The sequence below is a fragment of the Vidua chalybeata genome, chromosome 16 (genome assembly GCF_026979565.1).
Source record: "Vidua chalybeata isolate OUT-0048 chromosome 16, bVidCha1 merged haplotype, whole genome shotgun sequence".
NCBI lineage: Eukaryota > Metazoa > Chordata > Aves > Passeriformes > Viduidae > Vidua > Vidua chalybeata.
Window position 1 is genome coordinate 7,702,456 of NC_071545.1, and position 141,288 is coordinate 7,843,743.

The window sequence follows — 141,288 nt, forward strand, 5'->3', positions numbered from 1 at the left end:
ACCATTTATCTAACAATAAAGATTTTTAAGTACCTGACTCTAGAGATTTATTTATACAAAACTCCTCTCAGTACCACTGGATATATTTAACATTCATGCATTTTGTTAAAATGAGAAGAGAAAAAATAGATGTTATTTTTTATGTACCCCTGCAAGTTTGGCTTTTAAAATTACATTTCAAAACATTTAAAATTACCATTTCAAAACATGTAAATACCTCAGCTAAAAAAGAGTTCTGGGAATCAGTAATCTACTATCAACTTTATTTTTAGCTTTGCCTGACTTAGAGTTTCATGCTGTTTGGGAAAAAAACCCAGAAGTTCCTTCACCTCCCATATACCCAGTGTTACACTGTACAATTTATAGCAACTCCAGATGGAAAAAACTTACTCTTGTTTGTTTGCTGGAATGAAGATAAATATAGTCCCCATTTCTGGAGAATTAAAAACAACTATCCTTCTAAATCACTTCAATTTTTCTATTAGAATTTCTTTTCCCTTACTTCTCTGAAAGTTGCAGCTTCTTTTTAAAAAGAATGATTAAAATGTTTAGTTTGAACACTCTGAAAATACCACACAGAATAAAATTGAAAAATTTTATTCAGAAACACAGGAAAACCACACAAATATATAAGTGTAAAAATTGTAAGTTATTATATAAAAATTTATTGGATAAACTCAGTATATTCAGGTACAATTCTCTACACAGGATGCACTAATTAATGAGTCCCTATACAGTTTTCCTTCTATCTAAGGAAAGAGAGCTTTGCTAACATTTTTAAAATTGACAGTAAGTATGACCTTGTCATCCTGTCTCATGAGTAGATGTTACCAGCTAAAATGGTCCCACTGGATTTACTGGAGAAATTTATGCAATGAAGAATGTCCTAAATGAAATCTGACAGACCTTGAAATGAGAAATTAGAAAATGAAAGATATCATCTCTTTATACTTTGTAAAATAAGAGGCTCTTTGATGCTCATGCCAGCCATCCTTCCTGGTTCTGGAATTCTGTCTGGAAAAGAAACACAGACAAAAATATTCTCATGCATCTGGAGGTCCAAGGTGTGTTATCTTCTACTATGATCAACTTTGATGCACAGTATCATCCTAGGGAATTTAGGAAATTTTACAGATAAATGTTTCCATGCAGCTGTAGGAGATAAAAGCTTTATATTCCTGAAATTAGATTTCAGACATCTTCCAACTCAGCTGTAGCGAATGAGGTAAAGAAACACCATATTTCACACCTCTTATCAGATCCCCAGTCTGCTGGGATGCTCATACATCTAAATAAACAAGACAGTTTCTAAAGTGAAAAGCAAGCTAGATGTTAAATAAGAGACTTGGCAGGTTGAGTTTATGAATGGACTTGATTACCTCAATATGCAGCCTAATGAAAAGAGTTGGATAATTAGTATTTTAAACCCACTGCCTTTAGGTCTCAACTAACATACTCCACGTGCAGAAAGTAATTTCAGCATATATTTACTTAAAGGTTCAAAGCCTTAAAACTTTTATGTTTTTGTTCAGTTCTAAGAACAGCAATGTGCTGTTGTGTCTTATGATTGATCCTGAGTTCTGTAACTAACTGTAATCAATTAAGTCTCCATGTGAAGTTACAGTGGAGTCAACAGGGCAGGGTGACCCTGCAGAGTCAGTAGAAACAGAAGTTACTTTAAAAACAATTCTCCTATATACTCAGTTTGTTTTAAAAATGGAGAAATTTCTGATAGGAATATTTGTTTTCTAACAAAGAGGTAATTTATAGCAGTTTTGGTATGGAAATTTTGTTTCTTCAGCCCCCTCTTCTGGCTGAAGAAAAACATAATTGTCTCAGTGAATTAACTGTTAAAAGACTGTTAGTACTTCTCACCCTTTTTAGATGTCAGTAAGATCTCAGGCTTCATACTTTTGAAATTTTTTGGATACAAACCAAACAGTTCATGGTATTAACAGGAGAGTAATAAATTTTCACGGTAAAAAATGAAGCAATATGCCAAGCAGACTCTTTGAAGGAAAAAGCTGGACCAATGAACCTTTCCACTCTCTAGTTTAGGTGGCATTAACTGTAACCAGTCCAAAAGCAGACCAGAAAAGGCAAGTAAGATTTAACAGTGTTTATTATAGAGCAATGAACTTTGGGCTTAAGCTTTTGTGGCAAATAGGATATGAATTATGTTCTCAGAAGAAGTTTATGCCCTCGTAAAGAACTGACAGCTAAAGCGTTAGGAACTTTCTATAGAAATTAGGTTAGACCAGATAAGAAACAGAGATATGCACACTATTTACTATATTTTATTGAGAATTTAGGTTAAAATCTTGTCTTGAATTCCCAATATAGCGAGACTGTCTCTAGCTGACCTTTTTCAGGTTTGTAATAACATAAGGGAGTACAGTTTGGCCAGTTGAACTTTTAGGGAAAAGGCAAAGCCATTTGGTGTCAGATGAAAGCACTCCTTGCACAGAGAAGGAGGTGCACAGTGTTCAGGTGCATGGTTATGCTATTATAAGCATATCCATGGTATAGGAAATCTGGTCACAGATAAAAGTTCTGCAAAAATAACATTGCACACACCTTTTTGATTTCTCTCTGCAGCTGGTTTGCCAAGGTTCTGCTTTGGATAATTCAGCAAAGACACTTTTGGATGGATGTTCTGGGTACTTTCTTCTTTACCACCATGTAAGAAATGAGAGAGAATTCCATACAGGAGAGGTCTGCTTAAGGAAGAAATTCACAAGTAGTCTGTAAAGTCTGTGAAATACTGAGCATTAAAAATACACTCTTCCCTCAGGACTTCTTAGATCTTAATGTTTACTTTTACAATATGTACATATGTCTTTAATGACTTAAAACACATCCAAGCACCATTACATAAATAAGCACAGACCTAAGCTCCCCCTGAACACCAACACTGCCCTAAAAAGCTCAGACTAAGAGACACTCTCCACTGAACTTCAGCTCCCCTGGCAAGTGAAGAACTGGGGTGTGTTTAGCACAGGAGCACAGATCCACATTCTCACCCATGGATCAGGAGGATCCACACACTCACAACACATCAGACTTTGGTGGGCTATAGGCCAGTCCACCAGGGCACATCTCAAACTTGCCTCTTCCTAAGCTCCTGACAGGTTCAGACAGCACAAGCTACAGAGAATGCTGAACGTGTCTGAACCTGCTGCAGCCTCAGGTCATTAATGCAGCTTTACTGGAGCACTCTGAATCTATGTCTAATCTCACAGTAATCTTTCTATTGCTCCACACAGCAACTCACAGATATGCACAGAGCAAATCTACTTTTTGTAGAAAGCAGACTGTACTGGTAGGAGAGCTGTGCTTTGGTGCACAAGGGCACTGTCTGGAGAATGCCACAGTGTTGGCAGAATGCAGTGTTAGTTTGGAGTATGTCTGAAAATGGCTCCATGTTTGGCATCCTGAAGCTGAATCCAGCATATCAGAAATACACGTGGCATCAGCCACGTTTTAGCTGGTGAGAACATCTATATGTGATTTATAATTACACTAAAGAGAAAAATATACGGGCATAAAGAATATAGAATATACAGAACATACTGTGCATTCCAAAATTTCTCCTTACACTGATTTTCCACTTGCATCTTCAACTATATTCAGCTCTTTGGCAAGAAACTCTCTATCCAAGGGCACTTCAGGCTGGCCGGATTCTGGAAAAGAAAAACCCTGAATCTTAACACCAGTAAGAAAAATGTCACCAATTAATGGAAGACTTCAAAAGATCATGAGAGCACACACCTCCCTTTTAGACTACTAATAACTAAAATTGTATTGTAATTCCAGGGAAGTCACTCAAGCATTAGTGATTCACACAGGTATGAATCACAGGTAATTTACACTATCACATTACAATTTTTATCTTGACTCTTAAAGAATCTAAGAAAAATATTAAAGAAGTTGAAAGTAAATATTAAAGAAGTATAAAGATAAATTCATCAGGCAAACAACTCTTTCTCTAAACTACTCTCAGGCATGTCAAGAAATTTGAGTCTGCAGGCTGTTATCAAGTTTTCTTGCCCTTGCATCAACTACCGTGTCAAAGAATTTACCTCAAGGGTAAAGGAGAAGAGAGTATGTTTTCTTGAAAACTAATGGAGTGATTTGGCTTAATGCTGCAAGTAGAGCTGTGGAGAGGTTGGTTGTACCTGTTAATTCCCAAGGGAAGATAAGATTATGCAGCTTGTCACACTTACTAATTCCATACTATCAGTGGAATTATTCAACCAAACAATCACTGATTGCTATTACAGCGATGACACAAATTCATGGCCAATACCTGCCGTCAGAACAGATGCTGTGTATTTGTACTTGTTGTACTCCAGGTATTCCCGAATGAGCTCATTGAGCAGGAGGTTCTCCCGGGACAGCGTCGGCCGCGGCTCGCTCTGGTCATCCAGGGCATTGAACACTTCAGCTCTGATCCTCGCTTTGATTTGGGCAAGAGCTCCTCTTTTTTCCAGTGTGTCCTTTAAAACTATCACCATAAAAAGGCGCGTTAATTTAAAGCCAAACGCATTCAAGCAGCAGCATTAATTAGCCCCGATACAAGCAGAGTTTTGGCGTACGGCAGTGCGACAGCGATAAGGTATCTGCACCTGTGCACGTGCCTGTACCCAGGCACGTCATAGATAAAATTAAGCCTTCAGAAAAGTCACAAACACATTTTTTTTTTTTTTTAGTCGCAAGCATACATTCTGGCAATTTAAGAAATAGGATGTTACTGCACCAAGATGCGTTTAATACTGAAGCATACTGAAATACAGCCCACAGTGCATGACGGGGGCAGCGTCAAGGGACGGGGGCAGCGTCAAGGGACGGGGGCCTCCATTAGCGCCCGCGGCACCTCTGAGACCTTCCGGGTGGCCGCGGAAGGCCGATCCGCGCTCCTGCCCTCCCGGCGGCCCGAGACATCCCCGAGCCCGGCCCCAGCCCCGGCCCCGACCTGCTTTGAGCTCCGCCACCGTCGCCATGGCCGCGTCGGGACCCGGATGGCGCCGCGCGCACTGCGCAGGCGCGAGGCCGGGCGGGAGCTCCGTGAGGGGACAGCGCGGGGCCCGGCGGGAGCTCCGTGAGGGGACAGCGCGGAGCTGGGAGCTCCGTGAGGGTACAGCGCGGGGCCCGGCGGGAGCTCCGTGAGGGGACAGCGCGGGGCCCGGCGGGAGCTCCGTGAGGGGACAGCGCGGGGCCGGGCGGGAGCTCCGTGAGGGGACAGCGCGGGGCCCGGCGGGAGCTCCGTGAGGGGACAGCGCGGGGCCGGGCGGGAGCTCCGTGAGGGGACAGCGCGGGGCCCGGCGGGAGCTCCGTGAGGGGACAGCGCGGAGCTGGGAGCTCCGTGAGGGGACAGCGCGGCTGCCGCCCGGCCCTTCAGGGAGCGGAGTCCCGGGGGACCCCTCTGCTGCCAGCGGCCCGCGGGCCAGGTCGTGCCGGGATAGAATAACCAGCATCAGCAGCGCCTCCGCGCTGCCCGTGGAGCTACCGCTCGGTGTCCTGCTGTCCAGCCCCGTCAGCTGGGCCGAGTGTCAGGGTTGCCATGCTTTCTCCTTCTGTAATTTCAGAGGTTGGCAAAAATCGGGGAAGGAAACATGGAAAATGAGCGAGAATTTCTTCCATGTGTGCAGCGGAGGAGTTTTGCTCCGAATCCCTGACAGATGTGCTGTTGATTAAAAGGACTCGCCAAAGCTGAGCTTCTAATGAAAATGACTTGCCAAAATGTAACTCTATACGGGGTGTTTTGCAAGCCTGAGGATCTCTGGCGTGTCTGAAGGCTTGTGTGTGTTCTCCCCGTTGCTGGGATGAGTCAAGAGTGTTTATTTTGTCAATGCATTAAGTATTTCCCAAAGGAAATGCAGCCGGTGTGGGTGAACAAACTGGATTTGCTATTGTCTGCTGGGGCTTGAAGGAAAATGTGAGTTATCTTAGGCAATAAAGCCTAAGACAAGAGTTAAGTGTGGGGGTTGGAGAGGTTGTTAGGTTATTTTGTTTTGTTTGCTTTTTACATTTCCTCTCAAAGCAAATATTTATATGACAGTCTTCCAAAGCATCTCTGGTGGAGGCCAATAAATAAAATTCAGGAAAATCAGAAGTGATGGTGAAGCCAGTGTGTTTCCTAAGCACAGCAGTCACTGTCAGTGAGTCAGAGCAGTGCTTGCCCCTGGCCACCCTGAGCCCGCTGCCCTGATCCCCAGCGTGACTCCGGGGACGAACAGCTGCTTATGTTTGATGTTGTGGCATTTTCACAGTCTAACATGTTTCTCTGCATCCTTCCAAACTTCTCCATGACCTTCTGAGTCACTCTTCCATCACACGTGATTTCCCATTGATAAGTTGTTGCAGTTTTCCACACTGCTTTAGTTTCCTGTCCTGCTTCAATCTGTATTCTGAAAAAAAAAAAATCGTAAAGAATTTTGTGTTGTTCTTTTTTTCTGCTTGCAAGGGAATAGCCTTTTTAGACAAGATTTCAGTTTCTATTTCTTGTATTAATCTGTGTTTTAAAAGATGCTGTTACAACAATGGTTTGTGAAATCCACATTCAGTAACTTTCTGGTACTCTGCGATCTTGGTTCTGTATCTCTGCAAGTTTGGCCTTGTGTCAGCTCTGGTTTTTCTCCTCCACAAAAAATATTTTGAATCTGTTACATTTTTCTTCTGAACTATTTTGCTTCTTCTCACATTAATTATTTACTCTGTATTTTGACTGTGTTTAATGGAATTAATTGGAAGAGAACTAGTTTGAGGTGGAAATCCAAGAATCATTATTTGAGGAGAAACATCATTGACATGGAGCATGATGACTGGTGACATTGGGACAGTCTGGGGCTGAAAGAAAAGTATTTGGAATGTGAAACTTAAATTTTGTCTTTTAGCTTACAGAAATATCTTGAGAAAAACATATGTGGGTAAAAAATGTATCTTTCTAGACACTCCTCACTTAATGCTTATTTAATGTCTTTTGCATGTAAAAATAAAGGGAGTCATACTTGAACATTTAGCTGTTCTGTTGCAATACTTTAAAGAATTTAACATTAATTGAATTAAGGTATGGGTTAAACTGACAAACTCGTAGGACTTCTGACACCCAACGTGTGTGGTTTGATCTTTCTGTGATGATTCTGCTCCATTCATCAATGCAGATGGGAGCTGGGTGGGCTGGCCTCAGCTGCTGCTGCTCTTCGACCTGACACCCTGAGAATGTGGGATCCAGGGGGACAGACCAGAAATATTGCAGTAGGATGGACAATCTGCCACCACTAGCACAGCCCTGAAACGGCAGCTCTGAAAGTGCAGGTGAATAAAGAAGCAGTCTGTGATATATTTTTTGTATGTGCAATGCCTGCTTTGAAGTTACACATTAAACAAACAAGATCTGTCTCTTTTTAACAACCTTGTCTGTTACCATGAATGCCCTGGATGGACAAGAAGATTTTAAATTGAGGTTTGTGTGATTAAAGATTTCAGATGTTACTGTAGAGTACTATGTAACCACCCTGCTATTTCCTGCAGCATGCAATGCCATTCCTACATATGTACCACCATACTCCAGCTGGTCTAGTCTGGTACAGTAGTCAGGCCAGCTGACTGGATTTAACTGGTGCATCTTAAATAGGATGTGAAGACACCATGAGACACAACCCAATGCAACCACAGGCCTGTGCCGGCAGCTCAACTACTGCATATTTTGATGCAAACCTGGTTGTGGATGAAGTTCTTTTGGTTCTGTTTGTGCTAGTCAACTTGAACTAGTTAAGGGCATCGAAACCAGTGCAACTGGTTCACGCTGAGAAGTGAGCTATTTGAAGGTGAGGTTAGGCTTTCCCTGGGGCCCTCCCCTAGGACCCCGCCTTGGCTCAGTCCTGCGGGGCCCGGGTGCCAGCGGGGCACTGCGGTACCTCTCCTCGGGGGACACGTGGGAACCCTGTCCCCAGGGGCCAGAGCAGTGCGACGGAGAGGGAGATACCGTCATGTCCACCGCTGGCTCCGGTCCAGCCCGGCGGGCAGGTGCGGTGCGGGTGCGAGGCGCAGGACCCTGGAGGCTGCTGGGCAGCTGACCCGGGCAGGGGGGCGCGCCTGCAGTGCTCCGGGGAAAGCGATTCCGCCCTGGGTACGCTGCCGGGGGCGCGGGGCATTTCTGCGGTGAACGAAGGCACGCGTCAGGCTCTGGCCGAAGCTCCTGGGCCCATCGTCCGCCCTGGTTGCGGAGGCGTTGGGGGCCCCGCGGGACGCGCCCACGCCGGCGTTGCGGGCGCGCCCGCGGTGCCCGCACGCGGCGCGGACCGGCCGCCCCCGCCCCGCCTCGGCGGGGCTGCGCAGCGCGGGCGGCGGCGGCCCCGGGCTCGGCATCCCCGTGACGCGGAGCCAATCAGGGCTCCGAGCTGGCGCTGCCAGCCCAGCCCGGCCCCGCCCGCCGCCGCTCGGGCCGGAGAGCTGTGGACGGGGAAGCGCTGCCGCGGGAGCCCGCGGTCGCCTCGCCGCGCTCCATGGGGATCGAGAGCCTCTGCAGCGCGGACGCTTCCGAGACCTTCTGGGTGAGCGGCGGCATGGGGCCACAGCGGCTCGGCTCGGTGGCGGCTGCCGGTGTCGGCACGGAGGGATGGTGGGGAGCCGGGTGGGGCTTGCGTGGTGACGGAGCCCGAGGGGGCTGCGCCCGGCAGCGGGGGAGCGGGAGCCTGCGGTGCAGGCGCTCCCCGGGCAGAGCGCGGGGGCTGCGGTGCGCCCCGGCCGTGCGGGCGTGCGCCGGCGTGGAGCGGCCGCGGGCCGGCGGCGCCGGGCCGTGCCGGCCGCTCGTGCTCTCCGCCTGGGCGCGATGTCCCCACGGCCGGGTCGCGGAGCGGGCGCCGGCTCGCCTCGCGTGCGGGATTTCCGGCAGGGAGATGCTCGCAGAGGGAACTGGCGAGGGGGTGCCTGCCCAGCGCTGGGAACGAGCTCCCGAGTGGCCGGAGCAGGTCTCTGCCCACGCGTTTGGCCGCTCGGCTGCGTTACTCGGGGCCGTGCGGGTAACAACAATAACGGTGTCCGACGGCTGCCGTCACACGAGAGCGGCTGAAGGAGGCCACGGACCAGCGCTTTCTGCAGCTTTATCGCACGTTTGTACAGCGGTATTTTCGCTCTTCCTTAACGAAGAGTGGTGGGCGCAGGTGCTGTGCGTGAGCTGGAAGGCAGCTGTGCACAGGTGAGCGATGTGGGGACGTTGCGGTGGGTCTTGCTCAGCTGAGACACGGCGTCCTGTGCGGGGACACGCGGGTCCTTGCAGCAGCGAGGGAGAGCAGGACCGGAGTGAAAATTCATCTCAGGAGCAAACTGGTTGTATGTAGGTTGCGTGGAGGAGGGGAAGAGCTGGAAGTTAGGAAATTAAATGTGGAGTGAGAGCTACTGAAGTCAACATAGGGAAGAGAACTACTTGTGTATTCATCAGATGTTTGCCAAATAGTTTTGAGCTAATGACTTGCCTTACTAGTGAAAAAATAAAATGGAATCAGATGTCGTAATAGATAAAATTGTACTATTTATCTCAAGAACTATTAGGATATAACTGAGTAGATATTTTTAAAATAATCAAGACCAAGACAATTAGTTTTTTCCAGCTGATCAAAAGTGACTCTGCTAACTTGCTTTTATATATATCTTTTCTGCTATTTCTCAGGTTTTTCAGAACTGTCTAAATTATGAGTTGTAATTATATATATTTTTTCCCTTGCCTTGAATGAGACTTTTCATTTGAAGGACTTAAAAGAATACATGTTTCAGAATGAGTTTTTGGAAAAACTGACTTGAGAGAGAAGTAGAATTATGAAAAAGAGCTGCCAGCTCATTCTTTGAGTAGTGGAATTGTAGCATGAGGTAGATACAAGAACTACACAGAGGAAGTTGGAAGCAACCAGTTTATATAGGATTTTTGGCAGCAGATTTTTTTATTAGGAAAACTGTTCTCATGTGTATTACAGCAATTTCTAGTATTTTTGTAAAAACAACTCCATAAATTTTTTCCATTAGTTGCATTGATTCCCGGTGTTTTGGGATTTGTCATCCTTCTCCAAATCACATGGAGCCCGCCTTTCATTTCTTCCAGCTTAAGATCCCACATCCTGTGGGTATGGTTGTTTGATTTCTGGGTTCTGATCCTGCAGAAGAATAATTGTGCATTTGAGTGAGGGCTAGATGTGCCTGGAAAAATCTTCCTTCATGCTGAACTTGTCTTCATAAGTAACAGTGGTTGCACTTTGTTGCATCATTCCCAGTAGGGGAGAGTAGAAATGCCAGTTTGGGTGCTTATGAGTACTCTGGCTGCTGCTTTTTCTGACATTTCCATTATTGCTGCTCTTTAAAGATGAAGTTCTAGTGGATTTTCAGAAATTGTCTATGTGTATGCAGTGTTTACTGGGGTTCTAGGTATGTCCTGTGGTTGGGCTGCTGTTCTTCCTGGCTTCTGGACTGCATTCTTGTGCTTCTCAGAGCTGGGTGATAGCTGGATACACAGTGGCACGTGTTGCTGCGTTCTTGTGGTGGCTGCATCCGCTGTTTTGGTCGGTCCTGAAGCCTCGCTAGTGGAGCAGAGGGGTTTCTGGCAAACTCAGCTTCAAGGAGATTGTGTGTTTTCTGTTAAAGGTGATCCTGAATTCTGGGCAACTCAGTTTTAAATTGTGGGGTAGACTGCGGCTGAAAGCACGTAATGGACCCTTAAAACTGTATGCTAATCTTCTTAGGCTTTACTGGCCAGGATTTTTCTTGTTTGCACACCCAAGGAATGTTATTGTTGAAAGTTCTTGTCTGAGAATTAAACAGATTGGTTTTATTTAGTACTTACTCTGAAAGGTCAGGAACCCAAGGAAGACTGCCATCTTCTTCACTCCATTATTTCTTTTTTCTTTCTCACTGTCTAACCTATCTCTGTGTCCCTACTTATTGCAACACAGCAACAAGTTGTCCTGGGAGTCCTGTTAGGAAGGGTGGGTACTAACAAATCCTGTAGCTACTGCTTCACTCTAATTTCAGTTCTGCTGTTTCTAAGACCTACCTTTTACAACTTTCCCAAAACCCTCTGAATTTAAGGATTCCCACACTACTCAGTGTGCTAACTGTGCAATCAGATTTTACTGCAGATAGTTATTTTATAGAACTTTACTGCATCTTGCTTCCTTTAGACTCCCTTTTTGGAAAAATACAGTTAATCCTTGCTTGCTCTACCATCACTGAGTATCTTGGAATGAATATTCCATCCATAATATAAAGAAAGGTACAGCTGTGCAAGATGAAGTTACTATTTACTGATAGTTGTTGACAACAATAAAAGCTTGAAAAACTGAAGTGCACTACTTGCATTCCAGTTCAGTGAATTTAAGGGCCTTTTCAAGCTGTAAAACTTTGTGACCTGACACACTGAGATAGCTTTGGCTAGAATATCACTGCTGTCTGTGCACAGCCTACCTTGTTTCAATAGCAGCACAAAAAGGCAGAGGTAAAGCAGGGTGAGGAGCAGTGTGGCTCCAGGTAAGCAGGATAAGTGTCACAGCAGATGTAGAACCCACTGTACACTTTGGCCTCCTGACCTGACTGTCTGGGGATATCCACACACGCACAGTTGGTGCATGGTCTCAGTGCATGTGCATTTTGAAATAATCTGCTGGTTTTTCTTTGAATAAAATCTTGGTTTCAGTGTTTTTCAGAGCTTGTAAACTCTCCAGTATCATGCTTAGAGAAGTCTTTTCATGTTTGAAATTGCTAAAGGAAGAGGTTAAAAGTTTTTGTGACACTTTGATATTTCAAAGCTTTCAATAGGGTTTTATGAAAAAGAAGTGGGAAATATGCATCTGAAACTTTTGAGTTTCTTGCCAATACTTAAGGGAATGCGACATAAATGGTTTATATAAATACAAGTTCCTATCGTGTTGTTCACAGGCAGACACTTTGTTTTTTAAAGTTAATTTTGATAGAAGTTCTTTATTTCAGTGGAAATTTAGCAGAATTTTTTCTCACAGTTTTCTAGTTGGGCTTTTCATTGTTGAGAAATGATTGAAAGTGAGTAATTGCATTCACTTCTAGGAGAAAAGCAAGTTTTCAGCTTCTCTGTTTTGGTTTGAAAACTACAGTCCTGCAATGATTCAAGCTGTAAACCCTGGCCTGTTTCTTCCCTGTTTGTTCAGAGAGCTTTTGTGAAGCCTCTTCACTGTTAGTAAAGAAGTGGTATCCACACACTGTGCCAGGTTTAGCTCTTTTTGTGTGAAAACAAACTACAGAAGAACAGACTGGGTTGAGTGAAGTTGAGGCAGAGCCTCATACACAAAATCTAGGGACCAACTTGGAGGGATTGGGCTTTACTTCCTTTGCCATTGTGTAGAGTTCTGTCTGAGGCTTTTGGGCACATTTGTCTGCCTAAATAAATGTATTTTCATAGTGTTTTTCAAAGATGTTATGTTTTGTATCTGGTTGACTTTGTTGTAGTGGGAGAGATCCATAATGTAACTCGATAGAATTTTATTAAGAAAAAAAAAAGTATTAATTTTCTTTAATGCATTGCAATTCTTAAATGACATTTGTGAAGTGATACTGTGTGACACAAACAGCTGCTGTGCTTATGTTATTTATGAAGACACTGGTAGTTTTACTGAAATAGACCTCTGAAGAAAAAACAGTCTTCTTATGTAAGGAGCAATTTCATGTTCTGAAGATCTGTGGCTTATGCCGTCACACATCAGATAGGCAGCAAATTGGCACGTCTCTTGGAACCCTGCAGCTCTTTGCACCAGAAGATATGTCCTCAGTGCTTTTTCAGTGTGTTTGTGGCAAAGCTAGGGAGGGACTTGGGTGCTGTGGGAGGGTACTGGGTGAGCTTGATAAAAGCCAGGAGTTTAGTCTCTGCTAAAGAGTGTGCAGATCACAAAACTGCTTATATTTGCTGACACAGGAAGGCCATATGTGCACAGAATTTGGAACAGAGGAGTAGCAGAGTGATAAACAACAAAACCTTTACGCAAAATGGTGCTTTATTGTGATTAACAGCAGATAGCACGATTCTCATGCCTTGGCTGTTGTGTTTTTTAGCAAAGAAAACCAGAGGGTTATTTGTCAGCTTTCTTCCATTTATGAAGAAGGGTGGTTTAAATGTGCATAGAAAAATTAAATGTAGATTAGAAATGAAACTGATATCCCTTGATCCAGAATAGATCAATTTAAGGGAAAAACAGGGAAATTAAGCCTGCTAATCTGTTGTTGATGGGGATTTTCTGCACAGGTCACCTGCCATTCTACAGCTGGCAATTCAGAATTGCTCAGAAAAGTTAAATGAGGGAAAAAACGTGGCAAAATGCCTGAGTAACTTGTGCCATTTCATGCAATTACAATGCAGTTTACATTGAAACACTGTGCTATACTGGGACCGAGTGAAGGTCAGCCAGGGTTGGCTGAAGTCACTCTGGGTCACATCTCTAAAAAGCCTACTGACCTTTAGCTTACTTTTAATAGAGTCAGAATTCCTTGCATTACTGTTTTCTCACTCTTTGCACCTGTGGTACCTTCAGATACAGTTTATCCTAACTTAAGCTGTTACCTTAGTCCTTTGGTAAGATTATTACCCAGGTGTGTTCAAACTTCTCAGTGATTTGAACTCAAGGTACAGGCTGTTGCCTTATTAAGCAGAAGCCCTGTGTTTGCTGCAAGAAGGAGATGAGAGCAGGAATCTTTTCCTTGTATCCTTTTAGGTAACAGTGATTTCAGTGAAAATTTTGCAGAAAGGTAAAAACCATTCTTAGCTTCTGAAACTAGACGTTGTAAATATTTTATTGTCAAGTGGCCAAATGTTTTGTCATGGTACTTGTAGATATGGCGGGGTATGGAAATGCAGTGTCTGTAGAGAGAGGCTAAATTTTAATTTTGCAAGTTCTAATATAATCTGTTATACGTTTCTCTGACACAAAAAAAATAGCCATAGTTTGGTGGCTTTCAGCTTCTTAGGTTACAAAGCTCAGCTCTTGTAAATTCCACAGCTGCAGGTGCTCCTTTCTCTGGCACCTGCTTCTTATTCTTATTCTTATAGGCTAAAGGGAATAAAAAAGCAAAATATGCATTTTTTTCTTGTAATTTAACACACAGTTCTGGCTGATGCAGTGCTTTCTATAATAAAGGATCTCAACTTTTTGTAAATGCTAGGAAATACTCATGTATATGTTTGGGACAAGGAGGTACAGACTCCTGTTTTAAGTTCAGGACCAGTTATTGGAAGGTAGAGGCTTTTCCTTGTCTGTGTTAACAAGTCAAATCTGCATTATGTAAGTAATTACTGTTGAGAACTTAAACCATTAAAACCATTTATAACTTGCTAAAACCATTTCTAATAGAAAACATTATGAGAAATTAAGGGCATTTTCTCATCACTAGAAACACTGGTGTTTCCCTCTCCTAAATATTCTTTACATACATGATAAAAAATTTAGGACCCTTGTTTATTATGTGATTATTATATTTTGTAACTTTTCCACCTCTTGCTCTAACAATCTTGTCTTTGACAACATTAAGATACTTCAAGAATAAAGCTTAGGTTTCAGAATTTGAAGTGAAGGAGAGGCATGGTGTCTTCCCTTTTCTGAGGTCTCAGTCTGCACAGGGTATTTTGGGAAGCTGGGCTAGAAAACTTTTGTAGGGATTCTGGAGTACTTTTCTTGTACAAATATCTGTTGCTTGTCTTACCAACTTGTCACTCCCTGTGATGAAGGCTGAGCAGTGAGCACAGCAGAGCAGATCTGATGCTGGTGAAGATGGTGCCATGATTGTGCTTGTTCAGGCTCCTTTCTAAACATGCTCTTAGATGAATGGTGAGCCTCAGCACAAGTTTCATGATCTGACTCCAAAACGTGAATGGCAGAACAAAGATGGCATATCAGGTATCAGGGACTTTTTTTAAAGCAGGGTCAGAGCTCCTTTAAAGCAGCCTTAAAGAGAGAGGTCCTGTTCTGCACTTCCCTTACCCCCTTCCTCTTGTGCACTGATGCAGCTCCTCTGAATATGTCGGCTCAGCCAGATCTGCCAAATCTCCTGTCTGGGGAGAGGCAGGAAATTTGTGTCCTAGATAGATGCCATGAGGCCATTGGCTTTTAGCCTACACTGAGAGAGAGAGAGTGGTTCAGTCAGCTCATGGTTTTATAGGTGCTACCCTGGGAAATTTTTCAGTCCTGTATCTAGAGCTAGCAGATTGTAAGACTTCCTATTTCAGTGAGAAAGTGATGATACTATTATAATGGAAGTTGTCAGCTGCAATTACAGTGTTAGTACCTGAGAGACCTAATTACTTTCACTCAACTAAATGTAAACATTGCATTAAACAGAAAGTCTTTTTTATTGTTGGGGAGATAAGATTGAGAAACTTTATCTTGGTATTAACAAGGGAAGTGGTTCTTCTGTGGGTGATATTGAAGTAGTGGGTACACAATGTCAGTGTCAAACTCCATTTGAAGGAGTAAGTGTTGACCATGATGTTAAGATTCCAGTGTGGTTTTGTAATTTCATTTTTTACATAGCTGTGTGGTAATGTTTTAAGTCACTTTTCAATCACAGTTTGGTTCATGCAGGTGGATTTAACAGTGTGGCTGGCAGCCTGCATCTCTAGCACACTTGCACACAGCAGGCATGAAACCAAGCAATTTGGGTCTCTCCATTTCCACCAGTGAGAATTCTAAAATGTGCTGTGGGTCAAGTGGGATTATTGATGTGAGAACAAGCAACCCCTGGCTGCTCACTTGACAGCCTTTCCTGACTGCCAAAAAAACCCCAAAACTGAATCTGGGTTTATATAAAGCATGCACTTTCCACTGGCACAACTAGTCTGGACTTGTGTAACTGAACCTGTCATTTAAATGTGAATGCATGCTGGTTTCATGGTGAGAGTGACACGTTTTCCTGCTGCAGCGGAATCTCCTAAAGCTGTGCTGCAGACTTAGGGCATGCCTGCCTTTTGTAATGGATTGAGTTCCTCTTGACTTTGTCCACTGGTGGTGATCCCAGCTCGGTTCAGCCTGGGAGCCTGCTGCTGGTGTGTCCCACACACATCCTGCCTGCTGGGAGTGCCACTGCAGTGGCCCCGCTGCCCTCTGGGCTGGTGTTAACTGGAACCTGCCCTGGCTGCTGCTCAGCGCAGGGGAGCTGTGACCCAGCTCGGCTGGCCCTGGCTGGAGGGCTCTGTGAGGACATGAGCAAGGATGGGCTCTGCAGCTCTGTTACTACCTTGTGTGGACACAGCCTGAGGGAATCAGCAGGAAAATAATCGGCTGTCTCTCCTCACGTGTTCCTTGCCTTTTGCCAGCTGAAATGAATGTAAAATGGAAGTGGCTTCTGCCACTGTGTGTTGCCATTTCTTTTGTACAGAGAAGTGTTTTTAAAGCTAAGCATGTTCCTACTTGATAGCAACAGCATCTGGAAACATATGAAAGAACTGATGTTGCTGTTAAATTCTAGCAGTAGTCTTGCCCAAAATTGCCCATTTGTCCTATCTTTCTGTTCTGTACCCTGAAGTATCATTACATTGTACACTCTTGCCTCTTATGCAGAAACAAACACCTCCAGATAACTTGTAAATATGAAAGTCAAATGGAAGGTTGCATGTTTTTAGAATATCCTCCAGCCAGTGTGCATAGCAGTCATGCATACAGCACTTCTTGCTTTTATTTTGCCACGTGGCAATGACATGTGGTACCTGCCCTGACCTTGCTGATGTTTGCCAGATTAATTTTATAGCAAGCATTTCCAAACAGGGAAAAAGAAGTTAACAACTTTCTAAACAGTGAGTAGATGTCCTAAAGTTTATTCAATAAAAAGATGTCAGTGCTTTTGTTTGTTTCTTGTAAAGCTGATTACATCCGGTTGATTTACTTGTATGATCTTATAACTATCTTAATTTGTGAACTGTAAACTGTTCTGCAGAGTCATGAGACTTTTTCTTGGCTCTTGTGCTGGAGTAGTGCAGCGGGGACTTAGAAAGCCAAAAACATTTGTGTGGTGGCTAAATGTAAGGATGACTCAGCTGAAATTTCTGATGAGTTATGCAGTCAGGAAACTCAGTGAGTGTGTGGCTTGCCCACAGCTTCTCACAGCCACTGCCTTGTCACCAACAACTTGTGACCCCTCTGCAGACACAGGCAAACATAACTGGGCAGTCTTATGTTCTACCAGTGTTAATGCCCTTGAACTGGCTCACAGATTTTCTAAAAATAAAAAGTTAAAAATGATACAAAGTGAGAAGAATTTTTAGAATGTTGTGGGAATTAGAGGGGCAAAATGATACTGTGTGTCATGTGTGTGCTGTCTGTTGTATCAAGTCCTAGATTCTCATAGAAATTGAGGAAAATTGGGAAGGAAAATGTATCTTCCATTCCTCTTTAGATCGATGTTCTCTTTGTAATTGTGTTTGAAACTGTTTATTCAGTGGAACATGGGGACCAACAAGGATCAAACAAGGATCAAAGTGTGGTGATTCTGGGCAGTGGGATCTGCTTTTGGCTTTGATGTTGGAATAGAGGGAACAGGCACTACAGCTCCCTTTGGTTCTGTTTCCTCATCTATCAAATGTGGATAATGGCCTCTGCTTCAGTGACCAGCTCAGGCTTTTATAAAGGAGTAGGATTACTGACATTATGTCCCAGTAGTGGTACTGGTGTTTTGTGTAGTGTAAGCTCTGCAACTGCCTGAAAAAATGCTTTGCCACTGAAAAGTTAACACTATAGTCAACAAGCCTTTGGGCATGGGACTGCTGCTCTGGGCTCAGTGACTTTTAAACAGAAGCCTGGGAGCAATGCTTTGGCTGTTGAATATTGCAGTCCATCTACAGCTGCAATATTATGCATTGCATTATTCTATTGGAGAGTCAAACATCTACAGCACTTGAGAGAAAGTCTTGCATGTGATAAGTTTTCAGCAAGATCAGTGACTTAAAGGTAAAATTTGCTGCAAGAGATTTTCCTAACTCAGAACAATCATAAATATGGTATGAAAGCTCATGTTACTACTAAATAGTCTGTCATTGTGAATAGTCCTTGTGCCAGAAATTAAAATGCTAATGTTTTTATTACTGTGAGCATCAGTTTTGGTTTGATTGTATGGTGATTTACTTTGGGCTTGAAAATCATGTTGAGATAAGTAAGAAAACATTGAATTATGTAAATTTACATCCTCTCTTGTTGAGTAGGAAACGAACTGCAGGGGTGACCCTTTTACTTTATTCTATGCCTTGTTATTGTGGATTTTTTTATTCTGAGTCCCTGTTTCTGATTGTCAAATACTGAAGTTCAGTGTTGGCTTTTTCTGTAACTTAGCCTGTTTTCTTGCCCCAGGATTGGAATCTGACATGGCACGCAGAAGTTCCAGACTTCACCCTGTGCTTTCAGAACACGATCCTGGTCTGGATTCCTTGCATTTACCTGTGGCTCTGCTTCCCAGTGTACTCCCTGTACCTTCGCCGTCACGACAGGGGGTACATCCAAGTGTCAAACCTTAACAAAGCCAAAACGGTACGTGCCTCTTTGAAATCACAACTTACCAGCCTTCTTGGAAAGTGGAATCTCTTTTAATTGTGTTTTAGCACAGTATTGAGCATCAGTCTTGACCTCTGTGCACACTTCAGGTATAACTTAATTGTTCTGCTTGTGTTTGATTTCCCAGCCTTTCCTGTTTCCTTTGCCCTTTTATCAGGCTTTCTGAAATTTACCCTGGCATGGCAACAAACATGCAAATCCTTTAAAGACAAGCTGGAGAAGACTTATTTTAAGGCAACTCAATCTCAAGGCCCTTATTTCTATCATAAAAAGAATTTATTATCCTGTCAGCTTCTTCAGTTACACAGCATACATTTCTAGAGCTGCTGCAGGTGTTCTAGTCCACTTCTATTGTGAAATAGGTACTTAATGTTTTTGGTTTTTTCCTTCCCTGTAAAAGAAGTGCAAAGTTTTAAGAAGGGCTGTAATAACGTGGTGTATTGGAGAGGTTTTTTTTCTCTGCAATCTGTTATTCAGGAGACCAGCTTTCTGCTTCATAATAGACTGAATTACATGGTATTAAAAATCAGTAAACTTTTTTCTTCTAGTAGGAATTCATTAATTAAAGCTAAATTGCTTTTCTTTTGTGCATGTGGCAGAATTGCCCAAATGGTATGATCTGATTATGACTTCTGCTAACACATAACATCTAGTGTTCATCTATATATTGTGCTGCATTATTTTTGTGAATTGATGTATTAAAGACACTTTTTTTATTGCAGGCTTTGGGCTTAATACTGTGGATAGTCTGCTGGGCAGACCTTTTCTACTCTTTCTGGGAAAGAAGTCAAAATACTTTTCAAGCTCCATTTTTTCTCATTAGCCCTACAGTATTGGGTATAACAATGGTAAGTTCTTCTGCACAGCCATTGTCCATGCAAAGCTGTAAGCAATAACACCATCTCTGTATTATTCACAGTGCTGTAATCCTTTACGCTGCAGCCTTTATATACTTTATATACAGACTTATTCTGTAGTTGAGCTGTGAAATATTGACTCTGAAATACTTGCTTTCTTGTAATAAAAAGAAAGAGAAAAATCAGACTCTTGCCTGTCTGTGTTCAGTATGTTGCACATCAGCACACAAGGCAGTTTCAGTTGTCTTATTTTGGTAGGCCTGAGCTAGCATCAATTTAATAACTTGGCTCAGGCATAGGGTAGAGGAATCAACTCAAGAGAGCCGATTCAACCCTAGATAATACAAACCTCTGAACTTGGGGGGACGTTGTTGAAATATCTCCTCACAAACTCTCATATAACATTCTTGAGTGTGTGTTCTCTTTGTGTATTATCTCTTGATGGCACAGTGGAAAGCCTTGAAAGCCACAAGTCACACAGGTGTTCCCAGCTACCTCCTTTGACCTAGATGTGCTGAGATTTTCTGCTTTCACACCAATATCCCTGCATTTCAAGGGAGATGCCTTGCTATTCATTTGCTGTCAGTTGCCTTAGGTTTATCACAGGGTTGGAAGCTCAAGGGGACACCACAACCCCAACAACAACCAAACAAAAACCCCAAACAGCCCTCAAACATAGTGACAAATGCAAGAGCTGTTAAATAGTTTGTGGTCATTTAATAATGCAACTGTCAAGCTTTTGTCAGGCTGATTGAAAATGCATGTTGCAGTAGATAAGTGAGATGCAGAGCTTCCTAAAGGACTCTGAAAACACACAAAATACAGAAATAGACTAATACTTGGTCAGTGTTGTTTGGTGTTATGGCTTGTATGGAAAAAATATTTTAAAAAGAGCTAGCCAGGAAATGCCTTAATTTGATGTTGATTTTTGATATAGAACCAGAAAAGTAAAGAAGTAAAGGTTGGCAGTACTTTTGTGTATGTGATTGTTTATTTCTATTTAATGCAGATTCCTTTTTCCTTTTTTGTCTACTCCTTATCTTTACTGATACAGAGAATTTCCTATTTAAATATATTTTTTAATTACACTTAAAATTTCAGGGGTTTAGAAGGTCTGGGAGATACTGGGTTAGAAATGTTAAACAAGCAGACTTTAGCACAGTACCTTGTACATGTGCATAACATATTGTAAAACTAAATTTGTGAATGTATTTTCATTTTATTTATCTACAGTTGCTGGCCACATTTTTAATACAATATGAAAGAATAAAAGGAGTCCAGTCTTCTGGTGTAATGACAATTTTCTGGTTAATCGCATTGTTATGTGCAACACTGATTTTTATATCCAAAATAAAACGTGCCTTAAATACGGTAAGTGACTTTTAGCCTCCTTCAGTTGAAAATGATCCCAAATGCTGCAGTGATAGAATAGTTGCTTGGCAGTTACACCAGTCAAATCAGTTAATGATTCATTTAGTGTACCTGCATTCCTTGGGTTGTAACAGCACAGGAAGCAAGAATTAATGTCTTCTGTTTTGAAATGCTCATGAAATTCGTAGTGATTTTAACTGTAGCAACAGTTGCCAAGAGAATTGGGTTGGCTGTTGGGGAAAGCGGATGTGTCTGCTCGAGTGCACTCAAATTTTGTGTAATCTTTGCTATCAAACTGCTCTGGCTGGGTGTTTTTGTCATCTTCCTGTTGACTGTGCAGTGGATTTCCTTAAACATTGTTCAGTGCTGGTGTGGTCTCTCCTGCTTGGACAAAATCAAAGTGAAATATTTTTGTGCCAATTTGCCCTGTAGTAAGACCACCTCAAATATCAGAATAATTGTGGAACTGCCTGAAAATGGCTCTTTTATTTCTTCAAAGTTTTAAGCTGCATTTGCAATTTTGAGAACTTTCACCCAGCTTTTGTCTTCAGCTGTTGGGGATGAGATTTTAATGGGGCTGTGCGTCCATCTATACCTGTGCTCTGATTTCTGTGGCTTATGTGTTATGCATCATTCCCAGTCTCAAAAACCGAAAGAACCTCTGAATTTTGCACACAATGGGACGAAGTGTAATGTCAATTCTGCTCTCTGTAATTTTTTAATTCTGGGAATTACAAAATTTGCTTTTATTACTCCTTGCTACCCAGTGCATAAATGTCTTGTCCCTGTAAGGAATACACTGACTTCAAATTGGGGCTGTGTTGGCACAAATCATGTGTTAAAGAGAACTTTTTATGTAAGAAATTCATGCTTGTATTTTAATGGTAATGACTGAATAAAAATAAATGTGTCTTTCACTTCCTCTCCCCTCTCATTACCTTCCCTTTACCAAAACAGACACTGACTTTAATTTGCATGGGGGTGAGTAGTGTAGCACTTAGTTTGCAGAATTTACAGTAAGAAGCTGTTTTCTGTTGAATCATACATGTTATTTAAAATAAATTCCTCAGGCCTTCTAATTGGACTATGACCTTCCTTTGCAGGGTGCTGAGGATTCATTTCATTATGCCACCTTCTGTATCTACTTTGTCCTGGTATTAGTAGAGCTCATCCTGTGTTGTTTTCCAGAGCAACCACCTTTGTTTTCTGAAACAGTAAATGATCCTGTGAGTAAGTCTGTACAAAGTGCCAAGTATTATATGTGCAATATTCTGTGTAATGAGCTACAGGGCCATAGTCTCCCAAATAATGAAAATTCTGCTTTTCATTTGGTGATGCAAAAGAAGCCCATAACATGCAAAACAAGGGGAAGGGAGGGGCTGTATGTAAGAAAAATCACAAAAATACAGTTGCCCTCGTTGCTGAATAGCATTCCTGAAGGGTAAGTTATATGTATTTATATTCAGTAGTGCTGCTGGCAGTCAGTGGGAAATAGTGATTTGAAATGCTGTGCTCCTGGTTATCTGATATGTTCAGTAGGCAGTAGCATGTGGATTCACTTTCATTTGAACATGGGGAAGAATTTAGACCTGGAAAGTTTTCCAACTTAGGCAGATATGTTTGATTTCTGTTTTTATCACTCTTGTGTCAAGTAAAGATTTAACCAGCTCAGATGCAAGAGCGGCTAATGCTCGAGGGTGGTTTGGATGTAGGTATTTAATTTTACCTAGACATGATCTTTTTTGCATGTGTTCTTAATTATATGTACCAGCTTTATGGCATGGATCTAAAGTGACCCAAGAGATGCTGGATCATCCTTGCACCCCCTCTGGGTTAGATGTTCTGGGTCACAGGGGTGACACTGGGCACTGCCTGGAGTTTGGATGAGCTGAGTTTAGGAATGTCAGTTTGATGCAAGGTCTGATTCTGGTTTGATAGCAATTCAGTGACACTGACTGATGAAGAAAGGTGTGAAATGTGTGAGGGGGGAAATAAATACTGCTTTTGTAACTGTGGAAAGGGCCCATGAGCAGTTGCACTTCCCGAATGCCACAGTTACCTTCTCCAGCAGTGTCCTGGTGCCAGAGGTGCCCTGCATGGCCATGGCAGTCTGTGTGTGTGTGTGCCTGGCAGGAGGAACAGATTGCTGAGGCTTTGGTTCTTTTCATCTCATTCAGGGGTTAAATGCATTTGACAGGATATTGTGGGTGTAAGGAAATGTTTTCTTCTTTGATCATGGTTGTAATAATTACAAGGTGCTTTGAGACCAGAGTGGTTTGTTTTTCTGTTCTGAGTATTTCTAGGAATTTAGAATGTCTTCAGGAAACAGGGCAGACTTCAAATTTTAACCTTTCATTTTGCTGGGGAAAAGAGCAAAGAAGTCATGTTAGTCAGCCTTAAATTCTGCTTTATGCCCTTTTACCAAATATTTCCAAACCAGAAATGTCTGAAAGCCTTAAGTAAAATTTTAGTGTATGTTTATTTAAGCCAGCAAACTACAGTGAAATTTCTGAGATGTAGATGCTGATGTATATAGAAGTCAGGCAATGTGTTTTGTATCTTGTTTATATTACATAAATCTAGCCTTGTTAAAACTTGTCTTCTTTCTATCTGGCATGATAAAGTCAGTAGGATTATTAATTATTTGTGTGATAACTATTTAATTTTATCAAAAGTAGTAGTATTTTAAAAGTAATCTAACATGTTTTAATGTTTTAAATTTGGGCTTTATGCAAACCAAGTCCAGTTTTTGGTAGGACAGGATTTAGTGGGCTCTTTAAATTTAGAGTTTCTACCAGCAAGTAGATTTAAAAAAATATAAAGGAAAAAAGCAATACAGCACTTAATGTAAAAAATATTCTGAATCTTACATATTGATGCAGTTGAAAGTATTCCCTGTATTTGCTGAGGTAGAAATCTGTCTATCAGGAAAGCAGGAGTGGCTGAACACTGAAAGTTTTGCCCCCTTCCCCTTCTCTGACTTTAAAAACTTTTATTTATTCACTAATTGAGGGTGTTGGATTTGTTTCCCATCATTTTACTGCAAATGTTTGGATACTTTGCAAATGTGAAACTCTTATCCTCTTTCAAAAAAACAAAAGCATCTCTCTGATACATACTTTTATTTTTCCCTGTAAAGGTTGCAGAAAAATTTATGTGAAAAAGAGAAAATGCAGGACTCTGTTTTGTGTAGCTGGGTTAGAACACAGTGCAGGACAGCACAGTACAGGCTGCACAAACATGAGTTAAAAATGGCAAATGTTGGAAACACTTGGCTCTGGCTGTGTTAATTGCAGCAGTACTTTAATGACATTTAGTGACTTTTACAGATAGACTGAGTTGCCTCAGCTATGGTTGATGGTAAAACCAGTGGTTTGTTGTGCCTAAGGAGAGGTTTTAGCATTCTTTAGATGCTGTTCAGAGCTCTGAAAGCGGGATGAGAGAAATGTGCACAGAAATTCTGCCAGTAAATGAACTTTTCATACCTTTGAAATTGTCTCAGCCTTTCTTTGTGCTCTTTGAACCCAGCCAGATTAGGAATGTATTGATACTTCAGTTTCCCACACATATTTGATGAATGAGATACAGGACTCCTAAGGGGGGTTTTGGGATGCTCTTATGAAGTTACACATTTTATTAATTTGTGCGTCTGTGTCAATGGACTCCCAAGACTTCACTGCTAGAACAGGAGAACTGACTGTTTCATTCATGATTGCCCTGTTAACATATTTGTGCCCTCATATGGAAGGTAGCCTGCCTTGCATTGACATAGGCACTGACCAGGACATCTGGAGGCACTGTCTGGCCTCCCCTGGCTGCTGCAATTCCTTCAGCTGTTTGTTGTGTTGTTGATATGGAGCACTGCTATTCCTGTGTCCCAGTGGTGGAGCCTGCTGACAGCCCTGAAGCTGTGCTTGTGCTTGCTGAACAAGCTCTCAGCAGCATAAATAGCAAGTTTTAGTAATGTGAAAAAATATTGTAAACAAAAGGAATTTCAAAAACATCTCCTCTGCTTTGCTTGTTTCTTTTGGCCCTGCAATCATTTTGTATGTGAATTGATTCCTTTTTCTCTCCTTTAGAATCCATGTCCAGAGTTCAGTGCTTCTTTCCTCTCCAGAATCACATTCTGGTGGATCACTGGGTAAGATCAAGCTTAAATCACCAGTTAAGTCAGATGGCACTTTGGGATCCTGCTTTCAGAGCTAAATTAGCAATAAAAATGCAACAATAATTTTGGTTGGTTGTTTTGTAGCTAGCTTAAATTAATTTTTAAAAAAGCTTGATTAATTTTTTTTTACTTTCTTTTTAGGGTCTTTGTAATTTTAAATTTTGCCAGTCTGTATTTAATGTTTTTGATGAAGGAATATAATAAAAAAAATTCCTTGGGAAGTATAAGAAAGGAGAAATTGCTATATTTAGAAACTAAGACATTGAAAACGATTGCCTCTTTTTGTCCTATAGGCTCTTTTTTTCCCCATTAACTTAATTTTACTTATGCTGTATGATTTGTGAGTTAAATCACAGAAGCATGTAAAATAATATTGGTGTATAGTTGTGGCTGGTACTTGGCCAGAGTTCCAACAGAAAGCTAGATGAAAGAAATTGCTTTGTGAAATTAAAGGCTAATAAAGATTTTGAAACTTGCTAGGCATGGGAATATTAATTGCCTGGCTGATTTTCAAATGAGATCACTTCATCCTTTGTTTTATTTTCCCTGGAATTTGAATGCAGTGGCATATCCTGGATCCTTAGATGTTTTGGTGTCTAGTTCTCCCAGAAAAGACAGGAGGGTGTATGTTAGCATCTGGACCTGTGTTGCTGCAGGCACTAATGCTTGCTTGCATCTTTGTGGAGAGCTGCCTCTCTTCTGGGGCTGCATGCAGCTGTATCTATATATCTGTCTCTACATAGACACAAACATTTCTGCTGTTCTTAAATTTATATTGCTGATTCCTTCTAACACAGGCTGATGATTCAGGGTTATCGGAACCCTTTGGAAGCCAAGGATTTATGGTCATTAAATAAAGAGGACAAATCAGAGGAAATAGTGCCAGGTTTGGCTAGAAATTGGGCAAAAGAGTGGTCAAAGACCAAGAGGTAAGTTCAGTTATCCTGGCTTTCAGTTCTGCCAAGACACAGAGGTTTAAGAGCTCAAGTGACTCAGCCTCTGCTTAGAGCTGTTTGTTGTTTGTTACTAAACCTGCTTTTGTAAGGCTGTGGCTGCCCGTGATTGTCCTTGAGTGCTCAGAGAGCTGGAACCAAGTAGGGCTTTTGTTTTTTCCTAATTAAGAACTACATCGACTTTCCCTTTGTCTTTCATGATCCAAAACTTATTACTGTGACTTTTGATGTGTGGTTTTCCCCTGAGGAGGGAGTGTTTGGACACAAACTTCTGCTGTGTAATTTGGGAGCTTGGGCTCCCTCTGTAGTTGGAGAAGCCTCGGGAGGGTAGTTCAGGGTGTCAAAGTGAGCAGCTTATTCCTTTCTTTTGCCTATATAGGGAGTCTGAGCATCTAAGCCAGATGACTAAAATTAGAAAGACTGCATGCTTGTGGTCTCCATCCTACTTTCATCATCCTTGGCTGCAGCAAATAGGAACACCTTTTCATTGAAGGAAAATTGTGTGCTTGCTTACACAGTGTGTTTTACATCCAGCTTGTCCTCAGAAGTTCAGAGCATGGAGTTTAGCATAAGCCAGATGTAAGAAAAGAATGTGTTCAGTCCGTTGGGGATGTCTTGGCATTAACCTGACTTCAGTCTCTTAACTCTGGTGGTACAGTGAAGCATTGTTTTTGATGAAAATTCAGTATACTGGGTTCTAGAATAATAATGTCCTCTGCTCTTTAAGCTTATGTGTACAGCTCTATTCCCCAGGGCAGACTTAAGGGAGAGATTTACAGGAATGTTACCTATCCAGGCAAAGAAAGCCATTTCTGAACAGCCAGTTCATTTAGATATGTTGTATGATTAAATACATTTGACAGTAAAACTCAGTTAAACTGTTAAGAATCACAATAAGCAGCTAATTTACATCTCATTTGTACAGTGAACATTTTTCTGGTTGGCTTTATGCTTGAATAAAGGCTACATTCTCTACCTGATCTTTTTTCAGGCAACCACAAAACATGTTATATGTGCCCAAAAAGCAGCAAAAATCAGGAGACTCAAATGGTGATGTGACAGAAGAGGTTGAAGCTTTGATTATAAAACCATCTCAGAAGAGCTCTGAAGCATCTTTATTCAAGGTGTTATACAAAACCTTTGGACCATATTTTCTCATGAGCTTCCTTTTTAAAGCTGCACATGATCTCTTGATGTTTGCAGGCCCGGAAATTCTGAAGTAAGTCCTATACACTTTATTATTGTATTAAAAGTATGTGAACAGGATTTAAAACATGCTGGTATTTCACTCCCCAAGCTGCTTTGCCTTCAGCTGATATAATGAGGAAGAGATGTCATAAAAGGGAGCAAACATGATTTAGGTCCATTGTTTTTAAAATAACAACATCATGCAATAAATGTTTAACTTCTTTTCCTTTCCAGCACCAGGAAGGCAGGGCAGGAACATAATCAGCAGTAGCAGGAGAGTTTACTCAGTTCTAACCTGTAATTATTCTGTGCCTGCCCATCAGAGTATGTGGTGCCACAGAGCTGAGGTGCTGGGAGGGTTGTATTGCTTTGAGCTAAGAAGTCAAGGAACTGCAAGTGGCTGTATTTCAGCTGAAGGGGATATGAGGCTTCTCAGTGTAGCTATAAGAGAATGCTGTACATGCAAGCTGTGTGTTACTTCATGTTTCAGACTGGTATGTTGAGGAGGGAGTGACGTGCTCATACAAAATGATCTCCAGCTTCTAAGAAGTTTGCTTAAGTGTTTTACCTCAGTTTGGTACTTCAGGTGCTTGTATGACCTGTACAATGTTTGGAATAACCTAAGGCTGCAACCATGACATTTGGTTTTGTTTTCCATCTATCAAGAGAACTCATTTCTGTCTCCACAGATTGCTGCTCAACTTTGTAAATAACAAAGCTGCCCCAGACTGGCAGGGCTACTTTTATACAGTGCTGTTGTTTGTTTGTGCCTGTCTTCAGACACTGATCCTTCACCAGTATTTTCATATTTGCTTTGTAACTGGAATGAGACTCAAAACAGCCATTGTTGGTGTAATTTATAGAAAGGTAGGTGTTTCTTTAAATATGTAACAGTACTGTGACTACAAATATGCAATATCTGTGACTGTGAGAATGCATCACTTAAGTCTGAGTAATAAGGTAGGAGACTCTGGTATGCTGATTCCTAACTCTTAATAGAAATAAGAGCATGTCTAATTTATAAATAAAAGCCTTTAAGCCAGGACAGTTTTCTAATTTGCTACTTAACATGCTGGTTTCACTGCCAAGTAAGAAAACTTTCCTCATTTAGGCTTGGGGTGTGCAGTGCTTCAGTTGGTGCAGAAATTAACGATGTGTCTACATTTACAGCTTCGTTTGGGATTTACCAGCAGTGCCATCTTAGAATAAGCTGGAACATTTTAGAAAGCTGTGGATAACTCAGCGTGAGAAAAATGTGTCACAGGAAGTGAAGGTTCCACTTACACTAAAACAAAAACAAGTAACAAACCAAGTAAACGATACCCCCAAGCAATAAAACCACCAGCCCATACCCCAAAGTTTTCTTATTGACTTTTATTCTGTATTAGCTTAAACCCAGCTGATTGATTCAAACTGTACAACTTGTATTTTGCAGGATGTACAGGGTAAACAGAATATGAAGGAGGAAAATGATTGCTTGTAATTTAAAAGATGCAGTTGTGTAAAGCACTTGACTTCTGTGGAGAGAATACAAATGACTAAGTCTGTCCTCATGTTGTTTTAATTGGTTTTTGTACCTGCATGTAGGCACTTGTTATCACAAATTCTGCTCGGAAGACTTCTACTGTGGGTGAGATTGTGAATCTGATGTCTGTGGATGCTCAGAGGTTCATGGACTTGGCTACCTATATAAACATGATTTGGTCTGCCCCCCTGCAGGTGATACTGGCGCTGTACTTACTGTGGCAGGTGAGCATTGTGTGTTGTTTCTTGCTTTGGCTTTGGCAGTGTGCTGCTTCCATGATTCTGTGACTGCACACGCCTGTCGTTCAGACCACTGGAGGGTTTGCAGCAGTGAGGAGAAAATGCTGTTTATTAAGAAGCCATTCAGAGCTGCTTTTGTCATTGCTGTCAGGAAGGAAAGCAGGAGGTTCTGAATTCTGAGAGCACATCTGAGTTCCTATGGAGAGGATGCAGAGGGGAACTATTATCTTTTTGGGGACTGCAGCACCTAGAGGCTCTGACTTGTCCCTTGATTTAAATAAATGTGGTCTTGGCTCTGTGCTCAGAGGAACCATATGGGATGTTTGCTGCTTCTAGTTCACACAGCACTGGGCTGTCTCTCCTTCAGAAGAGCAGACAAATCAGCAAAAAGTGCAAAATGTTAAAACATATTTGTGTGTTTGTATAGAGATATATTTGAAGAGAAATTGATCTATATGTACTTCTGTTTGGGGACTATGTATATATATATGTTTGTTTCAAGAGTCAAAGTATATAGATATTAACCTAAGCTTCTACTTGATCCCAAGCTGAAAACCTAATTCAGAATGATTTTCTGTAATGTATGCAGTGATTTGAGCCAAGATTTATAAAAATTAGTTTGAATAAATGCTTGCAATTATGTACTTTTCAGAATTTGGGTCCTTCAGTGCTGGCAGGTGTGGCTGTCATGGTCCTTCTGGTTCCAATAAATGCTGTGATGGCAATGAAGACGAAAACCTATCAGGTTAGCATCTCTAGTGCTTTGAAGAAACAACTGTTCTTTGACTTGTTTCTGGAGGTTTTTCCTTATTTTTTTTCCCCATCCCTCTAACTATTGCTTAAAAAAGGGAAGGGAAAGAAAGGTCAGAGGTGTTGTGTATTCAGAATAAACAAACTCATGTATTTTTCAGCCTTACAGCTTATCTGTATGTAATGGTCTAAAAACCCGCAGTAGTGAAGACCAAGGTAGCACTTCAGACAGCTTCATGAGATGTCCTGAACTGAATTATTAGGAATTAGTTCAGTTTTTAACTTGCCTGAAAGCTAAAGTACAAAGGTAAACTAGTGTCTACCTAATGAACCTAATGGCCATGAATGAAATATTCACGTTTCCAGGATGTGTGGCTTGTTCCATTTGTTTGTTTGTTTCCTGGAGAGATGAAGAGGGAAAAAGCCATTGATAGTGCTGAAAGTAAAGCAAAATCAAGTTTGGTCTAAGTTTAGATGCAAGCTGTACATCTTACAGTGGCTTATTTTTTAGCTGCATATTGTACCTGAGTCCCAGGGCTCCCTGTTGTAGGATTAATCACACTTAAACCAGTGCCACACTTGTTTTGATCTTGCTTTGGATTTGTAGTTACACGAAGCATTCTTTTAATTGGTTTAAAACGTCTTGTTAATTCTGCATATTTGTTTGTTCAGATAGTATCTCAGATTTCCTGCTTGGGAAGCTAGTAAGCTTTTGATGATAATGAGGTAAATTTGCCATTGCAAAATACAAAGCTCAGAACTTTGAGGCTCTGCCAAGTATTGTGCTCTGTTAATTATTTTTTTGCAATGTTGTTTTTAGGTGGCTCAAATGAAGAGCAAAGACAACAGAATTAAGCTGATGAATGAAATTCTCAATGGGATTAAAGTTCTGAAACTTTATGCTTGGGAATTAGCCTTTAGAGAGAAAGTATTAGAGATCAGACAGAAAGAACTCCAAGTCCTAAAAAAATCTGCTTACCTTGCTGCAATGGCAACCTTCACTTGGGTTTGTGCTCCGTTTTTGGTAAGTGAAACAAATCTAGAAGTCTTCTCTCTTTTTTGGGATTGTGCTTTCCAAGGCAGCACTTGAGGACTTCTTTTGATTTTGTGTTTTAATAAGTTGAGCCAAAATGCCCTCCAGAATGGTGGGTCCTTGAACACTTAGGGGTCCACTTCTCTGTGGAAAGGCACTACTGTTTTCTTTGAAACTCAGTAACATCCAGGTTGGATGTATTATAGAAGTTAATGGCCAAAGTATTGGAAAATAAAAACCTCCTCTGCATCCCCTCCTACTTTTAGTAGAGTACTTGAGGAATCTAAGATGAAATGTATAGTCAGATTTAGGAGAATTAAAAAATCCCTTATTTCAGCATGTTTCTGAGCAGCAGCAGATCTGTACATAAGAGTTCCTGACTGAATGGGATGTTGGACTCCAGGAGTGTCTCTGGCTGGGATTCTCCCAGCATCTGTGTAGGAACAGTATGGAAGAGGCAAAACTGTTGTGTAGCATGAGAGGGCTTCAAATTCTTATTTGAAGAAAATAAAAATCCATGATATGTGAAACATCCCTCCTGTGTTTGTGGTTAGCTTACATTTCAACTAATACTAGGGAGAGAAGAGTGAGATCACATCAAAATTGCTTCAGACCCTATTAGAACGAGGGGCCATTGCTCTTGTCTGCAGAAACAATTAAAAGCCATGACTACATTAGGATAAAATATGTGCTGTTCCAGTTGAAGGTGTTTAAGTGTTCTTTCCAGTCTCAGATTCCTTCCCTGCAAACATTTTTAGTGTTTACATTATGCTCGGGGCATGATGAAAGGCAGAGAAGCAGTGCCCTGGGTAGGAAGCATCAGCTGCATTCTTCAGTGAATGCTTTTCTAAAAGTAGCCTGAGATTATCTTAATATAAATACATTATTAAATGAAATTTCTAAATAACACCCTGCAGGTGGACTCCCTAATGCTGCTCTGTGGAGCCTGGGAGGGCACACTGGTGTGATGTGCAGCTGTGTCCCAGCACACACGGGGGATGTGTGGCCCTGGCTCTGCGGGGGCTTTGCTGCTGGGCATGACCCGGAGTGCAAGGCTGCTCTTCAACATCTTGTTGCTTGGATTTTTTTTTTTTTTTTTTATGTTTTGATAAAAAAATTATTTCAAGTGCCTATTTGGAAGCACTTTTGACCTTCAAAACTTTTATTTCCCCTACTCCTTCCCGTTTCCAAGGCCAGGGTTTTTAAAGCCATTGTTTAGTACCAGTGTCAGGGACCCGCTGGCTTTGCAGTGCCTTGTGTGCTGCGAAGGGTGGATTTCAGACTGATGGCTGCTAACACGAGAGTGCAGACATGCTGCTTGGGAGGTTATTCTTTGGACCCTGTCTTGTTTTTGATCTCCATGGGAGGGCTTTCTCCCTGGGATAGGGTTGTCCAAACCAAGGGCTGTACAAACAAGCTACTGTACAAGGCACAGCTGAGTCAGCTGCTGCACCCAGAGCAATCCGTGTCTTCACAGCAGTCAGATTTGTTAACAGAAACACTGATGTCTTCAGTGGATGCTGTGCTTAGATGAGACTGTTCCTTAGATGGGGAGCTCTTTTAGGAGGGAGGATGCTAGAAGTTTATCTACCTTGATTTCTTGTTTTAATTGGCAGTCTGTGGGAAAAAAGCTGCTGGATCTTGTGATATACTGAGGTGTGAGGGTATTATCATGCAAGATAACACTATGAAGGGAGTAGTTGTGAAAGCAAACATCTGATTTTACTTAGTTTGCTTTACTTTACTGTAATATATTCAATACATTTTAAAAATGAGTGTATGGATTTTTTGAGTTATTTTTATAGCTTATGATTCATGATAGCAATGGCTCAGGGTAATTTTCTTGTTCAGTATGAAACTGAAATAGTTCACAACAGAAAAGGCTTCATCTTTGTAATGCAATAACATTTCAAGTTTCTTGTCCACGATAAAGTGGGCTGTATTTGGAAATCTAGGGTTGTGGTAGTCTCTGCAAACTATAAAACAGGTTAGTATTGGGCTGCTTCTAACTTCTATGTCTATGTATGGTACTGATCCAATATCTGATACTTTGAGGAGTGTCTTAAAACTGAAAAAAATCAGGAGAAAAAGACCAGTGATCATTTTTCTATTTCCCTTCTGCTGCTGTGTGACCTCAAATAGCCTGGGACATTCATGGTTTCACTTCTGCTGTGTGAGGCAAGGGAGCAGTTAGCTCTTTTTAAGGAGGAGCCAACTTCTTTTTACAACAGCAGATTTTAATCATAAGTTTGTTTTGCAAAAAGCGTTGCCAAGAATGAAAAGTTATCAGAACATTGCTCTTTCTTTGATTGATAGTCTGACTCCAGTTGTCACACTGTGTCACTGACTTGGTGGCTTTAAGACATGACCCTCACTGTAGCCTTTACCCTTGGTTTCAGGTTGCCCTGTCCACGTTTGCTGTGTATGTCATGAAAGACAAGAACAACATCTTGGATGCTCAGAAGGCCTTTGTTTCTCTGGCATTATTCAACATCCTCAGGTTCCCACTGAACATGCTTCCTATGGTCATCAGCAACATAGTAGAAGTAAGACTTCAGTCATCAACAGGTGTTTTGTGTGCAGGAGGCAGCCCTGGGTGGACAGATTACATCCCCCTGCTTAGAGAATGAGCACTGGGGAAATGTGGCCTCCTCTGGAAGGGACCTTGCAGTTCCTGGTGAATAATCCCAGTTATGGTGGATAGGTGTTCCTTACATCACCCGTCTCTCTTGTGGGTTTGGCTGTCCAAGCAACTGTGCAATGGATTTAAGGCTGGCATAATAATGATATAATGTGTATGTGGCACAAAACAGTGAGCACTTAAATGTAAGGAGCAGAGTAGAAATAATTTTGCATCCTTTTTCCATGCAGGCCAGTGTCTCCTTGAAGCGCCTCAGGGTGTTCCTGTCTCATGAGGAGTTAGATCCAGACAGCATAATCAGGGGTCCCATCAAAGAGGGTGAGTTTCTTTGCCTGTTGCAAATCAATGTGTGCAGGTTTTGGGTGGTTTCTTTTGCTTTCTAAAACAAATTTACTGCAGTTTTGGCGGGTTTTGCTGATAAATTTGAGACAGAAAACAGAGAAGAGAGTTTGTAAAATGGAAATTATGTACAGGTTCTTCTTCCTTCTCAGATAGTTTCTTTCCACAAGTGATTTGCAGCTGGAGATGCAGCTGGGTAGCTGATGTTCATGTACCTCCTGGGTCCTGAGTGAGAGTAACCTTGGGACCTCTGCTGTCTTGCTAAATTCAGTAAAAGCAGAATGCAAGTTTTTGGCAAGCAGTGGGTTGGGTTGTTGTTCTTCTGAAAAAGTAACTTTATACCTCTGCCCATGTGTGTTTGGATTGACTTTGGATTGTGAGCACGCAGTTTAGCTGCTTGCATTGGTACTTTCATAAATATGAGTTTTCTCTTTGCAGCTGAAGGATGCATTGTTGTGAAGAATGCAACATTTAGCTGGGCCAAAACTGATCCTCCTTTGCTGAACAGGTAAAGTTGGTGCTCTTTTTTCTATTCCATAATCTTGCTGCACCATAAATTATCTATATTTGAATTATAAAGTACATATGGAGAACAGTTTGTTGCCATAAAGAGAAATAACATCAGTTCTATATATATTTTTTTTTTAAATTGGGGCTTTATGAACTAGAGGGATTTACTGTTTTCTGCATTTATGGAATGCATAAAGGGAGGTAGCAGGAGATATAGGGATCAAGGAAGAGAGAGCTGCAGGGGATTTCAGCTCTGGCTGTGTGCTGCAGATGGGCTGAGCTCCATCTAGAGGGTGCAGCCAGCTCAGCCCCTCGCAGTCAGCTCTGCTCCCTCCTGTTTGCCGTGTCCTCAGGCTCATTTCACAGCCCGATTCTCACTGCACTCGCTGGCCTTGACCCCGGGCTGCACAAAGCAAACAGTGATGCAGTTACAAGCTGTATCTTCCCTGTGCCCTGTTCCCTTCCTTAACTTTGGCTGCTTTTACTTGGGCTTTAAATGGCAAATTCTTTGGGACAAAAATTTTCTGTATTTACATTTGTGTTCATAGAACACTTGAGAGAAGTCTTAGCAAGATTGGGTCACAGTGCTTTTTTTCTTTCTGTTTTCTTCCCTTTTTGACTAATTACATTTTAAGATTGTGTTCTGTTTTCTAAGTATGAGGAGAGCTGGCTGCTTTCTGAATGAGAGGTTTGGAGTTTCAAGCAGTTACAGTTTCAGTTCTGAGTCAGTATTTGCAGAGGGTGTTCACATTGCACCTGGTTTTACATGGGCAGTTCAATTGACTGTTTAACTACTGGGGTGTGCCAGCAAGCAAGGCTGAATTATGTGCACTTTATTTCAGCATTAATTTCACTGTTCCTGAAGGCTCCTTGGTGGCTGTTGTTGGTCAAGTTGGCTGTGGAAAGTCTTCACTGCTGTCTGCGTTGCTGGGGGAGATGGACAAAAAGGAAGGCTACGTGGTTGTGAAGGTGTGACATGTCTGGAGAGTTGTTCAGCTATTTGTGGGTATTGCCAGAGGGGTTCTAGATTTCCAAGTGGTGTGAAGAGGGAAGAGACAGCCTTTCATATGAATGCACTTTTTAGCCTGCTTTCCTGGCAAACCATGTGTATGCCTTAGCCTGCACTCCATGTAACTGCCTGTTAAGCCTTGACCCAAGAGCATCCAAATCTGTTGGTGTCAGATTTAGCCAAATAAAACAGTGGAGCACTCAAAGATGAGTGTTCTGGTGAGTCTTACTAGCAGCTGGGCATGAGATGGGGAGACCCTGGTACATATTCTCTGAGGAAAAGCAGTGTTGGGCTCTACTTTCTCAGACATCAAAGAATTACAAGGAGAGGGTGCACCCAGACATGTGAACATAGGAAAAGCTGCTGTTGCAGTTTGTTCTTTCTTAGACATCAGAGCTGCACAGAGCTAACAGAGAAAAAATGACCTGGAAATAAAATTACTTTAAGAGCAAAACAAATCTGCTGCATTTAATAGTCTGTAGGTTTGGCCACCTTCAGAATTGTTGTGGAAAAATAAACTAGTTGAGATCTTAGTCACTAACTATTAGTGCAGAAAGAGAAGACAGAACTGATACTCAAAGCAAAATACTTTGCATAATCTCAGTCTCCTCCTTTGAAGTGACTTTTAGATGAAAACTACTTCCTCTGCTTTCTGCAGAGATCTCTTGGCAGGGGTGCATTTGTTAAACACTTGCATTCCAGATTAAACTCTTTTGTGCAGAACATAATTTATAATTATGTGAAAGAAGTAATGACTTTTGACATGTGCAAACGTCTTCTAAACGAATGTTTCCTCCAGGTTTATGTTAATTGTATTTTGTTTGAAGCCCTTTATTTTCCACCAGTGCACTTTGTTGCATTCACTTGTAGAGAGGATTATAAAAATAACATTTTGGAGGAGGTGGGAGCCCAAGAACTGCTTTGTTTGGAAATGACCGTAGGTAATTTGTGAGGTGATTAGCACTGCCTGCCTCACAAAGCCCTGCTGTGCCTTGACTCTCTGTGCAGACTCGTAGTCTAAAGTGCTGAACTTTATTTTTCTTGCAGGGCTCTGTAGCCTACGTTCCTCAGCAAGCCTGGGTCCAAAATGCAACCCTGGAAGATAACATAATCTTTGGAAGGGAGATGAGTGAGAGCCGGTACAAGCGTGTGATTGAGGCTTGTGCCCTGCTGCCTGATATAGAGATTCTTCCTTCAGGAGACAAAACAGAAATTGGAGAAAAGGTATTTCAACACCCACTCCACTCTAACAGTGCTATTGCTTGTAGTTAAGGCTGTGTGACTCTTATTTTACTTTATCTCAAAGTTGTATTGAATTTAAAACTTTCAGAGCAGGAATCCTCTGGAATAAGAAGCAGATTTGAACTTTGTGTTTTCCTTCTCTTTTAGCCTCAAGGGGGAGAAAACTTGTCCTCAGTTAAAAATATAAAACTGTCTTGTAGTGACAGTTTTGAATTGTTTCTAAGTTGCCACGGTTATGGAGCAGAAAAGTATATAGAAACAAGAAGAGAAAAATTTTCTGAACACTTCAGTTTAGTTCAAAACAAGCAAACACCCCTCCAACACCAACCCCTCCAAAAAATCTGAATCACAACCCACAAGAACAGTTACCAAAAGTTACCTTGGTTACCAAAGCAAGTGTGGTGTGGGATCTGGAAAGGTGCATGGATGGTGCAGTGCTGTGGGGCAGGAGCCACTGGCCCTGTAGCAGGGGCTGGCTGGGGTGGCTGCTGGGGCTCTCTGAGCTGCTGCTCTGGGGCTGGGACCTGTGCTCTGAGCGGTTCTGGGGGCCTGTGCTCCCAGCTGGCACAGAGCTGACAGCCCCCTGTGCACTAAAGTGCAGCTTTATCTTCCCCGTGTGTCAGCAGGCCAGTCACACTGCAGTGGGAACAGAGCTTGTTTCTTCAATCAGAGGCAGCACTGCAGAAATACAGCTGAGAAGAAAAGCAGCCTCTGAATGTACAGAGTTAGGTAGGCCAGTGAGGGTTAATTGCTTTTCAGAACTAGCAAACATTAATTTTTGGGTTTGGCTAGCCCTTCACTGACAGTGAGAACAGAAGAGATGTGCTTCCCTGCAAGAGGATTGTGACTGATTGCTTGTGCTGTTGTAGTGAAATTATTTGTGGAGACCTGTTTAATGCAGTGTTGAATTTCCTCTGATTTAAATAAACCACCTATGACTTGTGTCTTTCATAAACTGTAGCAAGACATCTTCTTTCAGCTGTAAATAAAGGCTCATGTCTTCTTGTTTCCTCAGGGTGTGAATTTGTCTGGAGGACAGAAGCAGCGAGTCAGTCTTGCTCGGGCAGTTTACTGCAATGCAGATGTCTATTTACTTGATGATCCTTTATCAGCTGTTGATGCTCATGTTGGGAAACATATTTTTGAAAAAGTTATTGGACCAAAAGGAATCCTGAAAAATAAAGTATGTCATAACGTCTCTAGAGAACGCTTTTTCTTGGCTGAGTTCACATGATTCCAAGTTTGTCAAGTTGCATATTTAGACTTCTGTTTCTAACAGCTGAAAAATGAAAGGATCTTTTTGCATTTTTTAGAGGACTTTTATAAAGCACTGACATTTTTGTAGTGAAAGGTGCTTTGATTTCTGTAATTCAAAATTATTTGATGGAAAAAATCAAGACAGTGTTCTCTTAAAAATGCTGCATGCCTGTTCCTCATTACTATTGTATTATACCCAGAATTCAAGCAGTGAAGAGAAGTAGTCTAGCCATGGTATTCACTAATCTGAAGTTACAGAAACTCTTTATTCTTCCTTTTCCTTTTAGACTCGGGTTTTGGTAACCCATGCAGTCAACTATCTGCCTCAGATGGATACAATTCTGGTAATGACTGATGGAGAAATCTCTGAGATGGGCTCTTACCAGGAGCTGCTGGAGCAAGATGGAGCTTTTGCTGAGTTTCTTCGTACATATGCTAACGCTGAACAAACCATGGAGAACAGTGGTAAGCTCACTAATAAACTCTCTTGATGTCTGTCATGTTAATAAGGGAGTCCTGTTACAGGAAAACCAGTAGTACTGATAGGACAGTTAAATTACCATTTCTTGTGATTGCCTATATAGGTAGAGGTGCTTATTTCTTGAGGGTGTTGAAGGTTGTGAGGTTAAGCACACATTCTCTCTTAAAATCAGGGAAATGTGAAACAGATCTGTAGTAAAATTTCCTCTCAGTACAAAATTCAGATGGTTGTGAGACTGCATAAAGGCCAGCTGGTGTTTATACACCCTTCCTGTCTCTGCTAAGATGTGTCTTCTTTATGCAACTAATTCCTTTGGGGATGGGGAGGAGGAGGAAGCAGCTCTATGTTCTAGCTGCTGTCCTTGACTCCTGTTTCTGCTTTACAAAACAGCTGTAGAGCTGCACTGGTACAGGAATACACTTCAGATTTTTCTTTTATCTACAGACAGCTGCAGTGTTGGATTTTAATAGGGGAACTTAGTCTTTGCCTCCAGCCTGTTTTCTTCATGGCTTGCCTGTGGTGATTTCCTGACACTCCTGCTGAGAAGTGCCAGGGGTGCCTGCACTGTGCTGGCTGGGGTGAAGTTGGTGACACAAGTTTGGGAGCAGATGCTGAATGCTGCAGAGAAGGCTTTGGGAACAAAGAGCCTGCTTTTTGCTTTGTCTTCTGTTTGGAAAACCATTGGTTCCTTCCCATTCCCTAGAGGGAACACAGGGTGTTTTTTGGTGTGCTCCTCATGCAAAGTGGAAATGGTGCCACATTTACCTGCACAGATGCAGCTGGGGAGTGTTAAAGATGTGTTGAGGAGCTTCCTTTGGCAAGGAGCTGCCCCTGGTGCTCATCTCAGAGTTGCCTGTGGGAGGCCTGTGATGGTCTGCCTGCCTTGCTCTCTGAAGCTCTTCGATCCAGCCTGGCACCAGGCTGCCCCTGGGGTCTGTGAGTGGGCAGGGTTTGTTCCTGCCTGTGCAAGATGGCATCTTCTCCTGGCTCCCTCTTCCAAGCAGTTGCAATTGGGAGCCAGGTTGGATCTGTGATAAAGCTCAGGCTGCCCTGCTGTGGGCTGGCATTTCCCTTGGAAAGGTCTCGTGGTAGTCCCAGTTGTTGCTCTGCACACTGGGGTGCTGGCTTGGGTGGATGCTCTGAACAGCAAACACTGCATGGGTGGGTGTGTCACTGTGGGAAGAGATTCTGTGGGAGCAGAACCAGGTTAACTCCTGGGTATTTTCTGTAGGTGCTTCTGTAGCTACTTGGGGCACAGTCAGACTTGTTGCAGTCTTCAGCATATGTGAAATTTGTAGGCAAATTAACTTTCTCTGTGCTTCCTTAGGCACTTAACTTGTTAACTTTAATGTGAAGATTCACCTCATTTAATAGCCTTGTTCTTCTAGTCTTTGTCTCCTTCCATTTTCCAACGTGGAAAAGTAGATTTTGAAATCCTTTTCATTAAACTAAATTACTTTATTTTTCCATTTAATTACTGAACTTTCTTTTGGAAAGTGAGCCAGTGCTTTATCTTTTGCCATGATTCTCTGCAGTTTTCTAATAAGAGGCACTTTTAAACTTCAGTACCACGCTGGTGATCTGGAGGGGATTATCACAGGGTTGGCCTATTTGCAGTGAATTTGTTCATCAGTTCTAGTCAAGTGATTTTCTGCCAGTGGTAAAAAGTGAAAAGGAGAGGCATTGTTTGTCTGATTCATAGGGATACTATTCATGTTTATTGGATGTGTAAAAGGTCACTATTCCCGAGAGTCACAGGCTCTTGGATGAGCACAGCAGTGTGTGATGGAGTCAGGCTGAGTTGGCTGGAGGGTGTCTGCACACCCACTTTTAAAGGGAGGCTCCCTTATGTCTGAAGCTCTGTGCTGGCAGCCTGAGAACACAGTGGGTTGGTGCTTTCTGGCTGGAGTACATCTGCTGCTCCAAGGGTGGGAAAGCCTCTCCTCCTAGGCAGCCCCTGAGGTTTGGCTGCAGCTCTGGTCCCTCCCAGCCTTCCTGTCCCTTTGGGCTTCCTGAGGGTTCCCTCTGCCTGTGTGCTGTACTGCTGCCTTTCCATCCTCAGCTTCATGGGGTTTCTTCTCTGTGTGGGAAAACTGTGCTTGTGGCTTGGGATTAAAAATAGGTCCATTTCAGCAAATTTGATTCTGCCTTGGGTTTTGTGGTTTAGGTTATTCTACTTGGATGTGAGGTTGTAAAGATTGAAAATGGTAGAGTGTGTTCTAGAAAAACGTTAATTATATATGCTTTTAGAGTCAGATCCTTCATTAGAAGGAGCGATTCAACCTCTGGAAACAGGTAACTGTTTGCCATGTGGCTTTGTATTAGTGCTTGCCTTGGAGTAATATGAGTAGCTGCAGTTTATTTACAAGAGACTCAGTCATTATTAGAAGAATTTTATCTGCACAGTAGGAGGTATCTGCATGGTTTGCGTGTCCTTAGCTGTGTGAGCTGCAGCAGTTGGTGTGTGGCAGCTTGTAGGTAACTCAGCAGCAGCAGTTCTGTATCTCAGAGGCTTCCATGAGGAAACTTTAACTTAACTTTATAGGTGGACCCTGGACCTAGAAATGTAGTGAGTGTACCAAGAGAAGCATCACTCAGGTCTGAGCCCTGAGGGTCCCTTTTGTTCTCAGATGTGTATTCAGTACTCTCAGCTGTTCCTTTTATCATTTCTGGATGCTCTTTTCAGCAGAACCCTTGTTAGTGGGCTTGTACCCTCAGTGCTTACGTCAGATTTACTATGGCAGTCTTGAGCACTTTTTTGTTCTCAGAGCTAAATGCAGTATAGCAAAAAATCTTCATAGCCTACAACATGAAATCAAATTTGAGCTTTTAGGGGTGGATGGTTTATTTGTGGTTTTGTTTTCTTCAGCAATGTTCTAAAGCACTGTGTTGCTGGAATGCTTGCTGTTTTTCATATGGGAACCTTTCAAAACAAATGCTGTCAAGTGCTTAAAATAACCAGCTGTCCCATCTTGGTTTGATCTTACTCAAATAAGAACTAAATAATTGAACTTTTTCACATTTTCTGCTTTTTGTCTTTTTAAGGCCATGCTGAACAATTTATTTTTGGGTTCTTAAACTAATGAACCAGACACAGAAAGGAAAGCAGTCCACACTTAATGTGCTGTTGATCTGCTTTATGCATATATTTTGCTTTTGTACAAAATCATGAAAATGTCAGACTCTAGGTCTACGCAAATTTTCCTGAATATCTTTTGAGTATATTCAGGTCGATACCTTTGCATAAACTATGCATAGATCCTTCAAAAATGCAGAACTCTTTGTTGCAAATTCCAAATTAATTTCCATACATGAAAATAGAGTTCCATTTACTGACAGCTGAACTGTTTAGGAGTCTGACAATTGGTTTTTATAAGGAACATTGACATACCCTGAACCTAGTTTTATCATGGCACTCTACTACACTGAATTAAATTGCTCAGAAAAGGTTACTGTTTCAAGCTGACAGGTTTTCTGGAGTGTTTTAGACACTTGTCTCATGTGTGCTGCATCTTGGTACAAGCAGGATGTTGTGGTATAATGACGCATGGAAAGATCTCCTTCTTAAAGTCATCTGATTCCTGCAGTTGCCTGAAACACCAGGATTTTGGACATTTCTTCTTGCTTAACTTTGCAGGAAAACTAAAAGTTACTAGCACATGGCTGCTGTTCTTAAAGCTTCACTCCATCATGTACAGAATGTCTTCTCATTGCATTTTAAAATAAAAATAATTTATAACTAACTATGTAGAAGCTGTGAAAGGGTTTGAAAAGGAGTGGCTGGAGTGTTGGGTTTGTTTCCATGGAGTGGGTCACATGTGACTTGGTGTTGCATGTTTGAACATGAAATATGTCCTCATAATTATGTTACATTATTACTGACCTATATTTGCTAGAAAAATAAATATTCCCTGTCTTGGCAATTAACCCTGTTGGGAGTTGAACTGCACTGATTGTTCACCTGGTCAATTTTCTGTTATTATCTGTAAATACTTGTGCTCCCTGCTTTGTTTGCACATTAAGACTGCAACTGGCAGTTAGGATTGAAATGAAATGCTTGTGTCTCTTTGCCTAACCATTTTGATGTTTACATTTTCACCCTCTCAGATACAAACAGTCCATTTACAAAGGAAGGGAAGCCTATAGAAAATGGAAGCCTTGTGAATGAAGCTTCTGGAAAGTTGATGCATAGGTGTGTGGTTTTATTATTTTTTTCCCCTCTTGCCCCCCATCCATTCAATCCAGTCACTCAGATGTGGATAAACAAAAATTTGATGGTTATGGTATTTGTTAGTGGGAAAATATATCCTGCTGAATCCAGCAGCCTGAGAAAGGCAAAGCTGCTGCTGCTCTGTGGTTCCAGATCCAGCAGTTGGAAGTGCTCCAGCAGGCACCTGCAGCACCCCCACAAACACAGCACCCCGGGGCCTCCTCTGGCCCTCTGTGGCTCAGCAGGACCAGGTTTGCTGCTGGGAATCCATCACGTGTGTCCATGCAAGCTGTATCTCTGCAGTGGCTGGGCTCAGTCCCTGCATGTGCCTGGGAGCTGGCCCTGGCTCGGGGCTGCTGGCCCTGGCCCGGGGCTGCTGGCCCTGGCCCGGGGCTGCTGGCCCTGGCCCGGGGCTGCTGGCCCCTGGCATTTGGACCCCTGGGGCTGCAGCCCCAGTCCAGCTGGCACAGACTGTTGCACATTCATGTCTGCACACACACAACTGTCATGATAGTCTTTCCATATGAAGAAACTCTGGTGTTGTAGCAAGATATTGTGGGTTTGGCTTGCATAAAAGGGAGAGTGTTTTACTGGCTAGTCCAGCTTTTGTGTGTGCTCCTAAGGCTTCTGCATTTTACTGCTGTCAGAGGGGATGAAGTGCCAAGTGCACCTTTAGTCTGACCTAATGCAGGTGCTATTCTGCTTGCAATCACTCTGATTACACCTTTCCAAAACTGTCTCCTGGTCTAGGCCTCCTTCTTACGGTGCTCTGGATAGTGCTCTAATAGTGCCTCTGTTCTTAGGGTGCTCTGGAGACACTATTTCTGGAAGCTGATGAGTGCCTGGGAGTTAAATGGCCTCTTTTGAGGGGAGTGTGGGTACCCTTTTCACATTCCAGCAGCTGCTGTGCTGATGATGGGGTTTGGAAAGGCTGGTCTTGATGGCCACAAAGCATTTTTTCTCCTGGAGTGATTGTGCAACCAAGACTTCTTTATCTGGTGACTGTTACTTGCACCTGGACATGGATACTTGGGAACCAAATGCTGTCAGGGAGAGTTGGGAGGGTGCCCTGAGGGGACAAGGGGGGCTCAAGGAACTGCTGGCCCTGTGATGGACATCTCCATAGGAGTGAAAACCACTGACTTGGAGCTGTGGACTGTCAAAGCCTAGTTGTGAGGTAGCAGCTGTCCTGTGTCAAGCTAAGATTAAAAAATAAATGTCTTCAAACAGACAGCTCAGTAACTCTTCAACATACAGCAGAGACACTGGGAAGCCACAGCACCAGAGCAGCACAGCAGAGCTGCAGAAGCCACTTGCTGAGAAGAATTCCTGGAAACTGATGGAGGCTGACACAGCAAAGACTGGGAGGGTAAGGCTCCAGTTCCCACTTCCTGTGCCCTCTTTCAGTTTTGCAAAAATCTATTTCAGAAGAAAATGACTTCTGAAGACCATGTAACTGGTGTGAGAACAGGCTGAGTGAGTTCTCAAGCTTGCTTCTTGTTGTGTAATACTTGATGGAAGTGTTGCTGTGCCCTCTGCTCCCTAACCTGAGCCCCATGTTTGCCTGCAGGAAGAATGCCAGCACAAAACTTGTGTGAGATGATGGGCCTGACTACATCAAAGTGTAGAAGGAGAAATGAAAACCTTGCAGCTATTTCTTGGAGAGAGGTTGTGACAAATTAGGTGTCCTAATGAAAACTGCCCTTCAGTGAGGAGCTGCAACCGACTCAGATGAATTTAAGCCAAGTTTCCACTGTAGACATAAGTATCTAATCCCAGGATACCCAGGGCTTTTTGAAAAACCTGAGACTGAGGTTGCTGGGAAAGTGGCAGTCACAGCTCCTAGCAATGTTGCTTGAATCCAAGCTTGGATTGCTTGTTGTTGGATAAAGATAGATCATAGGATACAAGCCATGTGGAGCAAGGGTTGGTTTAAAGGCTTTATGATCTTGTGGCACAGAGAGCCAGAAACTGGAACTCCTCAGTGAAGTTTTTGGCTCTGCTACTGATGCTCTGTGGTACTTCAGGCAGGTCCCTCCCTACTCGTCCTCTCCCTTGGATGACAGGGAAGGATGATGTGTGCCTGCCCTGAGAGAGTGCTGGATTTGGCATGTCTCCACAGAATGCTTTGCAGCCTGTGTTCCCAAGCAGTGGCTCTCTGGAGTGCAGCTGCTGTGTTTTCATGGCCTCATGGAGGGATACTGACTTTAAATAGGTGTTGGACAAGGGGGAGTTGCTGGTTTTGAAACTTAGCTGCAAAATGAGTATTTCTTTTTGTCTTCTTTCTTCAGGTAAAGGCATCAGTGTACTGGGATTACATGAAAGCAATTGGACTCCTAATGTCTTTCCTGGCCATTTTCCTCTTTATGTGTAATCATATAGCCTCCTTGTCTTCCAACTACTGGCTGAGTTTATGGACAGATGATCCTGTTATCAATGGAACACAGCAGAACACAACTCTCAGACTAGGAGTATATGGAGCACTGGGAATTTCTCAAGGTTTGCTTGGTTTTGTGTATTTTAAGATTTGCTAGTTCAGTGTTTCTAATGCTCTTGGTGCCTGTAGCAGCATTTTGCTAAGGATTTGAGTGTGTGTTTTCATAGGAAAATCAAAAACTAGAATAAAAAAAAGCAAACCAACCAATACAATTATTACGTTACAAAATGTATTTTTCCTTTCATTTGTAAATGAAATTTCTCAAAGTGAGAAGTGTTTTGCTGACTGATGAGTCAGAACTGCTGACAGAACATCTGATCTGAGAAGAGTCTCCTTGGCAGTCTGTGCTGGCCTGGTCTGCAGGGGCAGTTTGTCACAGGAGGCTGTGGCTGTGCTGCCCCAGCCTGGCTCAGCTGCCCTGGCTGGGGTTTGCTCTGGCTGCTTCAGGGCACTGTGGGGAGGCTGCTTCAGTGATGTTTTGTTTTGTGTCCTCTTTGGGGTTTAGAGTTTGTTTGCCATGGAACCCAATACTCCAAGTATCCCACTCCAGAAGTGCCATGAAAATCCCACAATAAAAAATAAATGCCAAGAGCAAATTCAGTGATTTTTGCTCAGGGAAAGCGTTCAAATATTACACAATTTTTTTTAATGGAAAAGCAATGAAAGGAATGTGGTGTCTTGCCTGGTTTTATTTTTTCATACTACTTGACATATTTGCTGAGTCTACCTGAAGTGAATCCAAGTTCTCAGGATTATTGTACTAATGCTGATGCTGAATGATGACAAAATGAGGAAAATGTTTTGTGTGAGAGGTGGCAGCAGTTAATAATGAGTCTCCTTTTCTAGGTATTGCTGTGTTTGGCTACTCAATGGTTGTGTCAATAGGAGGAATCTTTGCATCACGACACCTGCACCTTAACCTGCTGCACAACGTCCTCAGGTCTCCCATGAGCTTCTTTGAGCGCACTCCCAGTGGGAACCTGGTGAACCGTTTCTCCAAGGAGATAGACACCATTGACTCCACCATTCCACCCATCATCAAGATGTTCATGGGCTCCACATTTAACGTGATTGGGGCTTGTATCATCATTCTGCTGGCCACACCTATAGCTGCTGTCATCATTCCACCCCTGGGACTTGTCTACTTGTTTGTGCAGGTAAAGGGTGTTACCTGGGGGAACCGGGACCAGCAGTCACATCCTCTGTTATTTAAGGCTGTTCTTACCCTGCACGAGGAAGGATTTTAATGTGTTGGATTTGAGTCATGCTTGACTGACTGTGCTTTGCATGGTTTACTGATAATCTGATGTTAGCACAGCATTTCCTTCCTTTGTCAAGTGTAAAATGACTTCTGTGCAGAAGTTAAATCTTTAATACCTACTTTATAAAAATGCCATTATATTTTGTGGCAAATTTTGCACAGCTTGTTGCTCAGAGCCCAAATATGGAAAACATGGTCTTTTCCAAGACTTCTTTCCAAACATGAGAGTAGTCTTTAGAGGGGTATGTGTGTGTATTGCTCATGTGCCTATTTCATCAGAATATTGTCTACAGAGCAATAGAGTGGATGGCAGCCTTTCATTCTTGTCCTGTGTGGGCAGGGTGTGTTTGCTTCACTCTGGCTTCACTCCTAGAAACTGGGAGAGCCAGCACAGTTCAAAGAGAAGCAGCTGGGGTTTGACTTTGGCTCTTAAATTTACAAATCCTTTTGGCTCCATTAGTAAACCTTAAAGTGGTGATATGTGTGTTTTAGACTGTTGAACTAAACTTGCTGATAAAAGAAAGAGGAGAAAATGGCTCTGGCATGAGATGGGTTGATTGGCAGTTGTTTAAAGGCAGCAGAGTGTATGTCGTGGTCCTTTAGGCCCAAAAGTGTTGGGGAAGGTGTGTATTCCCATGTGTAAGTTGAATCTCTGTCACTAACAGCCCAGATGGCAGGGAGCTGTTTATGATTCCCCTTGTCTTTCCAGACACAGTCTGGATGTAACCATAATTCTGCTCTGATTTGCAGAGATTTTACGTGGCCACGTCGCGGCAGCTGAAGCGCCTCGAGTCTGTGAGCCGTTCTCCCGTGTACTCCCACTTCAACGAGACTCTGCTGGGAGTCAGCGTCATCCGAGCCTTTGAGGAGCAGAAACGCTTCATCAGGCAGAACGACATGAAGGTGGATGAGAATCAGAAAGCTTATTATCCAAGCATTGTTGCAAACAGGTACCAGCGGGGCTGCAGTGTGGAACAGCAGTTACCTGGGGAGGACATGGATCTGCTGGCTGTGCTCCTTGCCATTTGTTGTCCACACCTCTGTGGGTGAAGTACTGGAAAGATGTGTTTGTGCCTTGCAGGTGGCTGGCAGTCCGTCTGGAGTACGTGGGGAACTGCATTGTCCTGTTTGCAGCATTGTTTGCAGTGATTGCACGCAACAAACTCAGTGCAGGGCTGGTTGGCCTCTCAGTGTCCTACTCACTGCAGGTAATGTTGCCTTTTCTAAAAAGAGCAAAACCTCTGAATCCTTAGACTGCATCAGAAAGTCAGAGCCTTGGTGTGGCTTTGGATGGAAAACTAATACCAAGAACATAGAAAATAATAATTACAAATAGTATCTGAGGAGATGCTGGGAAGTTTCTTCTTTGCTTTCCCAGTGTGAGGGGATGTGGCCGAGGTGTCTCGTCCTGTGCATCTTAAAAGGCATTTAGGCTTTCCTGCTGTCCAGCACTGATTAGCCAAGATCTTGCCTGTGTTTATGTGTTTATGAAGTTGCAGTGCTTTGGTTATCCCATGTTTTTCATTTATTGCAGGTAACCTATTCAGTGTAAACTGCTCGCTGACTGCTTTCCTCCTTGCAGATCACAGCGTACTTGAACTGGCTGGTTCGCATGTCATCCGACCTGGAAACCAACATTGTTGCTGTTGAAAGAGTCAAAGAATATGCTGAAATGGAGAAGGAGGTACAGTGAGCTGGCCACCCCACTTATGGAAGCCAGTGCCCTGTTCTGAGGTCTCAGCTGCCCCTGAGTGTGTTGGAGGCTGGGCCTGTGCTCTGAGCTGAGGGGTGGGACAGAGCTCAGGGCTGTGAGTGCCTGCCAGGGACAGGCTGGGTCTCAGTGGGAAGTTCCTGTTGCTGCTGTTGTGGTGTACCCACTGGTATTTACACAGTGCTATTTGGGAAATGTGCTCTTATGTTCAAGGCTAAGCAGTAGGGTAGCACAAATGTTTTGGTTTCCTACGACTTCAAGCATCATGTTTTTGTGTTTCTCTTTTTGCACTCAGTATGGGGAATAAAAAGGTTTTACTTTTTTTTTGTTTGTTTTGTTTTGTTTTGTTTTTTTTGTTTTGTTTTGTTTTGATTCAAATAACATTATTCATTTAATGTGCAGTTGTTCCCTTTATGGTTACGGAGTTCCCTGGGTCTTCTCTTTGCCCTGCCTGTCACTTGAACCTGACCTGAGTCACTGTTTTTGCAACCAAACATTATGAAGACCCTTCCTAGATTTTTTTTATTAAGTTCTGGTAGCAGACCAGTGTTTATACATGTCAAAGCCTTTTTATTTGGCAGTGGCAGTGAATGCAATGAGGTGTGTTCTTTCTCACCCCTGTGGGAGGCTGAGGCAGCAGCTTTTTACCAGCTGACAGATGTTTTAGTGCACAGTCTCAGCCAAACTGCTTCTAGTTGCATGTGTGGCTGGCCCAGAGGTTTCCTTGCCATGGTGGGGTGTGCAGACAGGTTGTCTGAATGTGTGCTGCCTGCATGATTCTGCCACTGGCAAGAGGGAAGTTTATCCAACAAGTGGGACTTGAGCCAAGCCCTTGGTTACTCACACCATTTCATCTGTCTTGAGACTACTCTCCTAATCACAGATCTTTTGCAAATTATCCCCTAAGAAGGATTTTTCTTAATTGCAATCTGAATCCTCTGCGCCTGTGTTGGTTGAAGCAGGAGCTGATCAGAGGTGTTTGTGTGGCTCTTCCAGGCTGAGTGGAGCATTGAGCAAACAGCCCCAGCCAGCAGCTGGCCCGAGGAGGGGAAGGTGGAGTTCCGAGGCTACAGTTTGCGCTACCGCGAGGACTTGAACCTGGTTCTGAAAAACATAAATGTTACCATCAATGGGGGTGAAAAGGTAATGACTGAATTCACAGTGGAGTGCTGAGTTCACAGGTCTGCATGCATAAGCAGAAGAGAGGTTTGACCCTGTTCTGTTATGTGTCCGGGGTTCTTAAGAACTAGAAAAGCTTCTGTGGAATCAGGCTTGTTGTCACTGCAGATGTTGTGGGTTCTCAGCCTTTGCAAGGTGTGTTCTGCATCAGGCATAAGGAAACACTGTTATGTGGGTCTACCAAGTATCATTTGGCCTGGTTTCACTGGGAGCTGAGGTTTATCCTGTCTTGTCTCCCCTTTCCAGAGAATATTGCTAATTTGTTTGCCATAAGCAAAGAGGAGTAGGTTGCAGAGAGATTAAGTTAATTATAATCTCAGGAAGATAGCCTACAGTAGAGGGGGGGAAGCCTGATCTAGTGAGGCAGAAGTTTCAAGGTGAGACTGCAGGAAATAATGGGACTTCAGAGCACATTCTCTGGATCTGGCCAAGCTGATCTGTGTGTTTCTCCTCCTGCTTCCTTGCCCAGTCCTGTGTGGATTCTCTGATGTCCATTAATAGTGTGGTCTTGCACAGCAGCATAAAAGGTAGCTATAAGAGATCTACTATCCAGCTTCCTTATTTGTGGTAGCCAACTGGGCATTTGTCTTCTCCTGAGTGCACACTTTCTACCTACAAATATGGGCAGAATGCTGCCTCAAGTGGTTAGAATGGACAGATGGCAAGAGGTGTATCAGCCAACCAAAGTAACAATATTTTATGTTTGAAAAGAGTTGATCATGACTTCAGTCTTAACTGGGAAGTAAAACATACAGTGTGAAACTGAACGCTCCTCGTGTGTGGATAACCCCAAAAGTATGATGATGTGTCGGTTTCAGGTGGAAATGCTTGTAAGTGCTTTAACTCTTTCCCAGAGTAAGTTGTTCTTGTATTTCTTCCCAACAGATTGGAATAGTTGGAAGAACAGGAGCTGGAAAATCCTCACTTACTTTGGGCTTGTTTCGGATTAATGAAGCAGCTGAAGGTGAAATTATTATTGATGGGATTAATATTGCCAAGATAGGGCTCCATGACCTGCGGTTCAAGATCACCATCATCCCTCAGGTAGGTGCAAAATCCTGCCACTACTTAAACTTCTTTGCTCTTTGCAGAGCTCTTTCCATAAAGTACTGAGTAGAAAATTGTTATTCCTCCTCTGATCTGTGCTATGAAATTCAGTCGCTTCAGCTTGTCCTTTCATGGACTTGAAACCAAGCTTTTTTCCCTAGGCTGGTTTCAATTTGCCTGTGCCAGCTAACAAGTAGGAACTTGGCTGTGGCTGAGCCATGTTGTGGAAGCAAAACCTTGGCCTCTGGATTCAGGAGCTGATCACTTACAGACTACAGATCACTTACAGGCAGCTCAGCCTGAGTGGGAAGGGCTGATCCCAGCTGAACACCTGCTTGGGGTCCCTTTGTGAACTGGGCCCAGTGTGTGCTATCAGTGCTGCTCTTGCACAGAAACCATCCCAGTCTAGCCCAGCCAACTGTGGGTTTGATAGTCATAAACATTTGGAAATACAACTTCATGAGCATTGGATTTAGTCTCAAGTGTTTTTGTTCTTACTGTGTAGCCTTTATTGCCTGATCTGATTCAAAATAAGACTGTAAAATTTGATGTTTTCAATTACCATTGCAGCACACTGGCAAAAACAAATGAGCTCACTGTAAAAGGTTTTCTGTACCACCTCTTTTGGAAATCTGGGGGGCACACTTTGCTTTCTCCTTTTGATTCTTTTGCATCAGTATTTCCAAAGTAGTATTTCTTCCTGTCTGAGGAAAAAAAAAGGAATAATTCCATTCATGCTGAGCTGAAGAGTTTTGAAATATTTACAGATGGTTCATTCCCTAAGAAGTGAAAAGTTGACCTGGTAGTCCCTGCTGACAGAAGGTTGAGCAGGGAGAGCCTCTTTTTTAGCTTAGAGGTCCAGTAAAAAGAAAGTTGGCTGGGGTTTGGGTGTTTTGGTTTGTTTTGTTGGGTTTTTTTTTCTGAATTCATGAGTTACTGACTAATGGAAAGGTCTGGACTGCATGAATCTGCAAAGGGAAGAGGTCAGGCCCCCAAGAAAAATAAGGAATAAGAGTGAGGGAGAGTAACTTTTTATTGGAAAAAAAAAAAAAAACAACAAGCCCTCATTCCTAAATGCAGTATATTAGCTTGCTTGCATCTGCATCTGTACATGTTGTTTCCTTTTGTTATCTAAGAAATAGTTGTAGAGCACTTGCCATGTTCTGTGCCCATTGGCAATTACCTCTTTCCATGACCAGGATCCAATATTGTTTTCTGGCTCTCTGCGTATGAATCTTGATCCTTTTGACCAACACTCTGATGAAGACATTTGGAGGTCTTTGGAATTGGCTCACCTGAAGAACTTTGTATCATCCCTTCCTGATAAACTGAATCATGAGTGTGCTGAGGGTGGTGAGAACCTCAGGTAGGTCAAAGGAAGTGTGTGCTGAATTGAATCATGGGTGTGCTTGTGAAAGTTCTAATGCCCCAGCCCTGTGTGAGAATCTGGGGAGGCAGCTGGAGAATTCTTAATGTGTTACCAGGCAATCAACCAACTAGGTTGATTCAACATGTCTTTAGCTCTTGAGTTTGGGAATTTCAAATAATTTTAAGAAATACTCTGAATGTGGGGAGATTTTTCAGCTTGGGCAGCCTTGGAAAGCATTTAAACAGCAGCATTATTCTAAGGAAGCTGTTCACTTGCTATTTGCACCTTCTCAGGGTTTTATATGTTGAGTTTGTAGAAACCATTTAAAGTCCAGTCCTCAAGACTGCGCTGATGCAGTGAATCAGCCTGATGCAGTCATGCTGAAACCGCTTGTATTCTCCTGCTACATTGCCAGGACCTCATTTGAGGGGGATGTAGTTTCACATGCTGTTAGATATTCTGCAGGGAAATAGCAAGACCCACCTTATCTTTAGAACAAGGAGTTGCCAGGTTTCAAAATGAATACTAATGAATGCTCTAAACTTGTTCTGACTTTTCTCCCCACGCTCCCATCCCATGTGTGCAGTGTGGGACAGCGCCAGCTGGTGTGCCTGGCACGAGCTCTGCTCAGGAAGTCCAAAATCCTGGTTCTGGATGAAGCCACAGCTGCTGTTGATCTTGAAACAGATAAGCTCATACAGTCAACTATAAAGTCTCAATTTGAAGAATGTACTGTGTTAACTATAGCACATCGTCTGAACACAATCATGGACTACACAAGGTAAAGTGATGCTGCTTTTACCTTGCTGACTGTGTGACCTGCACTGTGCTCCATTTAAATGGCAATCTTTGTGTTAGTTGGGTGTTCACTGGTTTGTTTTTAACTGCCTCTGCACAGAGCTGCTGGAATCCCTGTTTTGAGGGGTAGGGTGTGTTTGTGTTCTGGCTTGTGGTGGCTGTGCTTGGCCTGGGGAGCGCCTCTTGTCCCTCTGTCACACTGCTATTGTGCTGTTCCTGCCTGGGCAAAATGGGAAGGGGGGAGAGGCAAGGACAGGAGACTGTTCCTGGGTCTTGCCCTAATTTAGGCACAGACAGCACAGGGAGTCCAAAGGGGCAGATCCTGCCCTCTGAAGTTCATTTGGTGTTCCACTTTCCATCACTTCAGGTTATAGTCCATAGAGCCTCCCTCGTGCTCGGCTGCCTTGCTAAGGTGTGCTTGAGGGCCAAGTTGTTGTCTCATATTTCAGTTTTAGACTCTCATCCCTTTTATCACAGAATGGCAAAGTGACCACTGCTAGGATTTCAGAGTACTCCTGTAGCCCTCTGTGCTGTCAGTAGTGACAGATCAGAGGGAGGAGCGCTGCCAGCTGGAGAACATCCAGCTCAGCTGTGGCAGTGGTGGCACCAGGCAGCAGCCCCTGCCAGGGCTTGGTGACCATCTCTGCAGTGCCTTGCCATCCATGGGAGGAGCTGGAACAGGGTTTTGGCAGTGAGCTGACCACAGACTTGGTGGACTTCCTTGTGCCAGTTGGATGTTTTTTGTCACAGCAGCTGTGTAACGGCAGTTGGTGTGGAGAGGTGCTAAGGGAAGGTTATCCTGGATCTTGCAGGCCCTCACACACCTTGACAAGAAGTGCTGCCAGGTCCCTTCTGGCTGGCTCAGAGTGCAGTCCAGAGCCTCCTCTGCAGGAGGAGATGGGTACCCATGTGCTGTGTCTGCAGATGGCTGCGTGACCATGTGCTACATAAACAATGCACCACACAGACCATCTGCAGGGAGCTGGGGAAGGACAGAGAGAACCTCAGCCTGTTCAGTGTCTTCACTTGCAAATAATGGCTATGCTGCAATCTCTGTCTGTACACATATATGCATATTCACTGGCTTACTGGATCTTCTTGTGACTATTTTTAATTTGTTTTTTTTTTTTTTTTCCCTCTCCTTGTTTTACAGAGTTTTAGTCCTGGAGAGAGGAGAAGTGGTGGAGTGTGGTACCCCAGACCAACTACTTCAGGATAAAGGCATTTTCTATAGTATGGCCAAAGATTCAGGCTTGGTGTAGCAGTTGAACTTGGCTATTTACTGTGGGGAAGAGGGAGGTGATACATTTTGGAGAACTGTAACTTCCCCTGAGCTGGACCGAAACACACAGCTGAGTTTCAGACACAGTGAAGTTAGCCAGAGCATGGCAATGGAAGCAACATAAAGATGCAATTTTTTCTTATTTTTTATTTCTCCTTAGTATTGATTTTAGCCACCTCTAGGAGAAGCTCATGCACTGTGCAAGACACTTCAGAGACTCCTAGTTTTTGCCTGAAATCTGTCATTATACTCTCAAATGTACAGCGGAGTGATTCATCAGAGAAATTCAGAAAAGCTTTTTCTTCTCATCTCTTTTATGTTCTAAAGTTCCCTCCCCTTTTTTTTTTTTTGTTTAAAACATTTTTGCAAATGCTAGTTATTTGCTTGTTTGCAGATTCCTCGTTTCATGAGCCATCTATTGTGGGATGCACTTGGAACATTTTGTGGCATAAAGTACTATAGTCCAAAGATTTTTCTTATGAAATAAAATGTGTGCCAGACTTTCTCATTATGGCATTTACTGTACATGGTTAATGCTTTATGCATTGTCCTAAAGGTTTCATGTGTTTACAGCGTAGAGCAGCAGGTTCACTCTCATGTCAGTAGTGCTGATGTGAAGCAGCACAGTCAACTTCAGAGCAGTATTTCAGCCTGTCTGGAATGACAGTCACTCCAGAACCAAACTGTGCAGCAGTTGGTGCGTTGCTGTGTGCTGATCTTACCCCCAGCTCACTCAGGAATTCCGACTGGGGTGCCCAGTGCTGGTGGCACCTGTGGGGACAAGGCTGAGCAGTGAGGATTCACCTCAGCAGAGGCTGCAGGCTCAGGGTGACCTTGATTGTAATACCCTTGGCTTTGGTAGTTCTGTGCTTTCATAGCAGCTCTGCCACATCAAGGACCATTAGCCTTATATCAAAGAAACATGCCCTTCATGCTGCTGCTGTTGACTCTTTAATTTTGTGGGAAAATGTTCTGTTGCAGTTGTTTAAAAAAAAAAATAGCGTTTTTAAAGTTTTGTGTCGGAAAGGTCTAACAATTAAAATGGATCTGGTTTTCAAGATCTGTGTTGAGTTTTCATCTTTTTATGGTAAGAAAAAAGGTACTTTTCTAATGTTCTGATTAGTCTTATTTTAAAGGAAAATGCTGGAAGAAAGCAAACTAAGTCAGATGGATCCAGATACTCAGCACTGAGAATGTGGACTTCTGTGATTGATATTGCTGACCTTAATACTGACAATTGTTGTCCTTAGACTAAAGCTATTTATTTTTTTGTAAATTATGACTCTCTGATATTGAATAGACTGAAAATTTCTTTGGTATTTTTTTGTAATGACAATACAAATATTTGCAAAGAACTTGCAGTAAAAAATTGTTTGAAAGAAAACATGTTATTTCTTGCCTTGTGTTTGACAAAGGGTTTGCTTTGTCAGTTCAGCTTTTTGCCTTGAAAGTAGCAATTATTGGTCCTGCTTAGACTGATCATTCTGCTTGGCCTGATGTCTGGGGTTGTTAGGGTGGTGGGTAAGAAGCCATGAGAGTAGGTAACTGTGCTGCAGTAGGGCTGGATTGTTTTGTGGTTTGCTGAGCAGACCAGGTGATAATGATGGATCAGCAGAGCAGGAGCCACCTTTGTCACCCCCCGTGGTGTCTGTGGCCTGTGTCTGCCACATCTCCTGAGCTTGGTGTCAATTTTCTCTGTGGAAATGGAACGAGCAGGGGCTGACTGGGGAGTTTGGGGATGAGCTGTGAATGAGTTTTTCAAATCCCCAAACACTTGTGCAGCACTGTGATGGACAGAAGGGTGGAATGCTTGGAGCACATGGTTTATAGGAGCAGAGCACAGGGCAGTGCAGGGGGTCTGTGGTAGGGCTGTGGCTCGTGTTGTACCTTAAGGTGGAGATGGAGCTCCCTGCAGAGACCCAGGGAAGGAACTGTCAGCACCACTGAGACACCCTTCCTGCTTGGGAACAGTCATCCTCCAGGAACACTTTGTGATCCTCCCCTTCCACCCCATCCTAGGAGAGCCCTGGCAAGGAAGAGGGAGAGGAGCTGCTGTAGAGTTGAATTTACTGTATCTGATTTCAGTGCACACTGATGTCTCTTGGATGACATTATTTACTGCAACATGGACAATTTCTCACGTCTGGAAAAGCTGATTCTGCCAAAAAAAAAAAGAAGCTCAGGATTTTTAGAAGACCTGCAAAAACCACCCTAATTCACGTGTGTGAACAGAGCTACTTCTGTAAGTGCTCCCAGTCCTGACCCCACGAAGATCCTTTTGCAGTGTGACAGTGATGTGGCACAGCAACAACTGTGCTTTGGGTCACTGGCACCTTTAACATTTCGACATTCCTGTGTGTCTTGTGACCATCTGGGGCACTGGGAACGTGACTTGCACAGTACATGTATGGCCTGAACTTGGTGTAAATCAATGCATGACATTTTTGATTTATTTTCTGGCTTTAGCAGTTTCAGTGTTGCCTTAAACTTGGAATCATGGGACAAGGATTTTTTAAGGTAGCATTTCTCTCCTACATGGTATCTGCAAGTGTTAACTCCTTTATATATTTTGCTTTAACCAACTTCTAGATAACTTCTGTGAGACTTGAGCTCCAGATTCATCACAGTACTTGGATATAGCCCTGGGGACTCCAGCACATCTGAAACATGATGGGTTTTTCATATGTAATTTTGGGAATTGCTTTTCTTCTGCTTTTGCAGCACAACTTGATGTGTGAAAGCTGATGATATTTTTGCTTGCTCTTAGTTTGGGTTAGCTGACAGCAAAATTGTGCCCTTTCAAAGGCTACCAGTGTGAAAGTATGTGTTGATTATTGTCTCCTGTTGCCTTCCCTCTTCATTACCGACTTAGGAACAGAAAATGAGCATTTAAAGATGTTTATAATGGAGATTATGGAATGTTAAAAGGTGTCTGTTTCAGAATTACCCAGCAACACGGGCAATTCTGTTTGGCCTCAGTTAAAAAGGAAAAGTACCTAACTTTTATCTCAGTATTTCTAAATGCTCCTGGTTTTGAGATCCATTGATAAACCTTTGAAGTGCTCATAACTTGTATCTGGGTTTGGAATTGTTTGTCTGTGACCTCAAGTATGAGAACTGGAGAAAGTAGGGGGAAAAATAATTCTCTCTTGGTGTCTGAGCACCAGCAGGCACTGGACCTCGATATCTTAGGCACTTGTCCAGCAGAAACTCTAAACTGTTCTTAACTTGGGTGCAGAAGCCACTGAGCAGCTGTTGGAGAATGAACTGCTGGGTTCTGCCAGTCTGGGTTGATTCTTGCAGCTGGAACTCTCCCATCCTCTCCCCACTGCCCCTTTCTGTGTTATATTTGCTCTACTGAAGAGACCCATTTAAAAACTTGATTCTGTTTTTATTTCAGCTCTCTAGAAAATGGGGTGCTTTAGCAAAAGTCACAGTAAAGAGCAGTATCTCTGTGTGTAATGGACTGTCACATTGTCATCCTGTGAATTCTGAGGTGAGACCTGGGGACAGCTCTGGCCACAGACACTGTGGGAAGCCCAGGAAGCTTTTGCTTCTGTTTTGGTTTGTTAAAGCAACATCTGGCAGGTGACCACGCCACAGGCTCTGCAGCACCAGGGTGGCATATGCAAGAGTCAACTTGCACTCAAGAGGAAAACCAGGAATGAGCCATCAGGTCAACAGGTGAGATCCTGCTGCTTTCCTCGTGTGCTGCAGGGATCAGAGAGGAGGGCACTTCCAACCATGCAAATTCCTTGTGGCCAAATTCAGTTTGGAGATGTTGGTGTCAATGTTTGGACATGCCCTGCTGTGAGCAGCTGGCACTTGGCAGTGGGAATGCTCCAAGCCCTGGGCAGGAGTGATAGATGCTCTGCTGCCACTCCCAGCCATATTCCTGTCCTGCACTGCTGAGCCCCTGCTGGAGCTGGCTCTGCTCCTGCAGAAGGGAGGGAGTGGATCTGATCCCCAGCTGTAACAACAGGCAGCCTGTGCTCTCCTGCTAGGTGGCATCCTGCCTCCTCTTCCCTTCTGCCCCAGTGTTTGTGCAATGCCTGGGTAAGCAGTCCGTAAGACATTTAAAAAATACATCATTTGTTCTGCCTGGAGCTTAGCATCAACTGCAAAGAGTTAAGTTTCCTTGCTATCAGTTAAATTCTTTCTTGCTGTCCATAAAATCTTTTTGGCTTTTAAAAATAATCTGTTATCTTGAAGTATGATGGATATTTGGGCTCCATTTACATTATAAATTAGGAATGCTGTGGTCTTTCTCTTTTGACTTGTTTGCTTTTATACCAGAAAAGTATTCAAGTCCTGACTGGCTCATTTTCAGCAGTCAAGTGAGGTTTTGGTATCTGGAAACATAATGGAAGTGGAATTGCTGAGTTTCCTATGGAAATAACATGTATCCCAAGTTACCCTTTCCATCTACTCACTGCAGTTCTGGCTCAAACAAGCTTTGGTTGAGTGTCAGCCATTTTAGAGAGAAACCAAAATAACTCAATTATGAGGTCAATTACTCCTGATGGTGGTGGGGCTATGGGATACTCCATGAGTGAGTCATGCAAGGCCTGATTCTTCCATCAGTCTGTAGAACAGTCCCTTCTGAGCTATTAAGTGTTCTGGAGTATCCAATTCTGCTATCCGGCCATTTTCCAAGACTAAAATCCTGTGAACATTAAAAGAAATGTAAGTTTGGGGATATACCAGCTTACTTATTATACCAAACTTACTAATTTCTGCTTAGTTTTAAAATAAGTTTCAGTACTTGCTGGTTATTCAGCCAAGCTTTCCAACAGCTTTTCAGCTGGGAAACAGTGCTGGGATAGAAAGGGTTTCTGGTGAGTGACTGTTCAAGTGCTGAGTTTGGGAGGAGGGGTTTTTGCAGCTGAGACTGGAGGGAGATTTGTGAAGGGGTATTGGTGTTTTAGTTTCACAACTCTCAGGTGACCAAGGAGCTGTAGTCATGGTTTTGCTGTCAGTGGAGGGGGAGAGGGCTGTGACACAGCATGAGAGGCACCCTGTGGGAGTAAAGCATCTCTGATTAACCTGTTGGTGCCCTGCTGCTTTAAGAGAGATCCTCCAAACTCTAAAGCAAGGCTTGGAGGTTCAAACATGAAGAGGACAGAAATAATTGCTGTTCACCACCATGGTGGGGTGTCAGTCACAGCAGCTGCCTGAGTGTTCCCCTACTCAGAGATGTCCTTACCTGTCACAGTCCAGGACAGTGTTCACCCGGTGAGCAATTGTCAACACGGTGCTGTCTCTGAACTGAGTCCTCAGCATGGACTGAATCTGGACATCAGTTTCTAAATCCACTGCTGCTGTGGCCTCATCCAGAACGAGGATTTTGGCTTTCTGCAGGAGTGCTCTGGCCAGGCAAATCAGCTGTTTCTGACCAGTGCTGCAAGTAGGAACAGGGATGGTAAACTGAGGCCACTAGTCACTTTTCCTTGGGGTTAGAACAGATGATTAACTTGAAACCAATAATGAAAAGGTGATTGCTCCCTTTCTCTGGAAGGGTGATTGAGGCTTGTGACACTGCAGGTAGGTAACAGCATGAAGCAGCTTAAGGAGGGGAGGGGAAGGTGTTCCTATGGCACCCAGAAGAGACTGCAGGGTTTTAGATACTGCACAAATACAAACCAGCACAATGATTAAGTCTGAAAGGTCTTCCTTAGTGTCTTAGGATTTGATTTCATGCTGCTAAACAGGACAGTAATGCAGCAATTTGCAGTCTGAACATAATTAAAGTGTTGGTTTTTTTTTTTTTTGTTTTTTTTTTTTTTTTTTTTTTTTTTAAGGAATTAGCCTCCTTATCCAACCAGCTCTGTTCTCCTAGCTCAGGGGCTGGCACTGCCCTACCACTGTCCTTCTGCAGATAAAGGTACCTTAGGTTTTCCCCTTGGTCAGTGCACTTATATTCCAGCTGCTCTGGCAAATCTGCAACAAAGTTCTTGAGCTGAGCCAGTTCCAAAGCTGTCCAGATGTCTGCATCAGTGTATTGGTTTAATGGGTCGAGATTCATTCTTAGGGAGCCAGAGAACAAAACTGGATCCTGAGCACAGAGACAGTACAAACAACTCCTGAAATGAATTAAAAAAAATGAGCTCTTGGGTCCTGCCTGCTGGGTGGGAATCTGTGGCTGATGTTATAATGAATGGCAGCTGAACATGGCATAGAGGTTATTTCCAGCTTGGAAATTGCTGAATGTCCCTCCTCTCACAGAACCTTTATAAACCCTTCCCAGGTGCTCAAGACACTGCTCAAGGATTTTGGAAATGAGTTTCATACCTGGGGAATGACAGTGATCTTGGTTCTGAGGTCATGGAGACCTAGTTGGGCAACGTCCTGTCCATCAATGAGGACGGCTCCTTCCGCAGCTTCCACCAACCGCAGCAACCCCACCACAAGGCTGGATTTCCCAGCTCCTGTTCTGCCAGTTATGCCAATCTGAAAAGTGCAACGGGAGGACTTTGGTTTTGATGTTGACTGTTTTCTCACAGGTGGACAAACATGTCGTGTAGTTCCTCATGGCCATTTGATGGGAGACAGCTTTGCACAGATCAGATCTCTAGGGCCGTCTGTGATTCACATAGTCTGGCAGTACTTTCTTTAAATTGAAGCATTTATAGCTTGCAATTGTTTTGTATGAAAAGGAATCACAAAAGCCTTTGAAGGGAAGAATAATTACAAGACTTAGCAGTTCCAACAGGGCCTTGATGTGGAACTAAACTGAAAAAGTGGAATTCCTTTGCTGTAATATGCTGGACAAGGAGTGCAGTGTGGGAGATGGGCTCCTGCTTTCCTGCAGCTGCCAGGTTGCTGTAGCTGGGTGCAGGCAAGGGCTGGATGCCCTGGATCTGGTCAGTGCCCAGCACTGCTCACACTGCTAAAGGAGTGGCTTTTTACCTTCTCGTGCCCGTTGATGGTCACACTGACACGCCTCAGTGCTAACTCCAAACCTGGCCTGTAGCACAGGCTGTAGTTTCTGAATTCAATCCTTCCCTCAGTGGGCCAAACTTGCCCTTGAAGTTTGCTATTCAGAGTCCAGGGTGCCTGAAGAGATGGAAGCAAACAGCAGTGTTGAAGGCTGATTTAAATTACCCAATCAAGTGGCAGTACTGGAATGGGAAGTTCATGAAGACACCTGTGCCAACTGCCCCCCAATCTCTTTGCAGTTTTCAAACCAGAAAAAGGCCTCTAACTTTGATACTGCAGATGTTTGCTTTTTACTTTATCCAAAGATGCGGGTCAGATTTTCTTTACTGAAAATGGGGATGAATGTTTGCTTGCATGTCAGAGTTCTGACATTGAGTGGTTCAATAATAAAAAAAATTATATGCCCCTATAAACAGGACTGTGAAAGCCTCCTCTCTCAGGGCAGCATATGGAGATATAATTTTAATGATTACAGAACAAAAATTACTGCACTGGAGACTTCTGGCAGCTAAAAGGCTATCTAGGAGCCATTACTTATCAGTGAGTTGCATCTGAAGTCACATAATAAATACTCCAAATATGGGCAGGAAATGTCTCATTCCATGAGTGTTAACAAGTGAAGCTATTTTAATGGCAATCCAGTGCATAACTGTCCTAAGGAAATAATGATCAGAGGTTATAAAACAAGTCTAGTCAGCTGGATAAAACCCAAATGCTGCAGTTCTTTAAAGGAAACATGACAAGCCTTTTAGAAGGGGAAAACTAGAGGTTTTTCAGGTGGAACAGAAAAGTTACTCATTGAGTTTGCAGAGATGTTCAGCCCCTTCTAGTAAGGTCAATAGTGGATTAGCTACCTCCTTAGGAGTCCTCAGGTATTCTCTCACTCTCTCCACAGACACACTGTTGTGCTCTATTTCTGTCCAGGAGCGAACCATCCAGTTCAGCACACCAGTTATCTGCCACAGTGGGAAAGAAGCATTAGGGCAGATAACATGAGCCCTGACCTGTGCTCAGGAGATACCTGGTACTTTGTCTTAGTGTTTATTTCTAAAGATCTCCTCATCAGATAATTATATCAGGAATTCGATTACATCAGAAAACCTTAAAATGCTAAAGTGAAAGCCAGGGCCTGCCATAGCCCTTTCAGCATGTTTATAGAGAATGAAATGCTACTGACTTGGATGCTGAAAGATGGTGTAGCTATTTCTTGGGCTATTGTGCAACTAGTCTACAAGCAGGTAAGACAGGTGCTGACTAAAGACCTTGCCTCAGCTGCCCAGGGCTTGCTTTGACTTATATTTTGAGTTCAGGTGCAGGAGGAAGAAGATGGCCCATACATGTGTTTATGAGGTTCTTTCCCTAAGGAGCCATGTGCTCCAGATGCTCTGGGTCTCAGCAATGACAGCAGGATTTGGTAGGAAAAGGCATCTAGAAAGGCACAGAAATAGTTCATAAAAGAAATTAAAATGCAGTTGCTTTTGATAAAGGCAAGCATGGTATTATTTCCACACTGGGTTACCTGGAGAGCATAGGAAAGGGAGAAGCCAGCAGTTCCTGGACTGAGCTGTGTCCTGGCCACGACTGCAAAGAGGGCTGCAAACAGCACGATGCCATTGCCCAGGAATTCCAGATTTGTAGCAAGCCACCTGCAGGAGGAGGGGAGCACAGAGCTGTTGCTTGGTACCCTCTCCCTTTCTCCCAAAACATGATTACTTTACAGAACACTCGTGGAGCTGCTGGGCAGATGTGTACCTGTCAGCAACAGCTCCAGGGAAGCAAATTCGCTGGTTCTCATCCAGTAGGAAATTGCTCTTTGAAATAAACCTCTGCTGGTCTTTGTGAGCACGGATCACACTGCTGCCTTGGAAGGTTTCTGAGATGTGGGAGTAGATGGGTGACCTGCTGGCAGCCTCCATGCGCCTCAGCTGGCAGGAGGTGCTGACATAGAAGTGCTGGTGCAAGGGGAATGGAAGGGAGAGTCATTAGAAGGCTCGTGCCTCTGTGGAGGTACTCCATAGGAAATCTGGGAAGGCCTCAACAAGTGCAATAGTACATACTAACCTCGTGTTACAAAACCTTATGTGCATGCAGGACATGCCCCTAAATGGTGAGGCAGTGTTCCTACCTCTGTTATGTCCTGTCTTTATTAGGAATAATCCTAATTATTCTTAATATTCCTAGTTTGGTTGGGGCAAAGGAGCCAGAGTGCTGTGAACCCACAAAACCTCTACACAGTTTCTCCTGCAGCTGAGCCCATTGCTCGATGGAGAACAGAGATGTACTTGCCCTCCCCTAATGCTCAGTCTTGCCTGGCAAACATGGATACATTAAAAGCAGTGTAGGAATTCTGCAGAAAAGGAAAAACGCTTTTGGTCTTCATGTGATTCACACTAATGGAGATGAGGGATATAACCGAGGTAGGACTTTGTTAGGTATCAGAAAAGCACAAGCCTCTTTGTGAGGGCTCTGGGGTACTTTGGAAGGTGAGGTGATGTGGGAAAAGGACTGACATTACTCTTGCTCAGATGCAACTTGAGATGATGCAACTGATTTCTGCATGACTTCACTCCTAAGAAATGAAAGGAGACTTTCTGCAGGGCCATGGCTGTGCTGCTTCAGCCTCTGCTGTGTGTGTACCTGTGGGCTCCTACCTGGAATGCTGCATAAAGAACAGTCAAGGGCACTATGGCCATTGCTGCCCATGGTGTAGCCACCACAATCACCAGGTAGATCTCCAGTAAGTTGAACAAGAATCCCAGCATGGACTTGAGCTTGTCAGGGATGACAGAATCAACAGCATCCATGTCTCTGGAGAAGCGGTTCAGCAGGTGTCCAATGGGTGTTTGCTCAAAGAAGAACATTGGGGATCTCATGACACTGCTCAGCAGCTGCAGGAAGAGCTGGTGTGAGGCTAACACGCCCCCCAGCAGCACTGCTGCTATGCAGGCAAACCTGCCAAGGGCTGTAAGAGAAAAGAAATTATTATTAATAGGTCTGAACAAACCCACACTGGAGTTCTCCTTAGCAAGATGGTGATTTCCACTTAGTCCTGTAAATGCTGCACCAGTGTGCGTTCAGGAAGGTGCAACAGGAATTAAACCTCTCTTTAGCAGGAATTAAAGCAAGCCTTAGAATTGCAGGGTAAGCTGCCCTTTCTGTAGGGTTGTTACCAGAGTGGCCAAAGACCTAAGCCAGCCTGAATTATTCATTCATCACAAAATAGGCTTGACTGGGATTACTTTAAATTGCTCAGTGCTATTTTTTCTTTTTAAATAGAGTGACCAAAAGTATGTGGCTATTTAAAAAGAAAAATATAAAGAAATGTAGAAGTCAATAAGTTTATCTTCTTTTCTCTCTCTCTTTTATGTGACCTAAGCCAAGATTTCATTCAGTGTAGTAGTGTGGGGGGCAACAATTCAACATGGAGAAGAGCCCCAACTTGAACTTTGATATGATTAATCTATGCAGGAAGGATGAAAAGAGAGAAAAAAGAAAAACCTTTAAGGATGGGGCCAAAAGCCCAGGAAGCTGAAAGCCCAAGGGTATGCACTTGTTTATATTCTGAGAACACATCCTGGATATGGGACAAGGAGGTGGGAATACAAAGAATTAGGTGAGCAACTTCAACACACCTTGAACCACTCCTAAAGCACCAAAGACTCCGAGTCTGAGCTCTGTGTGCTGCTGTGTCCCGTTGTGCACGGGGTCATCTGTCCAGAGGCTGAGCCAGTAGCCCCGGGAGAAGGCCAGGGCCTGCTGGCACGCGCAGGACAGCACCACGGACACGCAGAGCGCCCGGCCTGCCGCCTGCAGGTACGCTCCGTACACCCCAGCACCGACCTGCAGGGAGGCATGTGGGCAACAAGAGGAGGAGAGGAGGTTGTTAGCTAAAAAAAGCAGCTCTGAAGCAAGGAGTGGTTTATAATGGGATTTCTCTGTTATATGTCACAGTCACAGCAACCCTGTTGATTCTTGTTTTGTTTTCCTCATGGATGAATAATGAAGGCATACTTGAAGAAATTACTAATCAATGATTATTATCAACTGATGAATGTTATGCAATAGGCTCATGTTACTTCTGGAATGCACGTAAGGCTTTCTTTGTCAGGCAGTGGTTTTCCTGTGTGCTGGTGTGGGAGAGAGCTGTCATGTTCACACTGGGTGCTCGTGCTCGTGTGGGGGCCTGCTGATCAGGAGAGATGAGGAGATCCCAGTCTGGCTAGTGCTGGGGCTCCCTAAAGGAAAAACTGCCTCTTTTGGGGTTTCTGACTTCTTGCTCTCATTTCTTCTCACTGTAATATGTCCTTGACTCAGTTATAGGGCAAACTTGTACAGCTCAGCTGACTGCCCTGGCTGTGGTTTAGCTGAGGCAGGGAGCTGGCCTGCCTGCCATGGGTGTGTTATCCCCATGGAATGTGTCCTTGCCTCTACAGGAAGGTGCTGTGCTTACCCTGCCGTGCTGAGTTCTCTCTGCCTTGCTTAATCCTCCACTGGTGGCTGCAGCACTGGTGCAGTCTGGGCTCACAGGAATGGTCTCTCTTCCCACAGCAGATTTTACTGAATCACCACTTCAGCAAGAAAACAAAAATCCTTCAATTTTCAGCCACCCATCCACCCTCAAATCCATGCCTATTTTGAGGGCTGCAGTTTTCAGGATCCTGCAGAGTGACCCCAGCCACTGTCTGTGTTTGTCACAGGGACTGGGCTCTGTCAAGCCACCGAGGAGCAGAGGCCTAAAGCATTCACTCTGTGAGACTGCTTTGGGATGAGTCTGACTTTACACCCCACATGGAAGTGATCAGCAACCAAAGGTATCAAGGAGCCTGTACCTGAGCTCTGTTGTGCCTTCTTGTGAAACACAGAAGAAATGTCAGTCAACTTCCACATTCAAGAGCAGCTTTTTACCTAGTCTTGAGTTTTGCTTGTTTGCTCTTGTTATTAATTTACAGATCAATCCCAAACCTGTACCATACTCAGAAAGAGCCTCTATGTAGGCTTATATGGGCTTTTGTAGTAAATTCTTCAGTATCTGAGACTACTTTAAGCTTACCTGAGGGGTTTCTCCTGAGATGGACCACTTCCAGTGGTGATAGTGCCTTTGGTATCTCCCATAGCTGTGAAATAAATGTATTTTTTTCTAAATGCTTTATAATCCTATTTTATCCTATAGAGCCTTTGAAAGACTGGTAATATGGAGGAAAGATTAATTTTAAAAATTGTTTCTAAAGGTAGAAATATCAAGGTGAGGCTTGAAGAATAGCACATAGAATGGGTAATAATTTACTGCTCGATTATTGTCTACTAATATGGATTCAAGAATCAGTTTTGAGGTGATGAGTCAGCTGATTTGACAGCCATATTTTTCCCCACACAAAGCAACACCTTACTGTGATTGGATCTCTGCATTAAATGTCCATAATAAAACAGATGTGATACGAAGGGAACAATTGACTGACACACCTAGGAAGATTGATTCCAGCCCATCTGGGTTACCTGCAAAACCAGCAGGTGCCTTCTCTTCTGCAGTAACGTGTGAACGAAGAAAATCTGCAAAGGCTCCATTTCTCTGTAGAAGTTCTTGGTAGGAACCAGTTTCTGAGATCATTCCATCCACCAGAAAAACAATGTTGTCCACTTGAGGCAAAATGTTAATTGTGTGAGTCACCAGCACACGAGTCTGCTTGAATAAAGAGGGAGCAGTTACAATTGTTCTGCAGTCAGTACTGGTATCAGTATTTCAGGAGCAAATTTAGGCCTCAAAAATTCATCAGCCTGAATGGAATTAAAGGGTATTTCCTTTATTTACATTTCTGAGCGTATTTGCACAGATAATTGGAGGAAAGGACATAAGAAAAGTAATTTTTCCCTAGATAAATTGGCATATTCTGCATGTCTAATATACAGTCAAGCCCTTTGAGTACACTTTATGTCTGATACATTCTTCTTAGGAAGTCATTCTGTTTCAATACAATAGCTATATTCTGATACTTGCAACCAATCCTCATGGAAAGAAAGGTATTTATAATCATATGTTTGTTTTAATTGGACTTTGTAATGCAAGAAATTGCCTTCTTCCTGTTTTCCTTCTATAATGTGAAACTGGATCAAGTGTTTCTAGGCAATTTATAGTATAAATCCAAAAGAGCTGCCCTAGCATTCCTTCTCATGTTTATTATCCAGATAGCTTGATAGCAGAGGAGAAACAAAACACAACCAATGCAAAAAGAATGGAGAAGTGTTTAAGTGATGAACATATGGGTGATGAGAACTGTAAAGGTGCCACTGAACTATTCAAAAGTAATGGGGTTAGATATCATGGTGATAGAATTTGGAAGAGATCAGGCAGCTCTTCTGAACTGTGTTAGAAATAAATCTCAAAAGGAGGGAAGGATGTCGACAGAAGACCAAAGAACTGTAAACTTGCTGTGAGAGTAAGGCTGGCACTGGGCATGTGGTTTGCATGAGGATAAAGGCAGCCTTCCTCTTCCTAAATGAGATTCCCTGCAGGACTTGCAGGTGCTGTGTGGCCTGCAGAGGTTCCCCAGTCCCCCACTGCCACTGCAAAAGTCATTTCTGAGCCTTTGATAAACCGAGCAACTGGACCCTACTGGAAACATTTTGGGGGCTCTGCTAATTAGAGACATTGTGCAAGTGTTTACAGTTCAGGTTCATAGCACACCTTGTCCTTCAGTAAACCACTGGGTCCAAGAACATGTTCAAAAATGTGCTGCCCAACGTGGGCATCGACAGCTGACAGGGGATCATCGAGCAGGTAAATCGAAGCCTTCCGGTACACGGCCCGAGCAAGGTTCACTCTCTGCTTCTGCCCTCCAGATAGATTGATTCCCTGCAAAACATATTGACTCCGTTTATTTCAAAGCTACAGCGTATTTCCCAACTGCTGACTTCCTTTTACACTGATGTTTTATGACTTCCTTACTTTTAAATCAGTGCACCTCCCCCCCTCCCTCTCTCCAAACAGGGCTCTTGCAGAGGCACAGTCTCTTGAACAACTCTTTCCTGCAAAAGAGCACCCAAGAATGACCTGGATGTGTTCATTTTTCTCTTAAACATCTCTTATGTCTCTGCCTAAGCTATCAGAAGGTGGGCTTAAATTCCAGAAATTCCTGAGCACCTGCCTCTTGTGAGTTTGTTTTTTTTTGTGTTTTCATCACAGCTCCCAAAGTTGTAGCTACTCAGGGGTAGATGTTTTAAGCAAGACACCTAAAGTTGTAGCTACTGAGGGAAAACTTGCCCAAGGCAGTACCTTTTCTCCTATTTCACTCTTCTGCCCTGCAGGGAAGGTCTCCAAATCAGGGTGCAGTGCACAAGCCTCTGTCACTCTATTGAACCAGGTTTCATCCATCTCTTTCCCAAACAGAATATTATCTTCCACTGAAGCATTTAGAACCCAAGCTTGCTGGGGGACATAAGCTGCAGTGTCCTATAAAAGTGGAAGAATGTTAGCAAACTTTTCCATAAGCTCAACCTGACACTGTGAGAACCCATCTTTGAAGAAAAGCTCTCTCAGTTGTGGAAATCTGGAATGATCATCAGCACTGACAATTCTCGGAAGGCTTTGCAAAATATGAGTCCGCACTGTTATTACCTTACAGGGGAGTGAACAGAGGTGCAAGTACAGGATGCAATTTACCATGATGACACTTCAGCTCACTGTCAGAGGCACAAATAGAACTGGATCTTTGAAGTATTGCTCCAGTTCCTATTCCCAAAGATCAGGCTCATCTGAGAAATCTGCAGCGCCTTCAGATAATTAAACTTGGACTGATACACACAGCCTGTGTTAAAATTCAGCAGTAAATGGCTTTTTCTCAGGTACCTGATGCTGTGGTTCATACTTTACAGTTCCTGAAAACAGCCTAATTAGAAGCAAATGCTGAGGGGAAGATTCACCTTCATGGTCACGCAGCCATCAGTGGCCTCCAGCTCGCCCAGCACCGCTGCCAGCAGGGAGGACTTGCCAGCACCCACCTGGCCAACCACAGCCAGCAGAGAGCCCTGGGGCACACTGAGGTCTATGCTGGGGGAAAAGATCAGTCTCTTACCACATTTTAGATACACTTTCTGAAAGCAACTAATTGTACTTATTATCAAAATTCTTGCTATTGTTGAGTATGTATCGAGTAAATCCCCAAATTTCATCCCTTCAGACACCTCCAACCAGGAAGTCCTCATCCACACCCCCATCTGAGTTTCACACCTGTGTCCTCACTCGGGAGATATACTAGCCCAAAGCACTGGATGTAGAACACTCCTGAACATCAGAACTTTTCAAAGCTTTTCTTTTCTAAAATGTCAATGCCTTTTGAAATAAGCATGTAGTGATGTCATATATAATATCTACATTCCATCTGTTCTACTTTTTTGCCTTAAATCACTGTAATTTCATATTTGGGTAAGAAAACTGTATAAAGAAAACAGTCTCCATATAATAAGGCAACATCCAGATACAGGCACCTTCACATTTATGTGTTCCTCAACATAAAAGCAAAATTACGTTTTATCTGATTTTGTAATTTTCAGAATTCAACACTGAATATGAAGAAAACTCAGAAGTCTCTGGATATTCCACCCTGGTTTCACTTAGGCCCTGAGGAATTAGTTCATCCAGCATCCACCCTGACCTACAGTATTGAGAGATGACTAAGGATAAGTCTGTACCTTCTAAGACAAGGAGAAGTTTCTTTGCTCCAGCAAAAAGTCCCATTTCTTATGGTGATACTTGCCTGTACTAAAACATGAAGAGAGACAGACCACTTGTAAATGCAAAGATAGCTACAGAAATGTCCCAATTTATGTGATTTTATGTTTCAGTGTGTATTTATGTTACATAAAATCAACCTTCATTATGAAAAGAAGGGGTATATCAACCAGATTAGATTTTATTGTTAGAAATAATGAGGCCAGAGAGATAAAGTGACAGTAAGGGGCAAATATTTTTCTCTTGACTATGGTAGACACCTTGAGTAGAAACTGAACAATGGAAATTACTCCTCTTACAAGACAAAAGTGCTAACATAAAAGCTCACCGCAGCCAGAAGTGTTTCTGCTTGAGCTCTCAGGATTCAGTTCTTCCAGATTCAGAAAAGCTGCTAAACGGTTTAAGGAAACTTTGGCCTGAAATGAGGCAGCACACAGAAGAAAATAAGATTTAGAGTAGAAAGGGAGCAAAAACCCAAAGTGAAGACTCAGTTTGAAGACCCACTTAGAATTTTGACTAGCGCTGCAGATGCTGTAGGCTTAGATGGCCAAAGGCAGCTCTTCCTTCTGTTACCTTTATTTCCACTTATCTTAGCAAAACTTCCATATCCTTCCCTGTAATTCTGGTTCCCTGAAATGGGCACTTTTTCATCCAATTCTTCCTGCAATCTTTCCAGTGATTGCTTCTGTACATGAAAATCTGTGACAGTCTTGGAGTGTGAGAGGGAGATGAATTTCCTAATTTCTTACTGAACAGTGAATTGATTTTTTCTCTGGCCTGGACTAGCAGGGTCTCCCCTATGGAGATTTTGTTCCACCTGTTCTGATTTCTGTGATTAAAAACAGAACTGGAAGCCCCTCTGAGATCTAATGGTGCTTGTACTGAGCTACAAAAGACTTAGGAGTAATTCTTGTTGAATTACTATATTTACAATCTAAATTTTGTCAATATTAAGGAGTCTTTCTGAAAAGCAATGCCACAAAGTACCTTCAGCTGCAAGCCCTTGCACTTCACTATTTCACAGTGGCAATTAAAAATAGCTGATGTGCTGAGCCCTAAGAAATCCCTACCTTTACCAGTTAATGGGATATGTAAAAAACCCCTTATGGCCAAAGGAAGAGGAACAGGGCCTGCAGTTAACCTGGACAGCAGCGTTGATGGAGAAGGGCAGGAAGGAGTGGGCAGTGTTGAGGATGTTGATCAGTGTTAAGGACACAAAGGCCTTCTCAGCATCCAGCACGTGTGTGTTGTCCACCAGGGTGTAGACAGCAAACATGACAAATGTGATCTGAAAGGGAGCAAAGGACAAGCAAACCACTTGCTTCAGGATAGTTCAAGGGTGACAGGCCCTTCAAGACTCTGGGACCCATCTGGTTCAATCCAGGCTATCCCCTCTAGGTGCCTGTCCTGCAGGTACCATAGGCAAAGGTCTGGCATGTTGGTGACAGAACCAAGTTTGATCACTAGATGTTAGTTCTGCTTTAAGGAGGTTTTGGTGCAGCAGTCACAGCAACTTCAGTGACCTCCAGGCAGATATAATCTTTAGCTGTCCATAGGAAAAATCTGTCCAGGTAGGAGTACAAAGAAAAAGGGAAGTAACAGCATATGTTTTATGTAGGAAGGTGATCCACTCACCAGGAAAGTTGATGAATGGAAAGAAACTAGGGATGCTGAGAAGAGAATCTGAGATCTTTTTAAGGCCTGAAGTTCTTGCTTTCGGATTCCAAGTACTTTCTCCATGAAGGTTTTCTCCCAGCCATACAGTTTAATTACTTTAATGTTACTGAGAATTTCATTGGTGAGTTTGGCCCTCTCATCCTTATGTTTCATCTGGGTTTCCTGTAATAAATGTTTGAGTTTTATCATTTAATAAGTTCAATGTTTAATGGTGCAATTATTCTGAAGAAAAATACCTTATTCCTGCCTCCAAGCCCTGAATAAATTTCCCTGCAGTTGAGCTGTGTATACTGTTTTGCTTATGACTCTTCTAGGCTGGGAAATATTTTACTTTTCATCTTCAGAGCTTTATTTTTACTGGCAGTACATAAGAACAACAGAAAAATAGGGCAAACATAGTAAAAAGGCTAAACATCGAAGAGCTTGCTCTAAATTTCAAGAAACTTTGCAGGGTTCAAATCCTCCTGTGTTACTTCAGACAGTCATGGTAAGCATGAATAAATATAAGTAATCTCATAACTCAGTAAACCACTTCATTTTTATGAAGCAAAATGTACCTGAAACTGACTCCTCTTCTTGGTGATCACAAAATTCAGAGGCAAAAGAAAAAGAAATACAGCAATTGCAGTCAAGGCAGATGGCCCTAGAAGCTGCCAGGAGAGAAAAGGAAAGAGAAAGAACTTTTGGTGATGACTAGGCAAGGCTGCTTTTCATTCCCTTGCTTACCTTCCCTCTAATTTGAACTTGTGCATAACATCCCTCTGGCTAAGCCTTTACTGTAATCTTGCCTTTGCCTTTCCAGGAAGTTGTGCTGGTAAGCACTGTGGATTGTTAACTCTCCAAGCCGGATAACTCCTGTCATCAGGCTGTGCTGAATTTATTCGCTCCCTTGTTAGGAACTAGATCGGTGCTGAAGGCGATCCAGAGGCACGCTGGCAATTCAAGCCATTCCCGGCTCTTCTCGTCCTTCCCTGGATGCGTTCAGAAGGACATCTTGTGGCTGCCCTGAGTAAGTGACCCCAGACAACACCAGGTTTTCCTTAAAAACAAACCCAAACCCTCAACCAAGTATTCTTGCAGCATAAATAGCCCAGCTTGTCTGCATGAGATGAAATGGTGGCATTGTTCTGTGCCATTATCTTGGGACAGCTCCTGGATCCCAGGGCTCATAACAATTATGTATTAACACTTGTTTTTCATGGGTTAGTTACATCTCCCTAGGGATGGCTGGAGAGGGGAGTAACACAGAGTTACAGGTATTGTCTACACAAAGGGTCTGTGAACACCAGCAAAGAAAGTGTAATTATGCTTCAACCACATTCAACTTGTCAATGTCATTAGAAAAGGGATGATAACTTCACAACAGTCTGTACCAAGGCTACTGATTTTCACAGTCACAGCATCCTGCCAGGCACGAGGCACAATCCATCCTGGGTAATAAAGGAAGGCCTCAAAGGCCTCTGGAAATCTCCTGTGAATCATCTATCTCTATACTGCTCATATTTCCATTGGCCAAAACCAGGGACTAAACAATAGGGCTCTGTACTGCTGAGAAAATACTGTACATTGATTTAAAATGGATCTTTTAGATTACCATCCATTATTTCTAATTCAGGTTTTGCTCTCTCCTTGCTGAACTCCTTGATATCAATGAAATTCAAAGTATCCAATACTCTTTCTGAATGGCATGTAACTTTCCTTCAAGCTGTTTCACTTGTCTTGTAATCAGGCTTCAGGATGAAGCATGTCAAGTTGCTATTTCAGACCATTCCCCATTATGATCTGGGACTGTGCCAAGGAGCTGGAACTGGCTACACTGGGCAACCTTTACCTTTTGGTTGTAAAGAGAGGTGACAGGGAAATCTGAAGTATAAGTTTATGAGTCAGCTCACAATAACCATACTCACAGTCTCCTAAAAGGGACTAAATGCTGAAAACACAGGTGAGAAGATGAACTGAAGGGTCAGACAAGGATTCTGTATCAATAAAAAATATCTTTCAGAAAGAAAAGTGAATCCACCATGCTACAAGACTAAGAAAATATGGCAATTTCATGTAATTCAAACTAGTAAGTATAATTTTGAAACCTCCTTTTTCCTTTGATATTTAGAATAGAAAGGGATTGATAAATACTGTCATATATTACCTGCCACAAGAAGACAAAGCAGATGATAATCCGAATAGGAGCCAGCCAGGTCCCATTAAAATAGATAATCAGATCCATTAGCTTTTGCACATCAACAGATACCAGATTAACAATTTCACCTGTGGTTGCTGCTTTCCTTGAGGCATTTGACATAACCAGAATCTAGGCAGGGCAGAGAAGAAAGAAAAGACATTATCAAACAACAGCTTTGGTCCAAAAGTCAAACAACATTCTTTTCCTCACAGAGAACAAAGAGAGTGAGAAAAATGTCAAATCCCAGGTATTAAAACCATGCTGCTACCTGGGCCATGTAACTTCACTTCAAGATGAAGCATTTACTCCTTTTCTCCAGCCATCACAAGAAATACATGTTGTTTATACATGTACATACAGCATAAGAAAGTTCATGGTGATTTTTGCTCTTTCCTTTTCCTGGCTTTTCCTTCATAGGGAAGCTCTAAAAAATGTATCTGCCATGTACTGCTCAGAGATGAATATAGCACAGCTGCATCCTAAAACTAGTTTCTAATGGCATCTCCCCTGATATTGCTATAAACAATGTACATCATTACTGCTAAGGTAGGGCTAGAATAAAAGCAAAGCTAAAAAAGGAGCTGCAGCCTCACCTTCCTGTACACAAGGCCTGTTACTGCAGTTCTCAGCCTCAGCCCCAGAACAAGGCACATGTACATGTAGCGTTGCTCAAACAGAGTCTGGAGACAGCCCAGCAGGAACATGCTGAAGGCATAGAAGTAGCCAAGCCAGCTCGGGGCTGCCTGATCTTCAATGAACTTCAGGAAAAGGCTGCAAGACAAGAGCAAAATGTTGCTGAATCCACACAGTAGTGACGAAATATCAGACACACAAAAATAAACTGGCAGAAATGCCGGTGATTTTTCTGTATTCTCTCTGCTTGAGGTTTATCAGTGAATAGCAGAAGAACTGTAACATATAATACCCTGATTTTTGAAATCTAGCCACTCGTGGTTTTGAAGCAGTCTCTGATCTCAGCATCCTCTCTGAGTAGACCTCATTTTCAGTGTTAAGGATGGCTCCTGATTTAATGAATTCGTCAGAAATATGCAAAGTGGTAGCTGTGATCTAAGGGAGTCATTGACATTTCCAGAACTTCTAATCTTAATGACTAAGAAAGGATTTTGCCCATGAAAATATAATGTAAATGCAGGTTGGTGTTGTACCAACAGAACCCACAAAACATTTGATCAACTAACAAAGCTATTTAAGATGTGTAGGATGCACAGCTGTGCTCTTTATTTGCCAGGGAACATGGAGCCTTAAGACTACAGGAAGTACCAAGTGATGTGATATATAGCACCATCAAATAACTCCTGTTCTAGTGAAGTTGTCAAATGGCTTGGTGCATCCTGTCCTTCCCACTGCTGGAGCACAGCAGTGCAGACAAGTGTGCACAGCTTCACACAGTGGCTTTGTGCTTTTTTCTCATGACTTGACAGTGGATTTAGCACAAATGACACCTGAGCTCCCTTCATCAGCAAGAGAAAATTTCAAAAGGTCATTGTTTGTATGTCTGTGGGTGCTGACATACACATCTGAGCTCATACCCACAGCCATCTCGTACATGTGACAGAAATACATCATAAATGTGCACATACCTCAGTACCTTCGGGGTTGAGAACAAGAAGATATCACAGATAACTAAGCAGACAGTGCTGAGAAGGAAGTAAGTTCCAAACATGCTCCAAAACATTCTCAGTAAGGGCCCTCTCTGACTGTGCTTTGATTGCAGTAAAGCCTCTCTCTCTTCAGCTTCTGCTATACTGGTTTCAGTTTTCTGTCCCTTTTTAAATGTAACAGACTCCATTTTCCTGAAGGAAGAAACAATGAGAAAAATACCTACAACTGGAGAAAGCTTGGGAACTTTGTATCTTCAAAAAATCACTAAATATCTCACATGGGGTCTCATACCATATCAGTATAAAAGCTCATCAAAAACTGACCCTGCCCACAGAAAGTTAGTTCTGTGTTTCCAGAAGTGGAAGGATCTTCTCCAGCAGGTTTTAACACTTAAAATCAGATTTTATACAAAGGGACTCACAGACCAGTACCTGTGAGTGTATTTGCTTAGATCATCTAGAAGAGCCCAGCTGAGCCCGTGATGTGCTCTCCAGATCCAATACTCACTGCTGGGTTCTGCTGTGACACTTCTTCCACTCTCTTTCTGCCCAGGCAACAATTTCTTCAGAGGAGTCCTGTTTCCTCACTGGCCACAAGTCATCCACCCCCAAGGCCTGCTGAGAGCCTTTCCAGAGGAGCCTGGAGGACACAGACTGCAGTCAGGGGAGCACAGCAGGATCTGTGCTGTGTGTGACACTCTGAGAACACAGGGGCATCAAGGCAGTGCACCACAGAGAGCACACAGCACAGATATCACAGCACCACTGAGGACTGTCCTGTCCCACAATAAACAAGAATGTCCAGGAACAGCAGCTCTGCTTTGCATCCCTAGGCTATCTTCTGTCAGCACAATGGGGATCTGCAAGTCATCCCTAATTTCTAGTCCATACTGAGAGTCTGGGGTAGTGGAGAAAGAAGTTCAGTTTAACTTTCTCTGGGCTCCATGAAAGGCAGATGAGACCAAGGTCTGGCAGGTGGAGAGGGCTGTGGTTGGTGTACAGTGATCTTTTGAGATTGATGAGATCTATTTCAAGATTGGGAGGGCACTGAAGGAGTAGTTGGGAGGCAGAAGAGCATTATCTAGAATCACAAATTTGCATTTTAAACTATTTGGAGAAAAATAAATGAAATTTTTATAATTTGATCTTGTGAGAAGACCTTACAAGAGAAATAATTTAAAGAAATAATTTAAATCCTCACTCTATAAGCTAATTCAGGGGCTGAGATATGTCCTGCTGGCTGCCATCTACATCCTCTCTGATCTTTGATGCTGCTGCTTTTTTCTGATATTGTAGAAAAACCACATCTTCTGTTTTCTTACCCAGAGAACCACCAGTATGTGATTTTGGAAAGAAAAGAGCTGCTGGCTTCTGGGCACTGATTCTGATGGGAGAGAAAACACGTGTGATATTTATATTTATATATAGAAAAGGGCATGTGTCAGATGAATATAGTTCCCTTCTGTGCTTTCCGAGGAAAAGCAGAGTTATCCCCCTCCCCATCCATTGAACCAGAGTAAGTGTATCGTGGAGGCTCAGTGGGATTGGGACATTTTGGAGAATTTGACTTTGCATAATGTCTCAGATGGAAGAACAAAGAATATAATTCTTCATACCCAAAGACATTTATTTTTTTAAGCATCGAGCTTTTCCACACTCATATCACCAAGTACTGCAGCACAGGACAGCAGTACTAGGGGAAGCAATATCCACTAGCCACTGGTTTCAGTGACAAGAAACACCAGTATGGATAGGCTTTTAGTTTTGAAAAACTTACATAAAGAGACAGAGCACTATTACCCTAAATTCTGCCAGTTACCTGTTAAAATTGCCAGCTTTTTTAGAGAATGATGCATCTTACATCACCCAGATACTCATGTGCCTGTGTATCCCCATATATTTAAAATCCTGTTTCAGCAATGAAGCAAAGCATTAGGAAAAGCTACCTTATACTTACAGGACTGTTGTCAGCTTTAGAGAAGAAAGGAGGGTGATCAACTAAGCAGAACAACACAAGTTCTCCTAGCACCAGGCCAGCATAAAGGTAAGTTGTAACATGGTGGAAATGGTCTTCCAGGAAGCCCTAAGGAACAGAATACTGGTGAAAATGAGGTAAGAACCTTCATGTTTAACCAGCAGAGAAAGAGCTTCTCCTGTTCTACCTCTGCAAATAAACATCCACCATAAAGTGTCATGAACCATTTTTCTCAGCACATATTTTAAAAGAGGAATTTGATTCTCCCCCTTGCAGTCAATGAGACAAAACCAGCCCTGTTGTTTAGAGACTCTGTAGTCTGCACATTAAAGGTATGTGATCTCACTTACTCTTTCCAGGGCATGCTGAATTTTGGAACTAAACATCACAAGTGCAGCCACAAATGAGAGCAGCCAGTAAATCAATAGGACCCCTGAAGACTGGATGCCCATCATTCTTTCTGCTTGGGTAAGGAACAAGGCAAGGACCTGTGAGGAAGTACAAATTTGTCCAAATAAATACCTGGTAATGGAATGCCAAACATTGTTATCAAATTAATGACTACAGTAGAGAAAAATCAGTTAGCTTCTTGACCAAACATTTCAAGATGTTCAGAGTTGCAGTACTATTCCTAAGAGGCTAACACTGAAAAGCTTTGTGTGCAGTTTTGCACTCAAAAATGTCTACAGAGAAGGCAAGTAATAAAATTACAATTGGGCCAACAGGCTGGAAGGACTGAGGCTATGAAGATGCAATGACAGAAGGGGAGAATAGGCACTTATTTATTGAACAGAAATCACATTTCACTCTAAACCATGTTAAATCACATACTGTGGTTATGAGAAATGAAATCTTGTCTCATTGTTGTGAGACCTCTTCCTAAACCCTACTGAAACCTCAGCTCCTGCCAGGTGTGCTCTGCCCACAGGGTCTGCCCCAACTCCAACCCCCTGATGTGTCACACAGCAGAGAGGCACAAAGTGCATCCCCAGCTGTCTCCTTCCCATCAGCCAAACTTGTGCTCAGAGACAGCGAGAACCATGGGAAAGACAAGCTCTGTCCTAGGCCATGTGCAGACAAACAAGGGAGGAATTACCGTTGTGATTCCCACCACAGCAGGGCTAATGAAGAATGCTGGGGTCCGTGGGATTCCTTGGCTTTTCTCCCACACCATGAAGAAGACATTAGAAAAACACAGTATTACCAGGATAAATCCAAGGACCTGGAGCAGAGACAGAAAACACACACTGGAATGAACTGAAATGCTGGGACAATCTACCAAACTGACTTATCCAAGCTGCCTGGGCAATAAGACTGGAGGGGTGGAAGATCAAGTCTGGGACAGAGAATGTTATGGGAAGTGTCTGGGAATCAAATGGGAATACAGGGGAGAAGATACTATGACATATCTTCCTAAAACTTTGCTTGATTTATACTGACCTGAGCCAGTAAATATAAAAAAAACTCTCAAAGATGGATCACCAGGAAAGAATTAATAATTTAGGAAAATTAAGCTCTGCATCAAAGTTGAGATAATTTTAGGAGCAAACCCTGTGCTTTACCCTTACCATTTTGGCTTTGAAGATGTGGGACACCCTGATGTAGCCTTTGTTTCTGTGTCGAAGGTACCAGTAGTAGAAAGGAGAACAGATCCAAAGATAGGCACAAGGGATCCAGGCAGTGATGGAGCTCTCGAAGCACCAGGTCAGTCCTGGGATGTTTGTATGCCATGTCTGGTTCCAGTCCTGAAACAAAAACAATGCAGGAGTGAGGGACATGAGGCAGGGCAAGGCTGGGAACAGGAATCCCATGACGGAAAGAGGAAGGAGATAACGCCTCGCAAACTATTACGGGAGTTTATCAGCCTTGGGGAGGGAAATCCACGCGAGTCCGGACTGATGGACTCGCTAGAGCCCTTTTAAAGGTATCTCTGTAGTGGGTCCGGGCTGCGCCCTCACTCGCAGCTCATGACATTTACTGTAGCTGAGCGGTCCGTTCGGCGTTCGGGCGAGCACCGGCCCGGGGAGGCAAAGTCCGCGCCACAGCCGCCGCTGGCGGACGCGCGGCTGCCCTCATGGCGGAGTGTCGGCCGCCTCCCCTCAGCGCCGCAGCCGCGCTCCGGCCCGCGGGGCTCGGGGGCCGCCCGGTGCCGCGGCCTCATCCCTCCATCCCTCCTTCCCTCCATCCCTCCACCCCTCCTCCCCTCGCCGCTCACTCACCCGGGGCACGGCGGGGCCGTCCCGGGGTCCGCACAGCGCAGTGCTCGCACCCATGGGCACTCTGCCCGGACTCTCGGCCGGTGCCCGGCGGCGTTTCCTGGCTGGGCAGAGCTCCGGTCCCGCCAGGCGGGAGAGACCGCTCAGAGCCCCGTCCGGCCCCGTCCCGCTGCGGCCAAAGTCCGGCCGCGGCGGCAGCGGCAGCAGCGGCAGCAGCGCGCTCCGCGGCAGAGCCCCGCGATTGCCGATTGTAGGAGCTCTCTAAGCACAGACACAGAGTGTATTTTAGAAAGGATGATGTTTATTCTTTCCACAAATTCGGCACGCCAAGGGGGTAACAACAATATTTAATACAGTAAAATTTACATGAACACGCCCATCTAAGACTTATTCTCCACCTACCTGATGCATATTTATATAAACGACATATAACTTTACGCAGTGCTTGAAGCACAAAATTCTTTTCTTTATTGAAAAGAATTTCTTTTATTTTCTTTTCTCTTTTATTAATTTTCTTTTATTGAAAAGAATTTATTTTGTCGAAGTGACCTGGCACCAGCTACGCCTACAGAGGGTGCCAAGGGGCAGCTGGGGACGGATAATCCCGGTTGGAGGCATCACCGAAATGGGGCCGGGCCGCGATCGGGGCCGGGCCGGGCCATGAGGCCGCGCCGGGCGAGTCCAGCCGGGCGTCCCCGGGCAGCGCCCGGAGCCCTCCGGGCCGGCAGGAGGCGCTGTCGCGGCCCGGCCCGGCCCGGCCCGGCCCTTCCGGCAGCGCTGGCTGCGGGCAGTGGCGGCGGTGAGGGGATGCGGCCCCGGGCGGCGGCCGCGCTGCTCTGCGCGCTGTGCTGCGCCCTGGCGCGGGGCTCCGAGGACATCGTCGTGGGCTGCGGCGGCTTCGTCAAGTCCGACGTGGAGATCAACTACTCCCTGATCGAGGTGGGCGCCGCCGCCCCGCCGGCCCCGGCTGCCTGCCGGGCGTGCCGAGCGCTGCCGCCCGGGCCGCGGTCACAGGTGGCGGTGGAGCTGCGGCTCTTCACCCTGGCACTCTGCAGCCTGCTTGCCATAAACCGTGTCCTGCTGCCCCCTGGCACGGCTGCTGCTGCTGCTGTGTTACAGCACTGGCTTAGAAAGTGCCTGGTTCTAGCGCTCCTCGCCTTTTAAAAAAAATAGCTTTGTGTCTGTTTTGTTTGTTTCTTTTAGATTAAGTTATATACAAAACATGGTACTCTGAAATACCAGACAGACTGTGCTCCGAACAATGGGTATTTCATGATTCCCCTCTATGACAAGGTAAGACACAAATACCTGCGCTGTCCCCTCTGTGCTGGAGGCAGCAGCTGCCTCCACCTCGATCTGAGCAACACTAAATCTCAGAGCAACACTCCCCATGAAACATTTGAATCAGGACATCACTTAGTTTGGTTTGGATCAAAGTTGTAACTGTTTCTTTTTGTAAAGCAACGACTTCATTTCCCAGTGCTAATTATGATTATGAAGAGAAAAACAGTGCTAATTATGAAGAGAAAAGCTGTGGCTGCAGTGTTGCTTTTTTGCTGTTTATTGGAATGACTGCAGCATTGGGAGCCTGAATTCCTGCCAGCAGCTGTGTGCTGTAGCTGTACAAATACTGCACAAAAGTACAGGCTCCTACAGAGTACAGATAAAGCTTTCAGATTTTTTTACCTGTAGAAATAAATGTATATGAGAAAGTGTTTTGGTATGACTGAATTGAAAATAACCTGAATGGTTAATTGCACATATTAAAAATGTTTTAAGGAAATAATGATCCAGGAAACTCAGAATGTGTGAGTAATTTGATGTCTACTTAGACTGGAAAGGTGTTTACATTCAAATTAAATTAAATGCAAGCTACTCTTAGATTGTCAAGATGTTTTGCTCTTTTAAGGAGCTAGTTAACTTAGGGTTCAGAAGTAGAAACACAAAATGGTTTGGGTTGGAAGGCACCTTTAAAGGTCACCTAGTCCAGCCACCAAATAATTTCTTCCCTTCCCAATCTAAGAATGTAACATACTTTCTGACTCTGGTGATTTCATTCTTAGGCCTTTGAGCCTTTCCAGGGATGAACTTCAGGATATATGTGGCAGAACACATGTGGTGCTCTCTGATACAAAGAGGATCTCTATATTGATCAATACCCTTTTGGATCAGAGCTTTTAAAAGGATTGGAATTTTCTTATCCCATGTTTGTGCAGAACAGTTGAGTACGACCCAGTGGAAATACCAAAGGCTGATTTAGAGCCCATCTGTTGGGGCAGGTGGAGGTAGATTTGAACACTTTCTAGCACTGAGCTGCTTGACTGTGAGCCAGGTTTGTGCTGGAAGCAGGATAAACATGGTGATACTTAATTTCTGCTCTTGGCTGGATGTGAGCCCAGCATCCCAGCCTGTCTGGCTAGATATGGCTGCTGCTTTGAACAGACAGTCATGAGCAGGAGGAAAGGAGAATGGTGGATATTGGTACACTCGAGTCTTGTGTTCCTCTCTGCAGCATGATGCTTGTGTTATGACATTCTTTCTCATCTGTTAGCTAAATTTAGATCAATAAAGACAGTTCTTGCTTTTTATTTTTTAGGGGGATTTCATTCTTAAAATTGAGCCTCCCCTAGGGTGGAGTTTTGGTAAGTGGTTGTGTGTCTTCTTACAATAGGACACTGTGTCTGCACTGTGGGACTTATCTCTAACTTGCAGCTGGCAGGGAAAATGGAGTACTTTTCCAAACCTATAAACTATAGTGCATGGTTTAATAACTGACATGTACTTACTGTACCAGGGGGAAGTGAAGCTGGGTGGTAGACACTGACAAAGTAACCCTTGAACTGATTTGAAAGAATGTGGGCTTTTGACAAAAATGGCTGCAGTGGGAGGAGGGAAAGAGGATTTTCAGAATCAGGATTTGGGGGTGCTTTACCTTTGCTGAAGAAAGGCATCCAGAGCAACGCTTGCCATGCTTGAATGAATACATTTCTGTGGCAATTGTGTAAAGCTGAAGCAGAGTTTCTTTGTGGTTGCTCTCTCACTAACTATCATGCTGTTTCATGGTTCTTCTCTTCCAGAACCAACCAGTGTAGACATCCATGTGGATGGCATTAATGACATTTGCACAAAGGGAGGAGATATTAACTTTGTGTTCACAGGATTTTCTGTGAACGGAAAGGTTAGACTCCTTTATCTATATTTATTCCACCTTATGCTAATTCAACCTTCATAAAAGCATTCAAATTCAGCTCTACACATTATTTTCATTCATTTATACTTCTGTTTCTTTTTATTTTGACAGGTTCTCAGCAAAGGTCAGACATTAGGTCCTGCTGGAGTTCAGGTTGTACTGAGAAATGCTGGCAGTGACATAAACATACAAGCAACTATTACACAGCCTGGAGGAAAGTGAGTGTGGGTGGTGCATACTTAATTCATCTGTTCATTTACACAAGATCCTTTCAATTCTGCCATACTGACTGGGCCTGTAAGAGTTCTGAAGTATTTTTTCTAATATGTAAATAGAATCTGAATTGTTTTTCTGTGAACAGATGTTTGTGGCTGTTTCTGAAGAGACCTAATCCCTTTCTTGTCTTGCAGGTTTGCTTTCTTTAAAGTGCTTCCTGGCGAATATGAAATCTTTGCATCGCATCCTACCTGGATGTTGAAAGAGGTTAGAACCTACAGAAGTTCTGGTTTGCCCAGTTAGGATGGATCTGCTAGACCTTGTCTGCATCAGTTAGTGTGAGGAAGGGGCTTTGTGGGTGAACAGGGTTACTGCAGTTTTTCTACATCTAATTCAGGTAGTCAAGAAACTGCCTTGTACAGACCCAGTTTGGAGATGGTAAAGCCAACCAGGGAAGGAGTGGCAAATGAGCTTTTGCTTTCCATCTTCTGATCCTGTACACTTTGCAAGAATATTGTAGCTTAAGTTCTTCTCCCAGACTGCTTTTTTGAGGAGCTTTGATATCCTGACCATTTCCTAAATCAGTGAAGCAGGAAAAACAATGTTTTAGAAAGTATCTTTGCTTTATTGTCTTAGTGTCTTGAGTAGCCTGGAGACCCTCTGAGTTCTGCTGCTTTGGCTTCTGTTGCTGTTGTTGATTGTGCAGTCTCTGATTGTTCTTTAGGGGCTGTAAATGAGATTGATGCCTGCTTTTGATGTTTGTTTCTTTATTTCAGTCGAAGACAGTGGTGAGGGTGACAAGTTCCAATGCTTATGCTGCCAGCCCCCTGATTGTTGCAGGCTACAACGTCTCTGGGTCTGTGAGGAGTGATGGAGAACCCATGAAAGGGGTCATGTTTCTCCTTTTCTCTTCCTCAGTCTCTAAAGAGGTAATGGTTGATCAGTACCTTTTCAATATGAGTATGGCTATAAATAAGAAGAACCAAATAGTTTCTAGATTCATATTGCCCTGATACTCATCTGTTCTTCACTGGCTTGTACAATCCTGTAAACTGTATTTTTGTGTTTGGTTCTTTTGTGTGATTTCTTTTTCTTTTTCCCCAACAAGGCCCTTGCAATCCAATGTAACTTCCATGGAATTATTTCATAATTCATTGTACAGTAGCTGTAATTTGTCTTCAGCATGACATCTTTATTACTCTTTGCCCTTTTGATGGGAAGACAAAGTTCACAGCTTCTACTGCCACCTTACAAGTGCATTAAGAAATGAGTGTGAAACATTTGGTCATGTAGAGCTGAGCTCTGTTCTGCAATGTTAACCCTGTCCACAGAACTGAAGTCAGTTAAGACACTGGTTTAAGATACAGTTTTGAGGATGTTGAAGTTCCCAGTGTTCTGTCCTTGTTACCATAAAGTTGATTGTTTGCTGTTTTTTCCTGTTTTACCTATACATGAATTTTAAGTCATGTCATCAAACTTTGCCTCTAAAATAGTTTTATACTTCCCATCAGCCATTCACAGTTGAGTATTTTGAACCTTCCCGTATCCCTCTTCCCCACCTCCCAATTACTTTCTGTGTTCTTCTTTGAGACAAAATGTTGTATTGCATTTATTACTACAGGATGTGGTGGGCTGCAGTATTTCTCCTGTGGATGGGTTCCAGTCAAGAGATGAGTCTTTATCCTATTTGTGCAATGTTGTATCAAAAGAAGATGGATCTTTCAGCTTTCTTTCTCTGCCAAGTGGGAAATACACTGTGGTAAGTGACTAGAAATTAATTGCTTGTCTATTGAGTGGGTTGTTAACTTTCATTTTCTAAACCAGAGTGTGCTATTGCCACTTCCTCTCCTTTAAGCTGTTTCCTTTTTTTCCCATTCTCTTTCTTAAATCTGGATGTCATGGGAGCATGTTCTCTGTGCCCTGCCTGGAGTGATGGTCCTGTATTCTCAGTCTGTGCTCTACAAACAGGATTCAGGCTTCTCTCATTCCTTTAATCCTTCTAGCAATCCTAGAGCCTCCTATCTGTAAGCTCTTGCACATCCAAGTATGCTGTATTCTGACTAGGGGGTTACTTTTCCATCTTTTCTGATAATTTCATGGTTTCCATCAGTCTTGAAATATTGCCCATATTTTTGTCTCCATGCCTCTGAGTAATTTTTTCCAGGAGGTTTGCAGCTCATTTGACCCTTGGTAGAGGTGTCTGATATTGGTAAGAACATGGAAAATGGTAGAGGAAAACCATTCTGTCATCACAGCTTAGGAGTCAAAGCCATGTGTCTTCTTTCAGATACCATTCTACAGGGGAGAGAGAATCACCTTTGATGTTGCTCCATCTAGGTTGGACTTCCTTGTAGAACATGACAGTTTACAGATCGAGGTAAGGCCTGCAGAGGGAACAGTCCTTTTATGCCATTAATTCCTGTAAAAGCCTAACTGATTTTAGCAGAAAATAGCTGTATTTGGGAATACTTCTTTGTAAGAAGTTGAAAGCACTTGTTTATGCACAGCAGGTAGAAGACAGTTTCTCGTACTGTGCTGTGTTTCTATATTTTGGTCCTTTTACTAGGAAGAAACAAAATAGGGCAAATCTGTCTGCTGTGTTCACTTTCATGTCCATGTTGCAAACAGGCAGTAGTCTTCCAGGTTGCCTACATTTCCTTGTTGAGATTGTCACATCTGTGGAGCAGGGCCTATAGGTTTTTCTGGTTTGCAGAGTGCCTTGTGTAATGGCATTATGATCTGTGACTGTGAGCTGTAGCAGTGCAGATAAATTGAGAATGTGTGTTTTGTGCTTAGTGGAACAGTATGCCTGGAGATCAGTTTGTACTTTCACAGTGATTATCCTGGTACATTTTTTTCCTAGAGCTGTAAATAAGTTTCCTTTATATGTGAATGGGGAGAAAACGGCGTTGATTGCTGTAGGTGTGTTTGCATTTCCTGAGTAAAGAATGATGTTAATTTTTTCCCATTTCAGCCTGTTTTCCATGTGATGGGTTTCTCTGTCACAGGCAGGGTGTTGAATGGTCCTGAAGGAGAAGGAGTTGCTGATGCCACTGTGACTCTGAACAATCAGATTAAAGGTATGCAGTGCTCTTGATCTTTCTTGCTACAGGAAAGCCTTTATGAAACTCAAGTATAGGACTAGTCTATGATGTGGAATTAACCCTTCAGGATAATACACTGCTTTTGTTGTAATTTATTTGAAATGTTAAAGTGGATTTCATGTAGTGGATGAATTTTGCAGTGTCTGGTTTAGATGAGAGCATTAAATGTTCATTTGTTTGGCAGTTGAAAATGTCTTAATTCCTTTCAACCATATGCCAGATTGTACTTTGAAATACAGAAATGAAGGTTCATTTAGTAAAAAAGCATACAACTATTTGTTGCGTAATATGAATTTAAAATGGCCTAAAGCAGTGCACATCCTGGATCTGTTGATACATAAGGTTAACATATGCTCTGTTTTTTAACTCTTGTTATTTGTTACAGTGAAAACAAAAGCTGATGGCTCTTTCCGCCTTGAGAACATAACAACAGGTACATACACAATTCATGCCAGGAAAGAACACCTGTTTTTTGATACTATTACTGTGAAGATTGCACCAAATACACCTCAGCTGGCAAACATCATTGCAACAGGGTAAGGACTGGTGTCAGGATGAAAATGCAATTTGATGTGTGGATGAGGCTGTGAAAACGGGTGATCCTTTACCATGCCATGCCCAGACTTGTGTTGTCAGGAGCTAAATGTTGCTGAAGAAATTAAAGGTAAATAGAGCAGCATGAGTGCTTGTTTTGTGCACAGCATTTTGCTCAATAATAGTTCAGCTTTAGAGCATCCTCTTAATAAGCTCTCCCTTGCAAGAAGACACTAAGGCATGGGTAAATTAAGAATTTTAGAATGGTATGTAAGCCAAGAAAGCAATAGAGAAGCTTTCTGCCACTTCACTCTTGCACAGAAGGAGGGTATCTGGAGTCACACAGCTGTCTGGTGCAGTGTTGTAACAAACCTCTGCATTTTACTGCTCACTCTCAAGGTCTTTGTTGCCTTACCTGAATTCTCTTTATTCTTGTTTGATGCCTTGACTGTGAGTCTAAGGCTGTGCAGTGGTGGGAGATACAGCATGAGCTGAGAAAGATGAGAGAGTTGTAATTCTGTGTCCAGGACTTCAGAGAAGGAAATAGTGGCAGTGTTCTGGAGAAGTGAAAACTTGGAATTTACTGAGTCAAATAGCAGTCAGCTTGTACAGGCATAGCCAGCCAATTAGAAAAAACCCTGTGCACTGCTAAATGATGGGGTACAGTTTATTCAGTAACTAGATATGTTGTGCTGTTAAAGGCAATAAACAAAACTTACCACCTTCTAATTTTTTGTCTTGTCTTGTGCTTTCACAAGGACCAAGGATGTGTTCCAGTGGATTACCTATCATATTTAAAGTTTTTGACACAAAACCTTTGAAACTATTTAAAACCTGAGGGGAGAAATCCGTTGCCTGCTTAGCACAAAAAAGCAAAAAAAGAAAAAAGGCTTGAAGTGATTGGGTTGGTGGCAGGGAAGAGTGAAGCAAGTTGCTTGCAAATCCCTCTTTCAGGAGAAATCCTTTCCAATTCAGATGTTATTACCTCAACCTAGTGAGGTTTACTTTTTGAGGAAGTTCTAAAGCGAGTGTTTTTTTATGATCTTTGTCAAATCAAGATAGTTGTTCTGATGACTGGCTTTTATTTAACAGGTTCAGTGTGTGTGGCCACATCTCAGTTACTCGATTCCCTGACACAGTCAAACAGATCAGTAAATACAAGGTAACCATGATACCTGAAGACAAAGACAAAGCATCACCGGTTACAACAGAAACTGACTCTCATGGAGCATTTTGTTTCAAGGCAAAATCGGGTACATACAATGTTCAGGTAAGAATGAGCTTTCATTTCTTCATTGTAGGACTCTCATGGTGTTTTAGAAGATTTTGAAATTTTGGAAAGCATGTTGGAGAGGCTGGTTTTGCTTTGCCTGGGATTTACAGTAGATTTCCATTTTCTAATTTCTGATAAATGCATTGAAGTCAGCAGAGTGGGTGTTTCTGGACTGGTGTCTGAAAGGTGATGATGCCTTGATTCATATACCTCTCATTACCTGTCTACAGGTAATTATTCCAGAGGCTGAGACCAGAGCAGGGTTGGCTTTGAAACCCAAAATGTTCCCTGTCACTGTTACTGACAGACCAGTGATGGATGTGACCTTCTCTCAGTTTTTGGCATCTGTCTCAGGGAAGATCTCTTGTTTAGGTAAGTCTATTGTGAAAGTGAAATGGCAATGGAATGGAGAACTTCAGCACTGCATGTGAGTGTTGTTGGCATCAAGACACTGTAGTTAGTCCCATCAGCAGGTAAGTAAATTGGGAGACATTGTGGCCTAGTAAGGTACCTTAACAAAGTTTGGAGTAAAGTTATGTACCTCCTTTTAATACTTGCTAGGGATAAGCAAGCCTTCCTTCCTCAGAAGATGGGTGGGTTCTGGAAGGAAATGGTCCTGACTGCTACTGTACATCAATCAGAGAAATACTGGAGGTGAAAAAGAAGTTTACAAAAAAAAAAAAGGGGAAAGAGCAGTGCATGTAAAAACTGTAGGGTAGATGCTCAAGCTGTTGGCAGAAGCTTTCAACCTCTGTTCTCTTTCATAAGCTTTTGTTCTTTATTTTAGTCTAAAGTTCCTCTCTCCTGCTATTTTCCCTGATTACCCACTGCTTTTAGCAGGTGATGATTGGAGCCTGATTTTTACCCTTCCTTTTTCCTCTCTGAATCCTCCCTGCACTTCGTGTTCTGCCTCTCAGGTGTTTACTTGGCTCTTAAGTCTCTGCAGAGTGAGGTGAACCCAGGGATTTAATGTTGATCTCAGGTTTTTTTCTTGCCATTAGATAAAAGAATATGATTAACAGTCCCAAAATCAAGTTTAACTGAAAACATCCTCTGCTGGGAGGGAGTAAGCATTTCAGTGTCAGTACCCGAGGTGTGGCTGTGGGTTTGGGGTGCAGCCTCACATGCTGTGTTCCCTCCCAGACGCGTGCGGTGACCTGCTGGTGACGCTGCAGGCCGTGAGCCGCCAGGGGGAGAAGCGCAGCCTGCAGCTGGCCGGGAGCAGGGACTCGGTGCCCTTCACCTTCGAGGGCGTGCTCCCGGGCAAGTACAAAGGTAGGAGCAGGGGAGCTGCTTGGGGGGCACCTTGGTAGCTCAATTTGTGACCTAATCTGAGCACTTCTGTTATCATGGATACCTTTTGCAGCATGCCCAGCACAGTTGTGAAACTTGAGAGAATCTGGAAAAATACCTTACAACAGTGCCTCAGGTTTTCTTAATGTTGGATGTTTAACCCTGTGTCAGCCCAAAGGTTACTGCTCCCCTGAGTTTTAGGGACTGCGTGGCTGGTGTGGGGGAAGTGGGCTTTATCATGAACTAGCTCGTCCCAAGCTGAAGAACAAGGACACACTAATTCTCTAGTTCTGCTCCCAGAGTGCTGCTCCTAAGAACAATATGTATTTTGGCCAGCCTGCCTTGGCCTGTGGAAATAAGTTGTTTTCCAGGGAAAGGTGTAGACGGAGTATATAGATTGTGCTCTTTGTACAGGAGTGGGAACCTCTTTCTGCCAGGTTCAATTGGGGTTAGGTTGTGATGTCCTCTAGGCTGCTTTGCCTGTCACAATAGTAGTGCCCATTGAGGAGCCTTCCAGGGTGGCCAGGCTTCATTATTCCTTTTCATAGCACAGCTTTCCTGATAGATGTGTTGGGATCCCGGTGATGCTGCAGTGCTGAGAGCTAGGTCTGTTACTCTAGGCATTGTCGTGTATTTATCTTTGCAGATTATTGTCAGGGAAGCTAGAGAGACACACACTTCTCATATCACAAACCCTGCCCTTATTTACTCAGTTTTGCATTACTGAAATGCTTTGTGTGGTCTGTATTCTAGTAAGCATTGTACATGAAGACTGGTGCTGGAAGAATAAGTCTTTGGAACTGGAAGTCTTGGAGGAAGATGTGTCAGGAGTAGAATTCAGGCAGACTGGATATATGCTGAGGTGTTCTCTTTCTCATGCAATCACACTGGTACGTAGGAAACAAATATTCCTGTATGTTTTTAATGACCTTGTGAGGCCAGGCTGGATTATGCTTGGAATCAAGGCTTTCTCCTGTCTCTGGAAGGTCACAGAGCTTGGGAACATTGATGTTTAGTGTGCTTTAAGATTTGTCTTTTAACTTTGGTAAAATGGTCTTGTGATGTTAGGTGTTGCAAAAGAGATGGCATTGATGTATCTTTTGGCAGATACTGTTTTCATTTTGTTGTTTGGTAGCTGCTAATAATGAATTATGCTGTGGCTTCACAGGAATTTTATCAGGATGGAAATGGACCAGAGAATGTTGGTGTTTATAACCTGTCCAAAGGAGTTAATAGATTCTGTCTTTCAAAGCCAGGTAACAGCTTTAAAATATTAGTTTAAAAAATGAAAAATAACCAGTTAGCTAATACTGCTGGGAACAAAAAAAATTTGTTGTGGTTTCTGAAAGGCATTGTTTTAATTACATCTGTATATAAATTATCTGTTCCAAGTTCATAGATTTCTCCATTTCTTCTGCTATTTAGTCCTTCACCAAATCTAGATTCCAGAAATAAAATGTTACTATTTTTTTTCTTGGTGATGGAAGTATTTCATCTTTGATGAATAAAGGTTGTTGAAATAATCTCATTCATATGGGTTCTGTTTGTCAGACACTTTAGGTGTCTGTGTGAAAGGCAGTCAGATACTGAAAGGCAGTCAAATTTTGTAGTTATTTCTATACCTGTGCTCTAAAAGTTGACTTTTTCAGTGGTCATTCTTTGCCTTGCTGTTTGTAGGTGTGTATGAGGTGACCCCACGCTCCTGCCACCAGTTTGAACACGAGTATTACACCTATGACACGTAAGAGTGTGACTGTTCCTCACCTTACACCTACCAGCGTGATTCTCCATAAAACTTCCTTCTCCTGCTTGCTTTCAGCAGGACAGGGAAGCTCTACCAAGGTCTATCACATGTGTTCTCCTGCCCTTCCTATCTTAGAAATAATAAAAATCAACCAATGATAGGGTTTAAAGATGCTTTAGTTACTTTAGATGGGTATTTTTGTCAGCTTTCTGTCTGTTTAATGTTGGGTTTGCCTTGTAACAGAGAAGAGTTATTTCAGTGAAAACTGTTGGTCACTTCCGAGAGCTGAAAGGCAAAAGACAGGATAGTAAGATTGCTAAGAGGCCCTTGCCACTATTGCATGTCACTGGTGCCATGACTCTCTGGTGGTGGGATTCTGCTCACCCCATTTTTTTGCAAGCTGAATAAATGTTCACCCTTATTGCAAGTAAGCAGTGCTGATCTTCTTTGGTTAGTCCAGTTTAATTAGTTATTTATAGATTATGGTCTAGAGTTTAATGACACTTTGACATATGAAATCAATCAAATCAACTTTAGCTTGAGAGGAAGCAGAAGGCACAAAGGATGGAATTGCTTTGGGGCTCGAGTTAGGGAATGCTCCCTTTCCAAAAGATGACCATCCCAGCACTACAATTTTGTTGTGTAATTTCTGTGTTATCTTTTATAAAGCATTTCAATCTCAGGGGTGAGAGCACAGGCCCTGCTAAATAAGATTTGTTTATTTGGGAAAGGGACCTTGAATTCATGTCTTTGTTCCTTTGATTTGCAGGTCCTCTCCCAGTATCCTGACACTCACTGCAGTTCGCCACCATGTCCTTGGCACAATTGTAACTGATAAACTGATGGATGTGACTGTTACCATTAAGTAAGGACAAAGAAATCGTGGGGCTATAAAAGGTGGAGGAAAAAGACATTTCTCTTATAAAGCTTTACTCCAGTTTTAGTGCTGCAGTGGCTACTTTCTAAGGGGATGGCATCCTAGCCTAGGCTGCAAGAGGTTTTTAATGCTAAGATGTGCTTTGAGTTCTTAGGAGAGAGATAAATCCAGCCTCATTTTGAGCATTTTCTCATCATTTGAAGTTGCCCCTCTCTACTTTTGTGACTTGGTAAAAAGGAATGATTTTCTGAGTTTTTATATACTTCAATGAACTGATGTTTCAGAATTCAGAGGGTATTGTTTTAGCATAGGTCTGAGCTCTTTAAGACACTGGCATATAATTTTTCCCTTTTTTCTTTCCTCACAATGAGAATCTGCTGCTTTAGAGCATTGTAACTGGTGTGAGGAGGGTTATAAAAGGAAAAACATGCAGAGTGATTGCACACTAATGCACCAGTTTATGTTCAGCTGAACAGACAGCTCACTAGGGAGCACTGATTTGTGAACAGCTTTAATTGTATGAGGTGCCAAATCTGCCTGAAAGTGTTTGATAATGATGAGTGTTTTATTGATACTCTGCTGGTGTCTACTTGTTCTAGACTATGGCCTCTCAAACTTTTTTGAGTGCAGAAAACATCTTTTCAGAGAGCATTACCTGCAGAGCATTGCCTCGAGTTCTCCAAGATTAATGACCCTATCACTGCAACTGCTGGGCAACTCCAGCAGCTGGAAAAGAGACACTGAGACAGCAGAGAGCCATTGGGATTTTAAAAACAATTTAGTGAGGAGGTGAATATTGTACCCACCTTCTCAGCTTGTTGGGTTTTTGGAGATTATTGGCTAGTGCTTTGAAGGCAGCTTAGTTGCCACAGGTGTCTCTGATCAATCCTGCCTCAAGGTTTTCAGCTGAAGTCCAATTTGTGAAGTGCCATCAATATAAAGGGAACAACTCTGGGTTAAAAAGCAAACCATGTGTTTTTACAAGTCTGTGTACCAGATCCATGGGTGTGACCCCTTAACTTTCAGTTAACAAAAAACCCCAACCTCAACCAAAAGCAAAGCTGATTCTCATCAGTTCTTGATAATGGCTTGGTATGTTTTAAAAATAATACTGTAGTAATGTATTATGAGTATCTTGAGACTGTGTGTGCCTGTACAAATTTTTAATAGGCTTTCAGACAAAAAAAAAAAAATTACATGTTTCTGTATTGTGTCTGGACTGCCGAGAAAGAATATAAAGCCTTAATGAAACCTAGTGTGATAGAGCAATAGTGACTGTGTCTCTTAAAAAGACAGACTAGAATATAGGTGAACACTGAAGCAGGAGACAGAATTATCCTGGTAATCTAAAATGGCTGTAGGAAAAGCGATTGTGATAATTTCAGTGCAGTCCTCGCTGAGAATTCAGACTGTTGGAGAAGAGATAGATGATAAGATACAAAGGATGATTGGAGTCTAGAAGAAAATGCTAGAAAAGAGAGGATGCAAGATCAGGGAGAGTGAAATAAAGTGCATTGTTCTGAGCTAATTCTAAGAACTTGGTTGAATTTATGTAGCAGTCTATTCAGTGGACAGTGACAAGATAGCTGGGTAGTTCAAATGAATAGGGCAGATAGGTGAGAACTCAGAGCTCTTCCTGGGAATTTCTGGCTCTTGGAAGTATTTATGTGTGATAGAAGTTATTTCTCCTTGTATTCTCTGCTCCTGAGAGGTAAGGTTCTGAGACAAAAGTTCCTACTTCTGAAAAAAAAAGCAAGCTTAGCAGTCTTCTTATTTATTTTGTACTTTCTGTATTAAGCTTGGTCTCAGGTTTGACATTCCAGCCTTTCTCTTCAGTTCAGGTCTTTGTTAAAGGTACTCTTGCAAACTGATCCTTTTGCCTAAACATTTACCACTCCTGTGCTCTTACCAGAATAAAAAGGGCAGTTAAATAGGTATGGGTTTAAAAAATATCCTGAGACTTGTCTGTGGTGGTGTAAAGGCAGTAATTAACAGATACAAGCTTTTGTCTCTGTAGGAAAGGAGATGATTTTGTTTTTTCTCCATATTTTCAGGTCATCCATTGACAGTGAACCTGCCTTAGTTTTGGGGCCCCTGAAGTCTGTTCAGGAGCTCCGTCGGGAGCAGCAGCTGGCAGAAATCGAGAGCCGCCGGCAGGAGAGAGAAAAGAAGGGTCAGGAGGAGGAAGGAACAAAGCCACCAGTGCAAGAAATGGTGGAGGAGCTCCAAGGACCATTCTTATATGAATTTTCATACTGGGCAAGGTAATACCAAGCTCCAGTAATGGACAAGCTGTATTCTTTGTACTGTTGTGTGGTGTTTCTGTCAAACAGAACAGTGATACAACTCCAGGTAGGACAGAGCTGCTGGCTGGGTGCCTTTGGTGACTCTGAACTACAAGAAAACTTAGTAGCACATAGTAAGAATTTTGCTTAAGTTGTTGTTACTTTTTTCTTGGAGTATTTAGATTCATTCTTGCACTTTGCTCTACATGAGAGCTGCTAATTTGATTTTCTTTTAATTATATCTTATTTGTGTTTTACAGGTCTGGAGAGAAAATTACTGTTACACCATCATCAAAAGAGCTGCTCTTCTACCCACCTTATGTGGAAGCAGTTGTTAGTGGAGGTAAATATGAATAATTTGTTGTTTGAAAGGATTGGGTTTTTATAGTTGAAGTGTATCTGTGTAGATAAACATATTAATAACTTGAAAGATAATGTTAGGGAAGTTTCAGTTGCAGCTATTTCTTTGGGCCAATTTAATTATGGAATTTGGAAGTTATTTGATAGAGGATGCAAGTAGAGTTTTCATCAGCAGAATTCTTCCAAGTGCTGAAAAACCACCTAGCACAAGAGGAAGGCTGGGTTTCTGGGTACTACACCAGATTCTCAGAATTGGTCATAGTACTGTCACCTAGAAAAAGAGTTGTGCAAAAACAAGGTTTCTATTTTGAATTTGTTACTAAATTCGAGTTTTTCTTAAAGTTTTTTTTTTTTCCTAGATTACAGTAATAAAAATATTCACCAAAAAAAAAAAGATAAACTTCAAAATTGTCAGGCTTATCATCAGTTATTGATGCTGCTTGTTAGGTCAGTGTCCATCTTGTCCTCAGGTTCTTAAGTTAATATATTTTGTTTGAAATCACAAGGAAATGTTAAGTGCCTCTTTTCATGTGACTCTGTTTGCATGTTCTAAATGCATTTGAGGGAGGGAAATAAAATTTTGCTTAATGTCATTGAACATGATATATACTAAGCTGAATTTGAACTCAAATGTGGCCAAAGCTCAGTGTAATCTGCCTAGAAGGGAGTTTCATTGCCATTGTTTCCATGTGGCTGCAGTGTATGTAAGAGACCTCCAACCACTTCAGAAATCTGTAGGGTTTTTTGGGGATATGCTTATAGCTTTGAAATGTAGTTACTCATTTTGGTACTGTTCAGATGTTGTAAGATGTGTTGAGAGGCCATGAAATTGTGTGGATTGATCTCTTGTTCTAAGATAAAAGGCCGCCTGCTGATCACTTTGGAAGTAGTTAAACTCCTGTTGTAAGCCAGAGTGTCAAGTGTATTTTTGACCTTTTTCTTTGTCTTAAATCCCCTTCACAATGACCAAGAGAGTTGTCCTGGGAAGCTGATAGAGATTCATGGAAAAGCGGGCTTATTTCTGGAAGGGCGAATTCATCCTGAATTGGAAGGTGTTGAGATTGTCATTAGTGAGAAGGGAGCAACTTCTGCACTTATCACGGTTTTCACTGATGACAAAGGCACTTACAGGTAATGAGCAGATTGGTTTTGAACCTTTGGATTCTTTAGTTAAAAAGCAGTGGTTACTTGACAATGTGATATCCAAGTGTTCTTTCTGAAACAAGTTCTGTTCTCCTTTTATTTGAAGTGTTGGGCCACTCCACAGTGACTTGGAATACACAATCACTGCTCAGAAGGAAGGTTTTGTTTTGACTGCTGTAGAAGGAGCAGTTGGAGACTTCAAAGCTTTTGCTCTTGCTGGGGTGACATTTGAGGTAATGTTCTGAACATTTGGGGTTCTAAATGAATAGTGTGTGCAGTTGGAGCTGGACAGGCAACAGGTTAATCCATGTCTTCCAAAGACAAATGGGTGTGGGATTTTGGGATAATTTATTATTATTTGGATAATAATTTTTGTCATGAGGAAGCAAATCTCAGTGGATGAGCTCAGTTGTAGACCATGACTTGCCATGCAGAAGATACTCAGCAAGGTTTATAGAGTCCAAAAGAATGGCTTTACTTGCTTTTGTAGAGTTGGACCACTCTGTTTTAATGAGCTTTGTCCCTCAAAGTGTAGGTGTAGTCTGGTCCAGCTAGTGCTTGGTTCCAGTGTTTGGGGTGCTTTGTTCTGGCCTCCCTGTGTGTTCTATGGAGTGGTAGAGAATGGCTGCTGTAGTGGCACATGGTGTGCCATGGGCTGTGATTGCCCAGGGCTTGGGAGCAGAGGGTTCTGCAGCCCTGTGGTCTGGCAGGAGGGGCAGTACAGATGTGGTTAGTTCTGCTCACAGCTGAGTGTTCAGAGCCAGCCCACCTGTGCACTCTGCAAGGGGTTTTTCAACTGAACCCTTCTCCATAAAGAAGCCCTCACTTACACTTAAAATTACTGTTTTTTCAAAAACAGATCAAATCAGAGGATGACCAGGCTCTTGCTGGAGTTCTCTTGTCTCTCAGTGGAGGGGTGTTTCGGTCCAACCTCCTCACACAGGATGATGGCATGCTGACATTTTCCAATCTGGTAAGTTGAAATGATTCTTCAGAGCGTGCCTGTGTGAGGGGCTCTGTTACGTTTCCCTCCCAAAGAGGCTCTCTGAGTGGCAGGTGTCCTTTGAAACCCTAACCTGCAATGAGAGATGCAGGTCCCTGAGAATAAACAGCACTTAAAATCGTAGCAAGTGAAAGAGGTGAAATCTAACATGGCAAGAGGTTTCTCCCCAACAGGTCGTAGATGGCGTTGATTGATCTCAGTTACTAATTTGCAGTCTGTAAACACGAAACAAGCCAATTTGTTGGTAATCATTGGAGAGTCTTTAGGGGGAAGGAAATCTAATTACATCATTGATCTATATGTGTGTAGACATGCTTGAATAGTTTCTTTGCAGACATCCTTCTTTTGTGGTCACTTTCCTGTCCTTGAGGTCTTGTGGTAAGGTTTTAGGGCTTTAGTTTCCTTTCTCTCTTAACACTTTGTCACCAGGTGGAATTCCATCAGTTTATTGTCCAATGTGCTCCCTGTTTTTCACTGCTCACATTTTGTGACAGGTTTAACCTGTGGTTGGAACAGAGGACTTCAGCTCTTGAGAGAGCTCTTGCAAAGCATATTTGTTTGGAGTTGGTGAGTTTTTGCATCACTATGAGTAAACAGCTTGTTTTGTGCCTCTTTGCAGAGCCCAGGGCAATATTACTTTAAACCCATGATGAAAGAATTTCGCTTTGAACCATCATCACAAATGATTGAAGTGCAGGAAGGACAAAATCTCAAAATCCAGATAACTGGTTACAGAACAGCTTACAGGTCAGTGGAGCTGGAATCCATAGAAAATGCTATGGGCTGTATCAGGATGTGTTGTGCCAAATGTCTTTCCTCCCAGCACACCTCTGTTCTTGCAGGTTTGGAGGAGACTTTTCAAGTCTCAGTTTAACTTAATTATGTTGTGTTATAAGTACTTTTTTTGGCCTTTTTTCGTGGTTGTGGATATATAGCTAAGCCCAAATGGCAGAGCTAGAGGAAGAACAATGGCTATGAAAGCACTGTCTCAGTGGCACTGGAAGTGGTTTGTGCTGCCTCCAGTGGGAGAGGAGAGGACTGTTCTAGGTATGGTAGACCAATTCAGATATCTGACTTCAGGATCCTTGCTTTCCTTACCCTCAGGGGTAAGAAAGAACTGCTGTTGATGGAGTCTACGAAACTTGTATTCTTAAAGTTGTGTTCTGAACTGCAGCAAATTCTGATGATTTAAACTGTTTTGCACACACATTATAAATACCCCTTTTCTTCTTCCTGCTATGGTAAATACATTAAGTACTTTTTCCATCAGTTATAACACTAAAATATCTTTAAAATGTGCATTTAAAGAGCATCTGCATATCTGTAGCAACTGTTCTCTTTACACCTCCAGCTGTTATGGCACAGTTTCCTCTTTAAATGGAGAGCCTGAGCAGGGAGTCTCAGTGGAAGCTGTGGGACAGGAGGATTGCAGCATCTATGGAGAGGACACAATAACTGATGAAGAGGGCAAATTCAGGCTCCGTGGCCTTCGGGTAAGGAGTAGGAGGCTCTGTCATTTCCTTGTCTGTCAGTGTGACAATGGAGCAGTGAAATGGGTCCTGTTCAGTAGCCACTGGTTTCTGTTTTCCCATCATGTTTGCTAACTCAGACTCCCTTGAGTCTCTTTGTGTGTAGAAACACAATCAAGTAGTGAACACTGAGCCTGAGAAAAGAGGAAAAGAGAAGTTTGTGGTGTAAGTCTGTGAACTTGCTGGCAGCATACTGTGCTGGTGTCCACAAGCACTGAGCAGTTGGTGTGGCAGGAGACAATCCCCTGGTCGGTGCTTGGGTGACCAGCAGGGAATTTTCATAGGCAAAAGAATTTGGGGAAGTGTTTAGTTTCTCCTGTGAGAAGATACCAGCAGCCTATTTTTAGCAGGATATTGGGTGTGTGTGTGATGTTGGTTGCACAGCATGTATGTGAAGTAAGCTGTTCTTCAGGGAGTGGGGAAGCTGAATTTATGGCACCATTATGGAAGGAATCAACAATTTCCTGAAGTACAAGGCAATGTTTGATCAGGTTTTAATCCTGTGTTTTCCTTCATCACAGCAGATGATTTCTTTTAGCACTGTGATGCAACAAACTAATGAAAGTTCTATATAACCTTTCCTTATTTTCTGACACTAAACACTCCTAATAGTGTTATTGAGCTGAATTTTCTGTTTGATTAAGGAAAACTTCAACTGCATAGAGTTAAATCTGTTTGAGTGGTGTACCTTAAATGGAGTGTTAGAAAATTCTCTTTACTGCTCTCTAAAATTAAAATATGTATTATTCAGTGTTGGGATTTATCATCTGAATGTTGCTTTCAGCCTGGCTGTGTGTATCATGTCCAACTCAAAGCTGAAGGCAATGATCACATTGAAAGAGCTTTACCACAGCATCGGGCAATTGAGGTAATTTTTTCTCTTTTTTTGTAGCACCACTTAAATATGAAATGGGTCTGTCTAGGCATTCTGTCTGTTCTGTCAGCAGCAATGTAGTGAAGGCATTCTGTTTAGACAAGTGCTTTTCAGCAAGTTAGCTCCCTAAAAGCAGGCCCCATATTGTGTGTCAGCACCATAGCTCAAAACTGAAGTGAGATAAAGCCCAAACAGTAAACAAGTGAAAAGGATTCTTTTCACAGTCATGAAAGCTCTTTATCCAGAAACAAGAGAATAAATGTATGGAACACCTTTCAACATTTCTTTATGATGTGGAACAAAGCAGTGCTAGGTAGCTTGAGGATGTTATAAATTGTCATATTGTCCTACAGTTGTATTTAGTTATGGACAGAGAGATATTGTTATGTTTTATTGGGTCCAAATCATGCAGTCTTGATGTAAGTGAAATTGTAAGTTGGACTAGCACTTTTATCTTTATAAAATGTAGTAATAACTTTGCATTGAAAACTGGTGTAATCTTCTTAAATATTCCACATTAATCAACTGTATAAACATCTCTCTGCATCTCTCAGCACAAGTACAAAATACTGAGACCAGTGTTCTGAGATCAGGCAGTCCTATGGATGTACCTCAACCTTTTCTAGTATAGTTTGTGCTTTTGAGACTTCCATTTTTAGTTTAGCTTAATGTCATGAGTCTCATGCTGATAATGCCCAAGTCTGCAATTGCAAGCTGTGCACTGTGGAGAACAGGGACTTGAAGTGAGAAAGCTTTTGAACTTCCGTGTGGTTATTATAGAACAAAATCCACTTTTATTTAAAATGATCAGCAATGTTTGTGTTGTGTTAACAGTTGTGTTGCTGTCCTTTGTTAACTGTTCCTCTGTTGGTAGAAACCTGAGTGTGTTTTCTGTTGCAGGTTGGGAACAGTGACATTGATGACGTTAATATTATAGCGTTCCGGCAAATTAATCAATTTGATTTAAGTGGAAATGTAATTACAGCTTCTGAATATCTCTCCACATTATGTGTAAGTTCAAGCCTTTCATCTTTGTCAAGTGTATTTGGTACTGCTTTCGCAATGATTTTTTTTTGCAGGGTCACTGGAGTTCAGTAGCCAGAGCACACATTTAATTCAAATTAGAACTAATAGTTTAATGAAGGTGAATTTGAATTCCAGATAGAATGAAGATTGCAGTGTTCCTGATGTTTTGCTTTAACATTTCCATTTTTCATGGGAATATGTTTAATAAATACCTTCTCTGGTTGGCCTGTACATTTTGGGATATACTTCCCTGATTAGGGATGCTTCGTCTGTAGGGGCATCAAAACAGCAAGGGTGAAATGAGTACTTTGTATCAGAGAACTGCATTAATTCCTGAAACACCTGAAAATTTTGACCTGTATGTCAAAACCTGATGCTATGTGAATGCAGTGATACCATGAGACATGTGAATTTAAAAGTACATTATAATAGACAGTATGAGACAAATAGGAAAGCTGAAATTTTCAAAATTCAGAACACTGTACTGTGATCTGAAAAAGCTTGCTAACACCTCTGATCCCTTTGGCTTAGGGTGCAAATGCTGGAAGTCTCTGCAAGAGGTGTTAGTGGGGTAGGAGTTACAGTATCATTTCTCAGGTTTAAAAGCTCCATAAAATGTTACCTACCAATATAAATGCAGTGCTTGGATTTCTTTCACACTAGTTTGCTATGCATCTCACTTGCCAAGATCTCATTGCTAAGCTGTTGGGTTTTTTGGGAGACATCCAAAGGATGCAACACTCAGAGCAGGTGTGAAGGGAAAATGTGTCACCTTACCAAAGAGCACCTGAGCTTGTGTCCCATCTTCCTGGGGAAATTTAAACCCTTGCAGTTCAGCCTAAGCCAATAGGAATTGATGTTAAAATTTGATTATTGGAAGTTATCCAAGCCTGTGTCGTCTTCATATTAGGTGTGGTCTTGTGTTGCATGTACTGCATGTGAGCTGTTGATGGGTGCATGTCATCACCCTGGCCTCCAATGCAGACATTCTTTTCTCTGAAAGCTCTGCTAAGACTGGTTGCAGACACAAGTGAGAGCAGTTTTGTGATCCACAGCACAGGCTGCTTTTCATACACCAGCTATGTGAAAATGTCAGACAGCAGCCGTTCCTAAATTTTTTCAAGTTCTATAAAAAGACTCTTTTGTGACTTTTCACATCCCAGATTAGAACCTTTCCAGGTGTTCTTACTCGACAACTTTCTGTTTATAAAAACACATGATGAATTTTGAAATGCTTTTGTCCCTGAAAATGTGGGATGTCTGAAATATCTATTGTGGTGCAGGCTTGCAAATGCCTTGTTTGTGCTTCTTCCTTCACTTACAGGTGAAGCTGTACAAAAGTGAAAATCTTGACAACCCAATTCATACAGTCAACTTAGGCCTATCTCTGTTTTTTCATTTCCCACCACTACTCCGAGATGGAGAGGTAAGAATATTGCTGGAAAATTAGCTTAGATCACTTAATTTTTTTTTCCCTAAGGACACTGAAGTGTAATTTGTGGTGTGCCTGCAGAGCTGTATTCATGCTGCACTAACCAGTGTCTTGGAAGATTTGAAGCCTGTTTAACTGACCTTTGCCTTTAAAAGTGATTTTGTCTCAGACTGCTCCCGATGCTGTAGCCTGAGTGTATTTTTTACCCACAGAATTACGTGGTGCTCCTGGATTCTACATTGTCCAAATCACAGTATGACTACACCCTGCCTCAAGTTTCTTTCACTGCCATTGGATATCACAAACACATTACACTGGTCTTCAGTCCCACTGTAAGTACTAATATTTTCATGTTCCAATGTCCACCTTGGGAGCAGTATTTGGTGTTGTAACCTGCATGTATTTTGTGCTCTTGGACAGCTTTCTATTAGTGTAAATATAAAGAGGTTTATGAGTGGCATTAATTTAGATTTGCTGTGTGTTCAGTTGCCAGTGGAACAGGAGGAAGACATGAAACAGCAGTAGGAAATGAAGGGTGCAGATGTGCCTGAAAGGTTCTGTGCTGGCATGGCTGCTATTGTGGGGTCACAGAGGTGTGGGCAGCATAGGACAGGTAAACCAAAGCACACCAGGCTGACTGTCAGTGGAGACTGATCATCCATGAATTGGCTTTACAAAGCAGCACACCTCAGGAAGGGGTAATACATGAGTGGCTGATCCAGAGGGTGGCTTTGAAGTGGAAAGTAAAGTAAATCCTAGAACAGCATTTGGAAGGAAGTCAGATGAAAAGGGCTGGTTGTGCTTTGTGATCCTATTGCTGATGTTTCTTAGAGCTGAGGGATTTCACAGTCAACTGTTAAAATAAAATCCATGATCTGCACTGTTTCCAGAGAAAGCTGCCTGAGCAAGACATTGCCCAAGGGTCTTACATCGCGTTACCGCTGACGCTGCTCCTGCTGCTGGCTGGTTACAACCACGACAAGGTGGGTCAGGGATGCTTCTGCTCCTGCCCAAGTATTACTGTCCTGTCAATAGATATGTTGCACTATGCTCAGTGAGGGTTTGTTATCCAGAGAGAGGTGCAGTCACAGTCCCCTTATGTGATATTAGAAAAGCCACAATGTAGCCATGTTTTTGGACAATTATCTTCCTTTAAAAAAGCTTGGTGTGAAGGTGAGTTCCTGTGCTGTGGCTGAATTTTGGTTTCTCATTTGATTGCTCTGAGAAAAAAAAAAAACAATACAGCATCATTAAAATTCAGATAACTAGACTCAGTGATAATAGGAATGAAAATAATTGTTTTATTGGCTTCAGGCACTATCAGACTGGAAAAAGTCTTGCAAGTCTTCAGGTCTGGTCTCTTTAGCTTTATACCTCCCTAGTTCAAAAGCTCTCAAGAGGAATATAAATACCTGCTATACAAGCCCCCTGTCTTCGTTATCAAGCTGTGCTCTTCTAGTCTTTTCTGATATGACTGGATTTCTGTTTTACCAAAAAGAGAAATTAAATTTGTCTGTTCAGTTTGATTTCCTCTCAAACAATTACTTTAGATTTTGATTATCTGAAATTCCCAGAAGTTTGGTTTGATTCCTCCCCAAGATTTGCTGCCATATTCTGATGTCTTTGTAGATGTGCCATTGATGCAATAGAGTCTGGTAGGGGCTACATGTCTGGAGAACCATACCATTCAGACCTTACATACCATTGTAACCACAACTTGCTTCCCTTTTTTTTTTCCCAGCTGATTCCCTTACTGCTGCAGCTGACAGCTCGGCTGCAAGGGGTCCGTGCTCTTGGGCAGGCAGGCTCTGACACTGGGGGCTCAGAGGATGCAAAGAGACAAACGAAGAAACAGAAGACGAGACGGACGTGAGCTGAAAGGAAGGACTGGGTGAAGTGGTGCTCGGTCAAACTGGAGCCTGAGGAGGCAAAGCCACTAAAGCACATTTTTGTTGAATTTGCAGACTTGACATTTTCTGGTTTTGCTACATAAGCACCATTTGTCACATTAGCTCCATTTTGGTTGTAAATTTTCTATGGAGTCTATAGATTTCCCTGTTGTAAAGTGATTAAATGAATGCCTCTGCTGTCACTGTGAGTGCATCTCATACTTGAAGACAGTTAATACCTTTTTTTTTTTTTCTTTTCATTGGAACAGGTCATGCTGTCCTTATTGATGATTTATAAAAGCAGTGGTAATAGATAATACTTTATTTCAATTTCAGTCTCTGGATTCTGGAATTATTTTTCCTTAGTTTTTGAAATACTCACTTTACAGAAGCAGCACACAGGGATTCTACTAAATCAGTGTTGCTTGAAACAGAATTTTAGGGGACATAGCTGGACTGATGAATTATGTCATTGTCACTTCCAACTCAGCAGCTTGATTGAAGAGTCTGTCTGATTTCAGTTCTTGTCCAGTGTTTATGTTATCTTTGATTAAGTTTTTGCCCAATGAAGACAAATTCTTGATGTCAAGTAAGGTTAGTTGTTAATATCAGGTAAGTTCTGATGTTACTACTGCAAAAGCAGTGTTCCAGTTTTAGTTTCCTGTCCACTGCAATCTCTTTAGACCTCCAGTATTCCTGAGGTGGCTCCAGCTGGCTGCACTACTCTTGCCAAAGCTGCACTGTTTCCAAAGCTGTACTGTGTGTACTGTGTTCTCTGTGTTACCATTCACCCATGGTGGTCACATCTCCTGCTCAGGCCATGCTCAGCCTTTTTCCCAAGTAATGATTGATTTTTTTTTTTTTTTTTTTTTTTTTATTTTTACCTTTTGGGCTTTTTAACTCTAAGGAATGTGAGGGTTTTTGTTTTTCAAATCTCCAATGTGTACAGTCCCAGTAATGTAGTCTGTAATAAATAACCTGTTCCTTACAGCTTCTCTTTTGATTCCTGCTTGAAGTAGGTAGTTGGACATACACAGTTTAAATGTTAATGGGGCTTTTTATTGACAAACACTATAAAGGTTAACAGAGCATTTGAAGATGCACAGAAATGCTTACAAATATTGCAAAGACATTGGTACTGCCAGTAAGTGGCAATGTTTCTCTTTTACAGTACTTGAAATAAAAGTCCCCTTACATTTAAATGTTTAAGCTTACAAACCCTGCCATTCTTAGAAATTTGGATGCTGAAGGTTTTACTCTGTTCTTTTTTGCACTTTGTAAGAGTTTGGGCTTAAATAATTAAAACTTCATTTGGTGATGATTCTGTCTCTCAGAGGGAAATTTTGTCAGGACCATAACAAGAATGTAGAATGTTGAAAAAGCATTATGTATAGAGCTTGAGGTGAAGCTCTAATAAATTATCATGCTCTACTTAAAGACTTTGTATTTCATATTGCTGTGATGAAATATACGGGGAAAAGACAAAGTGTTCTAAGACTTATGATAAATTGTACGTTTTCAGTACATTTTTATTTTGAGCTGGTGAATGTTAAGAAAGTTATTGCTACTTTGGGGAATGTATGAGGAAGAAATGCACATATCCATGTGCCTCAAAGGAGTTTCAGGTATTCTGATCTCTGAACTGTGAGACTGACTGATGACTGAACTTAAACATTGGAACTGCTGTTAATAAAAAGAAAAAAAATAACAATTCTTGCTAATTTAATGTTTGCTTTTAAATCTAGAATGTGCCCAGCGTCTCTTCTCAAAATTGTCTTTTCTTTGCCTTCTGCATCACACTTGTGACTGACTATGAGTCCCCCATGTTTTGAGGTTTATTCTGCTGTTGAAGTGTTAATTCTTACAAAAACTATATCTTGAAGTTCCTCAGTTGACAGAGAAGTTGTATTCTGAGAAAACAGGGAAAATGAAAACATGAGATAATTTTCTAAAGCAGATCTAAAAGCCAAGGAATCAGTTTCTTCAATTATTTGTAGAAACCAATAATCAGACACACAGGCCCAACAGAAAAATGAGTGTGGTCCCTGCAATGCTTGGAGCATGAAGCAGGACAGACAGACAGGTCTGTGTCTGTGGGCAGTGCCAGAGGGTTTGTACAGACACTGGGGAGTGCAGGGGCTGTACCTGGCACCTCTGCAGTGCCCCCAGCCCCTCACCACAGCCCTGGGGAGAGGGCTCTGCCCTGCTGCTGGGCACAGCTCTGGAACAGACACAGGATCTGCTTTGGGCAGCAGCACTCAGTGCAGAAATGGGGGATTGGGGTCAGCACTGCCTTCTGTTCTCTGCTGGGGGCAATGCCCAGCTTTCACTCACTCTGCATATCAAGGTTCCAGTTTGTGCTCTTAAGACTTCACTACTGGTTGGACTGGCCCTGTCCAAATTATTGAAAACGTCACTTAAAGCTGCTTGTTGCATCTTCCATTAATTCATGTGAATGCAAAGAATAAATGCAGGATGGGACTAACACAATATGGTGACTTGCTGGAAATCTTTCAAGACTCAGTGTTTATTCTTTTTTGCAAGCACAGTAGTGAAAAAATGAATAATTTGTTTGCTTGGTGAGCTAAATATGGGCAAATGGCTGAATTCTGTGGGAAATGAGAGAAAGACTCTCTGGATAGAGATAGCATTGCATGTTACTTATTTTTTCTGTCAAAAGTAACAATGAATATTACGTATATTTGGCTGATTCATCAGTGATGCACAAAACTCTATTGTTGAAGATTGAAATGGATCATTAATACTGAATTTTAGTTTCTTTATAGATGGTTCAGCTTAATTTCTATACTTCTTTATTAGATGTCTGTCACACTCCAAGAGCAAGTTTTGATTAGTTTGATTAGAACAGTGTTTTTGATTAGCATGAGCACCACCAGTGTTAAAGATACAGTAATTAAAAAAATGTTATTTAAAAGCAAGAAAACAAATACTTAAAATAGAGAGCTCGGTGCTTCCCTTCCCACTGAGGGCAGAATTTCAGGAGGAAATCTCTCAAATCTGTGTTGCTTCTTTATGTGCTGATAAAGTGACTGAGGCTCCCTCCCTCCTACCAGGTTACTTTTTACTCAGCAGAATATGAACGTTGCCAGCTTCTCTAAGCCACCAAGGAGAGAAAGAGATGAAATTTAAGCAAACAGGCCATCCTCTGACATGTGCTGTGCTGTTACCCTTTTGTATTTTCCTTTGTATCAGAAAATGTCCATACTGAGCAAATAAATAGGCAAATCTGTGGGCCTTCAGTGTTGCCCATCTGAGACAGCAATTTGGTTCCTGCTGCTGTTCATGTGAATTTTGTTCCTCAGACACTGGAAGTGCAATTGTAGAATTAGCAATTCTAATAAATAATTAGTATCCCTCTGCTGAGGAAACGTGGACTAAACAGTGGGGCTTTTGAATGTGAGATGGCTTTAGAAATCCTGCCAGAAATCTGAGTAACCTCAGGAAAGCTGAGGCTCAGTGTGGAATTGAACCATGAGATGACTGGTTTCTAATTTTCCTACTATTCAGAATTCCTTGCTTTGTGCAGCATCTGTATTTCTATTTTGTCTGCTCTGAAAGTAATTTAAATTGGTGTTCTTGCAAAGGTAAATGCAGTAAAATGAGTGATGTAGAAAAGGCCTGAAAAGCAGCAAATTTCCTGAGCTGAGCACAACAGCATTGGTCCACATCACACCCAGTGGTGGGTTCACTTTATGTAAGTCATGTTTTCCTTGCAGACAGATTAGTGGATTTAGAAAATCTCTAAAACTCCAGTAAATCTATTTCTGGTGCATTATTGACTGAATTCTCACTTTTTTTTTTCTTTTTTTTTTTTTTTTTTTTTTTTTTTTTTTTTTTTTTTTTTTTTACTTTGAGAAGAACCTCAGTGAGTTTAATCTCTGTCATTCAGTCATTTATTTAAATCTGGAATGGGCCCACATGTCCTTGTACAAATGAAGAACAGCTCAAGGCTGATTAGTATTCCCTGAGCCTTCATGGATTATTATTAGCAACTTTTCCCCCTTGAATGTTTACAGAGCTTTTGTGAGCTTTTTACATCAGTTAGCTTGTCCTTTCAATTTTCTATTATACCTTTTGTAATTGCTTTCTGTCTATATTTGATATGTTGTTGCTTTACTCCAGTAACTTCCATTATCACTTTCAGCTTTGCTGTTGCTGGGATCAACCTGATTGCATTATTTACTCTGTTTGCTTTAAATATCACTTCTTCCTTGTTCTCCCCCCTCCTCTCCCACCATCTTTCTGGGAATATTTGAGCTTAGCAACATAATGCTGTCTGAAGTCTTATTTGTTAGCTTCATAGCCTAAGACCGTGGTTGCTTGAAGCCAAATGCTATGTTATCATAAAGCACTAAACACCCACAGACCATTATTGAATTTATCATAGCTATGAGCTCAATACACAGTGAAAGATAAACTTGTTTTTTACTGCCTGTGGAAGTCGGCAGGTTGATTCCTCCTTTAATTCTCATTTTTGTCAATACCAGAATAATTAAATCCCCATCAGTAAGACCAGTTTATTCACAGCTCTCTCACCACAATGAGTCCAACTACTTTTTTTGAGCATAGGGTTGTGGTGAAACAGAAGAAATTCCCTCTCCAACCCTTCCTGCCTGTTCATGTGCTCCACTGCCTAGCAGGGGCTCTGCTCCCTGCAGAAGGAGGCTGGGATGCTGCCCAGGCAGCATTTCTCATGTGATGTGTGACAGACGTGGATGATTCCTCTGTGCAGACAAACTCCAGAGTTCATTAAGGGTGTAAGGGGCCTGGCTGTGTTGGCTCCTGCTCCACACACAGGACAAGTTTAACCAGCACCTGCCATTCCCAGCCCATCCAAACTAGCCCTCTGTCACTGCAGGAGTGAAGCCCCTTTGTCGCCCTGATTTTTTAAGATTTTCTAAAGCCTTCTCAATTTACATTCTTGTAGCAAATTTTCTCACACACTTTCTGTAAAATCTTACTGTTTTTGCTTTTCTTCATAGAGGCGGAGAAATTTGATAGACTGGTAGTTTGTTCAGTGTCCTTGGAGAGGTGGCACTTTCACCCTCCAATCCACTGTCATCTTTGGAAAACTATAAATGCCGGAGTCAGAAAATAAACTTACCTTTTTTACCTTTACAATAGCAGCAGCACGCGTCATGTTTTCTCGTGTCCTATAGTAACACCCCTTATTTGCAGAGAGGAAAAATTACTGTGTTATAATAAACATGGAAAGTGGATGCAAATTTTCTTAAGCATCTAAAGTCAGAAATGGAGTTTCCCTTCTGTTCCACACTCCAGCTGTATGTGCTGTTATCCTTGGGAAGGCTCAGTGGCATTGCAGGGCACAAGTACAAGCAGCTCTGTTGCTTCTGTTCCTTCTAACCTGGCACCAGCTCTCCTTGCTGGGTCTCAAATACATGGAATGCATGACTGTTCCACAAATGAGCTGTTGCTTTTTCTGCATCCATTGCCACAAGGGCACTGGATACTCAAACACCCGTTACCAGGCTGCAAAGCAGCATCTCCCTGAAGACAAACTATGCTTCACAAAATGTTTGTTGTGTAGATCCAGGCTCAGATTTGGATTTGTGTACAGATCTATTTTCAGTCTTTAGGTATGTTTCTGTTGCCCTTTAGAGATGCAGACTGATCTTCTACTGCAAAAAGTGCAAAATACTGAAAAAGCTCTGCTTTTCAGTAAAGATAAGATGGCCTACACAGTTACAAGGCTTCTTTGTTACAGTTTTCAGTCATTTAAATAAAGGCTGAAAGGAAGTTGTATAAATAGGATAAAACGTGGGGCACAGCCATATTTGGATATTTAGCTTTTATTCCTCATTTTGTTGTGCAAGCTTTCTTTTCTCCATCAAAATAATTAGCAAAAAACTCCATCCATAAAGCCCTGCCTTGAGCTTAATGCTAGGTCAATGAGCCTGTGTTCTTTCTGGTACTGAATGCTATCTGTGATTATTGCATTCATTAATTTTTATATAGGAAATAATACCTCTGCCTATATATGTTGCCTATAGCAACATACAGATTTCTGTTCCAAATCAAAGTTCATCTGTACTGTGGGTGGGAAGGAAGCACAGAGCTGGTACAGTGTCAAATCAAGTTAAAGAGTTCAATTCCATAGAAATAACCAATGGCAGTGCTTATTATATTATGCAATTAAATATTACGATCCTGCAGAACCTTTTTGATCTCCCTTGGTTCATGTACTTTTAAAAAAAATAATTTAAGTTGCTGTCTCTTAGGTATCCAAACTCTGGCTCTAGTTCTGGTGGATATAACCCAGATCTGCTTTTAGAATAATTCTTCACCCAACAAAACCAAATAACATCTAATTCCTTGTGTCTTATTGACCTTATTTGCTATAATATTTTCTTCAGTCGTTAGAATAAATGTCAGTGTATGGCTGACATCCAGAATGTCGTTTCACACACGCTTCTGGCCTCAAAAATCCCTCACATCCACTTACTCCACAGCTTTAAGGTATGAAACAATCTCAGCTTGCATCTCCAAACTTGCATCAACAGTTTTCAGGAAAAGGTCTTGAAAAGAGCAAGGAAAATTAGAAATCTGGGATTTTTTAAAGTGCTAATGGCATGGACATCATTCCAAATTGTGATTTTTATTTACCAGCTGAATGTGGAGGCTTTCTGAAAGCCAAGCTGAGGATCAAATGCTAGAAGCCTGGTTTATTTATATAATAAAACGTCCCTGCTTAAAGTCCAAAGACCTCACCTTCTAAATGGATCAGACACAGGAAAGGTGACGGAGAATTGACGTGTGCCCAGTCTGTGTGATGGCAATGGAGAGGCAGAGAGGACCGAGCCCACACCAGCTCTCTGGATGTTGCAATGCCCAGCCCCTGCCAGAGCATCCTCTCCCCCCACAGCACTCCAGGCTCCTGCTGGACAGAGGCTCTGGATGGACCTTCAAGGAGACAGCGTGGTGCTTCTTGGAAAAAGGGACCGACAGAAAGCATTTCTAGCACTGAAATCCTTAGTTTTGCATCTTCTGCTAAAGGCAGGAGCACGAGCTTTATTGACTGAAGACAGATCAGAGAGATGTGGTGTTTAAGACACTGTGACAATACAGCTCCTGAGCACCTGACAACTTTCTCAGTTTCCTCTCCCCTCTCATGACCCCTTTTTAGGTGCATTGTATCAGTTTTCTTCTCTACACGGCAAGAGATGAAGAGCAACAGATGTGCTTCTCCATTTTCTTCAGGGTCCTGCAAACCTTGCCTGGGGATATTTGTTAGTTTCTGGTTCCTTCTGCTTGAAAGAATAAGACATAATAGGCCATCTGCATATTTGTACTTCTCAGATGAGGATTATTTCATTTGCAAGGAGCTTAATAGAATTCTGAAGACTCAGCTTTGTTTATCATTTTAGGGAATGGGACAACACTTGTGCTTAAAAATTAATTGCTAGAACATAACTCAGTTGTGAGACCTTGTCGGGATTGAGAAAAATCCCACATTCCCAGGAGAGCTATTGGCCCTTTTGTCATTTGTAAAACTGACTTTAAAATGATAGCATTAGTGATTAAAGACTGAGAGAAAGAAGTCTCAGAATAACCAATGGATTCTCTGGCATATGTTAATATATTCTATTTGGAAAGGTTACTTCCATTTATATTCCAGATGAAAATACTTGGTGACTTTATTGCATGTAATCACATTTTTTCCTAGAGAAGCTGAGTGCTCTGGTTAGCACTGGGAATAATAACCCAAAAAATGGTGATGAATTAAATTAATAAAGAAGTGTTGATTTCAATAAAAACACATTTTAGAAGATTAGAAATAAACATAATGACAGAGTAATTTTTTTATATATAATTTCTCTTTTGATTATATCTTCTATAGTAAATTTAATACTATAATGTTAAAAAATTAATAAAAATCTGTAAATTGCTGATCTAAATTATTTTAATTGATTTTTATGGTTATTTCATTTCATTTGGTAACATTAAAAAATCTAAAATAAACAAGAAAGACAGGGATCTGTTGAAATGAATCCAGAGGAAACTACTGGGCTGATGCCAGGGCTGGAGCACCTCCCTTTTGAGGACAGGCTGAGAGAGCTGCGGGGGCTCAGCCCGGAGAAGAGAAGGCTCTGGGCTGAGCTTGTAGCATCTTCCAGTGCCTAAAGGGGCTACAAGAATCCTGGAGAGGGACTTCTGGCAGGGGCACGTAGTGACAGGCCAAGGGGAATGACTTTAAACAGACAGAGGGTGGATTTAGATTAAATATTAGGAAAAAAATTCTTCCCTGTGACATTGGTGATGCCCTGGCACAGGGCAAACTCAGAGAAACTGTGGCTGCCCCATCCCTGGAATTTTTCACATCTCTATAGTGGTTTGAAGCTTAGAATTTTTTTCCTCTTTTTTTTTAGGTTAGGACATAAATGAGACCTTTCTCAGTTTTTCCCTGAAATCTTTTCCACTCCTTTACATTCAGTGTCACCTTTGTCACTTGAAGCACTCATTTGGAGAGCAGGACATCATTCAGATTCCACTCACTCCTCCCTGCTAGACTGGGTGAAGGGGATCTCAGCATCTCAAGAAGGTGTTTTAAACATAAAGATAGGAGATCTGGGCTGTGAATCAGCTGCTGCAGCATTTAACTCAGCACAGGAAAACCTGAATAAATAAACTGAGGATGGCAACTTCAAAGCACCCTGCTAAAAAGCTGCCAGCACTGAAGGGAAGCAGTTTTAGGGAGCTCAGGCAGTCAGGGGGCTGTGAGCCTCCCCTCAGCTGACAGCAGGTAACAATAATCCCAGGCACTGTTTGCAGCTGGGGGTAGGACCAGCAAACCCCAAATCTCTGAACAGCCCAACTAGCTGGGCCCACAAGGATGTTTTAACCAGGGAAAGAAATCAGTGGCCAGGTAGATTTATTGCAGCTCAGAAGGTGTAAGAACCTGACAGGCTGTTCTGAGTGTGTGGGTGCTCGTAGCTCCTGAGAAACTGTGACAGGCACTGCAAGGCCAATTCACCTTCCCTGCTGCAGAAAAGCTTCCTGGTTATTGATTAATGTCTCAGAGAGCCATCACCTGTACCCTCTTCTTCCTCACTCTTAAAATAACCTGTTTTACATGGCTTTGCAGCTTAATCTGATGCTGGCAGCAGCAGCTTTGCTGGGCTGCTGAGGTTTGAGCAGCCCCAGAGGGAGGCCAGGGCAGGAGGCTCCCAGGCCTGGCTCGTCAGGGGGATGAAGTGCTGGGTTTGGGATAAAAGGGTCAGCTGGTGAGAGGAGCCTGCAGGGAAAGAAGGGCTGGTGAGAAGTGTTTGGGGTCTGCAGCAGTGGAGGGACCCAGCTATGACTGAAATCCCTGCAGAAAGAGGTGCTGAGAAGTTCTCCTGTTGTGGCAGGAGACTATGCTTAAACCCCCAGGAACATAAAATTAGAACAAAAAAAAACCCTTATAGCCAAGCTGTTAAATCTTGTGAGATGAGATGTTTTCCACTTGTGTCTTCTGAAGAAAAGCTTCACCCTGGAAGGCTGCAGTTTGCAGAGTAGGAGGCAGTGAGGAGACAAACCTACAAACCTTTCTCCTGCACAGCCAGGTGAGTTCTCCTGTGAGGAGCTCGCTCATTTTTGGGATAGCCCTGAGCCTCAGTGCTCCTGTGTGCCTTCCAGCTGCTGCAGTTGCTGGGGTGGTGTTCACTGGGGTTGGTTCTGCCTTCTGGGGACAGTGAATTACAGACTTGCAGGATGGCATGTCTTACTTGTCCTGTTCCAGGAGTCTGCTGTGTCTGCCTGGAGATTTGTTGGAAAGCAAGGAAGAGCCTGCAGCAAGCTCCTGGGCTTTGTAAGCCTGGGAAAGCTTGCTCAGTGCAAATGTGTTCTGAGGGCTCCTCTGCTCAGCCTGGGCCCTTCAGGTGCTGTTTTGCACTCTGCTGCAGGTGCTGTAAATGAGTGCTGCTCTGACCACTGCTGCTTCTGACTGGGGATCTAATTATTGCTAAACTGAAAATGCACTTGCAAGGGAGGTGTTTGAGCTTGTAGACTGCTTTGGAGTTTGAAAAATTACTTTTCTCCCCTGGTATTTTTTATTTTAATATTCTTGCTCCTCTCCAAGTCTTCCTGCTCCTGGGAGGACTGAGAAATAGATTGTTTTCATTATCATTATTTCAGAATGGGGGGCAGGAGTGGATAATGATCCTATTTCACACTTCCATGAGTTACCATGTGGTGATGACATATGCCCTCCAGCAGGAAGTACTAACAAGTGGCTCTTAATTTGCATTGAGCCATACCGCCATTCCCAAAACTCTGTATGTTTTCTGCAGTATGTATAACCTGGTGCTCCCTGGACCTTTGTAAATATTGCTATTCAAAATTGCTATGCAGTAACTTGAGGATTTTTAGTGATGCCTTCTTCTTCCTCCTTCTTCTTTTGGACTCAAAGCAGGAGAGGTGTTTTAATGGGCACCCCAAAAATACATGCCCCAAACCAGAAAAGAAAACTAGGTCTACTTGGCAGTTTAAGAGGACTCTTAGTAGGATATGATTATGGAGGAATCCCAGGCAGCACACAAGAATTAAAGCATAACTTTGAAATGAAAGTTAATATTTCATCTTGACCCGCTGTGATCTAAAAGGAAGATCATCTCCTGTGTGTTACGTGTGAGCTGGAGCAGCTTTTGTCTCTGTTGTTGCTTTGGCTAATCCTTAGTGTGCCCAGGTTCCCTCTCAGGACTGCAGTCTGAGAAGGTGTGAGCCAAGCAGGTATTTGGGGTTGGATGCTTTCAAGGAAGGAGAGTAAAGCCTTGCTGATACAGTGGGAACTGAAGTATTAAAACACATCTGATCCTTCCTGAGGCAGGAGGAAGAGCTGTGGGATGTTGGAGTGTGACTGTGCTGGGGCACACATTGCTGCTGTGCAGACTGCTGAGGGTGTTGATGTGTGCAGAGCAGTAGATCAGTGTAAGGATCAGTGTAGAGACAGGGAAGAGCCAGAGGATGGATTCATTTGGAGGCAAAACCAGAGGTGCATCACCAAATTCCTGTTTAAGGAATCCATTGCAGCAGTAGTGCAACATCTCTGCAGATAGCACTGAAAGTGAGATGTACAAATGTGACTTCCTGGTATGTCACACATGAAACAGACTCAGTGTGTCCTGGGCATAGGCCAAAGGCTTTTCTCTTTCCTTTGCAGTAAGGAGAAAATATATAATAAATAAATCAAACCTGAGAGGAGTAATTCCTACTCCTCAAGTGGCTCATCAGATCTGAATATGGTAAACATAAAATGACAGCAATTTCAGTATAAACTGAATTATCTATGCATAGCAAATTAAAATTAGACACATCCTTTAGTCTGGAAATTCATCCTAATGGAGATAAAATTCTCTTTCTGTTGAAGAGTAGAGTCCCTTGGGTATCAGCTCAGGAGGAGCACTGACATGGGAGGCCCCTGGCTCTCCCCTCCCTGATTCTGCTGGAGAACTTTTAAAGGAGTGAGATACCAAGACCTCATTACTCTGAATGTTGACTGAAAGCTCTGAACCTTTAGAGGATGATAAATGTGGCTTTTAATTTTTTTCAGAGCTGTTAGAATTTCTCTTACTCATGCACTTTTCAACAGAGGCAAATAGTGCAACCAGAAATAATGCAGAATTACTGGAATGCATCCTTTTAAATAATGGAAACAAACAGGAAAAGAGTTTAGAACTGCCAGCTGGTGGTGTTTTCCTCCTCTTCTAGAAGGAGAGGAAGGAGTTGGCTTGGAAAAAGGGAGGCAGGTTCATTAAGAGTTTAGAATAGGGACACAGATTTTTGAAAAGATTTTTGCTTATATTTCTGCTCTCCCATATGACCTGAATTGGCACCTTCACTTCTGTCTGCTGTTTTCCCTTCCTATGCTTTTCCTTCTCTGAGTTTTGTCTCACTATGTTGGTTAACGTTCCTTTTGCTTTATTTATTGGTTTTTTTACTGCTCTGAGGCACTTGAACATTGCAGTCTTCCATCAAAAGCATAAACAAAAATGTCTTCAGTTTATTGAAAACAATTTATTAATTGTAGAGAAAATTTATGAGAAACCTGGAAATTTGGATGTCCAGTCTTTTCCCCCACTCATCATGATCTTCAAAATCAGCTGGAAATAATATTTGAACAATTTTGAGGAGGGGGTGGAACTTCTGCCTGCTGTGTGGATCAGGTTTTACTAAGGCACATTCTCCTCTGGCTCAGGGTGTGAGAACTCTGAGGTCCCTGCTTTTGACCTTTTGGCTCTAGGTCACTTTTATTTTCAGCTGGCTGGTGAGGATCTGATCTCACAAACACTCAGGTGTGGGTCTGCTTTCCATGGCAGTGCCTGGGCAGCAGTGCCTCTGCATGGCTGAGCAGCCCCCCTCTGTGAAAACTGGGGAAAAAAAAATCTGTCTTGCAGGAGTGGAGTTAATGTGCAAAATTACTGTATTAGTTCACTGATGGATTTGCCTCTGCAGAATGAATAACTGGAAAGTAACATCCAATTTGTTTAATGGGGACATGGGAAGAAGATAAATCTTGAAGTGTGATCTTAATGACTGTAATAATTAATGGTTTAATCTAAAGCTCTTGGAGGGTGCTTTGTGAATGTCCCAGTGTCACACACGGGGTGTGGGCACCAGCTCAGGGGGTGGCAGCAGGGTGGGGTCTGTGTGGGCCCCACAGAGCAGAATGACAGCCTGGTCTGGTTTCATGTGTGGTTTGGAGGGAGAGATCTCTTCCTGGACCAACAGGTGAAGCTGGGAGAGGCAGCAAGCTCCAGGGAGTGTGAGCTTTTCCCTCTCATGGAAGCACAGAATATTCTGAGTTGGAGGGAACCCACAGGGAACACTGAGTCCAGCTCTTAGCCCTCCTCAGGCTATCTCCAAGAACGTTTTTCTCAGGTTTATTACTTCCCTGTGGTGTGGGGGCTGCTACTACCCACAAGATGCCTGGGATGTGCCTCCTGTTGTCCTTGGGGAGAAGTGGCTGCCAACCCCCTGTACAGTGTACACACCTGTTGAGGCATTTGGTGACCCTTCAGGCTTGGCAAATAGAGCTATTTATATATTTGTGTGATATTTTCCTTAACCTATTCCCAAAACTCTGCTTTTATTGCTAAGAATATTTAAATTGGTTGGGGAATTCCTGTTTTATCCTGACATTTATTCTGCAGCAACCAGTACATCCTGCCAATCTGCAAACATTTACCTCTGGTATTGCTTTGCCTGGTGAGTATTGGTGCTCCTGAGTAACCCACATTCTTGCAAGTGTTTCTATCATGTGGATTTTTGCTTAAGATGGGCTGTCCTGCTTACTGCAAGTTTGTGGTGTTGTTCCTTCCATTCCTTTCCTTGTGGGCTGTACCAGTGCAATCTAGTCCCAGTCAGGTTTTCTGTGCTTGCTCGCCAAACCTGTTCATTACTGAGCAAAACCCTGTAACAAAATGTTTGATATTCTTCCCTGCTGCAGGGAGAAAGCTCCTTCAGTGAGCTGAACCTGGGAAACCTGTCCCTGAAAGGTTTCCAGTGCTGTTCGTTCAAAGGCTGCTTGAACAAGGTCATGTCTCCTTCGTGGTGGAGCTATCCTAGAAGAAAGGATAGCTTTAAAATCAAAGGACTTTATCTATGTAAATCTGTTTTACTGTTGCACATTAAGGAAGCAGTTAACCTTAAGTCGTCCTTCTACCTGGAGAGAGCTTTTTTGACCCGTGGGCTTTTAGAAGTTTTAAGCACATTTTAACAAAATGCATTCTCAAGAGGAATGCAAGTAACCTGCCAGTCACTGCAGGCTGACAGGGACCTGTCACTGAGTGACACTTCCTCTTGGGGAGGGGAGAAGCAGACATTAACAAAGCCTTTCTCCTCCCTGAAGGAATCCTGCCAGCTGGCAGTGGCTGCTCCAGCAATGCGAGGCTTTGGCAGGCAGCAGGGTGAGCTGTGGTTATTGAAAAATCGGCTGAAGTAGCAGCAGCTGGCAGCTTGAAGAATCTCTGACAGTGTGATGATAACCTGTCTAGTCCTGTCATCATTTGAGCTCAGCAGGACCAGAAAAAATCCTGAGGATCTAGGGGGGATATGGAAAAGCTGTGAGTTTTCTCTACTTTATCAAGGGATGGTTGTTTTCTTACAGCATGAAGGATTGTTTTAGCATTTGCAGAAATAAAGCTGGAGCATCTTGATTAGCCTCTAGGGTTAACCTGACCTAAGTTTTACAGTTCCATTTTTAGTGGGAAAATAAAAATGAGTTTGAGCATCAGTTTTCTTTCAGAAATCCTATTGCTACAACAAACACCTTTTCTCTTTAAGGGGATGGAGTGAGTGTTGCCCCTCTCCCGTTTATTGAGTGACTTCAGCAGTTTGTTTCAGCTTGGTAAAGTGGGTAGATGATCTGCAGTGTAACTTGGAAAAGAATAGATGAAATACTAAATGTCAGTGGGTGATTTCCATGTACAGAAGCAGGCAGTGTTCCCCAGTGATAGGGAGATCTGGAGCTCTGAAGACACAGCAGGGACATTTCCCCCTGAGCCCACTGCAGAGTGCCTAATTGCTGTTTAAATGAGCACCTGAAGTGCACAGCAGTGAAGAAATCAGTGTTTTAGTCTGGGCTGAAGGCCTTTTCTCCTGTCTCTGAGAGTGTTTGGCTGGCATTTTAGAGAGTAGCATTACCAACTGTCCAAATGAATTATTCCACACAGCCAGACTGAAGCTAAATAGGCCCCAGTAGTCCCTTCTGGAAAGGACTTGTGCTGAAATGAGGATTGCTGTGCTGGTCATTGGGAGATGATGATGCCAGACAAACTCATTTCAGCATTTAGTCTGGAGAGAAGGCACAAATTTGTATTTAGATCTTGAAAAATGAATGAAGCCTTTTTCTGGTGAGTGGAAAAGGTGCACTAGAGAGGTTGATACATCCATACACAGAGCACTGATGTGTTTCTGGGGCTAATCCCAACAGAGGATATTGTCCTAAAAAAAACCCAACAAAACCATGTGTATGGCAGAGCTCTTGTATCTCAAGAACCTTGACAATCTGCACAAAGTACGGGTTGGAGTGAAAGACACTCTTGGGAATCATGGGCAGCTCTTGAATTCTGGAACAAAGCTTTGGATTTCAGCTCAGTCCAATGCTTTGCTCAGACAACCATTATTTCTCATTAGCAGGTACCTAAAATTGCTCTGGAAGCTGTCTTGTGCAAATGTAATAAAGTATGTTCTGAGTATTTATACAGTGCCAAGTATTAATTAACATGAAAGATACCAGCAATTGACTGAACCCTTTGCAAGTAACTTTATTAATGTTTAATCCTTATTAATGGCATATTATAATTATTTGGGTACATGTTTTCCTAGCACATTTAGCACTCTCAAGCTCTATCATTTCCTTCACAATAGAGATAAGCTAAACCTCAGGAACAGACCTGAGCTCCAGTTTTCCAGCCTGCAGATCAGCCTGCACAAACTCCTCTTAGAAGGAGCTGCTGTGAAGGGATGGCAGCACAGAAACCATCCCTGGGGAACTTTTGAGTGCAGGTATGGATTTGGAGCTGGGGAAGGAGGCCAGTGTTTTCCAATAAAACCAAATCCTGTTTGAAGGTGTGTGCCTGACTTCTTGGAGCCCTTGAAAATCCCATCTGGGAAATCTGCCTCAGATTGTTTTTAGCCAGATTTGGTGTTCCAGCAACACACTTGACTAAAATTTGTGTGATGGAATGAAAGGATTCTTAGCACCTGATGAAAGCTGTGATTGTCTCTAGGGCTGCAGTCGTGGTACAGTAAATACCTGAGCTACAGGTCTGAGATGCTGTGGCATACAAGCCAGGCTGCCATAGAATTATGGTCTCAAATGGCACAATTCCTTTTCTAGCCCCTCTTTTCCCCCCAGTGCTGAGATGGAGAGTGGGAAGGCTTCACTGAGGGTGTTATCAGCAAACTGGCATGCTCTGAATGGGGGATGATAACAATGTGATGACCTTTCACTGATAAGAGTTGCAAAGAAAAAACCCAAGGTAATTTACACTTGCAAGGACAAAATGTACAAATCATATCAGAGATAAAGAAATGCTCAGGTTTATGGTGATGCTATTTGTTGTATGTGATGTTATCACAAGATGCTGTAGTTACTTTATCTTGCATCTAATATACAGACTAGATGTGACAATTTTAAAAAAATCCAAATCAAGAGAGCTTGTGGGAATTATTTTGCTGTGGGCTTTCTTTTCTTGAAGGAAAAGAGTAAGGGCAGAGTAGTGAGCACTCTGTGGCCTGTTGGCAGCTGGTGCCTTCCTGGTGGTTGTTTTGTCCTTCTTGGTTGTTGATGCAGGGGCAGCAAATTTCAAGCAGTTATTAGCAATAAATGCCTTTGAAAGTGTGCAGCTCTACAAATGCCTGCTCATCATTTCAGTAAGTGTTAAGAGTTGCAGATTGATAGAATAATGTTTTGGTTCCAGAATAATGGCTTGTTAATCCATGGAGTGAATAGGAGTAGAGAAAAGAAATGAGCAATGAGTTTGGTTCCTGAAGCAATATTTCATTAACTGGGGGAAAACCTAACCCTGCATAGCTGCAAAGTTGGCTAGTGCAAGCAAATAATTTCTTTGCTTTCTACCAAATATATTTTGATTTTCAACAATTACAGAAAACACAGAAATGTTTCTTCTAGGAATTGGTTTTTTTCCCATTAATGTATTAGTTGAAAATATTTACTAATGGCTAAAGATAATGAATATTACTTTTGACTGTCTTAATTTTCTTTAAATGGAGCTTGCTGAAGGCACTTCTAATTCATCCCAATTACTGTATCACACAGTTCCTGTAAAATTCATAATTAGACATGATGCTTTTTTGAGTGCAGAGGCAGAAGCTCTTACTTTGCTAATAAGGTGTGATTTCCCCAGTCACCTTTTTAGTGACAAATATTTATTACCACAAGTTCTGTAGAGCATGCAGCAGAAGAGTTAAAGGAGTTTATTTCTGTCGTGCAGGGGGCTCCTGGCAAAACACTGATGGGAGGAACTCCTTGGCTGATACACCAAGTGTTGGCTTATCAATGCAGAATATTAGGGGTGTAAAGCAGTGCATAGTAATCTAAATGAAATTAGCCTAACAACCTAAAATAGTTAGAATAACAAATATCTCTAGCCACAAGAGGCTTGTTTTACTTAATTCAGAAATATTAAGCAGTTTGTAATGTGTTCCAAGTACAGTTATACAAAGAATGCATATGGAAATGAGAATAACACCCTTGCTAATCTACTGAATTGCAGAGTTAGAAGTGTACACCAATACCTAATATCTGGGTTTTTTTTAATTAAAAACTGCAGCCTTTTGCTGTCTTTAGCTGGAAATTATATTGACCAGAAAATGGAGTAAGGCACCTAAGTCTGTCAATAAGAGCAAAAGACATGATATAATGAGATGTAATGATGGGGAGTAGAGCACAGCCTTTCCTTCCTGTGCAGCCATAAATCCATCCATTGCCTGCTGCTGCCTATGGGATAGTAAAAGGGTGCTCAACAAAATGTGTTCAGTGTCTCTGGACATGGGTTTATGTGAAAAGAGAGCTTTGCTGATGGCTTGTAATTCTGCTTAGTTACCCTTTCAGTTGCTTGCCATGATGGAGAGGATGTTTCACCTGGGTAGTTCTCTGGAACTAGTAGGCTAATTTTGCCAAAAAAAAAAAAAAAAAAAAAAAGCCATTGGTATGTGGTGATGATAAAGTTGTTTCTGTGCACAAGTTTGTTAAAGAATGGATATTCTTCCTATTAAATAAATAGACCGGGTTGGCTCAGTCTTCAGATCTACCAATTTTTTCTTTGTTCTAAAAGCTGAAAAAATAGCTTGACACTTGTAAAATAAGCATTAATATTCTCTTTTCTCATCTTTAGTGCATTTACATGTCAAACTCTTCTCTTAGCATATAAATAGTCCCTATGGATTGCATTGTAGTTTTTATGGGGGACTTGAAAAGGTATGGATTGACTTTTCACTGTTCCCAGTTAAATCTGTTATGTGAATTAAAAGAAGTCATTAGCAACTATTCAGTGTGTACAGCCAGGGAGAGATAAGATCTTCCTAATTAATTGATCACCGTAGTGTCACTCTCAACACATGGGATTGTTGTGGGCATGATTTCTTTTTAGGGTACTCATTGGTAGAGTGAGAATAAAAACCCTCCTGGCTTCTCAAAAGGCTCATGGTGTTTACTGGACAATGTTGGCAGGGTCGATCTTACCCCATTCTGGCCACCCACTCACCATTGTGGGAGTAAGATTTAGTTCTTCTATATCCTGAGATTCCTGATTGCACTGGATTTGTGTGAAATTGGAGTGAAGGAAAAGAACAATTTGGATATTTCAGTGGGAAAAATAGATAATATTTAGATAATGTCTTTTTATATTAATTTTTTCTCTTTTTTGGTCTACCCGTGTAGTTTTTCCTCTGTTTGGCAGCACAGAGCACTGTGACAGCCGGGGACAGACCTGAACTGAAACCTGGCTACTCCCCCAAATCCTGGGTTCCTGTCACAGCAGTCTCAGCTCTCCTATTTTGGGAGGGGGCATTCAATATTGAGCCTGTGTGCTGAAGAGTGGGGTTGGAGCTCTGAAAACAGCTGTATTTCAGAAATTCACATGCAAGTTTCCCCTGATACCAGAGGATACACAAACCCCGGGCTGCCTTGGAACCAGCAGCAGCACTTTGAGCAGAAGTGGCGGCAGGTGTTCTCTCAGTGCCAGGGTGAGGTCAGATGCAGGACAGTAACACCCCCACCAAAAAAATCTGAGCTTTTTACTGAGGAAAAGAGTCCCAAACCACTGTATGAACACAGACTAATCAGTTTTAACTGGAAACATACCAAATAATTAGATTTCTTCCTCTTATTGCCAGCAATGCTCTGATCCTTCATAAATCATAAACCAATCAATTTAAAATACTTTTATTGTGTTAATCTGTCTCAAACGGGGGTTACCCTGGCAGAAGTTTATACAATGGCTTAAAATGGGAGCTGTGAATGCAGAAGAGGAGGACTGTTAAGAAAAGCAATTAACGTTATTGAAAATAGAATTTGTTCCTGCGAGGTGGGAGTGCTGATAGAACACATGAGCTCCACTTAGGTTTTGTTGTTTGATAGATTACTTTTTTTAATAACAATGCAGGCAAATTGTGATGGAAAACAGAAAATCACTTGAGTAGAGATGTATTGGAGTGTTTTATTTATAGTATCTTAGGGAAGATGTGGGGTGGGTTCTATGTGAAAATAGCTGTTCTGCTGTACACTTACAGAAAAGAAAACCTTAAAAGGAAACCTCTAAACTGATGCTGAAATTAAATAATATCTGTTTGATGTTAGTAATTTCCAAAATGTCACATTTAAAATTACAGATTAGCTTTGACATCTGAACTTTTTTATTAAATTTGCTCCCTTCCCCCCCCCATCTGACAATAGAGTTTTCTTTACACAAAGTAAAGACATTTTAAAGAAAAATGTATTTCTAAGCCATAGGTCTCTTCAGGAGCTCTGAAAAGTATGGATGTACTTTGTCCTCAGTATGAATCCACAGATGCAGTAAACTGTATGTGAGATGTTTGTGTTCCTACATGAGCTCCTGCAGCTGTGTGACAGAGCAACAGACACCTGTGAACGTGCAGTGGGCTTGGGTCTACCTTTATTTTAAGAAGGGTAAAGGAACCCTCTGCTGTTAGTAAAAGCTGGGATTTTTTGTTCTGTCAGTGAACCAAAATAATAAATTTGCTTGTACAGCTTTGCTGTGGAGTAGTGTGCTATTTTGAGTACTTGCATTCTTGACTGGAATGCATTTTAATTTTTTAATTTTAACTGGAATGCATTTTAATTCTTTTATTTATGTTAAAATAAAACTCCTGTCTTCCAGGGTTTTTCCTCACTGCTTTTTATGTACAATAGTTGAATTATACGGGCAAGATAAGGATACTGCTCACTGAAAAGTGTGGCAGGCTGGCATTAACCTGTCCAGAACTGTGCCTGATGGAGCAGATACTGTTTAGATGAATTGTGTATTTAGTCTCCAAAAGCTTTTCAACACTAAACCAAAGCCCTTCACTTTTTCTAACAATGCTGTAGCTTGAGATCAAAATCCTTGTGCTTTTTCATTAAACCATGGTCAACAGGAAGGCACCAGGGCAGTATTACACAAGGGTTTCTGCCTTTTGGAGGGATGGAACGAGCTGTTCTTGTTCCTTGGGCTCTGGTTTCAGGGCTGTTCCCTCTCCCTTGCTGCCTGGGTGTCCCTGGTGTCCCAGCACTGCTCTGGCTGGCAGGGATTGGTGTCCCTGTGTCCCAGCACTGCTCTGGCTGGGGGCAGGGATTGGTGTCCCTGTGTCCCAGCACTGCTCTGGCTGGGGGCAGTGGTGTCCCTGTGTCCCAGCACTGCTCTGGCTGGCAGGGATTGGTGTCCCTGTGTCCCAGCACTGCTCTGGCTGGCAGGGATTGGTGTCCCTGTGTCCCAGCACTGCTCTGGCTGGGGGCACTGGTGTCCCTTTGTCCCAGCACTGCCCTGGTGGCTGAGGACAGACTGCAGAGGAGGTCATTCTCTCTGGCCACCCAAGGAACCTGCTCTGGAGCCACCTGGCTGAGGCTTTTGCACTGTCCCCTGGCCGAGGGTGATCTCTGATCCTCAGCTCAGGTCTGTACCTCAGGTAATGGATCCTGAGGGCAGTGCTCATGATTTTGGTGTGCGGGAAGGAGAATGCCCAGAGAAGGCCAGGTCCATTTGGAAATGGGAAGCAGAGAAGGGATGATTTGCAACAAATATTGCTGCTAGGGGGTGTGTGCTGCTTTTGTGGGTATAGGGCACTGGAAGTGACAAGGACTGCTGGGGTCCCTGCCAGCTCCTGGGTCTAAACCTGATGGTGGCTGCAGACAGAAGGGCCCAGGGCTGGCTGGGGGGGAGCTGCCCACTCTCCTTGTGCTTTTGGGGAACACCCAACTGCTGACCTGTGCTGGGCAGCAGGGAGCTGGTCCTGCCTGGAGCCTGGACACAGCTTGGTGACCAGCCAGACACCCAGCTGGGGGTGGGCACCCTCTGAGGGCTGAGAATGGGGACAGGACATGGCCCCACAAAAGGGGCAGAATGGTTTGGAAAGGAGATATAAAAATCTTTTATAGGTGTTGGTTCAGGGGTCACTTGTGCTCTTTATGGTGTTTTTATTGAAAAATCCTTAGCAGAGCCCCGCAAGTGATCACTAACTTGCCAATGCATCCTTTGAGCCTTTTGAAAGGTATTTGTTTTCAGATCTGACAGAGTGGAAACCTACAGATCTTCTGAGTTAAGGTTTTTCACTTGCCAAGGCCCACTGGCAGGAGGTCAGGGCTCTGAAGCCAAGAGGTTTCTCCTGAAGATCTGAGGCCATTGGGTTTGTGATAAACCCATTCCCTTAATTATTTGCATTCACCAAATTAAAGGCTTTTTTCTGCTCTTAGATCCCACCAATGGATGGGACTCCTGGAAACCTCTGGGTGGCTGAGGTTTTGTCCAGGATGGAGTTTTCAGCACGGAGATTGAATGGATTGTGGACATAACAGCCCAAGTGTGTGAAACTCCCACTAGGAACTGGAGGGGCAGTGCAAGGAGAGGAGGGTGGGGAGTGAATCCCAGGATTCTTTGTGTCTCTTTGTGTCTCACTCAGGAGTGAGAGAGTGATCACTGAGAGTGATTAACTGAGACAGAGATGGCAAATGTACAGTGGAGCTGCCACAGCTCCTTTGCTGTCTGCTGCACATCACCAAGGGTGGAATCTCCCTTAAGCAGATGATGGGGGAGGAGAGAAGTAGACTGGGCTCTTGTTTTGAATCAGAACTCCAGGAAGCCAGTTATTGCTTGGAGAATTAACTTGGCCTGGTGAATGTCATATTAGCACATTCAGAGCACAAAATGCCCTTTCTGAAAATTTCTATTGATTTTTATGACAAATGAAATATTGCAGAGTATGAACACAAATGTTATTCCTCTTCAGCAGAAATATTACAAAATTCTGTATAATTCTAGTGAGACAACAGCTCCAAAGGGACTGGTGGAGTCTTTTAAATGTGGAGGTGCCTGGTGGTAAATCTCATATGTGGGAGTTTCAGAGTGAAGATATTTCTGCTTGAGCAATCTAAGCCTGGGTGAATCATACAGAATGCACACCAAATAATTCTCCTTTTCCAGGATTTTCATGATGGAGGCACAGGTGACATTCAGTGATTTCAGTGTGTGTAATTCAAGCATCAGTTTTGTGGCATTTGTGTCCTTAATGTTGATTGAGAACTCTGCCCTGCATAATTTCATGAAGCCCTTCTGGGAGTAGGTTATCACAGGTGTTGTTACCTGAGAGGATCAGATTTTATAACCTGTACTGCTACACAATGCACACTCTGCATATATCCCGACCATGCACACACCATTCTACTTGGGCTTTTGTCCCTCTTCCTCACAATACTTTTTTTTGTGCAGTCCCTGAGGACATGAGGTCTGTTTGGAGTTGTTGGTGTTGCTGTATCAGCAACTGAAACTGCCTGGCTGAAACTAGTCACTGTTACAGGGAAATGTAATCCAGCAGAACCTGGCTGTTCTTGCTCTTTGCTCTCTTAAAGACCTTAAACCCTTCCTCTTAAAGAACCTCAGCTTCTCTACTCTCCTGCATTTCAGCTGTGTCTGGGTCTGGCAGTGACTCTGAGATGTCAGAGGCTCAGAGGTTTGAGCAGGAGGAAGAGAATTGGGAGGGAATATGTAAGACCCATCTGAATGATTTGGCTTGAAATGTGAGACAGCTGCAGAGTTCTAGAAAGATCTGGGTTGGAAGGTGATGCTCAGAGAAAGAAGGTCTTGTTCCAAAGCCCTGTCATGGGCAGGGACGCCTAAGGTTTGTGAAGGTTTTACTTAAATGGAAATACTGTGCATCTAAATTGCAGCCACTGATGCAGACTCTGCAGTGTCAGACTTTGGTGACTGTACATGATTAAATTAATCTTTGCCTACAATAAATTTATGAAAATATACAAAATGTCTGCATCTATCTTGCTGCCACCTCATGGCTCTCTGGAGATTGACCTATAAATGCCCAGAAATGATGGGGAGATCAGATGGAGCATATTGCTGTAATCTGCTGGGATGGTTTCCCAGGAAAACTTGATTATTTTACATAATCCTGTCAAAATGCCTCCTAAGGTAAAGTAGGAATGTAGTGATTTTTTTAATGTCAGTCTCTCCCTATTTAAGCTTGCCTTTTTGTATAGCTCTTGAGCTAACATCTCCCCCATCTGTTTTTTTGACTCTGAGATGTTGTTTACACTTATACAACTGCATTTTAATTTTGATGTCAGATCTTACTGGCAAGTGCTTATGTGTATAGAATAACTCTAGCCCTTCAAGGGGTGAACTGTAAGATATCAGAGATACTGCCAGGATAAATGCACCTGCAGTGAAGTTTCCCAGCCTCCAGACTGTGATAAATGACACCTTCTTCTAAATTTTTGATGCTAGAAGAAATCTTGAGGTTATATTAAATTGTGCCTTTTTAAAAAAATTACACTTCAAAGGCTGTGTCTCTTGCCAGGAGATATTTAGAATAAATAATGCTTAGCCTTCTAGCACTGCCTCATGACTGTCCTGGATGGAAATGAAAGAACTCAAAGTCTGAATACTCCCCTTGCACCACCCCCTGCTGCCCCTCCCCGAGTGTAAAATCCCAGACTTGCTCTGGATGCAGTCTGGACTGAGACAAGCAGTCAAGAAATGTCAGATGCTCAGGATTCCTGTGGCACCTTGCAGCTGCCTTAGAGGAGCAGGATGTGCAGTGTAGCCAGGAGACAGCTGTGCTGTCTGTGCAGTGGCACCTCAGAAGGTATTCAGCCATCAAATGACATAATCCAATGGCACTTAAATGCATCAAGCAATTACCTTGTTGTCCCATTTATTTATGATTCTTTTTTTTTCCTTTTCTGGAAAACCAGTTTAATACTCTTTTCTCTAAATGAAAAAAAAAAAAAAAAAACAAAAAACATGTGAGAACTTGTGTGTTGTTTGGGTTACCCAATGAATGTACTCTACCCATAGCAGTTAATATGCTTTGCTTCTCTACCTGCAGCCAAGCAGGAGAGAGGTGGTTGTACAGGGAGCTCCTTGAGAGCAGTATAAACTGCTTAATAAATTTAATTTGTCTGCAGAATTTGTGATTTATGGTTGCATTGTTAGGAAAGCTCAAGCAGTTTGATTCTGTGTTTGATTGACTTTGACAGATATGGCTGCATTCTGTCAGGGAGGTATGAACTGTACTTGCAGAAATATGGATGGGAATTCATGCTGGGAACCATTCTTGGCTGATCAAGAAGACTCCCTATACTATTTAACTTTCAATTTTGAAGTTATATTTTTTAGCTTTTGGTTGAAACATTGTAAACTAAGCAAGGTGGCAGTTGATTTGGAGGACAACATTGTGAGTTATGTTTCTTTTGGCAAAATGCAATTTCCTTGCAAGAGTGAGATGCTTAAAAATGAATGAAGGCTGCTAAAAGTACTAGCTTTGCAGTTCCCCTTTGTTCATAAATAACCAAAAATAGTATTGTGATTTATGTTGGCAAGACATCAGTTCAACAGACCAGTGTTTTGGAATCTGAATGTTTAGAGGTAGATGGTATAGATCATATTCAAATAGCTTTGTGGCGCTTTTTTTAAGATTAAATTTTGGTCACTTTAAGTATATTATTTCAAATCTCTGGCTTAAGTATTGGAAATAAATGAAAAAAGTTGTGTTTGCTTTTACAGTTCCTTACATAATATCAAACAATGATGTTCTGTAATTCATCCCAATGTAAGCTTTATTAAAAATCCTCTGCATTACAGCAAAGCTGGTCAATAGCTAACCTGGGAGATTCCTATGCTGTTCTTTTATACCAGGGACAAAACATTAGAAATGTAGTCTGCTCTAGCTGTTCTTAGACAGAAATACCTTTAAGCAGGGAGGTATATTGTTATTGTTTCCAATATTATGCCCATGAAGGTAAATAAGCCAGACCCTTTTTTAACAAGAAGCCCAACAATAACCCCAGAACACCCCACACCCAAAGACCCCACTGAAATCATGGTAAACTGTAAAGAAAAAGTATGAGCAGAAAAGCCCCTAATTGTATGGATGAGATTAACTGGTAATTAAAAAGCTAAGAAATTTGAGTTGAGAGGTGGATTAATTAGATAAAACACCAGGAAATCTAATTTGCTCAGTTATTTATTTTTATTCCAAGAAGATTTTTATCATGGCTTCTATGAAGCTCATAGGAGCCCAGTCAGATATAACTATACTCCTGTGTAATAAACCACATCTCTTAAATTTTATGTGTTATAATTTATTTTATATATAAATAAAAGTGCACTTAAGATCCAAAGAGAGTATCAAGACCATTTCATGGGTAGTTTTGGTGCATTGAATGCTGAAAGTGCAGAAGTAGGCAGAGTTTCAGGTCTCATCCCTGAAATGCACCTGGTGACCTAAAGCAATGCATTTTCATGGTTGTCTCCCATTTGTAAAAAAATTATTTTTCTGTTCATGACATTTGAACTGGGTTTTACCACTGGGTACTTAATTCTTTACAGGATGCAAATGCAGCTACCCTGTCTGGTTAAATATACTTTGAAACCTAATTTTTGTCCTAAGCACTTTTTTTAACAGACACCTTAGAAAATCCAAATATCCAAAATGAAAACTGCATGGACTGAAGCAGGGTAGCAGTGAAGGCTCTGCTGAGAACCAGATTTGTGTGGGATTAGATGAGGCTGTGCAACAGGGGGGAGCTTTGTAACGTGGCTGCACAGGCAGAGTTTGACTGAGTGTCCCTGCAGCTGGACATGGTTTTAGTGTCCTGTGTAAACAGTCTGATCTGGCATTGATTCAGCTTTGTCTTGTTTTATGCAAGCACATGAAGACTGAGAACTTGCAGGCCTGTTGCATGGCTGCAGGCTTGTTCCAGGCTGGAGAAGGGTTGGATCTCTTCCCATCCATCCCCACAGGACACGTGCCCAAGGTCAGAGCCCACAGCTCCTGCCAGCCTGGGAGCCCACACCTTTTATTATTTATAATGCTATTTCACCTTTTAGCTCTGCACTAACATTTAAAAGCAGGGATTCAAGCAGGTCTATGTGCAATTAGGACTGGGGGATTTTTTTCTGGAGAAGAAATTTGCTGAATTTTTTGAGGAGACAGATCTCTTAAACTTGGGATGCATCTTTTTCAGACATAATCCAGTATTCTGTAAGTGGCAGAAAACTTTTCAGGAATGTTGATTGTTAAACTTTTGAAATGGGTATTTGCAATTAGGCTGTTCTTAAACTTCTGGTCCTCAAAAATCCTTCAGAGGTCGATCTGAAAAGGGAATTTACATTTGTATTCCTTTGAAAAGCCTTAACATTCTTCTTTTTGCATGAGTCAAATGAACTTCTAATACATATTTTGGTTCTGTTACCAGCCCAATATATACATTATTCATGCAGATCTGCATCTCCAGATAATTATAAGCAACATCCTGAGTAACATCAGAGGTTTTTATGCTGGTAGTAGGGAAGTGACTCATGCAGCAAGAAAAGCTCTCATGTTTCAGCCTGTGGAGATTGGTACCCTGGAAAGGGCTTGTGTGAAACTGTTGTAAGTGAACTTTGTTGAGAAAGGAAATTTCTGTTCTTCCAGAAGAATCTGCCTTTGTAGAGCCACTGTCAGATTTTGTTATTGAAACTACAGATAAGATCTGAATGTTCTTAGGTACAGCAGATATAAGCTGATAAATGTAAATTAAAGGTTGAAAAAAACTGTTAAAATATTTTAGGGAGAATGTGGAAGGGAAAATAGAAGCAAAAGTGGAGAATCCTTCAGTGGTGGGTGGTACAAGCAACAATTTTTGTTTCTAGGAAAGGAGCAGTTGTGAGCAAAGTTTTTGAAATGTGTGTAACTTTTAATAAGGATGCATAAAACCTAAAAGCTCCTGGGAAATATCAGTTCTATAAGTAGAGGGATTTAATTAAAGTCCATCTACATGGCTTTGTTGGAAAAAATCCTAGGCAAGCCTAGAGCTTTCTCCTGAGATTATAAATTTGGATATAATTGCATTCATTTAACTTCCCTAAATTGTTTAAAGGTACCTGATTTAGAAATCCACAGTGCTTTGATTCTGAGGCACATGGATAAGAATGGGCAACCTGAGAAATCTCAAGGGCAGATGCCAATAGGACATAATTTGCTTTGTCCAGATATCTGTGGGAGGTGCTCCAGGACCTGAGGATTGATGTTTATTCAGTGATCACAAAGTAACTTAAATGTTTAATATTGTTTGGGTGTGACAGGTGAGTTGTGCTAAATAGAGCCTGATTTTTGTCATGTGCAGTCTAAGACATGGGCTGTGAGAGATGTTGAATGAAATGTTGAAATACTGGGAGAAAAAAACCCAGTAGGGACTCTTGGAAGGGGAATATCCTGGACAATCAAAAGAAGTGTGGTAGCCCAGAGCAACAGGAATATGTGGCACTCTGGACAAAAATGAGCAGAAATTTGGGGAACAAGAGGCAAACATCTGTTGCAGATAGTCCTGGAGGCTTTTAAAATGGAAGTTGCAAAATTCTAGGGTTTGGGAAAAAATCATGAAATGCTTCAGAGGTTTCAGAATGTACCTTCAAGTGAAAAACATATTAATTCAATCCACTTAGTGTGTAAAAAGAAGATTGAAAAGTTGCTTGATTAGAAGGCATTCATGGGGATACAATACTGGGTGTTAAAAAGGCTCTGGAAATTAGTGCAGAGATACACAATGTTTGTAACTGAGTGTGGAAAGGGACCTGAAACCAGAGTCAAGTAAATCCACATTAAATGGAAAGGAAAATACATCTGTATCCATGAAAGAGGCATCACAGGAGGGAAAAAAAACAAGGCACTACTATATGTTTTTCACTTGTATTGCTAAAACAGGACTAAATAACTTTTCTGGGAGAGATTGTAATAAAACATGAGTTCTGCTAATGGTAACAAACATCAGTTGGCAGCTTTTTTTTAGTGGAACAGGAGCTAACCCACACCAGGTTCAGGTAGACAAATGATGGCCACGTGCTCTCCAGCTCAGCAGGGCTTGTTGAGTGAATAAAGCTGTCTTTACTATTCTCATAATGTTCTGGTCTTTATCTGAAGTAGTAAATAGCAATCAGGGGTTGATCTAATAAAAATATTTACCCAGGGTTAGCCAAGTCTGTTGATGCAGAATGTCTGCAGTACCTGCTAGTCTGCTCTGTTATATTTGTCCAGTTTGGACCAGAATTTTCCTCTTTCAGCAGCTTAGATCCTCTCCAACATTGAGATTAATTTTCATGCCCTCTCAGCCTCTGGCCAGGTGTTACCTTGCTCCTCTTGGTTGAAATCCTGCCTGGGTTGACCTTAATGTGTCTCCCACCCTCTGTGGAGTTACCTGCTGTTCTACATTTGGAGCTGTGTAACTTTACTGGTCAATATTTCTATTCCTGTCTGCAGACTTTTAATTGCACCTTTGATCCCTCAGCCTTCCCGGCTGGGTGCCTGGTCTCTGTGGCTCAGATCTGCACTGTTTTGCCCTTTTGCTCTTCCAGCTCATCAGTTTGCTCCTGTTCAGTGGCCTCTGTGGGTGGCTTTGCTGAGCATCTACAGCAGAATCCTTTGTTGTGATATCCAGACATCTCCCTCCTGCCAGCAATCAAGTGTTTGGGTTAGAAGGTATTTTATGATAATGTTTTAGGTTTTTTTTTTCTCCTCCTAATAACCCTCTGATTTACCTGCTAGCATTTCTGTCATGCTGCTTCTAGTCTGTAAATGCTGTGTGAGCCAATTCTTTTGTGCATCATCAGTATTACAAAGCCTCTTGTCCACACCAAACCTTTCAGGAGCTGCTGGTACCTACATAAACACAAATCCCAGCTACACCTTTGTGCCAGAAAAGGCCACTGAGATTCATTTTGCCTTTTACCAACAGAGTGCATGTTTTAATCCATCCTCTTCTGTAAACATTTTAGGCACTTAAACTTACTGCTGGATCCAGAGCTCCTGATTCTTCAGGTTCATTGGACTGCAGCCTTGTCCTACCTGGTTGTGGCTGTGAATGGGCTGTGTGCATCCTCAAGTGCATGAAATGAAGCCCCAGGTCAGAAACTGATGTGTTCTACACTGTAGTAATGGATTGCTCTGTGTAATTTTGTATGCATGCATTAAAGCAGTCCTGAGGAGGGACACGTGGGCAAAGCTGCAAACTGAAGCACCAAGCTTCTTCCCAGCTGTGACTGGTTTGCTACTAAAATTAATAAGTTCCTTTGCTCATTCTGGTTTCAATTTACTTCACTAATGGCAGAGATTGGATGGAAAATCAATAGATAATTAGCAAATTTACTGATCACTGCAGCACATTAATTGTTTGTAATTGTAATACTGCTGCTGCCATGTGGATTTTGGGCAAAACTCACATGGAAAGAAAGTTCCCTATATCACCAGGTAGATTGGGTAACTCTGTTCCTGTGGTGGTGGTGTTGTTGTTTTTTTTTTTTTTTTTTTTTTTTGATCCTGTCTATGGTGCTTTGGCAGCACTTTCAACACTGGCAGTCAGGCTGAATCCAGGAGTTCTCAATGAAGAAACTTGGGCTTAATGTCTTCAGTAAACATGCTTGAGCTCCAGGGTTTTTTATTATGCAGTTGAAATCTAGATTACTTTCTGATAGCTTGCAATTGTTTCAAATAAGCTTTTTCTAGTTTCAGAGAAGGCTATAACTGACTTGGCGCTCTTACCAAACTCTGCCAGAACCTTGCTGGGAGGGAAAGCTCACTTCTATTTACAGTGTGCAAAGCTTTATGTTTTCCTACCTGAATTCAAAGAGAGGTCTTTGGTCTTACTCCCCTATCTAAGAATGCTTCTGTGTCTTTACTGGTTCACTAACAAATACTGTCAGTGCTGGAAAATAGGTTAAACTAAATGAAGAGCTACCTGTACTTAGATTTGCTTATTATGGTGATTCTTTGTTTACTAATTGCCAGTATGTCTACAAAACACTTGTGATGGATATTTCTGTGGCCAGATTGAGAGACAGGATATGCTCAGAAGCCTGTCTGCTGAAATTATGTAATAATAATAGCATTTATCACCTTTTCTAAGGTTGGCATTTGTGTCCAATATTGAATGTTAGGATTTTATAGAAATAGGTGTTATAAATATTTTTAAGTAGTCTTATTTTATTGCTAAAGTAGGGTTAAATCTGTGAAGGGTATGAGCAAAAGCATTTGCCAGGCTATTGAGTTCATTATCTGTTAGTTCGCTTTCTTTAATTTGATATGAAAGTGGTGTAAAGTGGAAAAGAATCAGATCTATTTAGGGAAACCAAATACATTCTTCATGTTGGCCTGTGGGACAAAGGAATCATTTTCTTCGAGCAGAGAGAGAGCTCTAAAGTTCTATCAAGTCCTACAGTAAGAATTTAGAGCATTCTTGTTCATCTATCCTACTTTTGCTTGAGAGCTGATTTTGGCTTCATGTGCTTGTAATTGAAATTTGATGTTGTTCATATTATAATATCATTGGTATGCAAAATGGCACACACTGTTTGATTTGTAAATGGCTGCTTTAAAATGGATGATCTAGAATATTAATGAAGCAGGCTTTCAAACAAATTGCCATTTTCTTCTCCTTCTCCTGTCCCCTTTTTTGATGTAGGTGCAAAGGGTTTGACAGTATGGAAATTATGAAAATAAGCAAATTCATTCCATCAAGTGAACCATTAATTATTCATTAACTATTTGAAAAGCAACATCTCAGCTCTGTGTGTGTGTATATAGTGTAATTCACCATCTACTCTATATAATGTTCTCTGTCTTGGTTTCAGTAGGTGTTCATCAGTAATTTTTATCATAACGTAGTCAAAAGACTGTGGTTCCCTTCATCAGATGCTTTTGAACTGATAAGACCATTGCTGCTCCTCTTCTAACTACATGGGTATTTTGAGTGTCGTATTGTGTGCAGTGCAAGCCTTTTATCAAAGCAGGGTACAACACAGCTTTACAGCTAAATTTAAGTTGCCTTCATACTTAAACTGAACATTCAGCTCATCTTGTGCACCCTGTTCTCTAGAGCAGATTTGTTTCATTCCACATTGATTTATATTCTCAGAAATCTGTATTCCAACCCTGAAGAAGAGATTAGAAATTGCATTGCAATGAACTTCTTCTAAAAGGCCAAGTTCTGTCATGTAATGAAGTAAAAGAAAAATATGAAGTAGAACTTGTTTAAAAGCAAATTATGAAAGAGTCGTGAAGGTTATCCTGTCATTACTAATAATAAGGTATAAAAATAAAAAAATCAGCACAGCAAATGGCTTTCAACTCCTGGATGGGTTTCAGTAGACTGTCCTAGGCAGAACCAGTGTTGCTTTGACTGTAAATCCAGGTATGAGATCTAATGCTAGGATATCATGCTGAGAACCTTTGCTTTACTTGGGGCTCTAAAAGTATTGTGTACCTACATGTGCATGTAAGACTTATGGAAGTGGGTTTTCTGACTCTTGCTGTACTTCCAACATTATTATTTTGACCTCATCTTACAGAATAAAAAGCTTCTTATCTGGGGGTTCTGAGTGTCATGCAATCAGATGCAATTGAAGATCAATAATGTCTGAATAACTGATGTTGTAAAATTATTATCAAACATCCAATCAGACAATGGAATCATACACTGTGCTAAGCAGGAGGAGGGGAGGCTATTATCACCAAAAGTTGTGCAGTTTTCAAAGAGAACAGATGCCCAAAGACAAAGTTGATAATAAAATCAGAAGCATCCCAATCTATGTAATTTATTCACTTTGCTAAGCTCTTGATCCAATTTGCCATATGCTATGGGATATAAATTTTGAGTATATGTTCTGTTTTTTCTTAGGTGCTTATCATTGCACAAAAATATGGAAAACTTCACCAGGAGAATGTTAAGGATCTGGTGGGAGCAAGGACATTCCAGAGGTTCCTCCTTAGGTTGTAACATCAGCCATTGAGTCTGAGTTGGGCAGCTTGGGTTGCTAGTGCTGTCTGGACTGTGAGTGGTCAATAATTTGCCAGTAAACTGCACTCTCACACCCCTGAGAGCAGCAAAGGGAAAAGGAGGCAGGGATCTGAAATGACAATTTGCTTTTCCTGGAGAAAGCTCTGTAGGGAAGTCAGAGAATTATTGGCTGCCGCTGTTTTGCCCTGGGCTGGCCTGTGTGTGAAGGTGTGCAGTGGTTCTGCCTCTGTGGGGCTGTGGCGGGGAGGTGGCAGAGCTGATGCACCCACTGAGCTCCAGAGGGAAGTTTGTGGCCATAAACAAACATTCTTGACATAGGAAGTCTGGAGTCATAGAAGTAGTAGGAGTTTTGGGTAGTATCCTGTTCTGTCAGCTGAGTTAGCCTGTACTTGTTGACCTCTGCAAATCTGTCCTCCATCCAGGTGTGCCCTGCTTCACTGCCAGGGAGGTTTCTCATCTGCAAATAAATATTTCTAGATTGCAATTCTCCAGATGCTAACTGGGGACTGCAGAGTTGCTTTGTGTTTCATGTCCTGGAGGGACCTGTCTGTCACGGGATTTTTGGCATATGGGAAAATCATGTAGGAATGGCAGGGAGCTAGAAGCTAATAGTGAAACATGTTTATTTTCAAAGAATAACAGAACACTCCAAATCAGACAATCTAGAGATGTGTTCAGAATGCATAATTCAGCAAACACGAAGGAATAACACTTGAAATATGGAGAAACAAAGCCTGCAGTTAAGTTAAATATCCAATTAAGCTATCTGCTTGGCTGCAAAACATCATCCTGACAGACAATTTGTTCTGGGCAAGTCAAACATTTCTATGAATTTATACAGGGCAATTAGAGAAACTAATCTATATTTGTTGTGAAGAAGTGGTAAATTGGAAAGCTTCAGAATTAATATGGAAGTTTAGACTGTGTGGACTTCCCTGCAGTCTTGCCACAGTATGGGGAAGGAAGTAGTGATTTTCTAGATGACCCTGTAGTGCCATTATTCTCTGTAGAACGTCTCCAGCAGGACAGTGCTACTGATTTCTGATTAATACTGGAGGTGCTGAGTGCCAACTCGGTTTTAATAGCCAGACACCAAAGAAGCATGCACAAGGTTACAGATAATATGTGGAATAGACTTGCAAATCATTTTGCTGAAATGGAATCACGAAGGCTCTTGCCTGAAAGATTTGCTTTGTTGCTGGATCCTGGGAAGGGGTTCTTCTTCTGACTGTGATGCCTCAGGTTTTAGCTTTTCTATTTTTCAGATTCTATTCTGCTTTAGTGTGTAAGTCTAGGCATCATGTTAGGGGATGGTGAGCTCTCTTCACAGAGCAGGTAGACAAAACAATTCCTTCTCTAGCTGGGGACCAAGGACAAATGATCCAAATCTCAGGCCCAAGAGCATAAACGATGTGGACTGACGAGAGAAAAGCAAGAAGGATGGGACTTCATGGGCTAAAGCTGGAATTGGACAATTAGCTCCAATATGCAAATGGACCAAAACTTATAAAAGCGAGAGACCCCATGACCTGTGGGCCATTTTGGTGTGTGCTGCCCAAAGTGGACCCATTGAGACCTCTTAATAAATCCCTACTTTATTCTCTAGCTCTGTCTAGTCTGTTCTGGGTCAGCCTTCACAAGGCATCAACTGTAGGATTGCTTCTGGCTCTGAGATGTGCAGCTCATTGGTGGCTGGACCGTGGCTGGCACTGCTGAAGTCACAGCAGCATCTTCCCCTGCAGCAGGGCCAGCACGGGGCTTCCCAGCACTGTGGGGCACTTTGGGCTTTGCCATCCCAAGGCCGATTGTCTGTGGCCGGCCTGGGGCTGCTTCTGCCCAAAGGAGAAGAGCAGAGGGAAAGATTGTGCTGAGGGAGGCGTCCCAGAGCTAACTCTGAACCTCCAGCTGCTTCTAAAGAGAGCAGGAGCAAGGAACAATTGGAGGAATGAGAAATGACAGCATCTGTTTCTGTAGGACTCATTTCAAAAACTTGGAACTTGTCAAGTGTTCAGCCTGAATGCATGTGTTACTATTGTCTCATTTGCATGCTAAGTGTTACAGAATGCTCCTAACTTTGTCTTGAAAAAATGTCTGTTATTAATTTTTATGAGATTACTGTTTATATGAGGATTCTGATATAGAGCTGAGAGCCTATTGGTGCTTTTAAGTATTCTTTTTTCTGCTTCATTTGTTTCCTCTTTTGCTTAAGAAACTGCTCTCAATTCCTCAACTTCTAGTGAATAAAATTTTTGCATGTATGGGAAATTCAGGGTATGGCCTCCCTGTCTAAGCTGTAAAATAGATGGTACAGCATAATTCCTAGTAGATAAATAACTGGGCTTCCTCTTTCTTCCCCACTGCCCCTACTTTTGGCTCCATGGGCTTTACTTTAACCAGCCTAAGGATCTGTTCCATTCCTTATCCCTGCAATGCCAGAAACACTGAGAACCTGGAAAAGGCTGTGATATTTCTATAGCTAATATAATCTTATTGTTCACTTGTGTTCCTGGCAGCAAACCTTCTACCTCAGACTCCCTCTCCCCAAATAGATCCTGATCCTAAAAATGGATTTTAGCCATTTGAGGTGTGGAGAACTGCATTTGTGCTGATAACTTGTCGATATGGCAAGTTTTAGTTTAATACAAGCTGGAATTGCTGTGCTCTATGAAGGTCTTGAAAAGCAGAATTTATAATGGAAGTGGCAACTGACCAATAGGTAGTGAGGTTATTGAGGTACTGCTATAATAAATTGTTTTGACTTTATGAAATGGTGACATAAAGAAAGCCCATTTGGTTTTAGAGCATAATTATCCCATTATTCTACTCTCTAAATTTTGTTTTACTGCTTTCTCCTAAAATAAATTTTATTACAACCATAAGCATATTAAGCCATAAAGCAGTCTGTCCCACGGGCAAGTGTTTGCAGTTATGGTGTGTGCTTTGTGCGTGTAAGACAAGCCATATATTATGTGACATGTGCAGGGACCATAAACTCCACCAGTGACTGAAAACCTTAATGGACCACCATAATCACAGTTCAGAAGTTTGTACAGGTTTGCCCATTAAACCATTGCTGAACAAGCACATTCAGTACACAGAGCACAGCTGGAAGACCTATTTCCCTAAAGTTCGGAAAAGGAAGCAAATAACTGTGGTGTTTTCTTGTTCATTTGTTTTTCTTTTTAGTTCATTGACTTAATATTGGTTCTGTGAAGTTGCATCCGCAGTTCCTTCAAACAGCACGTTTGATGTTTTATTTTGGAACGGCAGTGAGCTGAACACCTGAACTCCTTTGGAACTGCTCATGGCAATCAAGTTGCTGGTGCTCATCCTTCCTTCAGCACCACGCAGGCTGGGTCCATAGCTGCTGTTTCCACTGTCTCCTGTTCATGGCTGCAGGCCTTGGGTTTAGAGGGGACCAAAATGCTAAATCAGAGCAGATGCCAACATCCGGACAGGCAGGCTGTCAGTGGTGAACCTGATGATGTAAAGATGTATGTCTACATTGTTTCGTTGTAACTTCAAAATGGCATGTTGGTTGAGGAAATATTTCCCATTCCTATGCACCTTGTAGCAGAAGTATTACCCATTTTTGAGAAAATTTATAGGCAGTGCAACTTGTTTAGTCAGTATGAATCTTCATCTGGTTTCCTGATTTTTAGTTGCGTTTTTTCTTTAATGGATCTGGTTTAACAGCTGCAGGTGCCAGCAAGGGTTGACTCCCTGTTGTGACTGGAGGTGTGCCATTAGCAAACACTGCTTGTCACTTCTTTCTGTTTATTAATTTCTGACTCATTGAAATAATCTCTCTGTAGGTAAGAATTATTTTAAAACAGTGAAGATGGGCAATAATGTGCTTGGAAGACACAGCCTAGTTATGTTCATCCAAGCAGGGAATGCCAGATAAAGAATAATAAGGTTCTGCTGTAACAAGATGATGAAGTTCATGATTAGCTTGGCCACACAAGAGCTCTCAGGTGAGCTCCCAGCCCAGCTCTGCCCTGGACAGCCTCTGTCTGCCATCAGGCTCTCAGCTCTTCATTTGCCTTTGTGCATAGGGTGACATTAATTATTGCTTTCCCCACAAAGCTCTGCCACGGGAAAATATTAGTGTTAAATGTTATTTCGCAGCAGGCACCTTCTCATTGCCAGCCTGCCTAATTTTCTTTATAAGGGGGTAAGAGTGGCATCAATCTCTGGCTCCTCCAGGGCTCCAGTCCCCCAGTACTCCTCCCTTAGATCTCATTTTCCATGCCATACTGGCTACATCTCTACACGTGGATGCTCCATCCTCAGCACCCCTCCCATGTGCTGCATGCCCTAAACTGTGGCTGCAGACTTGCTCTGTCTCTGCAGTGACTCCTCTGTGTCAATGAAATGCCTCGTGCCTATAGTGCCACCAGTGTGTGACCATTCATATGGATTAGACAAAATGATGAAGCAGGTAGAAAGGAGGAAAGAGATATCAGTGATGCCAGCTGTCTCCTGGATGTGATGGAACACACTTCAGAGCTCTTCCCCTCTCCCTGATCTCCAAAGGTATCAATTAAGAGACAAATCACAGGCAACTCCTGTACTGCACCATCTACAGAAATAACTTATGCACATATAACTTTCACATATATTGTGAAAAATATTTATTTGCTGTTCTGGTGACTATGAATTCATGTTGTGATGGTTTCTATGCATCTGAGAAGAGTTGAAGTACACTGATATTAAGTGTATATTTAAAGCCATTATTAATAACAAGCAATAAAATCTTTGTAACTCTCAGAAAAAAAAAAAAAAAAAAAAAGGAGAGCATAGGTGAACATCTATCACCTAAAGAAGATAAACCCCTTTCCTTCTGTATTTCGTAGAAGTAGATCCTACCCAAAGCTTGTTTACTTAAGTTAATTCCTGTGAGGTGGGAGAGAGCTAACAGGCTGCAGGTGAACCACCTCACAAAGCAAATACATTATTAATGGGGAGGTATTGACTTGTGTACTACACTGCCTGTGCTCTGCCTTAAGTCTGGAAAGCCATCATTTATCAGTTTGACATTTTCTAAATCTTACCAAGCACTCTAATCACTGGTTGCCGGCTCTCACTGGGGTTTAGCTGGGCATTTGACCTTGCCAGCATTCCTGACTTTCTCTATCAGGAAGATTGTGTTTGAAAGAGGTAATCTGGAGCAGATATCCTTTAATCATTAATGTAATGGGGGAAAAAAAATTGAAGGTTCTAGGGAATACATTCAACATTTTTCAGTTAGGGAACTGCTAACATTTTAATTAATTATCAGAAAGTTAGTTGATTAGATGTTATCCCTTTCAAGGAGGTTAGGTTCCCTTCCCTCCACTCCCTGCTTTCACAGGTTAATCTAGGGAAATTGATGTTTCCTGGGAATTAAAGTGAATGCGCCACTGACAACATTTTCACAAATTTGGTAAGGGTGAAAGCAGTGAATTCCCAGCTTGGGTCTGCCTTGTGCAGTTCGTGCAGGTGATGCTTGCTCACCTGAGGACAACTTTGGGAGACTGGAACGTGCTGGGGAGAGGCCAGAGACAGAGGGAACATCATCATGCTGAAACCCCACCCCCTTCAAGTCGTGGGCTTCCTCCTGCAGTAATCCTGGCTACTGGAAAGGAGTGGGAGCTGGAATGCATCCAGCAAAGATCCTTCACGTCCTGTGCCATGCCCTGTCTGGAAGGAAGCATTTTGTGTAGAGACCTCAAAACTTATTTGGATCCATCTGGGGAAGGAAGGTACAGTTACCCTCCTTCCAGATTCTTACCTCCCCCTCTTAAACATTTTCATCCACTATTTGTTAGGGTGTGTTGTCATCTCTTAATTATTGTAAGAATTAATGTAAGAAATGGAATTACTTTGATTTAATTTTTTTTAAATACATGCATTTGCACATATGAAAAAGATTTTGTGCTAGGGTTGTCCTTTTCTCATATGTCTCATGTTTTATCTTGAAACAGAAACATTTGTCTGATACACACTTGGAAGTGAAACACTGCTTGCTTTTTTCCCTCCCTTTGGTTGCTTAAGGGGAAAAGTATGCCAGCATGATCTATTGTGGGCACTTAAGTAAATCCAGCACCAATTTGTATTCTGCACTTTTATCAGTAGAACATTTCTCATGTCCTTATCAGGGCAATTTAAAAATATGCAAACTATTGTCAGGTTCCATGGAGAAGAACAAAAGGATTTGCTGAATAATTCAAAGTGAAGCTCTGGTGGTGGGTCTGTCTCCAGCTCTGTCATTTTTCACCATGAGATGTTGTAGTCTGAGATGTTGACCTTCCTGTACTGACAAAGAGATTCCTTACTCCTCTGACAGTAACCTTTTCAATGTGATCACTTCTGTGCCATACAGTATTAATGGAGCCACAATGAATAATAAATGCTTTTCAAGACAGCCTGCTTGTTTCAATTAGATCATTGGATTTCCCAGGAGTGGCTCCCATTTATTGTCAGGTGTGATGTAGATGCTCATGCTGGCAAGTACAGCCTGCTGTTGTGAGAAGAAAAGGTAAATGGCTTTGCCTGAGCATCAAAGGACACTGTGTGACAGATAATAAAGATTTTATGGATTGATGCTTGCCATACAGATGTACATTTGTGTCTTGTAATATGTGAAATAGAGCAGGGATTTTGTACCAAATATGTGTGGAATCTCCAGCTGAACAGTGTTAACCTGTGTGCAAGGCAGCTTGGACCTGAGCCTCTGGCATGTGTTGAAGATGAATAAACACAGAGTT

At 42.3% G+C, this 141,288-nt stretch overlaps 4 protein-coding genes across 18 annotated transcripts; 2 read left to right on the top strand and 2 right to left on the bottom strand.

The window, feature by feature from the left end:
* Positions 1–581: 581 nt before the first annotated feature.
* CEP20 (centrosomal protein 20) lies at positions 582–5,080 on the bottom strand. 8 transcript variants are annotated; one of them, XM_053957178.1, is made up of 5 exons: positions 4,976–5,079; positions 4,310–4,507; positions 3,599–3,683; positions 2,578–2,670; positions 582–1,014 (listed from the first exon to the last, which is right to left on the bottom strand). In XM_053957178.1, exons 1-5 carry the CDS (start codon positions 5,001–5,003, stop codon positions 921–923), a joined length of 498 nt encoding a protein of 165 aa, XP_053813153.1. In that variant the 5' UTR covers positions 5,004–5,079; the 3' UTR covers positions 582–920. The 8 variants fall into 8 exon arrangements, with proteins under 8 accessions (XP_053813153.1, XP_053813152.1, XP_053813151.1 ...); XM_053957177.1 differs by having other exon boundaries at positions 2,578–2,717; XM_053957176.1 differs by having other exon boundaries at positions 2,578–2,720.
* A 3,349-nt stretch (positions 5,081–8,429) lies between these two features.
* On the top strand, positions 8,430–54,456 carry ABCC1 (ATP binding cassette subfamily C member 1). Of its 2 annotated transcripts, none has more exons than XM_053957165.1 (31): positions 8,430–8,555; positions 18,339–18,515; positions 19,262–19,387; positions 20,630–20,767; positions 21,871–21,993; positions 24,847–24,908; positions 25,733–25,864; positions 26,880–27,107; positions 27,766–27,943; positions 28,664–28,825; positions 29,493–29,585; positions 30,411–30,614; positions 33,023–33,169; positions 33,495–33,582; positions 34,042–34,111; positions 34,956–35,082; positions 36,170–36,346; positions 37,380–37,547; positions 37,909–38,086; positions 42,210–42,294; positions 43,543–43,681; positions 44,604–44,811; positions 45,596–45,906; positions 46,761–46,960; positions 47,092–47,218; positions 47,593–47,694; positions 48,718–48,864; positions 49,786–49,944; positions 51,147–51,313; positions 51,903–52,097; positions 53,268–54,456. In XM_053957165.1, exons 1-31 carry the CDS (start codon positions 8,508–8,510, stop codon positions 53,374–53,376), a joined length of 4,575 nt encoding a protein of 1,524 aa, XP_053813140.1. In that variant the 5' UTR covers positions 8,430–8,507; the 3' UTR covers positions 53,377–54,456. The 2 variants fall into 2 exon arrangements, with proteins under 2 accessions (XP_053813140.1, XP_053813141.1); XM_053957166.1 differs by having other exon boundaries at positions 43,570–43,681.
* On the bottom strand, positions 49,961–78,811 carry ABCC6 (ATP binding cassette subfamily C member 6). Of its 6 annotated transcripts, none has more exons than XR_008433682.1 (32): positions 78,730–78,811; positions 78,079–78,255; positions 77,607–77,732; positions 76,861–76,998; positions 76,493–76,618; positions 75,858–75,919; positions 75,044–75,175; positions 74,515–74,727; positions 73,507–73,684; positions 72,881–73,042; positions 71,292–71,384; positions 70,693–70,896; positions 70,199–70,345; positions 69,386–69,473; positions 69,018–69,087; positions 68,250–68,376; positions 67,603–67,779; positions 67,015–67,182; positions 65,829–66,012; positions 65,386–65,449; positions 64,786–64,903; positions 63,968–64,175; positions 62,987–63,297; positions 62,088–62,287; positions 61,855–61,981; positions 61,190–61,291; positions 60,306–60,452; positions 59,688–59,846; positions 59,285–59,451; positions 58,603–58,797; positions 57,830–58,062; positions 55,447–55,554 (listed from the first exon to the last, which is right to left on the bottom strand). XR_008433682.1 is itself a non-coding variant. In XM_053957168.1 (32 exons), exons 1-31 carry the CDS (start codon positions 78,781–78,783, stop codon positions 57,954–57,956), a joined length of 4,533 nt encoding a protein of 1,510 aa, XP_053813143.1. In that variant the 5' UTR covers positions 78,784–78,811; the 3' UTR covers positions 55,447–55,554; positions 57,914–57,953. The 6 variants fall into 6 exon arrangements, 5 of the variants coding, with proteins under 5 accessions (XP_053813145.1, XP_053813143.1, XP_053813144.1 ...); XM_053957168.1 differs by having other exon boundaries at positions 57,914–58,062; XM_053957169.1 differs by lacking the exon at positions 57,830–58,062.
* Positions 76,955–103,819, top strand: LOC128795983 (nodal modulator 1). 2 transcript variants are annotated; one of them, XM_053957175.1, is made up of 31 exons: positions 76,955–76,978; positions 79,930–80,019; positions 81,323–81,368; positions 81,804–81,904; positions 82,028–82,134; positions 82,327–82,399; positions 82,909–83,061; positions 83,754–83,891; positions 84,420–84,509; positions 85,107–85,212; positions 85,622–85,772; positions 86,863–87,040; positions 87,274–87,415; positions 88,187–88,318; positions 89,090–89,226; positions 89,505–89,592; positions 90,014–90,077; positions 90,850–90,945; positions 93,012–93,221; positions 93,503–93,585; positions 94,574–94,733; positions 94,852–94,978; positions 95,605–95,718; positions 96,368–96,495; positions 97,100–97,241; positions 98,062–98,145; positions 99,052–99,162; positions 100,502–100,603; positions 100,822–100,941; positions 101,500–101,592; positions 102,351–103,819. In XM_053957175.1, exons 1-31 carry the CDS (start codon positions 76,955–76,957, stop codon positions 102,480–102,482), a joined length of 3,522 nt encoding a protein of 1,173 aa, XP_053813150.1. In that variant the 3' UTR covers positions 102,483–103,819. The 2 variants fall into 2 exon arrangements, with proteins under 2 accessions (XP_053813150.1, XP_053813149.1); XM_053957174.1 differs by lacking the exon at positions 76,955–76,978 and adding an exon at positions 79,511–79,665.
* Positions 103,820–141,288: the final 37,469 nt, after the last annotated feature.

Bases quoted from the DNA above. Each gene is read 5' to 3' on its own strand.
- CEP20 (XM_053957182.1), bottom strand. From the start codon at position 4,659: ATGACGTGCCTGGGTACAGGCACGTGCACAG. The intron at 4,508-4,628 runs GTGCAGATACCT...TTATGGTGATAG, and splicing joins GGGTACAGGCACGTGCACAG to TTTTAAAGGACACACTGGAA. The intron at 3,684-4,309 runs GTATTGGCCATG...TTTCTTTTCCAG, and splicing joins AGCATCTGTTCTGACGGCAG to AATCCGGCCAGCCTGAAGTG.
- ABCC1 (XM_053957165.1), top strand. From the start codon at position 8,508: ATGGGGATCGAGAGCCTCTGCAGCGCGGACGCTTCCGAGACCTTCTGG. The intron at 8,556-18,338 runs GTGAGCGGCGGC...TTCTTGCCCCAG, and splicing joins ACGCTTCCGAGACCTTCTGG to GATTGGAATCTGACATGGCA. The intron at 47,219-47,592 runs GTAATGTTGCCT...TCCTCCTTGCAG, and splicing joins CAGTGTCCTACTCACTGCAG to ATCACAGCGTACTTGAACTG.
- ABCC6 (XM_053957168.1), bottom strand. From the start codon at position 78,783: ATGGGTGCGAGCACTGCGCTGTGCGGACCCCGGGACGGCCCCGCCGTG. The intron at 71,385-72,880 runs GTAATATATGAC...CTCTCCTGGCAG, and splicing joins GCTTTGTCTTCTTGTGGCAG to CTTCTAGGGCCATCTGCCTT. The intron at 67,183-67,602 runs GTACTGCCTTGG...TATGTTTTGCAG, and splicing joins AGAGTGAAATAGGAGAAAAG to GGAATCAATCTATCTGGAGG.
- LOC128795983 (XM_053957174.1), top strand. From the start codon at position 79,534: ATGCGGCCCCGGGCGGCGGCCGCGCTGCTCTGCGCGCTGTGCTGCGCC. The intron at 79,666-79,929 runs GTGGGCGCCGCC...TGTTTCTTTTAG, and splicing joins TCAACTACTCCCTGATCGAG to ATTAAGTTATATACAAAACA. The intron at 94,734-94,851 runs GTAATGAGCAGA...TTTTATTTGAAG, and splicing joins GATGACAAAGGCACTTACAG to TGTTGGGCCACTCCACAGTG.